The sequence below is a fragment of the Palaemon carinicauda genome, chromosome 12 (genome assembly GCF_036898095.1).
Source record: "Palaemon carinicauda isolate YSFRI2023 chromosome 12, ASM3689809v2, whole genome shotgun sequence".
Taxonomy (NCBI): Eukaryota; Metazoa; Arthropoda; class Malacostraca; order Decapoda; family Palaemonidae; genus Palaemon; species Palaemon carinicauda.
The window spans coordinates 139,942,717-140,086,895 of NC_090736.1; the positions used below are offsets into that span (position 1 = coordinate 139,942,717).

The 144,179-nt window shown below is 43.5% G+C and overlaps 1 long non-coding RNA gene across 1 annotated transcript; it reads left to right on the plus strand.

Moving 5' to 3' along the window:
* Nucleotides 1-14,482: 14,482 nt before the first annotated feature.
* Nucleotides 14,483-71,069, plus strand: LOC137650666 (uncharacterized). Its single transcript, XR_011046032.1, has 3 exons — nucleotides 14,483-14,684; nucleotides 38,003-38,137; nucleotides 70,521-71,069. It is a non-coding gene; the product is annotated as an uncharacterized lncRNA (long non-coding RNA).
* The last annotated feature ends 73,110 nt before the right edge of the window (nucleotides 71,070-144,179 follow it).

A 144,179-nucleotide genomic window follows, 5' to 3' on the forward strand; every position in this document is an offset into this window, starting at 1 on the left:
GTTTTTAAGTTGAGAGACTTCTGTATTATAGGAAATTCTTTCACAATTTTCAAAAATAATTTCTATCCAAATATTAGGATATCTGCTCTCTTCGTTCCCTGAATATCACATTTTCATTTCAAATCTAAGTAAATCATAATTCAAAATAGCCTGTATATTCCATGGAGTATGATTAACAGGTACGATCGGACACAGGAATTCATGGCCCACCTCTTTCTGCACTGCGAATCCCTGTGTCCCACCCACCACCCCTGCCCTCTCTCTTTTCGCTATCTGTTTGGTTACTCGTCGCCAAATAAACGGTGTGACAGGGTGCTCTTCTTAGGAGTAAGGTGTGTCAGGGACTCCTGTATCCAACTGTACGTACAGTCAACGGACTAAGTAAGCAAAGTCGCTGTTCTTAAGATCTTTTAATTTAATCGTCCATTACTTCTCTTTTAGTTCATTTCTTTCCTTATTTCCTTTCCTCACTGAGCTGCATTTCCCCTTTTGAAGCCTTTAGGCTTATAGCATCTTGCTTTTCCAATTAAGGTTGTAGCTTAGCTAATAATAATAATAATAATAATAATAATAATAATAATAATAATAATAATATTTGCAAATGCGGCTATGAAAGTACAGCTGTAAATACTGTCCTTGCTTCTATGGCAATTAGTCATCAAATATTCAACCAACGGCCCCAGGTCTCCACAGCTAAATATTGACTTGCCTATGTGCATGTATGGGGTTAAACCTGTTATCTTTACCTATGTTCCATATACCTTCTTCCCCATACCTTCCACCATGTACTTTACTTTACTTTAAAGGTTGCTTTTCTGGTCCTATACAGAAGGGGGAACCCTAATCTCTACAGGACCTCCACAGTCATTTTATCATGTTCGTTCAAAAGCGTTTAACATTTCACACCCCATATTGCTCATTTATTGTTGAATCGTCACTATCGAAGCACTCACAGAACAAGAAAGTCTTCAGATTTCTCTTGAAAGCCTTAATATCTTCAGTCTATCAAATGTCTAGTGGGAGCTTATTTTATAGGCTCGGGGCAGCATATTTAAAGGCTGTAAATCCTACAGTAGACTTATATCTCGGTTCCAATAATTTGAAACCATTTTGATTATTCTCATAGAGAAGTAGAAAATACACTAGGTAATACCATATACAATAGGGTTGTGGTCCCGAAGTAGTAACGTCCCTGACTGGTGAACGCTAGACTGGGGTTCGAGTCCCACTCAAACTCGTTAGTGTCTTTGGTCGCTGCAATCTCAGCATCCTTGTGAGCTAAGGATGGGGTGTTTGGGGGATCCTATAGGTCTATCTGCCTGGCCCTCCTTGGTCCTAGCTTGGGTGAAGAGAGGGCTTGGGCGCTGATCATATGTATATATGGTCAGTCTCTTGGGCATTGTCCTGCTTGAAAGGGCAATGCCACTGTCCCTTGCCTCTGTAATTCATGAGCGGCCTTTAAAGATGGATGAAATACAGTTCTTTCACAATCCTTGTATAGTAGTTAAATTCGTTTTTACCGACTTACTAAAGTTCTATCGAAACCATTTCGTCTGTAGGAATTATTACAATAAAGAAAAATAAATATTGCAATTCACAATACCTTCTTTAAGAAAGATAGAACTATTTTTCTTTGTTGGGGCCTTAGGGCTTATAGCACCCTGTTTTTTCCAACTAGGGTTGTAGGTTAGCTAATAATAATAATGATAATAATAATAATAATAATAATAATAATAATAATAATAATAATAATGATAAATATATGTCTAAGTGTAAGAAAAGGTATTTTCATTTTACTTCCATTTCCAAATTAAAAAAGATTGAAATCCTCTTTGAGGTACTCGACTGCAAAATACACTGTATAATCGGGTGACAGTTTTCATGAAATCTAGATGAATGACAGCAATTATGAGAGGAATTTGGAAAGGGGGAACAGTCAACAGGTTTAGAATTCCACTTATTTTGAAGCCACTGCGGAAAGGAAAATACATATATATATTTTTTTTTTATATTTGAATTCAAAGTTAATCAGTGATATATAGTTTATATAGGAATTATTTATTTTAATGTTGTTATTGTCCTTAGAATATTTTCTTCTTTGTTTCCTTTCTTCATTAGGCTATTTTCCCTGTTGGGGCCCCTGGGCTTATAGCATCCTGCTTTTCCAACTAGATTAGTAGCTTAGCAAGTAATAATAATAATAATAATAATAATAATAATAATAATAATAATAATAATAATATCATAAAAGGATTCTTCATCTATCAACAATTAGAAATATACATTTGACTTCAGTATTGTCACTCCAAAATTGACATATTAAATCCTAAAAAAATCTCCGCTATATGATAAAGAGCAAGTGTCATGGCTAAATGTTATGTCAATGTCATACCTGTCTTCCTGGACCAGGGTTCGATTCCCTGGCCGATCAGAGGCTATTGCCTTTAAGTGGTTCCCCCTTGGATCTCTGATCCCGAGGTATAAGAGAAAATCCAGACATTAATGTATACATGGCTTATTTGAATATTACAAACACCTCTAAATGTTCAAAAATTTTCATATATATATATGTATGTATATACAATATATATATATATATATATATATATATATATATATATATATATATATATATATATATGTATGTATGTATGTATGTATGTATGTGTATCATTTCGGTCACACTTAGCGGCAAGAATTATAAGTACAGGTCTCTTCCCGTCTCTCGGGTAGGGGGAGGGGAAGTAGTCATATCCTGGTGAGTGGGGGGAGAGGGAGTAGTCATATCCTGGGGAGTGTGAGAGGGGTTGTAATTAGCAAAGGGGAGGGAATGGGAGAGGTTGAATCTGTGTATATGTGCGTGTTTATCTGTCCAATTATTTCACCGTCATTTTTGACGGGTTGCCTACACTAGTTATAGATAAATTACTTGAAAATAACAGAGTAATTTAACACGCAGAGTAACAAGTTTAATTGAACAGCCCAGATTGTGATTAGACATACTCAATTAAGTCTCTTTACCTCCTATTAAGCTACGATTGAAATTGATTGACAGGTTTCATAACCCATCGCGTCAATCAGGCATTAAGAGTCAAGTCCGAATATTGAATAAACAAAAAATAGAATTATTCTTTTATGTTTGTTAGATTTTAATGTGTTGAACGCGTAGATATGAACAATGAATAAGGCTTCTCGTAACATAATACACATTTTTTTAACAATGAATAAAACTTCTGGTAACATAATACAATTTTTTTTATCTGCGCCAACGAAGGAGGAGGTTATGTTTTAACCCCCTGTTTGTGTGTTTGTGTGTTTGTTGTGTCTGTGTTTGTGAACAGCTTCCTGGTCATAATTTTATTCGTAGAGTAATGAAGCTTACAGGGATTAACTGTTATGTAAAAAGCTGAAAATGATTAAATTTTGGAAAGTCAAAGTCAAAGGTCAAAGTCACGGTCAAGCTAAATGTCTAATTCACGTAATCAACCATAAGTTTGGACATCGTTGTCACAGAGACTTCAAACTTCATTCATATTAGGGTGTATGAAAATCTACGCCAATCAATACATGTTAAGGTCAAAGGTCAAAGTCAAGGTCAAGCAAAAGATCGAGAAATAAGCTGCTGCGGCGGAGGTCTGCGCGCTACTGAGTGCCCCTCTAGTTCTTTTTATACATACATACATATACCAAAGGCACTTCCCCCAATTTTGGGGGGTAGCCGACAACAACAAGAAACAAAACAAAAAGGGGACCTCTACTCTCTACGTTCCTCCAGCCTAACCAGGGACTCAGCCGAGTTCAGCTGGTACTGCTAGGGTGCCACAGCCCAACCTCCCACATTTCCACCACAGATGAAGCTTCATACTGCTGAGTCCCCTACTGCTGCTACCTCCGCGGTCATCTAAGGCACCGGAAGAAGCAGCAGGACCTACCGGAACTGCGTCACAATCGCTCGCCATTCATTCCTATTTCTAGCACGCTCTCTTGCCTCTCTCACATCTATCCTCCTATCACCCAGAGCTTTCTTCACACCATCCATCCACCCAAACCTTGGCCTTCCTCTTGTACTTCTCCCATCAACTCTTGCATTCATCACCTTCTTTAGCAGACAGCCATTTTCCATTCTCTCAACATGGCCAAACCACCTCAACACATTCATATCCACTCTAGCCGCTAACTCATTTCTTACACCCGTTCTCACCCTCACCACTTCGTTCCTAACCCTATCTACTCGAGATACACCAGCCATACTCCTCAGACACTTCATCTCAAACACATTCAATTTCTGTCTCTCCATCACTTTCATTCCCCACAACTCCGATCCATACATCACAGTTGGTACAATCACTTTCTCATATAGAACTCTCTTTACATTCATGCCTAATCCTCTATTTTTTACTACTCCCTTAACTGCCCCCAACACTTTGCAACCTTCATTCACTCTCTGACGTACATCTGCTTCCACTCCACCATTTGCTGCAACAACAGACCCCAAGTACTTAAACTGATCCACCTCCTCAAGTAACTCTCCATTCAACATGACATTCAACCTTGCACCACCTTCCCTTCTCGTACATCTCATAACCTTACTCTTACCCACATTAACTCTCAACTTCCTTCTCTCACACACCCTTCCAAATTCTGTCACTAGTCGGTCAAGCTTCTCTTCTGTGTCTGCTACCAGTACAGTATCATCCGCAAACAACAACTGATTTACCTCCCATTCATGATCATTCTCGCCTACCAGTTTTAATCCTCGTCCAAGCACTCTAGCATTCACCTCTCTCACCACTCCATCAACATACAAGTTAAACAACCACGGCGACATCACACATCCCTGTCTCAGCCCCACTCTCACCGGAAACCAATCGCTCACCTCATTTCCTATTCTAACACATGCTTTACTACCTGTGTAGAAACTTTTCACTGCTTGCAACAACCTTCCACCAACTCCATATAACCTCATCACATTCCACATTGCTTCCCTATCAACTCTATCATATGCTTTCTCCAGATCCATAAACGCAACATACACCTCCTTACCTTTTGCTAAATATTTCTCGCATATCTGCCTAACTGTAAAAATCTGATTCATACAACCCCTACCTCTTCTAAAACCACCCTGTACTTCCAAGATTACATTCTCTGTTTTATCCTTAATCCTATTAATCAGTATTCTACCATACACTTTTCCAACTACACTCAACAAACTAATACCTCTTGAATTACAACACTCATGCACATCTCCCTTACCCTTATATAGTGGTACAATACATGCACAGACCCAATCTACTGGTACCATTGACAACACAAAACACACATTAAACAATCTCACCAACCATTCAAGTACAGTCACACCCCCTTCCTTCAACATCTCAGCTTTCACACCATCCATACCCGATGCTTTTCCTACTCTCGTTTCATCTAGTGCTCTCCTCACTTCCTCTATTGTAATCTCTCTCTCATTCTCATCTCCCATCACTGGCACCTCAACACCTGGAACCGCAATTATATCTGCCTCCCTATCATCCTCAACATTCAGCAAACTTTCAAAATATTCCGCCCACCTTTTCCTTGCCTCCTCTCCTTTTAACAACCTTCCATTTCCATCTTTCACTGTCTCTTCAATTCTTGCGCCGGCCTTCCTTACTCTCTTCACTTCTTTCCAAAACTTCTTCTTATTCTCTTCATATGACTGACCCAGTCCCTGACCCCACCTCAGGTCAGCTGCCCTCTTTGCCTCACGTACCTTGCGCTTTACTTCCACCTTTTGCTCTCTATATTTTTCATACTTCTCTATACTATTACTCTGCAGCCATTCTTCAAAAGCCCTCTTTTTCTCTTCCACTTTTACCTTCACTCCTTCATTCCACCATTCACTGCCCTTCCTCATGCTGCCTCCAACAACCTTCTTGCCACATACATCACTTGCAATCCCAACTAAATTTTCTTTTGCTAACTTCCACTGCTCCTCTAAATTACCAGTTTCTCTTACTCTCACCTCGTCATATGCCATTTTCAACCTTTCCTGATATTTACTTTTTACCCCCGGTTTTATTAGCTCTTCAACCCTCACTAGCTCCCTTTTACATCCACCTACTCTATTCCCCCACTCTTTTGCTACAACCAATTTTCCTTCCACCAAAAAATGATCAGACATACCGTTAGCCATACCCCTAAACACGTGCACGTCTTTCAATCTTCCAAACATTCTTTTAGCTATCAACACATAATCCATTAATGCCCTTTCTACTACTCTTCCATTTGCCACTCTTACCCATGTATACTTATTTTTATCTTTCTTTTTAAAAAAGCTAGCACTTATTACCATCTCTTGTTCAACACACATATCTACCAGTCTCTCACCACTCTCATTTTCACCTGGTACGCCATATTTCCCAATGACACCTTCTACCTCTCCAGCACCCACTCTAGCATTTAAGTCACCCATAACAACTACATAATTCCTTCTACCCAGTCCTTCTACACACCTAGTTAATTCACTCCAGAACTCACACACCTAGTTAATTCACTCCAGAACTCCAGTTCTTTTTATGCGTTAGAAAAAGTCTAAATTAATTTGTTTACTAAGTTCTAATTTATGCAAACATCGACGACGTCCATGATTTTTAGTGAAAATCGAAAATACTTTTTTTATGAAAAGAAAATTGAATTCAACTTCCTTCACAACTACTACGGTCAATATCACCGATTGGACGATTTGGTTTGGGGTTTGGCCAGTTTTCATCACCACGCTGGTCACTGCGGATTGGTGATGGTGGGATATTTTCACCTGATCGCTCACAGCACACCAACCTAGAATGGGTGGCCCTGACTAGTAGAGATGTATATATATATATATATATATATATATATATATATATATATATATATATATATATATATATATATATATATATATATACGTTATAAAGGTATGTATGTATGTATGTATATATATATATATATATATATATATATATATATATATATATATATATATATATATATATATTCATATATATATATGAATATATATATATATATATATATATATATATATATATATATATATAAATATATATATATATACATATATATACACATTATATAGGTATGTATATATATGTATATAACATTCGAACAAATCCACCAGTTGCTTGTATTTCTCAGAATTAAGATTCTCTCTCTCTCTCTCTCTCTCTCTCTCTCTCTCTCTCTCTCTCTCTCTCTCTCTCTCTCTCTCTCTCAGTCCAAAGGTAACGAATACAAACTGAAAATATATAACACTATTCGGAACTCTCTCTCTCTCTCTCTCTCTCTCTCTCTCTCTCTCTCTCTCTCTCTCTCTCTCTCTCAGTCCAAAGGTAACGAATACAAACTGAAAATATATAACACTATTCGGAACTCTCTCTCTCTCTCTCTCTCTCTCTCTCTCTCTCTCTCTCTCTCTCTCTCTCTCTCTACAAGTCCTTTAATGAACTTATCCCGTATCCAGGATTCTTCTTCATATTTATTTTAAGAATTCGTGAAAATAACTAACAAGATGATATTTTCCTTTAAAAGAATATTCTCCTCTACTGTATGACTCGCATATGAATGAGACGGTGTCTACCTCCGTGGGTAGAAGATAAAGGGAGAGAAAGATAAAAGATAATGGGAAATTTCAAAAATATAGGAAAATTACCATAGAGATAATCATTGTGCATATCTAAAAGCTGCCAAAATTCATAGTTTCCATTAAGGAAAATATGCATAAAATATTGCTGTAAATAATATAAAAAAGGATTGCCCTGAAAAATTAAAAATACTGTTAGGTAGCAAATATATAATAAAAAAAAAAAAGATAACTAAAAAAGCACACTGTGAGTGCAGATCTCCGCCATGGCAGCTTATTTCTCGAATCCAGCTTGCATTTTACAGAACTAATTTAGACTGTAGATGTATTTAAAGTCTGTGTGAAAACCATGTACGAAATTGGGGTTAAGGTTAAGGTTAATTCGGTCAACCTTTTGCTCAACCTTGACCTTGACCTTTGACCTAAGACTTTCAAAATTAAATAAATTCCATGTTTCAACATAACAATTGATCCCTGAAATTTTCACTACTCTAAGAGTAAAATTTTGTCCAGGAAATTGTCCCCAAACAAACAAACAGACAAATAGGAGTGAAAACAAAACCAACTCCCAACTTCGTTGGCGGAGGTAATAATTTATACTAAATGATAAGAGAAGCCTTATGTAAAACATTAGTGAATAATAGTAATCATAGTGGGAAGGTCTGTGGGAAAACCGAAGACAGAATGAATTAAAATTTCATAAATGAAAACATTATGAAAAACGAGAGTTAGGAAGAATAATTAATAATATTTAATATCAACAAAACTTTTATTCTTCTGACTAATTTATCGATCGATTAGAAAAAAAAAGGAAAACTAAATAGATACAGAATCATTCGCTATAAAATCCAAAATTAATTCATCCGAAGCGAGTCCAATTTCATTTTAGTGCAATAATTGCAAATCAGCTGTTGACGAGTGCATTGCAAATCAGCCACTGACAAGAGGCAATTATCCGCTATAATATGGATTATCTTGCCACCAACACACTCATCTGTGATCATTGTATGAAGGGAATCAAGAACTGAATAGCTCTCTTGTTATAATAAGGCCAGAGGGGAAAAGCTGTGGGTTTCAAGCCTTACCGTTACCCATCAGTGACTGTTGGTAGATTTCAAAAGTTCTAACTTGCAGCAAATGCTTTTATGTTGAACAGGGTACGGCTCATTTTTCCTTTGCCTATGCATACACCGAGTAGTCTGACCTATTCTTGTTATAATAATGCTGTGATGCCGGAAGGGAAAAGGTGTGGGTTTCAGGCCTTACTGTTACCCATCAGTAGCTGTTGGTAGATTTCAAAAGTTCTAACTTGCAGCAAATGCTTTCATGTTGAACAGGTTACCGCTCATTTTTGCTTTGCCTACATATACACCGAATAGTCTGGCCTATTCTTTCTTTATTTTTCTCTGTCCTCATACACCGGACAACACTGATATTACTAGATAATTCTTCTTCGTTTAAGGGGTTGAATACTGTACTTTAAATGTTCAGTGGCTACTTCCCTTTCGGTAAGGGTAAAATAAACTCTTTAGCTATGGAAAGCAGTTTTTCTAGGATGACACAAAAATCAAACCATTATTCTCTAGTTTTGGGTAAAGCCATAGCCTCTGTACCATGGTCTCCCACTGTCTTGGGTTAGAGCTCTCTTGCTTTGGGGTACAATCGGGAACACTATTCTATATTATTTCTCTTGTATATATGAAAAATTAGTTGAATGTTGTTACTGTTCATAGAATATTTAATTTTGATAGTTCATTACTTTTCATATAATTCATTTCCTTATTTCATTTCCTCACTGGTCTATTTATCTCTGTTGGAGCCCTTGTGCTTGTAGCATCCTGCTCTTTCAACTAGGGTTTTAGCTTAGCTTATAATAATAATAATAATAATAATAATAATAATAATAATAATAATAATAATAATAATAATAAAAATTCGGGCTGGATGGAGGGAAGGGGTGCATTTAAGCCCTCCCAACAGGCCTAGAACACTGTTACAAGCGGCGTTCATAACTTCATGGGTCACAAATTGCTTCAAGAAACAAAGGGAGTTAATAATTGATAATTTTGTAATTATTCTTATATTTGCACAAAGTAAATAAAGGCATTAGACCATCTTTTCTATATAATAAAGAGCATTTGTCTTGGTATTATATATATATATATATATATATATATATATATATATATATATATATATATATATATATATATTCAGTCACGCTCAACAGCATTACCATTCGCATAACTACCCAGTCTCTCTCCCGTCCCTCGGGCAGGGGAGAGAAGGAGTAGTCATACCTGGTAAGAGGTATGTATCCGTCATTATTGGCGGGTCGCGTAAACTACCTCACAAATAAATAGACACTCGTATGTGTCCACACTGACATATTGGAAGTGCCTTGTTGGAAGGCGCCTTCCAATATTGTATTCTCTTCGCCCACTGGTGCCAGTAGGACATCCTATTTCCGTAAGGCATCACTCATTGATTCTTTTGCAGATCGAACGCTTGAGTTATCAAGCTCCACCCCGTGGTTGAGAGAATACCGCGAACAATCATTTAGCATTATCGGAGAGAAGAAATAAAGAGGCATGTCATAAATGTAAGTCTCTCTCTCTCTCTCTCTCTCTCTCTCTCTCCTCTCTCTCTCTCTCTCTCTCTCTGCAGATGGACTAAAATGTCTTTGAGATATCCAGAATCCTTGTATTTCCTTTTAACTCTCTCTCTCTCTCTCTCTCTCTCTCTCTCTCTCTCTCTCTCTCTCTCTCTCTCTCTCTCTCTCTCTCTCTCTCTCTCTCTCCTTTATTCCAGTATTTTTTTATAATTCTTACGTACCATTCACCAATCTGATGCAATTTCCAATCCTTCTTCATAAAAAACATCTACGTCTCGGTGATGTTGTCCAGTAAAAAAAAAAAGCGAAACCAAAGAAAAAAAATGAATATAGAAAGTTGCAATCTTTAATCGTTAACTATCAAATAATTCATTGGTTATGCAAAGAGTAATTTGTCCTTCCCTTCTCAAATGACAACATTATTTGTGTCTTTTTTTTTTTTTTTTTAAATTACATTGTGCTTGTGTCAAGAGTATTGTGTTGCCTTAAAGTTACTTGCTTTTGATATGCTTGTTTTTATTGTTACCTCCGTCAACGAAGTTGGAAGGAGGTTATGTATTGCTCCTTGTGTGTGTGTATTTGTTTGTGAACAGCTCCCCGACCATAATTTTAATCGTAGAGTGATGAAACTTGCAGGGATTAACTGTTATGTAAAAAGCTGGAAATGATTAAATTTTGGAAGGCCATAGAAAAGGTCAAGATCACAGTCAAAGAAAATGTTCATTTCACGTAATCAGCCATAAGTTTGGACATCGTTATCACAGGGACTTCAAACTTTGTTCATATTTGAGTGTATGAAAATCCACTCCAATTAAACATGTTAAGGTCAAAGGTCAAGGTCGAACAAAAGGTCGAGAAATAAGCTGCTGCGGCGGAGTTCTGCGCTCTAGTGAATGCCCTTCTAGTTGTTGTTGTTTTTAGATTATGATTCCTCTTTTTTTTTTTTTACATTACTAGCTCTTGCTCCTATGACATCGAATATTTCATATATGCATGACTGAGATTCTGCAAAGGTTTGTCCTAAGGAATTTGAACTCTTCAGTTTTGCAGACATTCAGTATTTGACAGCATTACGGAGACAAACATTATTATTATTATTATTATTATTATTATTATTATTATTATTATTATTATTATTATTATTATTACTTGCTAAGCTACAGCCCTAGAGGGAAAAGCAAGATGCTATAAGCCCAAGAGCTCCAACGGGGAAAATAGTCCAGTGAGGAAAGGAAATGAGGAAATAAATAAACTACAAGAGAAGTAATGAACTAAATAGAATATTTAAGGAATAGTAGCAACATTAATATAAATCTTTTATTTATGAACTATAAAAATATAAAAAACAAGAGGAAAAGAAATAAGGTAAAATAGTGTGTCTGAGTGTACCCTCAATCAAAGAGTAAATGTTCGGCAGAAGCGAAGTAAAGATAATTCTCGATATTCAGATATTTAACAATACGTCACTAATGAACTAAACTACAAAGACTGAACATTGAAAAGTATTTTATACCTCGAACATTACGTCACTACACAAGATATCCCCTGTGAAATATTGAAAGTCACTTTACGTATTTATCAATACAACAGAATTCGAAAGTCATTTTAAATGTTAAACGATAAGCATCGATTTCAAAAGCTACAACGACTAAAACCTTATTGTTTTTTTAATAGTTTTTACAACTGTGGCAATATATTCTCTCCAAAGAGGTCAGATATAAGCCTATTCTTGCGAGTCATGTTACTACAGGTAGTAGGTTGGCCAGGGCACCAGCCACCCGTTGAAATACTACCGCTAGAGAGTTATGGGGTCTTTTGACTGGCCAGATGGTACTACATTGGACCCTTCTCTCTGGTTACGGTTCACTTTCCCTTTGCCTACACATATCCACACTGAATAGTCTGGCCTATTCTTTACATATTCTCCTCTGTCCTCATACACCTGACAACACAATTACCAAACAATTCTTCTTCACGTAAGGGGTTACTGCACTAATTGTTCAGTGGCCACTCTCCTCTTGGTAAGGGTAGAAGAGACTCTTTAGCTATAGTAAACAGCTCTTCTAGGAGGACAATCCAAAATCAAACCATTGTTCTCTAGTCTTGGGTAGTGCCATAGCCTCTGTACCATGATCTTCCACTGTCTTGGGTTAGAGTTCTCTTGTTTGAGGGTACACTCGAGCACACTATTCTATCCTATTTCTCTTTCTCTTGTTTTGTTAAAGTTTGTATAGTTTATATAGGAGATATTTATTTTAATGTTGTTACTCTTCTTAAAATATTGTATTTTCCTTGTTTCCTTTCCTCAGTGGGCTATTTTCCCTGTTGGAGCCTCTGGGCTTATAGCATCCTGCTTTTCCAACTAGGGTTGTAGCTTAGCTAGTAATATTGATAATAATAATAATAATAATAATAATAATAATAATAATAATAATAATAATAATAATAATAATAATAATAATAATAGAACTATAACTCTCCCCTTAGAGACAAGTTACTGGAGATAGAAATTACATAACCAAGATGATTTAATGGGATTTTTTTTTTTTATTAATTGAAACAAATTATATTTGATTAGAAATTACAATAAAAATCCCCATGATTTCAAATAAATGAAATAAAACAAATTGACAATTGAAATATTCAAAATAATAACTTTCCTTTTCTTAAAGTAATCATTTACTGATAATTCTCAAGTTAATACAAATATTAATCTCCACTTCTAGAAAAAAAAAGTGTCACCGGAAATAGAAATTACATAACCAAGCTGAATTATCATATGAAATTCACAATTGTTTTTTTTTTTAGGTAATTTCATCAAATGAATCGGTTACTGATAATTATCAACTTGATATGATTACCTGCAAAAAATTAGTCCTCCCTTAACCTACACAACATTCCTCTTCATACATTTCCCCTTTGCTCTTAAATATGTAGGCCTCATATCACCCCTTCCTGAAAGATGTTGAACAACAACAACAACAACAACAACAACAACAACAAAACTATACTTGAAATGCTAAATGCCTTGTAATTCATACGATAAAACTAATTACGAAAGGTCCTGTGGAGAGTAGGGTTCCCCTGCAGTACAGGACCATAAAAGCAGCCCTTAAAGTATAAAGTAAGTAAAGTAACTTAAAAAGTTATAATATGCTCTCAACATTGCTTCTTCACGTACGATCTCATATGTATTTGTAGGTTCGTAACAAGTTTACGTCTCAATTAGCGTTTTCTCTTTGTCAATTATTCCAGTTTAAAGGTTTAAAGGCCACTCATGAATGGCAGAGGCAAGGGACAGTGACATTGCCCTATCAAGCAGGACAATGCCCTAGAGACTGACCATATATACATATGACCAGCGCCCAAGCCCCATCTCCAGTCTTATATATATGATACGATAGAGTTCTGTAGCTTGAGGGTACACTCGAGCACAATATTCTATTTTATTTCTCTTCCTCTTGTTATTTTGAGGTTTTATAGTTTTTGTATAATGGATTTATGTTAATGTTGTTATTCTTAAACTTCTCTTGTACTATATTTCCTAATTTCTTTCCCTCACTAAGATATTTTCCATGTTGGAGCCCTTGCATTTATAGGATCCTGCTTTTCCAACTAGGGCAAGTAATAATAATAATAATAATAATAATAATAATAATAATAATAATAATAATAATAATAATAATAATAATAATAATAATAACCAATTACTCGAAAGTAACTCGATCCTCGTATCCTTATCCTTGTCTAATGCAATGTTTGCGTTTTCCTCGAAGTATTTGTTGTTCCTGAGATCAACATCGAATGCCTCAGCATTCCTCCAATCTCTTCGTATTTAAATCATATACGCTATTCAGTCATTATGAAATGCTGTCACATATAGCCTCATCATAGTTAATAACTTACAGTAGTCTATTTTGATCACTTTTATTGGTAGGTCACATAAGGCTATCTAAAACACAATAGAAAGAAAGCCATATGAACATGTCTAAAAAGGTATAAACATAAAATGCTACATGAACATTATCCTCGGAAATCCTTCGTATATATGTGTGTATGAGGACATATGAATGTGTGCATTTAATTAGGGGTGTCCATGCATTTATTTGCTTACATAAAAATCCCCCCAAAATTCTGGGGAAAATATGCCAGAAAAGTAGTTCATAGCATTTCCTCCCTTTTATCGTAAAACCAGCTGAGTTGAGCATGCATTTAATATAGTTTATTTTGTTCTGTATCCATATCATAGTATTAACAAGAAAGACAATATTGAATAATGATTTAACAAGGAAAAAACATTTTCTCCATTCCAGTTGTTCCTGGAAAAGATGTATTGTTCCGCAGTCGGGTGTGTCATTACTCTACCATTGGTGTTGAAGGAAAACAGGAGAGAGAATACCTCAACTTCTTTCTGATATTTGCTGTAATTATACATCCTACGTTTTTCCAAAGGTTGGTACAGTACAATTGATTGACATACCAGATGAGGTATATTGAAGTATCATTAGGTTTATTTCCATAATAAAGAATATAGAGAGATATGTAGTTTGCAATGTTGGTAAGCCTATTTCGATTTGAGTTGGCAGTCATAGGCTAAGGTATTTTACAAATGGAATAACTTCGTAGCACTAAAATCCCATGTGCTGCGTAAGTCCAAGTCTAATATGTAATGAATATCAGTTGTAATCGGCCATAGAACTTTAAAACAATTTAGAGGCCTCTAGTTTAAATGATTCGTCAATTTCTTTTTCTATTCTATGTGAAATTATGTTTATTTCGAAATATAAAACGAAATTGTTACTGCTGGGTCCAGAGGACCTACAGAAGTATTTTTGACTAAATCTGAATTAAGGTAACCTACCTATAACCGAAAGAAAATGACAGGCCATCTCATTGTTTTTTATGGGTTAGTATATAATTTAATTTTTGGGCTCAAGCCATGTCATCCTGATGGAAGGTTCCTTCAGTAGCTTCCTTAGGGTATATATGACTACAGTAGATATTCCCAGAGAATTGAACTAAAGGTTTCACAGAATTCTAACTTCTGGTGCGAGTACCCTAAAGGTTTCCCTCTAGGATATTGTATATCAACAGGGGATGCATGCATTAACACGCCACGTGGCTATCTGTACCCCACAGAACGTTTACGCTTCGAAGGGGAAAGGTGGCGAGGTAACTGAGGAGCCGTTCCAAAGTTACCCTCCTTCGTTACTGTTACGGTACTCGCAACGTAAACAAACGGTCTGCCATACTGTGTGACGTCACCTCCGTCCCCATTCCTAAGCCTGTAGCTTCCTACATTGGTTGGTTTTTCCCAGTGATCGCTAATTATCTTTTGCATCCTTCGCCATGTCGCAACATTCGGCCTCGCCTTCTTCTGGAAAGTTGAGTACCAGAGTCTTGTATTGTTTAAATAAGCTCTAGCCGTAAAGTAATTTTTTACACTTAAATCTTGTGTTTTGTGGCAGAGCTGTGCCTTGCCCGGAGGTGCCATTTTATGACGCCGCTGTTCGCCTCGCATGTTTTATTTAGTTAGCCAGAACAGCCTTCCCGGCCTTATAACTAATTAAATATCATTAGTTATTTAGTTTTCATTGCTAGAAATTAGTTATATTATGCCGATGGTATTCTTCGGCGTTCTTAGTTAGCCGACCCCATACTAGACTTCTAACCTAGCCTAGGCTGCAGCCTAGTGTTCATGTTTACTTCTGCATGATATAATAAGTGTTCCTAGTGTTAATGTTAATGAAGATATAGGCATTTTTAAACATATACAAGATTCAGTGTTGCACATGTTCTTTCGCCTTCTAGGGACCATACAAGGGACCGTGCCTGGTCCATCCATGTCACACTCCCCTAACCCAACGTTGGGGCCCTTGTATGCTTCCTTATCTCCCCTGTTACCTTCGGGTAACCTCCCTCTGGGTAGCTTTGCTATATCTTAGCCCCCTTACCCGGAATGATTTTCGGGTAGGTTAGGCTAGATCGTTCTTCCCTCTTCCCTACCATAGTATATGGGGGGACCTCGGACAGAACCCCAGAGTACCTATCATTCATCCCAGTCCACCCTTAGGGAACACATTTCCCTTTAGGTATCGACTGAGACTCAAGGTGGAAGGACTCTGCCCTTCCCCCTAGACTGCTCTTGGTTGGGACACGTCCCTTCCTCCCTGTAGCCTAGCGATATGTCTTCCCAGCCCTCCCTAATCTAGGAGAAGACTTTCCTGGTTTAGGTTAGGGTTTGGGGGATTCTATTTTATTATAGTTTAGGACAGTACACCAGTGCTGTGCCTACTCTGAGCTAACCTACCCTAGGGTTGGAGAGCGTTTCTAACAGATTCCCCCACCCTTTGGGAGCTTTAGTGTTGCGACCCCTTCTGCTCCCTCAGACCCCTAACCCCCTCCCCACTCTATCCCTTTGTGTTGGCTTGCCTTCACACCCCTGTCCGCTGTCCTACAATTCCTCCCTTGGGGAGAGTTGTAGGTTAAGCTGGGCTCTTCTGCTTGGCTGGCCGCTCTGCTACACTTCCCCCTCATAGTGGAACTATAGGGTAGTGCCGGCGGAAGATCTCCCTCTCCCTTTTGAGTGTCCTCTGATCCTCCCTTGGATTACCATAGGCATCCAGCCGTCTGCCGCCCCCCTTGGATTACCATAGGCATCCAGCCGTTTGCCGCCCCCCTTGGATTACCATAGGCATCCAGCCGTTTGCCGCCCGATGATAGGCGTATCCCCTCCTATCATGAGAGCACTCCTTCCGGAGGGAAGCAGGTCGGGTATCGGACATTACCCTTCCCCACTCCCTGCTTATCTTTCTCTCTTCTATTTTGGAGCCGGTCCACTGCCGCCTCCGCCTGCCGGCGCTAGCCGCTGACACCCCATGTGACCTTCCTACTTCATAGGATGTTCCTATCTGAGGATTACCTAAGGCGGCAGCCTGCCGGGGGCCGCCGCCGCTGCCGCCGACATCTCAGACAACCCTCCATCTTATGTACCCAGCTAGGTTCACCAGCGCCGGCGACCTGCCGCCGTGCCGACGGTCGCCCTTCTAGGTGTCTCCTACCTCTCTGCTGCTCAGTGTGTAGCCTTAGATGGATTCACCCCGCCGGACCGACCTCCGGCCTGCCGGCGACGCTTCTGCGGCTTCCATGGACAAGCACCCCTTCCTCCGGCTGCCGGCCCCGTGCCGGCAGTCGATCTAATACAGCCGGATAGCCTGACCGCTTTTTCTTTGGTATTTCATACGTTAAAAACAGTGGCTGGGGTGTACGGTTGTACAGCACAATATTTCCAGCATACTCTGTGCTTCTCAGTGCAGTCTCTTGCCGGGACCTACTCAAATATAAGGGGGTTTTATCCTATTTTCCTCCTAAACTCTGCTCTTCCCTAAACTCCGGCTCCTCCCTAAATCCCAGTTTCCCCCTTAACCTCAGTCCCTCCCCCCTTAACACCAGTCCCTCCCCCCAAAGAAAACCTGTTTCTACCTGAGGTACCCCATAATTGTTATTGTATGGCGGGGTTATGTGGGAAAAGTCATGGTCTGGTGGTTTACCCTAATACTCATGTTCAGAAAAGGATAACGAGTATGAAAAATATATGGTTCATATAGGCCTACAGTATTTGGCTAGAAATTAAAGTATCATATATTTGCCTTTTAATCATATGACACTCAACTATTAAAAGTAGATAGAATACATTTTTTTTCTTTCTAATGTTCAAAAAACTATATGGGAGGTAAAATATTACTAATGATGTGCAATATTTTTAATTTGAGAATTCTGGTAGCTTGAGCGATTTTGTGCACCAAATTGTCTCAGGTTGGTTTATTCTACAGATGATAATAGCATATATGATCCTTGAAAGAAGTAGAATAGGCATGACACCTTTTAGGTAGGCCTAAACCACCCAGTAAGGCTTAAGTAAACATGTCAACACCCAGGTTATGGAGGGCCGGTTGGAAACTCGGGATTTTAGGATAGGGTTGAGCACATATTGAATGTAATGCCCTAATCGGGAAAAGGGAGACAATCCTAAATTTTGTCATAATCTATGCATAAAGAAATCCTCGCTCATTGTGTAATATTGCAAATATAATCTACCATATATATGGTTACATTGAGAACAATAGGGATGTTTTACCCTAGGCACCAGGTCCTAATCTAGCTAGCCTGAACTCCTCTCCCACTAAGCGAGACCCAAGAAAATGCTAATTTAATCAAGTTAGGGCAATGCATCCCGACATTCCTTCCGTAATCTAGCGTACAAGGTTATACACTACAATCGAAATCATAGTCAAGATATAAAATTTAAGGCATCCACAATGCGGCCTATGATATAAAGCAAAAAATGTGGCTGGTTCATATGTTTAAACAAGAATTACGGGCTTTCCCTACCTTACCACTTCTCAATATTACAGGAATCTGTACTAAGCTTAACCTAGGATGTGGGATTCTTACCTAGCAAGACTAGGATACCAACCCCATCCTAATGTGACTTACAATGCTGTAGATACTTAAATTGAGGCTATATTCCAACTTTACCTAAAATTCTGTAGAATAAATCAAATTATGGAGGTACTGTATATCTTAATTTAACCTATTGCACAACACATTCCTGTTTAAAACTCAACTCAAACAGTCATAAAACCTTTACTGTACCTTTATATTTTATTGTAATATAAAGAATTATTCAACTTGGCTTATCAAAACTTTATCTAAGGCACAACTAACAAAAATTCATAACAAAACACTTGGCAACTATGTAAAAGTTAAATATCTTGTCAGAACTGGATTTGCTTATAAGTAGTAGTTGTTCCGTAACCGTAATACAAACCACGCTATTTACAAAGGGTTACCTTTTAGCGCAGCTGAAATGGCAAGCCATTAGAATTTAACGAGGGTGTATTACCCCCGCGCTAGTTAGCGGGGGGGTAGGGGAGTGGTAGCTAGCTACCCCTCCTCCCCCTCACACACAGGTGAATGCTCACTTTCACTTTTGGCTCGGACTGTGACAGACGTCTCTGTCTTGGTCCTCTCTTGGCAGCCATTGTTTGTTTTGTCTTTACTTAATCGCTTACTTTTCATTTACTCAATATATATGTAAACATGTTTTCACGTTTGTATATATATTTGAGTATAGAAATAAGTAAGTTTCCTTTTCAGATTTGTGTGTGTAGTGTACGATATCTACGTGGAGTCCTCGGCAGTTAGGCCACCACGGCGTAATTTTATGGGTGGCGATCGAGTTTGACTTATGTCTTTCTCTCTCTCTCTCTTGAGGTCGTTCACCCTTTTACTACGTGTTACTACGCCCTTGTAGCTTCCTTTCCGTGTGTGGGGTTGCTACGCCGTACGTTTGTCTCAATTAGTTATGAATCTAATTGTAGTTGTTTTTTGTTTTTCAGCTTGTAGAACGATTCCTTTCGGGGTTTTCGTTCTTTCTTAAGTGTTCATTCATTTTTAAATTACATAATTACATAATTATAATTGTTATAATTCTGTTTTGGTTACAGCTCTCCTTCCGTGAGTGTAAGTGGTTGTGAGGGCACGTGCCTGTTGTGTAATTCTTGTTTCCTTTCCCTCGGGATTCCTCTTTGGAGCCTTCCCGGGGGAATGAATGTGTACTAATATTATTTGTTTTATTTTTTTACAGTTACCGATCTAGTTCGTTTCTGTAATATGGCAACGGTGTGAGCTGTCTGGTTGAGTCCTGGGGATTCGGCTGTTGCTGCCTCCCCCCTTGTATTTTCGTCAGGGGCGTGTCTCCTTCTACTGGAAGTACTCCCGTGACGACGGACAGCTCTCCAGTTCATTTTAGAACTCTCAGGAGGCTTGCCTCCTTGGGCGGGTAACTTTCCTTCCGTAGGAAGTTTTTTTTCCTGTCCAGGCTTGAGTTTTTCCCCTTTTGGGGGGTTCTTCTCCTGCCTTTTTTTCGTGCGACTATGCTCTTGGTGCTGAGCGGTCGCACCTGCAGTTTCGCTCAAGGGGCTGGGCAACTGCAGGAGCTCCTCTTCGGAGGATTGCTCCTTTTAGGTCACTGGCTGACCAGTCTCTTCTACGAAGTGTTTCTCTTTTGGTCGCGAGAGAGTACACTCATAGAGACTCCTCTTCGGAGGTTTCTGCTGTTGCTGTTGGCCTCCCTCGACGTAAGGCCCACCGTCCGCCTCGTCGTAAGGGCCTCTCATCTCCCTATAAGGGTGCTTGAGGCGCCTTTTTGGATCTCCGTTTGCAGCCTACAACTCCTTTTTCTCAATCTCCCGCCTTGGTGCAGATGGACAGCAGTCTGATCTCGTCTTTCGACGGGCAACGGTCTTCCCGACGGACAGCGGTCTCCCGGCGGACAACGATCCCTTCGGGGCAAAGGGTTGCCCCCACGGGGGTTCTTCCCTTGCGTGTCAGGGTTTCCCTGCGCGCCCTTCTGCTGTGTTCTCTCCTGCTCCTGCTCAGTGTTAGCGCACAGGCGCCCTTCTTCTCATCAGCGCTCTCCTGTTCGTCAGCGCTTTCAAGATGATCATCCCTGCTGTTCCTGTTGGTTCCTGTTACGCGCCCTCTGCGCCCACATTCGCCCTCGCGATCTAGAACTTCGGTTCAGGTCGGGGTCAAGGACTCTTCTATGCGCAGGCTTCCACGCGTAGCCTTCTGCTCGTCAGCGATCATCAGCTCGCCAGCGACCATCAGCTCGCCAACGATCACCTGTCTCTCGGCGATCTCCGGATCGCTCGCGTGTGTTACAGCCGGCACACGAACATTCTCCAAGACTTCTGAAGGAACATGGTTCGCCAGCTACTAGCTCACCTGCGGATGCTGATCGCCATCGCGCGACCCTCAACTGCGGATGCTGATCGCCATCGCGCGACCCTCAACTGCGGATGCTGATCGCCATCGCGCGACCCTCAACTGCGGATGCTGATCGCCATCGCGCGACCCTCAGCTTCGGATGCTGATCGCCATCGCGCGACCCTCAGCTTCGGATGCTGATCGCCATCGCGCGACCCTCAACTGCGGATGCTGATCGCCATCGCGCGACCGCACACCTGCGGATGCTGATCGCCATCGCGCGACCGCACACCTGCGGATGCTGATCGCCATCGCGCGACCGCACACCTGCGGATGCTGATCGCCATCGCGCGACCGCACACCTGCGGATGCTGATCGCCATCGCGCGACCGCACACCTGCGGATGCTGATCGCCATCGCGCAACCCTCAACTGCGGATGCTGTTCGCCATCGCGCGATCGCCCACCTGCAGATGCTGTTCGCCATCGCGCGATCGCCCACCTGCAGATGCTGCTCGCCATCGCGCGATCGCCCACCTGCAGATGCTGCTCGCCATCGCGCGACCTCCCACCTGCGCATGTTGATCGCCATCGCGCGACCCTGGCATGTTGATCGCCATCGCGCGACCCTGGCATGTTGATCGCCATCGCGCGACCCTGGCATGTTGATCGCCATCGCGCGACCCTGGCATGTTGATCGCCATCGCGCGACCCTGGCATGTTGATCGCCATCGCGCGACCCTGGCATGTTGATCGCCATCGCGCGACCCTGGCATGTTGATCGCCATCGCGCGACCCTGGCATGTTGATCGCCATCGCGCGACCCTGGCATGTTGATCGCCATCGCGCGACCCTGGCATGTTGATCGCCATCGCGCGACCCTGGCATGTTGATCGCCATCGCGCGACCCTGGCATGTTGATCGCCATCGCGCGACCCTGGCATGTTGATCGCCATCGCGCGACCCTGGCATGTTGATCGCCATCGCGCGACCCTGGCATGTTGATCGCCATCGCGCGACCCTGGCATGTTGATCGCCATCGCGCGACCCTGGCATGTTGATCGCCATCGCGCGACCCTGGGATGTTGATCGCCATCGCGCGACCCTGGCATGTTGATCGCCATCGCGCGACCCTGGCATGTTGATCGCCATCGCGCGACCCTGGCATGTTGATCGCCATCGCGCGACCCTGGCATGTTGATCGCCATCGCGCGACCCTGGCATGTTGATCGCCATCGCGCGACCCTGGCATGTTGATCGCCATCGCGCGACCCTGGCATGTTGATCGCCATCGCGCGACCCTGGCATGTTGATCGCCATCGCGCGACCCTGGCATGTTGATCGCCATCGCGCGACCCTGGCATGTTGATCGCCATCGCGCGACCCTGGCATGTTGATCGCCATCGCGCGACCCTGGCATGTTGATCGCCATCGCGCGACCCTGGCATGTTGATCGCCATCGCGCGACCCTGGCATGTTGATCGCCATCGCGCGACCCTGGCATGTTGATCGCCATCGCGCGACCCTGGCATGTTGATCGCCATCGCGCGACCCTGGCATGTTGATCGCCATCGCGCGACCCTGGCATGTTGATCGCCATCGCGCGACCCTGGCATGTTGATCGCCATCGCGCGACCCTGGCATGCTGATCGCCATCGCGCGACCCGGCGCATGCTGATCGCCATCGCGCGACCCGGCGCATGCTGATCGCCATCGCGCGACCCGGCGCATGCTGATCGCCATCGCGCGACCCGGCGCATGCTGATCACCATCGCGCGACCCGGCGCATGCTGATCACCATCGCGCGACCCGGCGCATGCTGATCACCATCGCGCGACCCGGCGCATGCTGATCACCATCGCGCGACCCGGCGCATGCTGATCACCATCGCGCGACCCGGCGCATGCTGATCACCATCGCGCGACCCGGCGCATGCTGATCACCATCGCGCGATCGCCCTCCTGCACATGCTGCTCGCGATCGCTCACCTTCGCATGCTGCTCACCAACGCACGATCGCTCACCTGCGCATGCTGCTCGACCATCGCGTCGGCATAACACAACGCGCCATCGCCAACCTGCGCGTTAGCGCTCACCAGCTCACCACCAATTGCTTGTTGATCCATATCGCTAGCGGTCTTCCTCGCCCACGCGGCAGCGCGTTTCCGCGCTAATGCTTGCGTTCGCCGCCTCGGACTCGCTCTCATCCACCTGCCCACCCTCGCGACCGCTCGCCCGCGCGATCGCGCGACAGTTTGCCCGCGCTATCGCGCGACAGTTCGCCCGCGCTATCGCGCGACAGTTCGCCCGCGCTATCGCGCGACAGTTCGCCTGCGCTATCGCGCGACAGTTCGCCTGCGCTATCGCGCGACAGTTCGCCTGCGCTATCGCGCGACAGTTCGCCTGCGCGACCGCTCGCCTGTGCGCCCGCGCGACCGCTCGCCTGTGCGCCCGCGCGACCATTCGCCTGCACTCATGCGCGTCCCCGCCCATGCTCTCCAATGTTCGCCCACGCGCGAACCAACGGTTTTTCCATCGCGCGGACGGATGGTGTTCCGTCGCGCGAACCTACAGTGTTTCTTCGCACAAACGTCGGCTTATTTCTTGCAGTATCCATTGCTCGTCTATGGGTTGTCGCTCGCCGACCACCAGCTCTCGCCCTTCCTACCACGCTCGCCCTCCTTCTGCGCTCCTTCGCTCACCTTCGTTTGCGTTACCGCGCATGGGCGCTTCCACGTTCGCCCACGCGAAAATCTTTGAATTACCGTTGCGCGAGCTCCAGGGCGATTGCGACCACGATTCCCAATGGGGTTTTCGCAGCATGGCCAGCCTGGCGAGTTCTTCTGGAGCGTATTTCCAGAACACGGCCTCACCCCGTAAACGCAGAGCATGGCACTTGCAAGAATAGGAGAAACTTAAGGGAGATCTGAGCAACACTCCTCTTTCCTGAACCTGGGTTAGCCCTTCCCCGTCATTCCCTGGAAGGATTTTTGGCGAGGGGGCTTTCCGTTCGAGATTTCTCCATCGGACAAGGGGTGACTGCTTACCCCTTCCTCTGGGAGCTTACCAGGTTCTTTCCCTCCTCGGTTACGGCCCGAGGTTTGGTTCAAGGAAGCTACAGGAAGATCAGGGGTACTTTCCTCCTCTCGAGCTCAGGCACCTTGGCCTTTCGTCGTTAAGTATCTAACTTGCGGACAAGCTCGATGTTGTACCATCTGGACGCGCTGACTGAGGGCTTCCTTCGGGTGTCTCATCTGTGGAGGTCGATGACCTCAGACACCCTTCCATCCTTGAGAAGAGTTTGTTTGTGCCCAAGGACAGAGACTTAGACAGCTGCTGTGCGGAGGAAGTCGACTTCCGGTTTCACTCCTCCAAGGCGCTTTCTTCCAGACTCTGCAGGGCTCCTGCGCCCTTTTCTTTCAACCACGTCGGCCTAAGTTATCGGGTACGACAACTGGGACAAGGTGTCCAATTGCAGTTTCCTCCTGTCAGGAACAGATGGCACGGGAGACTCCCCCGGGGGGGCATAGTCCTAAATGGAGTTCACGAACTCTAGGATTGCAGGTTTTTCGCTGGGAGGATGCTTAAGGTTACTCATCCGAATGACAGCTTCCTGATGCCCATTCCCGCACAATCTCTGTGATTAGCCAAGGATATCGCGCCTGCCGTCTCTGTCAGCGAATTCAGTGTCTCTGAACCTCTATGCCATAGCGTCAGCAGAGTTGCCCGGTTGGGCAGAATGATCCATACCTTAGGCGAAGTTCTTCCTTAGGATCATCGACGGCTTCACCCCCGGCCCCCTCAGTCGATCCTTTCTTGTAAGGAAGGATCTGAGAGGGGATGTCCGTAGTCGACCTCTCAGATCCTTTCTTGTAAGGAAGGATCTGAGAGGGGATGTCCGTAGTCGACCTCTCAGCCCTGATCAAGTTTGTCGAACAAACTTCGGCCAGCGTAGACCAGCAGAATCGATCAGACTGGTAACGAGGCGACAGGACTCCTTAAACCCTGGATCGGAAGGATGGATACTTTCAGTTTCCATTCCATCCATCTTCCAGGGTGCTCGTCGAATTCAGCCTAGACTGCAAGTATTCCTGCTTATGATTCAGTGTGGCTATCCCGCCGTGGCATAGCAGGTTTGTTTCCCCAGAGAACTCTCCCTGCCTTTCTCTTGGCCGCTCAGGTGCAGGCTTCCGCCTCCTCTGCTGTTTGGAGGGCTGGTCAACTCCGGTAGGCTCGGGTTCGACCTTCTTCAGCGCCGTGACAAGCTTCCGGATGCTTATCATGAGTGTGGGCTCATGGTACTTTGCTTGGAGCCTTCTCTTCCTCTGCCTCAACATCTGGAGTATCTGGCCATGATATTGAGTCAACGGCCTTACCACGTTGGAAACCCCGCTTCTCGTCCGTCCAGCGAGGTTAAGCAACGTCGGTACTTGGATGGGTGACCACCTGGGGACGCCAGATTCTGTTACCACATCCTCCGAGCCTTCCTTTCGGTTGACTGTGGCAAGACTGAGGAGAGTCGCAGTACCTGTTCTCAGTCAAGCAGAGCTTTCAGCCCTACCTTGGAACGTTTCCTAGTTCTCCTTTCCTCATTGACCCGTCTATAGTCCGAACGGTCGCCTCAGGATAAGTTCCATGTGGGGCGATCCAAGTTCCGGTGGCTTCAGGCAATGTTTAACCAGACTTCCTGGCCCCTATGGGACCAGCGGAACTATTAGACCTGCAGTGGGTGTTGACCTATGGAGCCTCTTGATGGTAGTGGATATTCTCGTCCTTTCCCCACATTCTTGATGCGGTTCTCGGACTCGTCAAAGGAAAGGGGGGGGGGGCATGTTGCGGTCCAGGCCTATGGTCAATACCTGAAGGATACCTCTCCATCATTCAGGCAGGCTTAGGGCCCTTAGTCTGGCCCCTCTACAGATCCTACAGCTCCTGCCGAGTCGCCCCGTGCGCGTCGACTTCATGATTCTGGCGTATTCTAACCAGCAGGGGACGCATTTTCACACCTTCACATCTTGCAGTAGAGATACCGGGATGATTGAGATGCTCTCAATACCACCATCGGCTCTCTCATTCCAGGCAGGGGAATGTTCTCTCAGACTTCCGAGCAGAGCCTCGTAGAGAGAGTGTACCTGGGGGTCTTTGACCTTGGGTAACCAGCAAGTACTGGTCTGGGGGACCTGATCGCGACAGCTTGGAACCTCAAGCTTCCGCTATTCTTCCCCCCAGTCTCAGACCCCGAGACTCTGGCAAGATGCATTCCGGTGATGGTGGGACAACTTCGACGCCTGCGTCTTCCCTCCTTTTTGTCTGTGGACAATGGGTCTCAACAAGACCAGGTTGTCTGTCAACCTTTCAATGGGAGAGCTCCACTGGGACTATGCGCAGAACGGTTTCTGGACCCTCTGCTTCCCCTGACGGAACTCCCGGGAGAGCTTTTCCCACGGCGCAGACTACTCAAGCAACCACACTGCGACATCTATCCCGAACCGGGGCGTCGCTTCGGCTTCATACCTGGAGACACTACGCCTCCTCCTCAAGAAGAGACAACCCGCTACAGTCGCGGTACGGAGGTCGCGTCATCTGCGATAGTCATCCACAGGGGTCTCCCAGGCAAAGTGAAGAGTCTAAGGTGGTTGGTGCATTGGGAGATATACCTCTTCCCTTGAGGCCTCTTCTCCAGCAATAACGGTCTTATTGCCTTTCGGCGGGAGGAAACTCCTTTCCGCTCTCGGCAATGAAGCCTGTCGCTCAGCCTTTCCCTGACCTTCAGGCTTAAAGGAATAACTTTTTCCTGCCCGCTGGATCTATCCTCGCTCATGCGAAGCTACGATTGTCCCTGCCCTAGTCGGAGGAAGACCTCCAACTTGGAGCATGGCTCGGACTTTTAGTCCTTTAAAAGATCTTCTCAAGACCCTTTACGACAGGCCTCGGATTGTATTCCGCCTTGGGTCTCCTGCTCACTCTGGCCACGGCCAGTGTGTAAGCAATCTTCTTGGTCTCTTACGACTCCCCCCTTTCTAAGGAAGAGGGGAAGGCAACATTCAGGCTCGCTCCTGAGTTGTTGGCTAGACTCAGAATCTGGGGGTCCCGGCCCTTCGGTCCGATTCATTCAAGATTTCGAGTCTCCATTCTGTATCTGATGTCCCAAGACCTTCTCTTTCTTGCCAGTAAAGGAATCGAGAGGTTAGCGCTGGGAACAGCTGCAGTTTGTCCTCAGTTGCAGCCGATTTGGGAGCACAAGGAGGACATGGGGGAGAGTCACCAGTAGACCTCTTCAGCCCGGACTTGAGGACATTCATCTCGACCTGTCTCCAGACCCTCCCCCGTCACGTCGCCCTACAGCACGATGTTGGATACATCGCAACGTCCCTCGCCTTCGAGTAATACTACTCTGTGACGTAGGTGCTACAAGTTGGAGTCTGGAAGCGTCTAATGACCTTCGCAGCCCGCTTCCTGCAGGGCGTGACCCACAGGAGTCTCGATACGTTTTCTATCGCTCTGTGGTGGCTACACAACAGCTGGTCTAACCTCAGGCTCCTTTTTGGACAGGTAGCAGAAGGTTGAGGGCATTGTTATCAGGTTTTAGTCTGCATGAACGAAAGAAGTATGTCTGGCCCTTACTACTTTCTTCATCATCCCCTCTACGGGGAAGCAGCATCCTGGTCTCTGCATAGCTGACCTCGAACCTCTGCAGGTAAACCATGCTTCCTTGTGTTCCGAGTTTTGAGTTAATACTGTCGCGTCCCCCATACCCTGACGAGGTGGTATTGGGAACGTCCTAACCCAGAGTTCCTTCTGGAACTCCAGGGCAACTGCCAAGGACGGGTCACACTTCTTCCTTCACACACAAGCTTACGTAGGCCACATGGTTCCTTGCGGAGCAAGGAACTTGTGAGGTGCAGGAACTCCTTTTCTCGAGTGCGACTCACTCGGATTCTGAGTCCCCGGGTAAAGCCAAAGCCAGTATGGCTGGGGACTTTCCACCCTACCTAAGGGGTAAGTCACCCTTTGTAAATAGTGTGGTTTGTATTTCGGTTACGGAACAAATGACAAATTCGAAGATAATTTGTATTTTTCCTAACCATACAAACCTTAGCTATTTACACATATTTGCCCGCCAGCCCTGTTCCCCAAGACAAGTCCTACCTCTAAGTGAAAGTGAGCATTCACCTGTGTGTGAGGGGGAGGAGGGGTAGCTAGCTACCACTCCCCTACCTCCCCCTCCCCTACCTCCCCGCTAACTAGCGCGGGGGTAATACACCCTCGTTAAATTCTAATGGCTCGCCATTTCAGCTGCGCTAAAAGGTAACCCTTTGTAAATAGCTAAGGTTTGTATGGTTAGGAAAAATACAAATTATCTTCGAATTTGTCATATTTCTTACCGTTTAGGCATATTTTATTCTAAACTTAAAGGCAAGAGAGTAATAACCTAAGTATAAAGAGAGGCAAATGTTTATGGAACTTGTTAATATATGATACTTAATTTCTAGAGAAACGGGAATTTGCTACAAGAAATGGCCGTGCATAAGCTATTTTACATTGCTCACTTCAAGGGATGCTTTTCTGGGAACCCTACTCTCTACAAGACCTCCACAGTCTTTTTATCCTGTTCGTTCAAAAGCATTGACATTTTTCTCTGTATGACTAATGGGGGCAGGGGTCTGATAACTTACATAATGCTCAATTAGAACGTGAACAACATTTTATTGCCCAAGTCCATTGTTTACTTTTAAGACACTGATTGAGGGGGTGCTACTATAGCGTGAGGTCTACCTCCCATTAGCACTATAGCGTGAGGTCTACCGCTGAATTATTCGTCCCTCATAGATAAAACACATTTCATACATTTGTTTAAGCAATAAGCACTTAATATACCCTTTAATGGAAACCTGGGGAGATATTCACCCGACTGAATCTGGCAATGACGTAGTACCCCCCCCAAGGGGTTGGGGGAGGGACTCCAGTGGCTCAGTACCTTCAGTGCCTTATCTGACTTGATGGGTGAAGGGTGTGTGGTCCCGCGCTCTCGGCTGGTTTTTTGGCTAGAACGCATTTCGGGAGAATTTCTCCCAGGGTTACTGTTCCCGTATGTTGTACATACGGGTGGAATTCTCCCAGTGTTACTATTATTGTATTATTTTGTAAACCCTTGCCTAATATTTTTTTTACTTTTCATGCAAGATTTAGTGAATAAAAGTGAGAGAAATATAAAGAAAAAGGCATACACAGATGAAGAACTGTCTGAACTTATGAACACAACTGGGGCTCTCTCAGAAATTCATGCTCGGGAAGGCCCTAATCACCCCATGGGCCACGTCACGGCTGGATTTACCCTTGCCCCGATCCTTGCAGTCCTTGATCACCACTGTCTGCAATGTACCATCACCAGGCAGTGCTGCAGGATCACCAGGGACATCTTTCTCAGCCAGCAGCGGTGCATTGGTGCGCTGTTGTGAGTGCCCGGTCAAGTCCGATAGGAAGACGCGTCACAGATGGCATCTGTATCCAGTCTGTGGTGACTGTATCTAACAGGTGAGTGTATATATAGTACTGTATGTGTTTCATTGATGTACTTTGAGTCATTTGAAGCATAATTTGCCATACTGCAAGTGTTGAATAGAAAAAAATTAATTTGGTATGTACTGAAAAATTTACCATTTTTTGTCTGTCTCCCATACAGATTGTATACGAGCTGGGGAGATGGGATTCAGCCAGTACGTAGTCCCATGACAGTAGAGAGTTCTACACCAACAAAAAACAAAATTCGGAAATAATTTTTTTTTTTTGGTCAATTTAATTAGTAAAGTACTCCAAGAAAAGTCTATTTTTTTTCTGTATTTTTGAAAAAAAAAAATAAAAATATGATTTACAGGAGGATTTCATTTATAATAGCCTCAATAAGAGAGAAGGAGTTATATTTCATTCGTATGTGTTCCAAATAAAATTTTCAGGATAAGTATTTTATTTTAATTATTTAATTACCGGGTGAAATTCACCCAGGGTTACCTTTCATGTTACGGAAATGGAGGGTTACCGTTGTAGGGTTCATATCTTAGAAATGACTTAAAATGATAATTGGAATTTTAATTACATTGAAAAAAAAAAATTAATAAAGGTAAAAATAAACATGTTATCATATTTTTCCATATTTATTCTAGCGATACAAAACAATAAACACTTAATTTTCAATATTAATCTTACCCGATGATCATGTAGCTGTCAACTCTGTTGCCCGACAGAAATCTACGGTCGGGATACGCCAGCGATCGCTATACAGGTGGGGGTGTACACAACAGCGCCATCTGTGAGCAGGTACTCAAGTACTTCTTGTCAACAAGAACTCAATTTTTCCTCTGTCGTGCCTCCGGCTAGACCTACTTGGATACGCTGTTGATTCTGGAATTATTGTTCACGATTTGGTGATGTATTTGCTCTAGAGTTTAGCCTTCGCTATTCAGGAAGCTTTATCATTAGCTTAGCAAGCTTTTGGAATTAATTTGATTTAATTATGGTGACGAAGAGAGTATGGACTCTCTTTCACTTTTAAATGGCCGACCCTTCCCTTAGACGGAAGTGTTGGTGTCGAAGAGAGTATAGACTCTTTCACTTTTAAGAATTTATGCTATTTTAATTTTAATGTTTTTGAAAGAATTTCTTTGATAGTCTCGTACTTTTTCAAAGTTGAACTAACGTTTTGTTTAGTCTCCGCAGTTGTTGACGTTCAGAACGTTCAACTTGCGCTCTATCGTTACGATAGAGAGAGAGTAATTCACGGTTTCACGTTGCAGTAAGAGTAAACCGATTCTAGCGTTTCGTTCATTCTTTCTTAGCTTAAATGGTGGTAATTCTAATAAAGGAACTTTTTATTTGGGAAACCTTTCAGTTTTTTTTTCCTTTAACAAATAATATGTTTTAACGATATATATAATTGGGCTCATCTCTCAGGTTCTAAGTCAAGAGAGAGAGAGAGAGAGAGATAGAGACGGAGGGAGAGAGAGGAGGATAAACGTTTCGTTCAAGCGGGTAACGTTGTTCTCGTTTTTTGCTCTTCTCCCTAGTCGATATAGGGGAAGAAGGTAAAACGTTTCTAGAGTTTTATTCTTGTTCCCAGGCTTTATGCGGTGAGAGATTTTAAACGTAGTTTATTGGATCTAGTGTTTAGTCTTTTCCAGCCACTGAATTCTTTATCTTTCATTATGTTTTTCTGTTACATTGTAATACTGTTTTCGCAATTACTACCTTTTAATGAAGGATAGGATTGCGTGTTTCAGGTACAAACCACTTAATGTTTCGAGTTCAGTGAAATAAGTGCAAACAGAAAATCAAAAGTGATAGTGATATGCGCAAAGTGTTACAGTGTTGCGTTCGAGGGTTCGTCTGTTCGTGCCAGTTGTTCACCTAGTCCGATACCTCTTACAAGCTCCCAAGCCCAGGGGAGAAGTAATGTCGAAGGACTTATGGGTTCCTCAGGCCTTGATCGACGAACAGACGTTTCCCTCCGTGGTTTCGGGTGTATCTACACACGTTGCCGACGTGATCACCCCACCCACACACAGACGAGAGAGCCCATTTATTCCTCGTCTGCGGAAGAGGTTTCTCGCAGAAACCATGGATCAAATCTTGCAGCTTTTAAGCGCAAGTCGGTCCCTTCCGCGCAAGTCCAACGGCCTAGGTGTAGCCACTGGGTCAGTTCGGACTCGCTGCAGTAAGACAACTGCACACCTCCTAAGAGAGGCTAGGTGGTACCGCAACAGGCAGTAACTCCGTCTGTTGCCGCACCAGCTGTTTTAGACCCTCAGTCACAACGGACAGTAGCTCCGTTTGTTGTTGTCTTTCATAGACCCTAGTGGTCCATGCTGCAGACTATACAGTCTCAGCTTGCTCCTTCATACAGGAGTATCATGCTGGAAGGTTGACAATGCAGCCTGTTAACCTACAACCCGCCGAGGTTGTGCGCTCAGCAGATACTGCGGCTGCCTGCTCCCACCCTCCACCTGTGAGAGCTCCACCACCGATGCGCAGTCCACCCTGCCAGACGCATGTTCTTACTGCACCATCTGCTAACATGCGTGAGCTACCGCATCAGCAGTGGGAAGGTTCTGTAGAGCTGCCGGGTTCCAGCACTATGCGGCATTCTCCGCAGCCCATGCAGCATACCTTACAGCATGCTCTGCATACCTTACAGCATGCTCTGCATACCTTACAGCATGCTCTGCATACCTTACAGCATGCTCTGCATACCTTACAGCATGCTCTGCATACAGCATGCTCTGCATACAGCATGCTCTGCATACAGCATGCTCTGCATACCTTACAGCATGCTCTGCATACAGCATGCTCTGCATACCTTACAGCATGCTCTGCATACCTTACAACATGCTCTGCATACCTTACAGCATGCTCTGCATACAGCATGCTCTGCATACCTTACAGCATGCTCTGCATACCTTACAGCATGCTCTGCATACCATACCGCATGCTCCTCAACCCACCGCAGCCTCACCCATGCACAGTCAACCCTGCCAGATGTATGATGACTCCCACACACAGAGCACTCCGTTGCCGTGCGGGAGCTACCACAAGCTGCCGTGTTTTGACACGGTGTGTCAGCCTCCGCAACACACTGTGGTTACCGCCACTCGCCAGCAGCAAACTAGTCAGGCAGGAGTTGAGGCTTCCCCACACATCTTTGGTTGTTGCCAACTCACAAACTGTCATGCAGTTACATGACGTTGCCTTCTGGTCTGCTACTTATACACCAGTGCTGTATGTCCTCACGCTCCTGTTGTGGTTGACAGTTCAGTTTTTGACAGTTCACAGACTGTCAAGCAGTTTCATAACGTTGCCTTCTGGTCTGCTGCTTTTGCACCAGTGAAACCCTCACTGAGAGAACTTAGATTTTCTCGGATATGGTTCCTGTAGATGAGAAAGTGCTGTTCTCCCTCCTTCTGATATTCCCTTGAGGACTCTGTCATTTGGAGAGGAGCCTTAAGCTGCTTAGCCTCCTATGGACTTTTATTTAAGCATAACATGCTTCCAGGGAGGGTAAATGGTTCCGCTTCAGTCGCTAACCCCGTCTGTTGCCACACCTGCTCCCATAGACCTTGAGCTTTGTTGCAAGACATGCAGTCCAAGCTTAGTCCTTGATAGAGGTTTTTTTTTTTTTTTTTTTTTTTTTACGGAGTCAGTGTGTCACTGGGAAGACGTTCAACAACCAGCAGAGGTGACTTGTTGTGACGCAGTGCGGCAACCTCAGCAACCCGATAAGGAGTTGTCTGTACTACCCAGACAGTCTAGACAGTTTCGGGTTGTCGCTGTACTTCCTCGCTTCCCCATGGTTGACAGTTCACAGACTGTGCAGCAGTACCATGATCTTGTGTCCGGCTCCGTCAGACGACTGGCTTTTAAGAGCTCCCACAAGTCGTCGCTGTCTGGAGAATCTCAGATGGACTATGGATCTGACCAAGGAACTGGGCCTCCTGGTCAATTTAGAGAAGTCCCAGCTCGTCCCATTCCAGACCATTGTCTACCTGGGTATGGAGATTCAGAGTCGAGCTTTTCGGGCTGTTCCGTCGGCCCCAAGGATCAACCAAGCCCTAGAATGCATCCAAAGCATGCTGAGAAGGAACCGATGCTCAGTCAGGCAGTGGATGAGTCTAACAGAGACACTTTCATCGCTGGCCCTGTTCATCGAGTTAGGGAGACTCCACCTCCGCCCCCTTCAGTATCATCTAGCTGCTCACTGGATAAAGGACATGACGCTAGAGACGGTCTCAGTTCCTGTTTCCGAAGAGATGAGGTCTACTCTAACGTGGTGGAAGAACAGCTTTCTTCTCAAGGAAGGTCTACCTTTGGCTGTTCAGAACCCCGACCGCCGTCTCTTCTCGGACGCATCAGACACGGGCTGGGGTGCGACATTGGACGGACAGGAATGCTCGGGAACATGGAATCAGGAGCAAAGGACACTTCACATCAATTGCAAGGAGTTGTTGGCGGTTCATCTGGCCTTGATAAACTTCAAGTCCCTCCAGCTAAACAAGGTGGTGGAGGTGGACTCCGACAACACCACAGCCTTGGCTTACATCTCCAAGCAGGGAGGGACTCATTCGAGGAAGTTGTTCTAGATCGCAAGGGACCTCCTCATCTGGTCAAAAGATCGAAAGCTCATGCTGGTAACGAGGTTCATTCAGGGCGATATGAATGTCATGGCAGATCGCCTCAGCCGGAAGGGTCAGGTCATCCCCACAGAGTGGACCCTTTACAAGAATGTTTGCAGCAGACTTTGGGCCCTGTGGGGTCAGCCAACCATAGATCTGTTCGCTACCTCGATGACCTAGAGGCTCCCGTTGTATTGTTCTCCGATTCCAGACCCAGCAGCAGTTCACGTGGATGCGTTTCTGCTGGATTGGTCCCATCTCGACCTGTATGCATTCCCGCCGTTCAAGATTGTCAACAGGGTACTTCAGAAGTTCGCCTCTCACAAAGGGACACGGCTGACGTTGGTTGCTCCCCTCTGGCCCGCGAGAGAATGGTTCACAGAGGTACGGCAATGGCTGGTCGACATTCCCAGGACTCTTCCTCTAAGAGTGGACCTTCTACGTCAACCTCACGTAAAGAAGGTACACCCAAACCTCCACGCTCTTCGTCTGACTGCCTTCAGACTATCGAAAGACTCTCAAGAGCTAGAGGCTTTTCGAAGGAGGCAGCCAGAGCGATTGCCAGAGCAAGGAGGACATCCACTCTCAGAGTCTATCAGTCTAAATGGGAAGTCTTCCGAAGCTGGTGCAAGGCCAATGCAGTTTCCTCAACCAGTACCACTGTAACCCAGATTGCTGACTTCCTGTTACATCTAAGGAACGTAAGATCCCTTTCAGCTCCTACGATCAAGGGTTACAGAAGTATGTTGGCAGCGGTTTTCCGCCACAGAGGCTTGGATCTTTCCACCTACAAAGATCTACAGGACCTCCTTAGGTCTTTTGAGACCTCAAAGGAACGTCGGTTGTCCACTCCAGGCTGGAATCTAGACGTGGTCCTAAGGTTCCTTATGTCATCAAGATTTGAACCTCTCCAATCAGCCTCTTTTAAGGACCTCACATTAAAAACTCTTTTCCTCGTGTGCTTGGCAACAGCTAAAAGAGTAAGTGAGATCCACGCCTTCAGCAGGAACATAGTTTTCACATCTGAAACGGCTACATGTTCCTTGCAGCTCGGTTTTTTGCTAAAAACGAGCTTCCTTCACGTCCTTGGCCTAAGTCGTTCGAGATCCCAAGCCTGTCCAACTTGGTGGGGAACGAACTGGAGAGAGTACTTTGCCCAGTTAGAGCTCTTAGGTACTATCTAAAAAGGTCAAAACCTTTACGAGGACAATCAGAAGCCTTATGGTGTGCTATCAAGAAGCCTTCTCTTCCAATGTCTAAGAACTCAGTTTCTTACTACATCAGGCTTCTGATTAGGGACGCACATTCTCATCTGAAGGAAGAAGACCTTGCTTTGCTGAAGGTAAGGACACATGAAGTGAGAGCTGTGGCTACTTCAGTGGCCTTCAAACAGAACCGTTCTCTGCAGAGTGTTATGGATGCAACCTATTGGAGAAGCAAGTCAGTGTTCGCATCATTCTATCTCAAAGATGTCCAGTCTCTTTACGAGAACTGCTACACCCTGGGACCATTCGTAGCAGCGAGTGCAGTAGTAGGTGAGGGCTCAGCCACTACATTCCCATAATCCCATAACCTTTTTAACCTTTCTCTTGAATACTTTTTATGGGTTGTACGGTCGGCTAAGAAGCCTTCCGCATCCTTGTTGATTTGGCGGGTGGTCAATTATTTCTTGAGAAGCGCCGAGGTTAGAGGTTGTGATGAGGTCCTTTAGTATGGGTTGCAGCCCTTTGTACTTCAGCACCTAAGAGTCGTTCAGCATCCTAAGAGGACCGCTACGCTCAGTAAGGAAGACGTACTTAATAAAGGCAGAGTAATGGTTCAAGTCGTCTTCCTTACCAGGTACTTATTTATTTTATGTTATTTTTGAATAACTAATAAAATGAAATACGGGATACTTAGCTTCTTTGTTAACATGTATGCTGGTCTCCACCCACCACCCTGGGTGTGAATCAGCTACATGATCATCGGGTAAGATTAATATTGAAAAATGTTATTTTCATTAGTAAAATAAATTTTTGAATATACTTACCCGATGATCATGAATTTAAGGACCCGCCCTTCCTCCCCATAGAGAACCAGTGGACCGAGGAGAAAATTGAGTTCTTGTTGACAAGAAGTACTTGAGTACCTGCTCACAGATGGCGCTGTTGTGTACACCCCCACCTGTATAGCGATCGCTGGCGTATCCCGACCGTAGATTTCTGTCGGGCAACAGAGTTGACAGCTACATGATCATCGGGTAAGTATATTCAAAAATTTATTTTACTAATGAAAATAACATTTTAAACATATCTTAGAAATGACTTGAATAGATAATTGGATTTCTAATTACATTAAAAAAAGGAATAAAGGTAAAAATAAATGTTATCGGTCTACTGCTAAATTATTCGTCCCTCATAGATAAAACACATTTCATACATTTGTTTAAGCAATAAACACTTAATTTAAACATATCTTAGAAATGACTTAAATAGATAATTGGATTTCTAATTACATTAAAAAAAGGAATAAAGGTAAAAATAAACGTTATTATATATTTCCATACATTTATCCTAGCGGTACACACTTCGTACATCTTCTAAGAAAGACACAAATAGATCATTGGAATTTTTTCTCATCACCTTCCAGCAAAAATAATCAAGATGAGACTGGAACAGCTGACGACCAACATCTCGCATTAATCTCTTCAGAATCATCGTTTTAGCGTCCAACCACGATCGCTCAATTGCCTGTGTGTGTGCTCCTGTCGCTGGATCCACATAATATTGCTGGTTGTTCACTGTAGAATGCTGGTACCCCATGGCATTTACAGTAGGTTGTGAAAGGTCCAAGCTTGTCACATGGTAGACCTCACCCTCCGCCTGTGTAGGCGACATATGGCGGTAGACCTCACGCTATAGTAGCACCGATTGGGGGTTACTGCATATATGTTGATTGCATTTACTTTTAGCAGATTTGGTTTTTGTTGACATAATTATTAGGTGACTTTTAACATGAATTTATTCCTTCCAAATATGTATGCATAAGTTCCAGTTCTTGTTTTACAAGAGCTTTTTTTTTTTTTTTTTTTTTTTTTTTTTTTTTTTTTTTTTTTTCCAGCACGACTATCGTTGGAAGATTTCTCCCACTCTGGAATTTAATCTATTTCAAAATTTAATGTGACTCAATTGGTTTTGGTCATTGATTGTTTAGATTATTCGGTTTAGTTTTAGCTATTGTTGCTCATGTGATAGTAAAAATGTATGATATTTCTAGCAAAACTGGTATTCGCTATAAAAAATGGATTGGTGCTAGCTACTTTGGCATTTTTCTCTATGATTAATGGGGCCTGGGACATATTATCGATTAAAATGTTAACACTATTTCTGAGTCCATCTATTGTTTACCTTTGGGAAGCTTTGTGTTTTTGGAATGAGGTATTCATCAGCTGATTATTTTTTTTTAATTAACAGCTCGCAAGTATTTATGCACAAGTTCCCTGTTGTACTTTCACAACAAGTAACGCAGAGATACTTGTGCCCTTGATAAAACGTTTTATCAATGTAGGCAGCGCAATCCACAGTGATTCATGGGAAAGCTATAAACATTTTATCACTTGAGTGGTATGTGCAACTCAATATTAATCATTCAGAACATTTAGTGGATCCACAGTCAGGTGTACATACAGGCTAGATGTTAAAAGATACATTCTCCATGGTGAAATGCAAAAGGAATATTTTAATCAATATTTATCTGGTTATATCTTTATCCACCAAGTAAATTCATTATAATACATATTCTTAAACCTTTGGTTTCATTTTTTTATGAATTCTCATACTAATATGTGTTCATTTCCCTAGCACAAGAGGTTCGAACATTTACATCAATTCCTACTCCAAGCTACCAGATTGTACCTTCATCCATCTATGAGAGGGGACCCCCAGTGCTCTCAGCATCTATAGAGGTCCCTAAAGCTTCGACCTGCAAAACGTATGGTAAGGAATATTGTAAATAAAGCCTACTTATAATACTTTAATAGTGGCTCATGCGGATGGCGTTCGTAACACATCCATGTAACATTTGCCAGGACAGGGGAGCAATGAGATTACTAATTTGTGAGCAAAGCAATCCATGACAAAGCAGAGACCATTTGAGGGGCGTGATATATATTATAGATAATCATGATGCAATAGTAACCCACATGAATGGTGTGCACAGCACATCCATATACCACTTGCTAGAATAGAGGAGCAGTGAGATGATGTTTATCTGTGAGCTAAGCTAGTTACGGCTAAAACCATTTGAGGGATGTGATGTGAATCATAGGTAATTATAATAACTTAGTCTCACACCACTTATACTAACCATATATATTTCTGATTATCTTGTGTTTAATATACATTTTTCACCATTAGTATTGCTGCAAATCACTCGTTTTTAGTGTTTCACTACTCAGTGTCACGGCTTCTCAATGGGGTCCCACATAATTGTTGTTATATGGGGGTAGGGGTAGGAAAATTCATGAACAGGTGTCTTGCCCCAATATTCATGGTTGGATAAATGGATGGCTTTAGATTGCCCAGGACTTCTCTCCGAGTGGAGGCTCTTAGACTAGATGTCATAGTCCCTAAAGGTGGTTTGATCCTCACCAGTCTTGCCAGGCCTTGTAAGTAGTAATCAGCTCAAAGAGTACAGTCTGTTTATAGTCAGGCTCAGCTTAGAGAGCAAGACTGTAAAGGAGGTCCCTGGTAAGGCTGAAGACCTATATGATTGATATTTTGTACTTGTACTGAGCCCTCCTATTTATTTTTTGAAATGAGAATAAGGGATAGACAAGCTTTTCATGTATTTTTAGCTTAATGAAGGTATTACGGATGTGTTGTAGGTGGACCCAAAAGGAGGCAGAAGTTTAGGACTGAGCCTTTGTACCAACTGATACCTGCAGGAAGAGGTAAAAGTTTATAGTAGCAAGACCTAATTAGTAGTAGAGACTGAGTGAGTAGGAGGGTTTTTGAGTATGAGTATAGAGCTTAAGGGTGAAACAGAAGATAGGTGATCAAGTTTTGACCAACTGAGAAGGGCCCAAAGAGGTTCGAAAGACTACTGATAAAATGAGGAGATGGCAGGGAAGTCTGACCTCCCTGAGAGGGAAGTAGGTAGGAGCATATAGGAGTTTATATCAGTGAGACCCAGTGAGTGGGAGGGACTAGGTGAGGAGTTACTCATATGAAAGTAAAAAATATCTACCAGTATATAGCAATAGGTGCTCATGTGAAAGTAAAAATATCCCGCTGTATATACCTATTGTTGCTCATGTGAATGTGAAAAATTATCCCCCAGTCTATAGCTACTTGTTGCTTATGTGAAAGTAAAGAATATCCCACAGCATATAGCTATTTGTTGCTCATGAGAGAGTAAAAAATGTCCCCCAGTATATAGCTACAGTATTTGTTGTTCATGTGAAAGAAAAAAATTATCCCCCAGTATATAGCTATTTGTGCTCATGTGAAAGTAAAAAATATCTACCAGTATAAAACTATAGTTGATCATGTGCAAGTCAAGATTTATCTGCCAGTATATAGCTATTGTTACTCATGTGAAAGTAAAAAATTCCCCCAAGATATAGCTATTGTTACCCATGTGAAAGTAAAAAATATCCCCCAGTTCTTGGCTATTTGTTGCTCATGTGAATGTAGAAATATCCCTTACTAGATAGCTATTGTTTCTCATGTGAAAGTAAAAAACATCTAGCATATAGCTATTGTTAATCATGTGAAAGTAAAAAAATATCCCTCAGTATATAGCTATATGTTGCTCATGTGAAAGTAGAAATATCCCCTAGTATATAGATATTGTTGCTCATGTGATTGTAAAAAATATCCCCCTGTAAGTAGCTATTTGTTGCTCATGGGAAAGTAAAAAATATCCCTCAGTATATAGCTATTTGTTGCTCATGTGAAAGTAAAAAAATATACCCTAGTATATAGCTATTTATTGCTCAAGTGAAAGTAAAAATTATCTCCCAATATATAGCTATTGGTGCTCATGGGAAAGTAAAAAATATCCCCCAGTATATAGCTCTCCTAATTCTTGTATGTAGATATGTGTTGTACGTCAAGGTAAATGAACTCTATAATCATGAGAATTCCACAAAAACCTATAACTCAGCTTGTTGTACCAAGATTGCATTTTGATAGCAAGGGGAGTTTCATTGCCTTTGTGCGCTCAAGTAGACAAGGCTCTCGTACCTGAGAGAGTGATAGCTTGCTTACCTTACTTTACTTTGATGGCTGCTTTTCCGGTCCCATTCAGCAGGGGAACCCCACTCTCTACAGGACCTCCACTGTTGTTTTACCTTGTTCGTTCAGAGTATTTAATGTTTCATATCGCGTATTGTTCATTTACTGTTAAATCGTCACTGTTGTATGACTGTTGAAATAAGAAAGTCTTCAGTTTCCTCTTAAAAGTCTAATGTCTTCAATCATTCGAATGTTTCGTGGGAGCTTATTATGTAGTCTCAGGGCCGCATATTTAAAGGGTTTGGAGCCTAAATTAGACATAAATCTATGTTCCAACAGTTTGAAGCCATCTGTAACTATTCTCGTGTTGACACGATTTGTTGGCTTCGCAATATGTAGCAGTTCTCTCAAGTATTTTGGATGCCCGGTTCTGATAACTTGGTGGGTTATAGTACATATTTTAAATTCAATTCTTGACTTAATCGGCAGCCAGTGTAAATTGATAAGTATAGGGATGATCCTTTCTCTATGTGGGACACCTTTTATCAGTCTTGCTCCTCTGTTTATTATGTTTTGTAATTTCTTAAGTTGCACTTTTGGTAAATTGTAATAGATAGTTGCAGTAGTCAATCCTGGTAATAACAGTTTAACACAAGTTTCTTTACAGAATTTTCGTCCAGGTACTTTTTTATAAACGCAATATTTCATAGATGATAACCAGCAGTTTGTTCTTACACTTGATAAAATCCCTCATTCTTTACTATAGGAGATATTCTAGCGCGAGCTGGAAAATATGGCAGAAAAACCTTAACAAGGTCGTTAACGATTGGGTAGGTAGTTACCCACCTGTTAGCAGTAGCTGCTGTTTACTCTCAATCGAATTCTAGCCATCGCAGTGGTAACACTGCTGCTCCTGCTTTTGTTTGATTGGCAGACTAGCCTTTCTTTTTGGTGTTTTGGATTAATCCTTTTTTCTTCTTTCTTTGTTAGATGTGATGTCCTCTATTTTGAGGAAGTGTTCCGGGCACCTTTATGTCACCGCTGGAGGTGGATCCTCTTTCCCTAAGCCCTGGGTACAGAGGTCATAGGTGTTCTGAAGGCTCCTCCTGCCAAGTATGTAGAGAGTGGTCGCCCTCTCAGTGGGAGAAGTTTGAGAGGGGTAGAATAGAAAGTCCTGGAAGGATTTATTACCTCCAGGTTCGCTGTCGAAAGGTAAGGCGTCTCGGGCCTCCTCTTCGGCCTCTCATTCTCTCCCTTCAGACTCTTTCTTGCCTCCCTCCTCCGGGGAGAAGTCAAGCAAAATTGTCACCATTGATTTAACCCCCATTCTTCTTGGTCAGGCAGATCCCATTGCCTCTCCTGATGGGGCAATGTTTTCTGCCACCGGGAATGACTCTGTTACTGCTTCCATTCCAGATCATGTACGAGCGGTATGGCCTTCCCTTGGACTTCCTGGTTCTCCTTCAGAGGAAGTTTGGAACCAGTTCCACGCGGGCAAGGTTATGCCTCGGGTCCCTTCTGTTTTGGAACCCTTGGGAGTTCCGGACATTGCCTATCTCTTGTCACCTCAGGCGACGCCCGCTGAAGTTTCAGGGGATGTAGTAATTTCAGCTCCTACTGCGCCTATTTCTCACACCGTTTGCGCTTCTACAATACACTGTGTCGCAAGCACAAACATCGCAGTACCTCCTCCTCCTCCTCGTCATCGCCCTCTTCGGAGGTCAGGAGGGAGAGAGAGAAGAAGAAAAGGAGAGCTCGCGCGCCTTCGCCTAGACGTTCTCGCCGAAGAAACAGGCGATATAGGAAGAGACATCATTGCTCTCGCTCTTCCTTGCCTTCTGTCTCTGCACGAGTTGTCTTGCCTTGAGACTATAAGCGCTCTTGAAACAAACCTAAGCAGAGCGCTCCCTCTCGTCATCGTTCTGCCTCGCTGTCGTCTTCCTCTCGCTAGGGATCATCTAAGAAGCCAGCAGCGCGACCAAGGGCAAAGCACGTCCTGACCTCGAACCCTCTTCTTTGCTGATTAGTGTGAGAGGTCAGAAAGAGCGCTTCTCCTTGCTTTCACTCCTTATCTTCAGAGAAAGATCCACTTTTGACATTCGACTTCACGATCTCTGATCCTTCGGGGTCTCGTGACAAGGAAACTTTGGTTTCCGGTTGCGCTATCCCTTTGTTGTCTCGCAACACAAGTTCCTGAACCCTCGGGCTCTCTTGCATTTAGTCACGCTGACACTTAGGTGTCTCGTGACAGGGAAACTTCGGTGTCCCTTTTGCTCTGGCCCTTCGGGGTCTCGCAACACGATGTCTAGGAGCACAAACGATCATGCTGAACCCTCTGGTTCTCGTGAAACAAGTCACCAAGAGTTTTACTCTTATGACAGAGAGTCTTCAGACTCTTGTCGCGTGGAGTGTTCGCGTTTGCGCAGCCAACACTACGCCCGTGACCATCAAGAGTTTTACTCCTATGACAGAGAGTCTTCTGACTCTTGTCACTCAAAGTGTTCGCTTGTGTGCAATTAGCGTTACGCACGCAAATCTCGGGTCATATACTCATGCGGTCAATCTCCTCACTCTCGTGTTCTCCCTAATGAGTTAGGGATTACGAGTCTCTCGAAAACCTCCGAAGAAGATGCAGGTGTTTGATCCTTCTTCTCTTCGATTGAGAGCAGAGGGTAAATGGGAAACTTGTTAGAGAAGCTAAAAAGAAAGCACAACCAGATAGCAGCGACGTAGAATACAAGGCCGATGGCTTCGGAAGCTCTGTTTATTACCCTGCACTTTATGTGGCAGCTCGTGAGCTGCCCATGTTACGAGGTAGCACTCGTTGTCAACCTTCAACTTGAACAACTTGTTGTTGGAAAGCATAGATTGCTACCAGGAGGTTCACCTCCAGGGGTTGGAGAACCTTCCCTTACAAGGGAGTGTTAATCTTCCCCGAAATTGGGCTGTCCCCCGATCAGAGGGAGAGCTTCCCCACTTTAGCCATTTAGCAACCTTCCCTCTTTCGTGAAGAGTTGCGGACAGCTCGACGAGTTTTGCCTCAGCTATCTTGTCCCCGAACACTGTGCTTCCTCCCCTTGAGCTGGAGAAAAGCAAGTCTAAGGCTTGTTCCTCATTCGAGGGGAACTTCTCCCTCGTTCGCGAGAGAGATTATTATGCGTACGCTTTTCTCCCATAGAGCTGGGAGAAAGCTTATCTCAGGTGATGTCCTCCTTCGGGAGGACTTCTCTCTCGTTCGCAAGAGGGAGAAATTACGCCTATGCTTTTTTCCATAGAGCTGGGAGAAAGCTTGTCTTAGGCGATGTCCTCCTTCAGGAGGACTTCTCCCTCGTTCACGAGAGAGAAATTATTACACTTACGCTTTTTCCAGTAGAGTGGGAAGAAAGCTTGTCTTAGGCGATGTCCTCCTTCGGGAGGACTTCTCCCTCGTTTGGGAGAAAGAAAGTATTACTCTTACGCTTTTTCCCATAGAGTGGGGAGAAAGCTTGTCTTAGGCGATTCCTCCTTCGGAAGAACTTCTCTCTCGTTCACGAGAAAGAGATTATTACTCCTATGCTTTTTTCCTTTAGAGCTGGGGCAAAGCTTGTCTTAGGCAATGTCCTCCTTCGGGAGGACCTCTCCCTCGTTCCTGAGAGAGAGATGTTCTCCTTCGGGAGGACCGCTCCCTCGTTCGCGAGAAAGAGATGTCCGCCTTCGGGAGGATGTGTCCCTCGTTCGCGAGAGAGATTATTACGCCTACGCTTTTTCCCATAGAGCGGGGAGAAAGCTTGTCTCAGGGGATTCCTCCTTCGGGAGAACTCTCTTGTTCGTGAGAGAGATTATTACACCTAAGCTTTTTTCCCATAGAACTGGGAGAAAGCTTGTCTTAGGCGATGTCCTCCTTCGGGAGGACATCTCCCTCGTTCGCGAGAGATAGATTATTACGCCTATGCTTTTCCCATAGAGTTGGAAGAAAGCTAGTCTTAGGCTCTTCCTCCTTCGGAAGGACTTCTCCCTCGGTCTCGAGAGAGAAATTATTACGCCTACGCTTTTTCCCATAGAGCGGGGAGAAAACTTGCCTTAGGCATTGTCTTCCTTCAGGAGGACTTCTCCCTCGTGAAATTATTACGCCTACGCTTTTTTCCATTGAGCGGGGAGAAAACTTGTTTTAGGCAATGTCCTCCTTCAGGAGGACTTCTCCCTCATTCGCGAGGACTTCTCCCTCATTTGCTAGGACTTCTCCCTCATTTGCGAGAGTGAGTTTAATATGCCTATACTTTTTCTCATAGAGCAGGTAGAAAGCTTGTTTTATGCAATCTCCTTTGGGAGAACCTGCCTCTCGTTCACGAGAGGAAACTTGTAGGAGTTTGCTGATCCACAATCCTCCCCCTTACGCTTATGGTTCTCCTCCAGGGGTGGAGCGAGAGCCTTGTCTTAGCGATGTTCTCCTTCGGGAGAACAGACTTCTCCCGCGGAGGAGTTATCTTTAGATCTGGAAGTCTCCCCATCGGGCGGAGTCGCTCCTCTTCGGAGTTTGGAGGGTTTGTAACTCCTCCCCTCCCTGGCGTTCTCCCCCTCATGCCGTAAGGAGACGTCTTTTTGAACCTAATGGTTCTCCTCACGTTGACCCCTCGGGGTCTCATGATGATCACCCATTGGGCTGGCGGGATCGTGAGCCTTCGAGCTCTCGTCATGTTGATCCTACGGGTTCTCATGACCTTAGGAGTCCTTCGGCCCTCTGTCGCGCTGGACTTTCGAGTTCGCACGACTTGGAACCTTTGAGTTTCAGTTGCACTAAGCCTTCGGGCTCTCATAACAATTAGCATAAAGTGTTCGCGCATGCACGCAATTAACACTATGGACGTCGCGTCCATAGTGTTAATTGCGTGCATCATCAAGAGTTTTACTCTTATGACAGAGAGTCTTCCAACTCTCGTCAACGGTCTTCGCCATTACCTCCAGACACTCCGACTTCTATTGCTCTTCCCCTTTCGATAAGAAAGATGTGAGGGGTAAGACAAAATGTTTGTCTGCTACTCGCGTCTCCACTTCACCTGTAATAATATGCGAGGAATTAGCGCAGCCTTAGGATTCCTCAGAAGAGCTGCCGTCGAAGGACTTAGAATCCTCCTATTTAAGGGCTCTAAGAATTGTGTGTAATATCTTAGCCCTCGGCGATTTGCATCTGTCTCCTCGACCTCTTGATGCTCCAGCCCTAGACAGGCTATGTCGTCCTCCACCAAACCCTAAGACCAGAGTTGAACTCCCCTGGTCTCTCCACCAAACACTAAGACCAGAATTGAACTCCCCTGGTCTGTTCACCCTGAAGGCCGTCTGAGGAAAGTATCGCAGGCGGTCTCGGGAGAAACGGGTTCCCTGAAGTCTCAGGAATCCCATAAATTCCTGCATAAGAGAAAAAAGGCCTTTTACAAGATCAGAGACTCCAACCCTTCTCCTATAATCTTGGATCCCCTCACAGAGAGCCTCACACCTGGCTGCTCCTCGAAGAGACACTACTCTTTGAGTCTTCTTCTCAGCCACAGAAGCCTTGGCAATGGAATTGGCTTCAATGTCCCTTCTGGAGGCTCTATCTTAGCTTGACACGTTGTCTTGTACAGTCGGCTACCTTGCGAGTCACGGGGACCTGTCAAACCAAGACTCCATGCAGTCCCTATAGGAAGTCCTAACTGGTGGGGCTAAGACTTCCTACAACAGGGACCATGTGGGGCAATTGGGTTCTCAAAAGGAGGGAATCAGTAGTCCCCAGACTTCCTTTTGTACCTCAGGGAGGAAAAACTCCTCTCAGTCTCAACGATTAAGGGCTATCGTTCAGCCTTGAGCCTCATCTGTAGACTGAGAAGGGGTTGACCTCTTCGCCTTGGAAGATATCGCCTTGTTAATTCAAGGTTTTGAGTGATCTTGTCCCTCAGTTGAGATTAGACCACCACCTTGAGACGTGTCTTATGTTTCCTGAAGGGTCCGCCCTATGAACCCTTAAATAGGGCCTCGGACTACTTTCTGACCCTTACAACAGTCTTCCTCGTAGCTCTGGCCTCGGCTAAAAGGGTCAGTGAGCTACATGGTCTGTCTTACAACGTCACCCATTCTAGGGGATGGGGGGAAGTCTCTCTCAACTTTGTACCTGGCTTTGTGGCTAAGACTCATAATCCTTCATCTACCGAGGAGAGATTTCAAGAATTTCATTTTCCTAGCCTCAATAAGGTAACACAGGATACAGAGCAGTTGTTACTATGCCCAGTCAGGGCACTAAAGAAATACCTGAAGGGCACCAGACCTTTCAGACCATGTCTCCGTCATCTCTTCCTTAGTACCAACAAGATGAAGAAGAGAACCTCTTGCAACACCATCTCTTTCTGGCTCAAGAAAGTTATTGCGAGGGCTTTTCACGGAGACCCAGAGGTAGCACAACCCAAAGCCCATCAAGTTAGGGGAGTGGCTGCCTCACTGGCATTTAAGAGAAATTTCTGTCTCCCAAATCTTAAAAGCTGGGGTCTGGAAACGTCAATCTACATTCAACGCTCACTATTTGAGCGATGTGACACATTAGTCTCTAGACACCCTTTCTATAGGGTCTATTGCGGCAGGTCAACAGGTGCTGTAGCTACCTTACGCCCTTTCAGGGGACAGTAGCCATTGGTTGAGGATAATGGGTTACACTAGGTTTTAAGAAGGACATCCATCTATCTTCTTCGTTTCCTTCTCCCTCCCATCTGGGGATCCTAGTCTGTAGCCAGTTTCAGTTGGACTCGCCAATAGAAATAAGGTATGAAACTCATCTGATTCCTCTCACAGTGTATAAGTTATACTCGTGGTCATGAGGTTTCCCCTTTTCAAGGTCGGGGGGAATCCTAAGTATGAAGGCGTCCGAGTCGAATGTTCCTGACCCACTTCATCTTGAAACATTTGTTTCCACAAAGCTACAAACCTTCAGCTGTGCTGAGATTATGGGGATCTACAAAGAAAGAAGATTTACAGGAGATTTTTTCTTCAAAAGAGTCTAGTCTGAAGACTATTTTCCCTAGGAATAGGGAACTCCTTGGCCACCCTAGCCTCAAGACTAATTCTCCTATAGTAAAGAATGAGGGTTTGTATCAAGTGTAGGAAGAAATGACAAACTTATAACAGTTTATATTTTCCTTAACATACAAACCCGAATTCTTTACACAAATCTTCCCTCCATCACTGCCCCCTAGAATAGTCCTAGCTAGAATCCGATTGAAGGTAAACAGTAGCTATCAACCGGAGGTCCTCCACCGGTAACAGGTGGGTATCTACCTACCCGGTCGTTGATGACCTTGTTAAGGTTTTTCTGCTGTATTTTCCAGCTCGCGCTAGAATATCTCCTATAGTAAAGAATTTGGGTTTGTATGTTAGGAAAAATACAAACTCTCTTTTAAGTTTGTCACTTTTATTACATTATTTATTTGGGCATTTAGAGACAGGTTACAGTCAAGAAATACACCTAGATTTCGAACTTTATTAGATATCGGCACTGAGTCATTATTTATGTTCATTTGAATATCAACGAAGTTTCTCACGCTGTTTCTCTTGCCCACCACCCTGAATTCAGTTTTGTTCTCATTTAATTTTAGCTGTTTAAATGTCATCCATTCTCTAACACTATCAAGGATTCGGTTTAAAGTTTCAGTAGTGTCATGTATATCATTTATGGAGAAGTAAAATTTTGTGTCATCTGCAAATAGTTTAAACTTCACACCATGCCTTTTTAGCATTTTCGATAGACCAATAGTATAGATGCAGAATAAAATTGGGCCAAGTACACTCCCCTGGGGTACCCCTCTGTTTAAAGGTTCATATGATTAATAAGTTTCCAATTTGTACACAGTAATTTCTACCAACTAAGTAGTCTTTTAAGTATTCGAAGGCTTGATCTTCAACGCCGATGGACCGTAGATCATTTAGTAGCAGTTCATGCACAACTGTATGAAAAGCAGCACTGAGATCGAGCAGTATAAAGATTCCACGTTTATTTTCATCTATCATTTATAGCATATTTGCAACACAGCAGAAGGCTGTCTCCGTAGAGTATAGTTTTCTATAACAGATTGGTTGTCAGGCAAAGCTTCTATTACTTCTAAGTGCCCGACTAGTTGTTCAAGAATTACATATTCAAACACTTTTGAGACAAAGGATAGATTTGAAATAGGTCTACTGTATATGAGCTTAATTCCTGGTAGTCCGGTGCATTTTTCAGAACTAGTGTGACTATAGCCATTTTCTCAGATTTAGGAAACTTACATTCATCAATGCTTGCATTTGTTATTCTCATTATTATTTCGGATAGACTAGAAAAGTCTCTCTCCTCAATTACTCCAGATATTGGTATCAGATTGATCGCGTAATTTGTTTTTTTTGCGCTCTTGCTAATTCTGGTGATGTCATCTTGTGTTATGTTGTTAAAAGGGATTTTGACGAAGGAAAAATCTATTTCTGGGGAGAGACCTGTGGCGGCCGGTGAAAAGTGTCCTTCTTATATATCTTTTCTGATAAACCTTCCAATTATACCAGAGAAAGATAAAAGCATGGAATGCTGAGGTTACAACCCTCGCGCGAGCACCTTTTGGGTGTCGTGTATAAAGCAAAGGCGCGTGAAATCCACTATTCACAGGTTGTCTTCCATTTAGTTAATTCCTTCGTCAAAGGGATGGGCCGATACAAAGGCCCTAGTCAACCACCCACGCCACGACGCGAGCGCCATCTGAACAACATCCTTCTTTTTGGACTTCTTAGTGTCGAATTTTTTTTTATGGTGCTCTCGACCTTTTTTATCAATCGTGGATTTATTTTGTCATGTCCGAAGCTCCATCTTCACACATTCCAATGTTAAGTACCATAGTTTGTTTTGCCATCTTTTTATAGTACCGGGCTTTTGTTTTATATCCAGTATAGTCTGTTTTATTATTCCCGTCTGGCCCTTCACGGCGGCCATTGTTTGTTCACTTGTTTGGGAATTCATCTTTGTCTGCCCGTTTAGTACTCTGTCACTTAGGTTCTTGGTTAAGTCCCTGGCCTTATGCCTTTAGAACCGTTATGATTTTTGTGTTTTTATGCTCATGGTACTTTTTGTTAGCAAGTCCAGCCTACGAACGAGATAGCGATCTAGCTTTGTTATTGTTTAGTACGCGCCCCTCCGGGGCGTTCGTCACTCGACTGTGCTATTTATTTTAAGTTTTAGCAGATGCTATTCTTTGTTCGTAGTTTTATCTTGATGTACATTTTTATTTTATACGTTTATAATAGTGTTGTGTGATTTTTAGTCCTGATATTGTGTCCAAGAGAGCGAGAGCTTGGGGTCCCCGTTTTCTGTTTGCAGTCACGGGTTACCCCTTTCTCTCGTTTTCTTTCTTAGCTCCGGTGGGTGAGCGGATTTCCCGTTTTCCGTTTTGTGCGTTCAACGGGTTCTCCCTCCCTCACCTCTCCCCCTCTGGGTGTATGATAACTTACGAGTTATTTATTTTTGGTTACTTTTCAATTTTAGCGTTATTTTAGGTCCGTGTTTCGTCCTCTCCCCGTTACGGCTCGGGAGTAGTTATGAACGTTTTCCACTCCGCCTTGAGTTCTACTTCGCCATGAGGGATTTTGTATTAATTTTGTCTGTGTGCCTGGTGTATCATTAATCTGATGTTGAATATTTACAAATGACCTGGTTATATTTTCAATTTTGTTTTTAAAGAATACTAGATTATTATTTGCTAGTTCCTGGTCACTGTATCCATCAGATATCTTCTTTTCTTTTACATTTCCCATTATACCATTCAGGAGACGATATAACTTATTTATGTCTGTTGCTGCTTCGAGGATATTTCTCTTATAGTATTCACTTTTTCCCTTCTTAGTAGGTAGTTATATTGACACGCAGCAGTTTTGTATTCTACCCAAGTATTTTTGGTTTTTAACCTATTCCACTTTCTTTCTTTACATTTTTTTTTTTTTTTTTTTTTTTTTTTTTTTTTTTTTTTTTTTTTTTTTTTTTTTTTTTTACCAAAGTCTCTCCATCAAACCAAGGAGATTGGTCTTTTACGGTTATAGTCTTTTCCATCGGTGGGCACATGGTATCATATTCACTTTTACTCACTTTATTATAAATGGTCATAAGACAGTTAGCACACTTAGCTCCTAACAGACATTGGTCATCATGATCACAGGGGGTGTTTAGCATCATTTATTTTCTTTGTAACTTCTTCAATAAATACGGTAGGGGAAAAATTTGATTTATGTCTAAAGTTTATTTTCTTTACTAATGCATGTTTCTGTAGAGGTAGACTAAACGTAATAAGTTTGTGTACTCGGTAGATAGTACATTTCTCTTCGACTCTTATATCAGATACAATATCATTCATGTCATCACTTAGAACTAAGTCTAGCGTATGCCCAGTTAAAGTAGTTGTACAGTCGACATTATTCACTAGTTTATATGATTCTAGTAACTCACTAAATGCCAAAGCGTCAGTATTTGATGTGTCATCCTTCCAAAAATTGAGGTCTCCACAGATAACTAATTCGTTTTTCTCCATGATAATCTTTTCAATGAGAGCACCGAATTCTTCAAAAAAGATAACTAGTATTTGTTCTAGGAGGTTTGTAGATTGTTACAAAGGATATTCTTCTATTTTTTGGCGTAAATTTTATTTATATATTCAAAGCTTGTTACACTAATTCTTTTCAACGTTTTGAGGTTTGAGTAACTTTTATGAATAAAGAGTCCTACACTCCCACCAGACCTACCTTCTCTCGGTATGTGAAAGAAGGCATGCGTGGGGAGCGTCATTTCAGTGATCTTTGCCTTGTCCAAGTTATTTAACCATGTTTCAGATAATGCTAGCATATCTAAATATTTTTCGTTTATCAATTCACGAATTTGAAGAGTCTTATTAGCTACAGATTGTATATTTACAGTTTATGACATCCCTAGTAACCATGATCAGTATTTTCCGCTAGTCTTTTCAATCCCAAGTCCTAAGCATTGCAGTCTCTAGAATTTACTGAGTGGTCACTTGGTCTGTTTAACTTTGTGCAGTTTATACACTTTGACGCAGACTTTATCCATTCTTAATTGTTCCGTAACTGACATACAAACCACCTATTTAATAGGGGTTATTACTTTCGGCGTAGCTGAAATGACGAGCCATTAAAATTTTAACTAGGGTTTACTACCCCACCGCTAGTTGGGGGAGGGGGTAGGGGGTAGCCTGCTACCCCCCCCCCCTCCCTCACACACCTGTGCTTGAGTTCACTTTACTTTTGGCTCGGAGCGAGAACAGTTGTTGCCTCTCTCTCTCCTCGCCTATTTTGGACTGCCATTAATTTTTGTCTTTTTACTTACTTTTTCTTATACATGTAATATATATATAAACTTTCTTTATGTTTATGTATATATTTGTGCATAGAAATGTAGTAAGTTTTCTTTTCAGTGTTTGTGCTGTGTGTGTGATGTATGACAACGACACCTGCGTAGCAAGACCACCACAGTTCGTCTTCGTGGGGAACGACCTCACCCTCTCGGGTCCATCGGCCTTCCCGTCGGCATTTTTACATTAACTCTGCCGCCGCAGGGGAATCGTCATCGCCTGGACACTCTTCATTCATCTATTATCTTCGCTTTTCCTCTTTTCCTACGGGAAACTTGTATTCTCAGCGAAGGGAATGTTGCCTTTTAAGATTGACTACAGTCTCTCTCTACTCGAGGTCGTTCACCATTACTACTACTACGTACTATTACGGTAGCTCCTTTCCCGTTGCGGGTTAGGTTGCTATTCCGTTTCTTTGTTTCAATTATTTTGACTTTTTAGCTTTTTCCGTGGGGAACACTTCCTTTCGGGGGGCTCATTGGTTCTCACTATTATATTCTTAGATGATTAGATAATTATAATTCTGTTTTTATTACAGTTACTCCGGCCCCCCCCCCCTTCTCCTGTGGATGTCATCTGGGGAAGGTGGGCGCATACTTAATTCTTATTTTATGTTTTTCCCTCCGGGGTTTCTCTTTGGAGTTCCTCCCTAGGGAATTTCTGTTAAAATAATTATTTAATTTTATTTTCCCAGTTAACTATGTAGTTTTTCTTTGTTCGACTAGAGTCTCCCAACGAAGTAGAGCTGTCCTGTTCATGCCTCAGAGGACATCGTCATGGGCGTTATCTCTTCTCTTAGAAGTTCTCCCATTACAACATGCCAGCACTTCAGATCATCTTAGAACGCTAATGGAGGTTCGCCTCCAGGGGTTGGACAACTTCCCTTCCGAGGGAGGTTTCCTCCCCAGGTGTGAGGTTTTCTCCCTTCAGAGGGAGAACTCCTCATACCTTAATGAATTCATCGCCTTCGGCTACTGTTGCTGCCCTGCGGCCAGACTTTTCTCCCCCTAGCTGAGTTTCTCTTCCTTCAGGGGTGGACCACAGTCTTGGCAAGTCTCTTCTACTAAGTGTTCACCTCTCTCGTTCACAAGAGAGGCCACTCATAGAGACTTCTCTTCGGAGAATCGCTACTGCTAAGGTCAGCTTGCTGATCCACCAGCCCTAAGGGGCATCACCACGAGTGTCTTCAGGTCTCTTCTACGAAGTGTCACCTCTCTCATTCGCGAGAGAGACCACTCATAGAGACTCCTCTTCGGAGGATCGCTCCTCTTCGGGGAACGCTACTGATAAGGTCAGCTTACTGATCCAACGGCAATAAGGGGCGTCACCACGAGTGTCTTCAAGTCTCTTCTACGAAGGGCACCTCTCTCGTTCGCGGAAGAGGTCTCTCATAGAGACTCCGCCTCGGAGGATCAAGCAAAACTTCCAGTGACCTCTACCTTGTGGTGCAACGTGGTCCTTTGGACTTCGTTCCTGGACTCTAACACGGACCTTTTACGGTCCCATCGGTGGATGCTGGCCTTTCCAAAGGGCACATCCCAGTTCCTGATCGTCCTGCCAGCTGACCTACCGATCTACCAGCGCAACCTTTCGTTGCAACGAAGGACTTCGGTCCTGGACTCTAAAGCAGACCTACTTACGCTCCTCATCGGGGGATGCCCGCCCTTTTTTTAAGGACACATCCCAGTTCCTGATCGTCCTACCAGCTGACCCTTCAACCTACTAGCGCGTGAAGCTCGCGCGCTCGCCGATCTCCATACGCGCGCAAGCGCTGCCGATCTTCATATGCGCACAAGCGCCAACGATCTTCTTACGCGCGCAAGCGCCGACGATCATCTTACACGCGTAAGCGCCGACGATCGTCAGCGAAGTGCAAGCGCCGACGATCTCCTTACGCGCAAGCGCCAACGATCTTTTCCGCGCGCGCGCTAGCGCGCCGATGGTCTTCCGCGCGCGTGGCAACATTCTGGTACGCAAGTACACGCCGACGATCTTTTATTTTCGCCCGCACGGGCTCTTCATTCTGATCCTGCACGTCAATCTGATTCCTGCGCACTCTATGAAGTCTCGCCCACGCGTGAGCGCTCCAGCAGTCTCCCGCGCGCGAGCCCCGGGTATTCCCCATCGCTCGAGCGCTTGTGCGCTCCCCAGCGCAACTGCCAATACCCTCCCACGCACGCGGCAGCAGGACAACGCGCGGTAAGGGCGCCATCCCCCCCCCCCCCCCCCCCCCCCCGCACAGAACAGCACGCTTGCCGGTAGGGGGGAAGGTTCCAGAAAGGTCTAGGGACATTTCTTCCTTATCTTCTTTCTTCTTCAGGCGACTCCTCCTCCAGGAGGGGTGTCTGACAGCGCGGCCGGCAGCCCTGGTTTGGGGCTCTAATCAGAGCGGTAGCACGAGCTTTCAAGCCTATTCTCTCTGAGTTGGGCCACAAATCTTTGGCTGCATCTACTCCCCTGAAGAGGAAAAGAGAAGTTTCGGAAGCAGTAACTTCTCCTAGGACGAAGCTGTCTCCTCCTAAGTCTTCGAGGCTGGCTCCCACCCCCCTCAGACTTTTCTCCCTTCCCTTCGGACGAAGATTTCCCGTCCTCAGGAGAGTCACGTGAAGTGAGACGTTCCCCCATCACACCATTGAGGGGAACCCCACCTCGCGCGGTAAAGTCTTCTCGAATATGGGTGGAGAAGAGCCTGTCTCCTACATTGTTGGAGTCCTGCCTCCCTCCCAGGAGGGAGTCATAGGACTCCAAGACAATACCGGGAGGCCCCTAGCACCGAAATCTACAGGCTCAGCCATTCTTCGGTTATGGGAACGAACCTGTTTGAGCCTAAGGACGTGGAGCAGGTTGCTGAGAGGTGGAGGAAGCCACCAAGACTCCCTCCTACATAGGGGTTTGACATTCAAGCCCTATAAACCTCCAGCACCCCAGCAGCCACGTCCCACCAAGACAACGGCAGCGAAGACAGTGGTGTCTAAGCCCTTTCCGGTCAAGGACAAGAAAGGCAAGAAGTTCTCCAGGGGAGGGAAGAATCCTAGAGGGAGCAGCCAAGGCCGCAAACGCTAGGATTGGCAGTCCCCCTGCATGTCCGCCAGTAGGGGGATGCCTACAAGATTGCGCAGACAGGTAGCAGCAACTCGGGGCCGATTCCTGGACGATTTCCGTAATCAGTCAGGGATATCACGTCCCGTTCACAACATCTCTACTTCCCCTGAGGACGAATCCGGTGTCAGTTAGCTCCCTTGCCATGGGATCAGCACATCTCTACCTCCCCTGAGGACGAATCCGGTGTCAGTTAGCTCCCTTGCCATGGGATCAGCAAGGGGGCAGGCTTTTAGGGCAGAGGTCCAGATTAAAGCAAACTCTTAAGCATGGAGACCGCAAACACGGTCAGTCTTTCAGTGAAGCCGCAAGACTAGATGTGTATACTGGATCTGAAGGACATGTACTTCCAGATCCCAGTCCATCTGTCTTTAAGGAAGTACTTAGGATTCAGCCTAGACCATAAGGGGTACCAGTTCAAGGTGCTGTGTTTCAGTCTCCACAGCACCACAGGGTTTCACCATAAGTGTTCACCCTAATATCATTGTGGGCACACAGGATCGGCATCCGTCTCCTCCGTTAACTGGATGACTGGCTAATCGTAGCAGACTCGGAGTCATCCCTTCTTCGACACCGAGACAGACTTCTAGGACTTTGCCAGGATCTGGAGATCATGGTAAATCTCGAGAAGTCCTCTCTGAATCCCACTCAAGACTGGTTTACCTAGGCATGATTATAGACACCAATCTCCACAAAGCCTTCCCATCAGACGACAGGATAGCAAGGCTGAGAGGGGTCGCAAGCCCTTTCCTCAGTCAAGAAGAGCTTCCAACCCAATCGTGGTTACGTCTCCTTGGTCACCTTTCATCCTTGGCTCGTCTAGTTCCCAACAATCGCCTCAGGATGAGATCTCTCCAGTGGCGGCTCAAGTCCCGGTGGAATCAAGGTTGCGAATCCCTGGACGTCATGATCCCTATGGGTCCTGCGGAACGGACGGACCGCCAATGGTGGGTGACAGACGAGAACCTACGAAGAGGAGTGGATCTTCTCGTCCTTCCCCGGATTTAATGCTGTTTTCGGACGCCTCAAAGAAAGGGGGGGGGGGGAGGGGGGCACGTTCTGTACCACAGGACCTCTGGCCTGTGGTCAGAATCAGAAAAGTGCCTCCACATAAATCGTCTAGAGATGAGGGCCGGTTTGTTGGCCCTTCAGGAGTTCCAACAATACCTGGCAGGTCACTCAGGTGGTAATAAGCGACAGCACCACAGTAGTGGCTTACATCAAGAAGCAAGGAGGTACCTTTTCGAAGCAGCTATCCCATCTTGCAGTAGAGATACTGAGATGAACCGAAGTCGCTCGATTCTACTATTGGCGCGTTTCATTCTAGACAAGAGGAATGTGCTCGCCGACAATCTGAGGAGAGCGTCTCAGATAGTGAGTATCGAGTGGTCTTTGTGTCATCTAGTAGCCAAGAAAGTCCTGACTTTGTGGGGTTCCCCAACTGTGGATCTGTTCGCGACAGCGCTGATCTTCAAGATTCCACTGTACTTCCCCCCAGTCCCGGATCCCAAGGCGCTCTGGTAAGATGCCTCCCAACAACGGGGGGACAACATCAACGTGTACGCCTTTCCCCCGTTCTGTCTGATGAGAAGGGTGCTCAACAAGACCAGAATATCGGTCTTTTTTTCAATGACCCTCATAGCTCCGCTATGGCATCACGCGGAATGGTTTCCGGACCTTCTGCAATTCCTAACGGAACTTCCGAGAGAATTCCTTCCACGACATGATCTACTCAGACAACCACATGCCAGCCTCTTCCACAAAGCCGTGGTTTCGCTACGACTTCACGCCTGGTGACCATCTAGCATCTCCTCGCTGAGAGAGGATTTTTTTGCAACAAGTTGCGAGTAGGATGTCTAGACATCTGCGAAAATGATCCGCATCTGTCTACCAGGCAAAGTGGAAAGTCTTCTGTGGTTGGTGTCGTGGAAGGGGTATCTCTCCACTCGATGCCACTATTCCAGCAATAGCAGAGTTCCTAGTGTATTTGCGGGAAAAAAGTGCGCCTTTCAGTCTCGGGGGTGAAAGGCTATCGCTCAGCCTTAAGTCTAGCCTTCAGGCTCAAAGAAATGATCTTTTCTTCCTCGCTGGAACTTTCCCTACTCATACGAGGTTATGCACTTACCTGCCCTCAGTCGGATATGAGACCTCTTCCATTGAACGTGGTTCGAGTTCTCAGGTCTTTTAAGAGACCTCACTATGAACCAGTACGCCAGGCTTCAGTTCTCCATCTAACTTGAAAGACGGTGTTCTTACTAGCTTTGGCTTCGGCCAAGCGAGTCAATGAATTTCATGGTCTCTCATATGACATCACCCATGCAAGGGTATGGGGGAGAGGTAACGTTCAAATTCGTCCCTGAGTTTGGTGCTAAGACTCAAAATCAGGGGGTGCCAGACGCTCGGTTCGACTCCTTCCGGATTCAAGTCTCCGTTCTGTAACAGATGTCCCAGACCTTCTCCTACTGCGCCCAGTAAGGAGTCTGAGGCTATATCTCAGAAGAACAGCTGCAGTCCATCCCCAGGTGCAAGCATTGTTAGCACTGGCAGGATTAAGAGAAGGGTCACCAAGAACACCATCTCGGCATGGATTCGTAGGGTGATCCATCTGTCCCGGAATCCAGACCCTCCTCCGTCACGTCACCCTAGAAAACATGATGTCAGGGGCGTAGCTACGTCCCTGGCCTTCAAGAGAAATTTCTCAGTGACGCAGGTCCTTCAAGCTGGGGTGTGGAAACATCAGACGACCTTCACAGCCCACTACCTGCACGACGTGACCCACAGGAGGCTCGATACGTTTTCTATCGGCCCTCTGGTGGCTGCGCAACAGCTGGTTTAAAACCTCAGGCTCCTAAGTGGACAAGTAGCAGAAGGTTGAGAGCATTGTTACCCGGTCTTAGTCTGCATGAATGAAATGATTTGTCTGGCCCTTACTCTTTTCTTCATCCTCCCCTCTCTTGGGGAAAGCAGCATCCTGGGTTCTCTGCACAGCTGACCTCAAACCACTGCAGGTAAACCATGTTTCCTTGTGTTCCGAGTATTAAGCTAATACAGTACTATCACGTCCCCATACCCTGACGAGGTGGTATTGGGAGAGTCCTAGCCTAAAGTTTCCTTCTAAGGGACTACAGGTCAACTTCCTAGGACGAGTCACACTTTATTTTACCTTCATACACAGCTTGCGTAGGCCGCAGTCCTTGTGTAGCAAGGTTCTAGCGAGGTGCAGGGACTCCTTATTGCTGAGTGCGAATACACTCAAATATTGAGTCCCCGGGCAAAGCCAAAAGCCAGTACTGGTAGGGACTTTCCACCCTTCATAATGGGTGAGTCACCCCTATTAAATAGCGTGGTTTGTATGTCAGTTACGGAACAAATGACAAATTTGTAGGTAATTTGTATTTTTCCTAACTATACAAACCTTAGCTACTTAATCAAACTTGCCCGCCAGCCCTATCCCCCTTGAAGTCCTACCTCCAAGCAAAGTGAACTCAAGCACAGGTGTGTGTGAGGGGGGTGGGGTTGGTAGCAGGATAACCCCTACCCCCCCGATAACTAGTGGTGGGGTAGTAAACCCTCGTTAAAATTTTAATGGCTCGTCATTTCAGCTACACCGAAAGTAATAACCCCTTTTAAATAGCTAAGGTTTGTATAGTTAGGAAAAATACAAATTACGTACGAATTTGTCATACTTGCAATCTTTTTCAAAATGTCCATACCTCTGACAGTGGTAGCAGGTGATCACGTGGTACCTATCACGTATGTTATAGATACCCCATCGTAACGAAACCTTGTCCCCATTATCATGAATAGCTCCGAACTTCAGGATCACATTTCAGCACATGGTGGGTCGTCCCCCCGCCCCAGGCATTTTTCTTCAGGACTACACTTATCTTATCTTCTAGATTTTGGATTTGGTCCAGGTAGCGATTTATATGAATCAAAGCCTTTACTGCATCATCATCATCATTGCATATCATTATTTTAGGTTTTAGTTTTCCGATTTTTCTTGTTTCAGTGTCAGCCGCCAATGTCTGAATTTTGTTTGCCGCCTCATCTCTGATCCTATTGTTTGCAAAGTTTACAACAACATTTCCATTCGTAGTTGACCTCGTGTTAAGTATAGGAATGTCTTTTAAGTGCTTGTTCAACCTCACGTTTTTTTTCAGTAATTTTAGTTGTTGTATTAGTTGATTTAATTATCAACAGATTTTTTTCCTTAACTTTGTCAGCAAATGATGGTTTCTCTGGTTTTGGGTCTATCAATGTTTGAAGTGTTGCTTTAATTAATTCCATATTCATGGCAAGAATGTCAACTTTCTCCGTGAGGTCGGGGGTCTGGGTGGAATTTGCTGCATATGCGATAAGGTCCGCAAGTTTGTTTTCCAAGTCATCTATTTTCGCATCTTGTTTGTTCAGGGCCAGATCTCTCAAGTTCACGTTTTCCTTTAATTCTGATTTGTTCCGTAACCGAAATACAAACCACGCTATTTACATTGGGTTTACTTTCGGCGTAGCTGAAATTGATGAGCCAATAGATTTTAACGAGGGTTAACTACCCCCGCGCTAGTTAGCGGGGGTAGGGGAAGGGGTAGCTTGCTACCCCTCCCCCCCCACACACCGGTGATTTGACTCACTTCACTTTTGGCTCGGACGATGTGCAGACGTGTCTGTCTATCGTCCTCGTTGTTGACAGCCTTAATCTTTTTTCTTTGCTTTTCCTCAGCTGTGTTTGGAAGTTGGCCTCACCCTTTGGTATTCATCATGCGCAAGTGCCCTGGGATCGCCGGCCGCCCTTGCGGTACCTTCATGTCGGCGGTGGATACCGATCCTCACACCCTTTGCCCGCAGTGTCGAGGCCGACGGTGTGATAGGGAAATTACGTGCTGTGAGTGTAGGGAGTGGTCTGCCTCCCAGTGGGAGAGGTTTGCCCGCCGGCGTAAGAAGTTCAAGAGAGACCGTTCTCCTTCTGGGGTTGCCTTGAAGGAGGAAGGCTCTAGGGACTCTTCTTCCGCCGCCCAATCCTCCTCCGAAGCTCCCACTCGTCCGGCCTCCGGTGAGAGGCCTCCGAGTGGTAGCGCAGACCCTTGTTCTGTTTCCCGAGCTCGGGGTGCGGGAGAGGGCGTCGCCTCCCATAGCGGGCGGCTCCCCCTCCTCCTCCGGGGGAGGATTTTGATAATGTTGATAACTCTGTCTAACGATGATCTTTTCCAGCTTTGGGCTTCCTTGGGGCTTAAGGGCCTGCCCTCCAAGGAAGCCCTGTTTGACCTTATCCAGTTGGGGGCCGCTGTCAAGCAGTCGCCGGTGATAGCAGAGGTAGATCCTCTGTCTATCGTCGACGTCGTGGTGGCAGAGGCTTCCGACGGGTCTGGTCAAACCTCTGCAGCTCCTGATGTTGCTGACGTTGCTGAAGGCTCTCCTCCCCCTTCCGAATATCCTTCGAAGGGGGAAGTGGGTCCCACGGTCTCTCCTGCGGCTACGTCTCCCCCTCTGGGGAGCGCTTTGACTGAGACTCCTCTTCGGAGGACTGATGATCCCGACAACCTCCCTCGTGGTCGCCTTCGCCGTAAGGCTCGTCGTCCTCTTCGCCGCAGGGGCCTCCCGTCTCCCTATAAGGATTTCAAGAGGCGCCTCTTCGAGTCTTCGCCGCCTCCGTCCTCCGATGAGTACCCTCCTCGCCGGAGCAGACTGTAGCAGCCGCGTCCTTAGACCTCTCCGGGGATCGTTTGCGTTCTCCTACGCCTGCCAGACCTTCCACCTCCTGCGCAGATGGCCAGCAGTCTTCTGATCTCGTCAACCGACGGGCACCGGTCCCTTCGGGGCAAAGGGATGTCTCCCAAGGTGTGGGGGCTTCCCTTGCGCGTCAGGGTTTCCCTGCGCGTTCACGCTCTCCATCCTTGAAGTCTCCTGACTCGCCTCGCCAGCGCTCTCCTGTTCGTCAGCGCTCTCCTGATCGCCAGCGCGCTCCTGTTCACCAGCGCTCTCCTGATGGTCAACGCCCCCCTGCTCGCCAGCGCTCTCCTGTGGACAACATACAACCTCCTGTTCCTGTTACGCGCCCAGCGCGCCAACGGTCACCTGAGCGCACAAGATCTGCTCGTCAGCACGCACCTGCGCATCCAGTTCCTGACACGCGCCCTAGAACTCCGGTTCTGGACGCGGGCAGGGATTTAACTCCTCCTCGCCCACGCGTTCCTGCTCGTCATCTTTCTCCTGCGCAGCAACGCGCACGGTCTCCTGCGCGTACATCCAGAGTTCCTGCACACCCACGCGCCTTCTCTTCCTGAGCCCGTTCGCGAGCGTTCGCCTTTGCGCGTCGCGCCTGTTGCTCCTGCGCAGCCATCTACGCGTCGTCTTCCTGCGCGCCAGCGATCACCAGCGCGTCAGCGATCTCTTGTGCGTCAGCATTCTCCCGTGCGTCAGCGTTCTCCAGCGCGTCAGCGCTCCCCTGAGTCCTGGCGATCTCCTGACCGCCTGCGCGATCCATCGCCTGCGCGCAAGCGCTCTCCTACGCGTCAGCGCCAATCGGATCTTGACAGACATAGGTCTCCTGCGATCAGCTTGTCCACACGCGGTCGTTTGCCTGCGCGTTTTACGCGCCATCGCTCGCCTGCGCGCCAGCGTTCGCCAACGCTCGCCCACGCGTCACAGGTCTCCAGGACACCATCGTTCCCGTGCGCTGTACTTTTCTCCTGGCCCTCAGCGGTCTCCTGAGTGCCCATGCGTTCCCTCGCCAACACGCCCGCTCTCCCGCGCTCGTTTATCTGAGCGCGATTACGCGCCCGCACCCCAGCAGCCCCTCGCACGCGATTCTTTGGAAACGCCCCCGCGCCAGCGCGACCCCCGTTCTCGTCGGGTTCCGCAGCTCGCGGCGGCAGCAGGGACGCATGTTTCCAGGTCCCTGGCAGGATCGCCTCCGCGTAAGCGCAGGTCTCTCGCAGGACAAAGAAGGATTGTCAGAGAGGTCAAGGCAACTTTCTTCCCCTTCTTTTTTGCAGGCAGGTCCAGTTGTGTCCACTCCGAAGGGTCGACCGATCTCCTTCCCTCCAGCAGGAATTACGGACTCTCTGTCCGTATCTCGGCAGTCCTGGTTTGGTCCTCTGGTGCGGGCGTTAGTGAAGGCTATGAAGCCGGCACTCGCCGATCTAGGACTCAAGTCAATGACGGCCTCGCCCCCGCTGAAGAGAAGGAGAGGAGTGGACTTTGTGGTGACTTTTCCCCGGGAGAAGTTGGTTCCTAAGAGGTCCTCCAGGAAGACTCCTTCCCCTTCGCAGTCGTTTTCTCCTTCTCCTGTAGACGAGGCCTTTCCGTCCTCAGGAGAGTCCAGCGAGGCGGCGGTCTCCCCCTCGGCACCAAGGGGGGAGTCTCCTCCTCGTGGAGGGGAATAGTCTCGTGTGGAAGGTACCTTCCAGACCTCTTTGCTGGAGTCTTGTATCCCGCCCAGGAGGGAACCCAAGGACTCCAAGACGATTCCGAAGTCTTCGCGAATTCGTCAGGAACCAGCCAGACCTCGGGAGAATGTCCACGTGTCTCCCCAGGAAGAGCTTCCGGGGACAGGAGACTTAGCTGCCAGTCCGCAGGGAGGAGAGCAGCACGAGTCTGAGCATGCCTTCTGGCAGGTCTTGGGCCTGATGAGGCAGCTTAACAGGTTCAAAGACCCGGTGATCGCCCCTCGTGAAGGCAAGGACACGGTCCTGGATCAGGTCTATGGAACTCAGAAGCCCCGAAAGGCCAGCGCGGCTCTGCCCTGGTCCCAAGGGGTGAAGAGTGCCAGAGACAGGGCCAACGCTCAGCTCGCAGACCTCGCCTCCTCCAGTCGTTCCTCTGCCGGGAACAGACTCCTCCCACCTCCTCGTCTCCAGCAGAGGAGGTATTTTGAGATCATGGGGGAGTCTAGCCTCGCTCTTCCCCTCCACCATTCGGTGGAAGAGCTTACTTGGGGATTTCCTCTTGAGAAGCTCTCCGCCCGGCAGGTGACGTTCTCGGCGTCAGAGATGCTGAGCCAGGAGAAGGTCGCGAAGTGTGCCATGCAGGCCACTTCGTGGCTGGATGTCTGGCTGGGTTCTCTGGGCATCCTATTGCGCTCCGAGGATCTGTCTAAGGAGAGCAATAAGAAGGCCCTGGAGACCTTCCTCCTCTCGGGCACTCGCTCCATCGAGTTCCTGGCACATCAGGTTACCAACCTGTGGGCCAACTCGATGCTGAAGCGTCGTGATGCGGTGACCGAGAAGATCCACCAGGTCCCCGCCGTGGATGTCTGCAGGCTCAGACACTCCTCCATCCATGGGGGAAGTTTGTTTGAGCCCCAAGATATGGAACGAACAGCTGAGAGGTGGAGGAAGTCTAGCCAGGACTCCCTCCTCCAAAGGGCCCTTGCATCTCGGCCCTACAAGCCTCCAGCTCCGCAGCAACATCAGCAGCAGCCTCGCAGGACACCGAAGCAGGCGCCGGCAGCTAAGAAAGTGGTGTATAAGGCCCAGCCCTTACCTGCCAAGGACAAAAGGGGCGGTAAGTCCTCCAGGGGAGGCAAGACTCCTAGAGGAAGCGGCCGCGGCCGCAAACGCTAGGAGTGGCAGTCCCCCCGCGTGTCCACTTGTGGGGGGATGCCTTCAAAGTTGCGTGCACAGGTGGCAGCAACATGGGGTCGATTCTTGGACGGTCTGATCGGCCAAGGTTATCGCATCCCATTCACGACATCTCAACCTCCCCTGACAGCGAATCCAGTGTCGTTGATCTCTTATGCCATGGGATCGGCAAAGGGGCTACCCCTTCGGGCAGAAGTCGAGACCATGCTCAAGAAGGATGCTCTCCAGGAGGTCGTCAACGGCTCCCCAGGCTTCTTCAGTTGACTCTTTCTTGTAAAGAAGGCGTCTGGAGGCTGGAGACCTGTCATCGACCTCTCAGCTCTGAACAAGTTTTTCAAGCAAACTCCGTTCAGCATGGAGACAGTGGACACGGTCAGACTTGCGGTGAGACCACGAGACTTCATGTGCACACTGGATCTGAAGGACGTGTACTTCCAGATCCCAATCCATCCGTCTTCCAGGAAGTACTCGAGATTCAGCCTAGACAGCAAGACCTACCAGTTCAAGGTGCTGTGCTTCGGTCTCTCCACAGCACCTCAGGTGTTCACCAGAGCGTTTACCCTGATTTCGTCTTGGGCGCACAGGAACGACATCCGTCTCCTCCGATATCTGGACGACTGGCTGATCCTGGCAGACTCGGAGTCGACCCTACTTCAACACCGAGACAGGCTCCTGGGACTTTGCTAAGATCTGGGGATCTTGGTAAATCTTGAGAAGTCCTCTCTGCAGCCGTCCCAACGACTGGTTTATCTAGGTATGTTGTTAGACACCAATCTCCACAAAGCCTTTCCATCAGACGACAGGATAGCAAGGCTGAGGAAGGTGGCGGAACCCTTCCTCAGGCAGGAAGAGCTTCCAGCCCAATCGTGGTTGCGTCTCTTAGGTCACTTAGCCTCCCTGGCTCGTCTGGTTCCAAACGGCCGTCTCAGGATGAGATCACTGCAATGGCAGCTCAAGCCCCGGTGGAGTCAAGGATCCGATTCCCCGGACTTTCTGGTCCCGATAGGACCCCCTGGAACAGGCGGACCTGCGGTGATGGCTGGTCGACGAAAACCTGCGAAAGGGAGTGGATCTTCTCGTCCTCCCCCCGGAATTGACACTTCGGACGCGTCAAAAGAAGGGTAGGGGGCTCACATTCTGAACCAGAAGACCTCAGGCCTTTGGTCAGAATCAGAAAAGTACCTGCACATCAATCTGCTCGAGATGAAGGCCGTATTCCCGGCTCTTCAACAGTTCCAACGGACCCTGGCGGGTCACTCCGTGGTGGTGATGAGCGACAACACCACGGTAGTGGCTTATATCAATAAGCAGGGAGGTACTTTTTCACATCAGCTATCCCATCTTGCAGTAGAGATTCTGAGGTGGACCGAAGTCCACTCGATAACACTATCAGCTCACTTCATTCCTGGCAAGAGGAATGTGCTCGCCGACAGTCTGAGCTGGACTTCGCAGATAGTGAGTACCGAGTGGTCTTTGGATCCTCAGATAGCCAACAAAGTCCTGACTTTCTGGGGTTCCCCGACGGTGGATCTGTTCGTGACAGCTTTGAATTTCAAGCTTCCCCTGTACTGCTCCCCAGTCCCGGACCCCAAGGCTCTCTGGCAAGATGCTTTCCAACAACGGTGGGACAACATCGATGTGTACGCCTTCCCACCTTTCTGTCTGATGAGAAGGGTGCTCAACAGGACCAGACTATCGGTCAACCTGCCGATGACTCCGTTAGCTCCGCTATGGCATCTCGCGGAATGGTTCGCGGACCTTCTGCAGCTCCTGATGGAGCTCCCGAGAGAGCTTCCCCCACGACACGAGCTACTCAGACAACCACATTGCAACATCTTCCACAAGGCCGCAGCCTCGCTTCGGCTTCACGCCTGGAGACTATCCAGCGTCTCCTTACGGAGAGAGGCTTTTCGCAACAGGTTATGGAGAGAGTGTCTCGGCACCTGCGAAAGTCCTCTGCGGGAGTCTACCAGGCGAAGTGGAGAGTCTTCTGTGGTTGGTGTCGTGGGAGGGGCATCTCTCCGCTCGATGCCACTATTCCAGCAATAGCGGAGTTTCTCGTTTATTTGCGGGAGGAAATGCGCCTTTCGGTCTCAGCGGTGAAAGGCTATCGCTCAGCCTTAAGCCTGGCTTTTAGGCTGAAAGGAGTGGACATTTCTTCCTCGCTGGAACACTCTACTCATACGTAGCTATGAGTTTACCTGCCCTTAGTCGGAAGTGAGACTACCTCCATGGAACGTGGTTCGGGCCCTCAGGGCTCTTAAGAGACCTCTCTTCGAACCATTACGCCAGGCCTCTGATCGCCACCTGACTTGGAAGACGGCTTTCCTGCTCGCGTTGGCCTCTGCCAAACGAGTTAGTGAACTTCATGGTCTCTCGTACGACATCGCCCATTCAAGGGGATGGGGGTAGGTAACGTTCAGGTTCATCCCTGAGTTTGTTGCCAAGACTCAGAACCCTGGAGTGCCGGACCCACGGTTCGACTCTTTCAGGGTCACGAGTCTCCGTTCTGTAACAAGCGACCCAGACCATCTGCTATTATGCCCAGTGAGGAGTCTGAGGCGTTACTTGAAGAGGACAGTTGCAGTTCGTCCTCGTGTGCAAGCATTGTTTGTGTGCACAGGCAGGACGAAGAGGAGGGTCACCAAAAACACCATCTTGGCTTGGATTCGAAGGGTCATCCACCACGCCTTGAATCCGTACCCTCCTCCGTCACGTCGCCCTAGGGCGCACGATGTCAGGGGCATCGCTACGTCCCTGGCCTTCAAGAGAAACTTCTCTGTGACGCAGGTGCTTCAAGCTGGGGTCTGGAAGCGTCAAACGACCTTCACAGCCCTCTACCTGCAGGACGTGACCCACAGGAGCCTCGATACTTTTTCTATCGGCCCTGTGGTGGCTGCACAACAGCTGGTCTAACCTCAGGCTCCTTGATGGACAAGTAGCAGAAGGTTGAGGGCGTTGTTACCCGGTTTTAGTCTGCGTGAATGAAAGATTATGTCTGGCCCTTACTTCTTTCTTCATCCTCCCCTCACTTGGGGAAGCAGCATCCTAGTCTCCGCATAGCTGACCTCAACCTCTGCAGGTAAACCATGCTCCCTTGTGTTCCTAGTATTAAGCGTAATACTGTCGCGTCCCCTATACCCTGACAAGGTGGTATTGGGAACGTCTTATCCTGGTTTCCTATCTAAAGGACTCAAGGTCAACTTCCTGGGACGAGTCACGCTCTTTCCTCCGCACACAACTTACGTAGGCCACACGTTCCTTGCGAAGCAACGAACTTGTGAGGCGCAGGGACTCCTTTTCTCGAGTGCTGCTCACTTGGAGTCGGAGTCCTGGGGTAAGCCAAAGCCAGTAAGGCTGGGGACTTTCCACCCTTCCTAAGGGGTAAGTCACCCAATGTAAATAGCGTGGCTTGTATTTCGGTTACGGAACAAATGACAAATTCGGAGATAATTTGTATTTTTCCTACCATACAAACCTTAGCTATTTACACACATTTGCCCGCCAGCCCTGTCTCCCAAGTCAAGTCCTACCTCTAAGTGAAGTGAGTCAAATCACCGGTGTGTGGGGAGGGAGGGGGGGTAGCAAGCTACCCCTTCCCCTACCCCCGCTAACTAGCGGGGGGGTAGTTAACCCTTGTTAAAATCTATTGGCTCGTCAATTTCAGCTACGCCGAAAGTAAACCCAATGTAAATAGCTAGGGTTTGTATGGTTAGGAAAAATACAAATTATCTCCAAATTTGTCATATTATAAATTTTGTATGGCTTCACAAACGCAGTGTGGGCATAACCAGTATAGGTTATTCCGTTCATTCTCACTGATGGTTGTCACTATATGCACACATCTCTTATCTCTTATGGTAGAGTCTATTACATTCACATACTATCCATTTTCTCCGTTCTCCCTTCGTGTCATTACATATGAAGTAGGCCTAGACAATTGTACTGTTTCTTATCACTTAGGTTTCTCCATAAGACTAATTAATATCTTTTCAATGATATTCTAATCGAGAAACGCAAAGCTAAAACATGATTCAGGGCATATATAGCAGAGCTCGACACAACACGTCCACACACTAGCTCTGACAATGCCCAGTTGTGTACAGTATATTGTGTACTTACGAACCTTTTGTAATAGCTGAAGAAAACCCATATTCCGACGTCTCATTATCCGTATACATGGGACATATTGGTGTCAGGTGTAAAAATACGTCTTATTTGAGTATGCTGTGAGCGAAGTTGTTCTTTGGGCTGGTAAAATAAAAGTTCAAGATGCCTAGATACTCAAGGCCTAACATAGCAGATGCTGCTGCTGCAGAAGATGAGAACGAAAGAGCAGTGGGATGTAGTGTTCCCGATGAAGAATACTGTATAGACAGGAAATTAGAACGCAAGAATTTGAGAATTAGTTAGAAAATTTAGAGCAGTTAATGAACAGATTCTCGGTTGAACGAAAAGAGGAGAGGCGTGCAACCACAGCATATCCGACGTATATAAACGCACACAAGTACACATGCACAGCTGAGTGAAGATACACAATTATTTGTTGCTCACGTAAAAGTAAAAAAATATCCGTCAGTGTATAGATATTTGTTGCTCATGTGAAAGTAAAAAATATCCCCAGTATATAGCTGTTGTTGCCCACGTTCAAGTAAAAAATATCCCCCAATATATAGGTTTTTTTGTTCATGTAAAAGTAAAAAATATATCCCCGAAATAATGCCACATGATTGGCATGGTCAACTCATTCATGTACAACTTGCTAGAACCGAGAGCAGTAATATAATGTTTATTTGCGAGCGAGCGAAGCTGTCCTCCACAGAGCAAAGATGTTGTCTCCATGGGCCAATATCCTCCCCCATCCACTTGTTTTGTATCTGGAATATTGGTGTACTCTTACAGCGGCCACGGTTAGGTCCCCACTCGCTGGATCCCTACGAGCTAGGTCTTCAATCACTGAAATTCCAAGTTAAAGAGAATTTTATGTTTTGAAGAAAGAGAACCAATAAGTTGTAGTCTCCCAGACCTGTTAACAATCAATTACACTTTGCAATAAGAAAAATCTGTAGTTAGTTGCATAAGTTATTTCACGGGCCTGCATTTTCCATTTGGTATTTTAACCCTATAAAAATTATAGTTTTTTTGATATAACTAATAGTTAATTTATTATTTAGTTTAGTTGCATACCCACGCAACATCAGACTTCATTAAATGTTTTAAATTACTGATGGGATTATATAAAAAAGATATACTGCCAATACAGAAAAAGACTGAATCATGGACTCATATCTTGTGGTGATATTTTTTTTTAATTCTTAGTGTTTTAAGGTAGCTAGGTCTACTTAACTCATTGTCTTTTATTAAATTATTAGATAAAGTATATAACCTAAAGTTTTGATTCATACAAAGGAACACTAAAATCTAGGAGCTTGCAATTGTGATAGCCATGCCGGCTCTTGTTAAAGATTCGGCGATGTAAACACACTGTAATGGTAAAAATAATAATTAACTTGTTAATTGATGTAGAATATTTGTAATTTGATTAGGCAATGATAAGTTAGTCAGGAGACAAAGGCAGGATTATATAATTACCTCCACCAACGAAGTTGAAAAGAGTTTACTTTTTTGCCCCTTGTGTGCGTGTGTTTGAGAACAGCTTTCTGACCGCAATTTTAAATGTAGAGTAATGAAACTGGCATGGATTAACTGTTATGTAAAAAGCTGGAAATTATTCAATTTTTCGAAGGTTAAGGTCACTCTCAAGCGGTATGTCCAATTCACATAAGCATCCCAGTATATTAAAAACAATAACATCGGTCCCTATACTATATAATAAGCTCCCACGAAACATTCGGATGATTGAAGACATTAAGGCTTTCAAGAGGAAACTGAAAACTTTCTTATTTCATGAGTCTTTTGACAGTGACGATTTAACAGTAAAAGAACAATACACGATATGAAACATTAAATACTCTGAACGAACAAGATAAAAAGACAGTGGAGGTCCTGTAGAGATTGGGGTTCCCCTGTTGTATGGGACCGGGAAAGCAGCCATCAAATATAATTAAATGAAAAATTAATAAGCTTGTCAGTAAACTTGTCGAGACAAGGTTAGTGAGTCAAAGAGTATGTGATAAGGTTTTCCTTAGTGTAAGGCAAGGTAATTAAGATGGTGAGGGGAGAATAAGCTGTTTCATTGATTGAATATTAACCAGTAAATCCACTTGGAAAATCAATAAGTAATGTTGGGATAGCTGGAGTTCGTTTATGGAGGATCCATACAATATATAATTTAGTATGCCATTTCATTTCTGAGAACGGTACATTTTCTTAATAAATTTAGCACGCTGCATGTCGTTTTTTAATGGTTTTAAGAGTGAAAACAACACAATCGTTAATTTTCACAGCACAATACTCTTGTACTCCAAGTAATATTCTGCTCCTGGAACTGTTACCGTGTCAGTAAACTATTTTTGCCCAGAATTTATGCATATCTATTTTATATAAATTTTGTTTATGAGTATTGTGTGTTTTTGACCAGGTATCCTCTGTGGTGTAAGGTAAAATGTTTTATTCAGGGAATTGTGGTTTATTGAGTATCTCTGGAAGAAAATAGTGGAATACCAGCGGTCAATCATTCGATTATTGTAGTGAAGTATTTCTTTGTTAGGATTTAGGAAGTAATACTTTTCCACTTTACAACATACAGTATACTTTTGATTGTTATTTGCTATTGTAAATTTAATGGATATGCCTGGTTTGTCATATTTTATATTTATTCATCATCATCATCATCATTTACACCTATTGACGCAAAGGGCCTCGGTTAGATTTCACCAGTTGTTTCTATTTTGAGCGTTTAAATCAATACTCCCTTCATCATCCCCAACTTCACGATTCATAGTCCTCAGCCATGTAGGCCTTTGTCTTCCAACTCCTCTACATTACATAAGAATATTTTATGTTCATTATAGTTTATCATCCAAAATGTTTCACTAAAAGTATGATTTTGATTTTGAAGTGCACAGTAAAATATTTGACCATTTGAATAAGACAGATCTGTACAATTAACCAATTTTATTTACTTTTCAGACTAGAATCATCAAGAGAAAAGGAAATTATGGCCCCCAGCTCAAACCAGTTAGTTAAACTGTTGTATGTGAGACATTCCTAATGGTATCAAGATGATGATGGTCAGCAAATAATTTGGAATTTAATACTGAAAAAAACTAAGTTTCCAAAAAAGACAAAATTTTAATTTCAGAAAGGAGTACCAAATCGTCTCATCTGAAGTGGCCATCTGAAGTGGAGTATTGAAAACCTTCATGAGAAATATAATTATAATGCTTCAAATATCTTGAAATGTTCAATTGAAAAGTTATTGAGATTTAGCGGGTTTTGTATGACAATGGTTATTTATATCCCATAGATTTAATAGAAATTACTAACAGAATATAAAGAAAATCATTCAAGTTACTGTACAGCAAATAAGTAATTTACAATAACGATATTACCAGATTGATTGATTTGGAGTTCTCTGGCATCATCGTTTATTAAATAAAGATTAAAAGAACATTCAATTAAAACCAGAAAAGTGAATGTTATAAAGGTTAAATAGCATTTTCGGGCTCAAGCCATGTCGTCCTGATGGAAGGTTCCTATAGGTAGCTTTCTAAGGTAAATTTGGCTACAGTGATATTCCCAGAGAATTAACCTTTAGCTCTCCAGAATTCTAACTCCTGGCGCGAATATCCTTAAAATTTCTCTTAAGATTATCGCGTAATATTAGGGAACGTATATCTTGGTATGACATAGCAATCTTCACCCCGAATAGGGTTTTTGTTTCGAGGGGGAAGAGCGGCAAAAATAGAAGGGGAGCCGTTATCAAGGTTACCCTTCCTCCCGTACTACTATTGAGTATCTAGATGGCGCTCATTCCTATTTTTGTAGAGATTTCGCACTGTGGTGTTCCCTGCTGATCTTAACATTTTATCACTTTTGAGAGGATTTAGTATGCAATCTCCAGCTTCTTTGGCCACTGGATAGTTGAGTATTTATTCTTTACAGTGTATAATTTTTAGCTCCTGCTTCACAGTGAAATTAGAGTAATTTATTGTGTTAAGGAGCTAGGCCTGTCACCTGAGGCGCCATGGGCGCTGTCGTTAGTTATGCATGTGTTATTTAGTTAGTAGAACGACTTTCCCGGTTGTAATAGCATTAATAAATTATGAAAGCTATTTAGGCACAATTATACAAGTAAAGATATATATTTTTAAATATTAAACTTAGCCGGTGAATATATAATAGCTGACGTCTCCGACGGCTCGACAGATTCCAAAAACTCGCGAGCGATCGCCATGAAGGTTGCGGGTGTGCCCACCAGCGCCGACTATCGGCCAGATACCGCATATACTTGTAAACAGCTCCAGTTCTTCTCTGTCGGTCTTGTCGACAAGTTGGTTCCACTCGCTTTATGACCTCGAGTTTTCTACCGAATTGGTGAAGTACTTGGTTTTGGTTTTATTGCTTTCGCCGTGTTGGATTATTCAATACTATCTTCAAAAGAAATGCTTTTGAAAGGAGAGGAAAAGTGTTTTGCCCTTGCTCTTTTTTTTTTTATCTCTGGTGTTTCCATTGAGTAAAGATGGCCGACCCTTCCCTCAGTGTACGGAAGTGTGTTTAAGGCTTTTAGTATTTATTTTATCACGTTATAAATTATTGTTGATATTTATAGATTTTCCTCTATATATTTTATATCTCACCCACCTTTATTAGGCCTCTTCGTTTAGCTTTCCATTTATACTAAACATCAAGATAAATTTTATGTTTTGTTTATATGCGGCCGTTACCTATTCCTTGTAGGCGGTCCTAACTTGGAAAACGAAGTTAAACAACGTTGAGCCCATTCAACTTTTATTTTTGTTAAGTTTAAATCAATTGCTCTGTAAGAGTTATGAAATGAATATTTTTTTAGAAAATATGTTAAGAAATATATTCTTTGAATAGTCTTCGTGCTGTTTTTTTTCAAAGATGAACTAACGTTTGGTTTATTTATGCTACGCAGTTGCGCTCTATCGTTACGATAGAGAAAGAGAGAATCACGGTTTCACTTTGCAGAAAGAGTAAATCGATTTTGACGTTTTGTTCATTCTTCTTTCAAACTGAAGTGTTTTAGATACTAATTTAAAGGAACTTGTTAATTTTCAATTTCTTAGTCCTTTCAGTTTTTTCCTTTTGTCAAATAACCTGTTTATTGACGAAGGGTGAGTGGGCAATTCTCTTGTGTGTGACGAGAGAGAGAGAGAGAGAGAGAGACGGAGAGAAAGAGAGAACGATCCGATCTTTATTCTCGTCCCAAGTCTCTGTACAAGGAGTTTGGGAGCGAGTAACATTGTTCTCGATTCAGTTTTTTACTCTCGTCCCAAGTCTCTGTACGGGGAGAGAGGATAAAACGTTTTTAGGTTTTTAGTTTTTATTCTCGTCCCAAGGCACTGTACGGTGAGAGATTGAAAACGTAGTCTTTAGTGAACTAGTGTTTAGTCTCCTCCCCAGTCATTGATCCTTTTTAACTTTATATATTTCCGTTTTATTCGATATATATGTTTACTGATTTTTGCATGTGTGTTTCATTTTGTACTAATGTGCTTACATTATACGACTCATTTCGCAATTATAACCTTTTGATGTAAGGGAGAATTGCGTGCTTCAGGTAGAAATCAGTTTTATTCATGCCTAATTTGAAATTATTGAAAAATACGATATCAGTGAAGTGCAAAAAAACAGAAAATCGTAGTGATAAAGTGATAAGTGCACAAAGTGTATTTAGTGTTGCGACCGAGAGTTCGTCTGTTCGTGCTTGTCGCTCCCCTAGTCCGAGACCTCTTTCAGGCTCCCCTGCACCAGGGAGAAGTAATGTCGTAGGACTTAAGGGGACGAGAGGCTTTAACCAACGTACAGATGTTCCCTCTTTGGTATCGGACGTTTCTCGTCAAGATCGTCCTTACCATAAGACGGGTGAGACTGTGTTCTCCTCGTCATCCGAAGACTTTTCGCAAAAGAAACCTTGGCGCAAGGTTTCTAGACCCTTGAAGCGAAAGTCAGTCCCTTCAGGACAGGTCCAGCGTCCTGGCTGTGGCCATTGGGACAGCTCTGACCCTTTGTAGTCATCGGAAGACTGTTTCGCCTATTAAACGCAAGCGTAACACGGGGTCCGAGGGTCGCGGTAAAGGCAATGTTTTGCCAACACAGACGTTACCGTCGTCTCGGCCCGTTCCGACTCCCGTTGATCCTAAATGGGTTGTCCTGCAGAACATGCAGACTAAGCTTGCCTCCCTTATGGAGAAGTATGACGTTGAGCAGGTTCACGATGAACCTTCGATTTCGAGTCGCCGTTACGCTTAACGAGACTCTGGCCGTCAGCTGCTCAAACGAGCATTTACTCGTCCGTTTGACGTTTCTTGTACTTTGAAACGTAATGTCAGTAGTTTTTCACGTCGGTCACGTGACATGGATCCTTCCTCGCTGTAGTCTCGTGTTTACTTTCAGCCGCTGCCGCAGTCTCGTGTTGACGTTCAGCCGCTGCCGCAGTCTCGTGTTGACGTTCAGCCGCTGCCGCCGCAGCCCCGACCGGACGTTCGCCGACCGGCTCAGTTGCCTCGACTTGACGTTGAGCGTCAATCACCGCAGTCGAAGGTTGTTTTGCCTGCTCAGTCTATGCAGTCAAGGCAGTTCCGACGTGAAGTCGAGCGTCAATCAACTTCAGTTGTTGTTGTTGGTCAGTCACAAGGATTTCAGTGCTTTCAGCAGCGGCGTGACGTCGCTTCCTCTACTGCTACTGCTGCTCCTTTGCTTGTTGACATTGCCTGTCAAGCGTTGCCGCCGCGGCAGGTCTCTCCTTTTCATGAGACTCGGCAATTGTCGGACGAGGTTCCTTCAGATGAGGAAGTTGCTGATCCTCCTCCTACTGATATTCCTTTGGGGACTTTGTCAGACGGAGAGGAGCCTAAAGCTGCTCAGCCCTCTATGGACTTTAAAAAAAATCATGCTTATTTTTTAAGGATCTTTGTCCGGACCATTTTGTAACTGCTGCTCCTCGTTCGCCTTCGTCAGAGTTTACACTAGGCCTAGCTACTTCGAAGCCGTTGTTTTCTAAGCTAGTGCTCTCTCGCTCTTTTAAGAGAGCTTTACGTTTGCTAGGCGACTGGTTGATCACCAGGAGGAGTTTGGGGGAGACAGCCTTTGCTTTCCCTCCTTTTAAACTGGCTTATAGAACGAGCGTCTGGTATGACACGGGAGAAGTTCTCGGCTTGGGAGTTCCTGCCTCTGCCCAGGGAGACTTCTCAAGCCTCATAGACTCTCCCCGTCGCCTGGCCATGAGACGCTCCAAGATTTTATGGTCGGCTTCAGAGCTAGACCATCTCCTGTTAGGAGTTTTTTCGAGCGTTTGAAGTTTTGCTGTACAATTATGTCATGCATGAACAAGGCTATCAGGGATGGCTCCAATGATCTGACAGCCACGTTCTCTGCAGGAACAAGGCTATCAGGGATGGCTCCAATGATCTGGCAGCCACGTTCACTGCAGGAGTACTTAAGATGTAAGTGCGCTCAATGTGTTCATTGTCAAGACAAACTTCACGATGAAGACTACCAAATCTGTCTTGGCAGCAGTAAGAAGGCGACTGAATGGTCTCTTTCGACCTTCAGGATGCATACTTCCACATCCCGATTCATCCAAACTTTCAACAACATCTGAGGTTTGTGGACGGGAAAGTAATGTACCAATGTCGAGCACTGTACTTCGACCTCATTCCTGCTCCTCTTGTTTTTACAAGGCCCTTGCAAAATGTAGCAAGCTTTCTACATTTTTTGAGGATTCAGAGCCTCCCTTTATTTTGACGACTGGCTAATCAGGGCGTCGTCATTATATCGCTGTCTGGAGAGCCTCTAATGGACATTAGACCTAACCAAGGAGCTAGGTCTCATAGTGAACGTAGAGAAGTCATAACTTACAGTACCCCATCCCAGACTATTCTTTATTTGGGAATGGAGATACAGTCTTTGATTTTTCGGGCCTTTTCGTCTCCCACAAAAATGGAACAAGCTCTGTTAAAAGTCCTTCACTTGCAAGAGAAAAACAGTTGCTCTGTAAGAGTTTGAACTAGCCTCGTGGGAACTCTTTCATCGCTGGAGTAGTTTATCTCTCTGGGGAGACTCAACCTATGCCCTCTCCAATTTCACCTAAACCATTGGAACAAGGAGAAGGGCTTAGAGAGTATCTCTTTCCCAATCTCCAACTCAGTCTAGACATGTCTGACTTGGTGGGACAGCAACATCAGACTTCGAGAAGGTCTTTCTCTTGCGATCAAGAACCCAAACCATGTGTTGTTTTCAGATGCATCGGATTTGGGTTAGGGAGCTCCACTGGACAGTCTGGAATGCTCGGGTCTCTGATCCACGGATCAGAAGGAACTCCATTTAAGGCAAGTAACATCTCTCCTTTGGCGAGATTTGTGCAAGGAAAATGAATGTCTTGGCGGACGGCCTCAGCAGAAGAGGACAAGTCATCTCCATGGAGTGGACGTTGCATAAGACTGTGTGCGAGAAGCTATGGATGACATGGGGTCAACCCACCATAGATCTTTTTGCGACTTCTCTGACAAAGAGGCTCTCGACTTACTGCTTTCCAGTTCCAGATCCAGAGGCAGCCCACATAGACGCTTTCCTGCTGGACTGGTCTCACCTGGACGTTTATGCCTTTCCACCTTTCAAGATCCTAAACAAGGTGCTGCAGAAGTTCACCTCTCACGAAGGGACCAGGTTGACATTGGTTGCTCCACTCTGGACCGCGAGAGAGTGGTTCACAGAGGTACTTCAATGGCTGGTAGACGTTCCAAGGAGTCTACCTTTAAGGATGGATCTCTTACGGCAGCCCCACGTAAGGAGTCTTCATCAAAGCCTCCCCGCGCTTCTTCTGACTGCCTTCAGACTATCGAAAGACTCTCAAGAGCTCGAGGATTTTCGAAGGAGGCAGCCAGAGCGATTGCGAGAGCTAGGAGAGCATCTACCATCAAGGTCTACCAGTCGAAGTGGGAAGTCTTTAGAGACTGGTGCAAGTCATCATCCATTTCCTCTTCCAGTACCTCTGTAGCCCAAATTGAAGACTTTCTCTTGCATCTGAGAAATGTTCGCTCCCTCTCTGCTCCCACTATTAAGGGCTACAGGAGCATGTTGGCTTCTGTGTTCAGACATAGAGGCTTAGATCTGTCCAATAATAAAGATCTCTTAAGATCTCCTTAAGTCCTTCGAGACCTCTAAGGAGCGTCGTATGGCAACTCCTGGATGGAACTTAGACGTGGTCCTAAGGTTCCTAATGTCCGACAGGTTTGAGCCATTACATTCAGCCTCCCTGAAGGATCTCACCCTCAAGACGCTTTTCTTAGTGTGCTTGGCTTCGGCTAAAAGGGTCAGTGAGATCCATGCCTTTAGTAAAAACATCGGCTTTTCTACAGATAAAGCCACATGTTCGCTTCAGCTTGGTTTCTTGGCCAAAAATGAACTGCCTTCTCGTCCTTGGCCTAAATCTTTTGATATACCTTGCCTATCAGAGATCGTAGGCAACGAGCTTGAAAGAGTACTGTGCCCAGTTAGAGCTCTTAAGTTTTATTTAGCTCGTACCAGATCCTTACGAGGTGGATCTGAGGCCTTATGGTGCTCAGTTAAGAAGCCCTCATTGCCTATGTCTAAAAATGCTTTATCGTATTTTATTAGATTTTTAATCCGAGAGGCTCATTCTCATTTGAGTGAAAAAGATCGTTGCTTGCTTAAGGTCAAGACGCACGAAGTAAGAGCGATAGCAACTTCCGTGGCCTTTAAGCAAAACAGATCTCTGCGAAGTATTATGGACGCGACCTTTTGGAGAAGCAAGTCGGTGTTCGCTTCATTTTACTTAAAAGACGTCCAGACTCTTTATGAGGACTGCTACACACTGGGTCCATTTGTTGCAGCGAGTGCAGTAGTGGGTGAGGGTTCTACCACTACATTCCCTTAATTCCAATATCCTTTTAATCTTCTCTTGAAATGTTTTTAATCTTGTTTTGGGTTGTACGGAAGGCTGAGAAGCCTTTCGCATCCTTTTTGATTTGGCGGGTGGTCAAATGTCGTTTCTTGAGAGCGCCCAGATTAAGGGTTTTGATGAGGTCCTGTTGTATGGGTGGTCGCCCTGGATACAACAGCTCCTGGGAGTCTTTCAGCATCCTGAGAGGATGGCTGGGCTTCGTGAGGAAAGCGGACTAATAAGGCAGAGTAATCGTCAGAGTCAGCTTCCTTACCAGGTACCTATATTTATTTGGGTTTTGTTATGATATAACTATCAAAAACTCTAAGCATATATGCCTTTATTGTATTAATACTGGTCTCTACCCACCACCATGGGTGTGAATCAGCTATTATATATTCACCGGCTAAGTTTAATATTTAAAAATATTTTGATTATAAAATAAATTTTTGAATATACTTACCCGGTGAATATATAAATTAAAGGCCCTCCCTTCCTCCCCGATAGAGACCTAGGGGACTGAGAAGAACTGGAGCTGTTTACAAGTATATGCGGTATCTGGCCGATAGTCGGCGCTGGTGGGCACACCTGCAACCTTCATGGCGATCGCTCGCGAGTTTTTGGAATCTGTCGAGCCGTCGGAGACGTCAGCTATTATATATTCACCGGGTAAGTATATTCAAAAATTTATTTTACAATCAAAATATCATTTTATGCATAATTTCCTCTTCCTTCTGTCGATCGTATACGTTAGAGTTTTGGCGATTTAGGTAACCAAGATCTCGTCTCCCGCTAGGCTACCTAGCCTAGGCGCTGTAGTATACTTTCAGACATTATCCCCGTTTACCCTCGTGTTTCGTTTTATTGATTCAACGGGAGATAGTACATCTCCTAGAATTATATAACTCGATACTTGTCTCCTGTGGAGATTCAAGGGTAATCCCTCCTTCCCTCTGAGTGCCGCCGCAGGCGGCAACCCTATCTGGTCTTGCCATAGAGTAATTCACTCCGGCTTGACTAGGCTAGGGTTTTCTGTCTCCCACCTTTGCCGGCAAGATCCCGGCTTTGGTTTTCGACAGAACCTCAGAGTATTCAGTCTTTATGCCAGCGGCAGAGTAGCAGGGTGCGTAGTCACTCCCCTGCCGGCTTACAGCTGCTGGCATAGGAGGCTAAGCCTCCCTAGGCCGCACCTGAATTGGTAGTATGATGCCGCCACCTTCCCTCCTGCAGTCTAGAAGACTAGTTCTGTGTCGGCAGACCCTAGACTGAATAATAGTATTCTTCTGCCGCCTAGGATGTCGCTGATACTGAAACATTGTTTCTCTCTTGTGTGGAGGCGGCAGCAATCTTGCCGCCTTCTTCTACACCTGATAGATTCGGTAGATCCCTAGGCTGAAGAATAGTTATTCTTCTGCCACCTAGGATGGCGCCGATACTGGAACATCGTTTCACTCTTGTGTGGAAGTGGCGGAAATCCTGCCACCTTCTTCTACACTTGATACAGGACCCTTTTCCCTTCCCCTCTCTGTCCTTTAGCGATGACTTAGCCATCGCAATCCTGTGGCCGTTGTCCTGCAATCTCACCACTTGCCAGGAGAGTTGCGGTGCCGGCCGGGCTCCTACATAAGCAACTGTTTAGTCACGCAGTCTTTCCGTTATGCTGCTGAAGGTTCTTCAGTCCTCCCTTGGACTGCCATCCACATTCCTGAATCTGGCAATGCCGGCAACGGATCTTGTGGCTGGATGGAAGCCTGAATGATGTATTCTCCCCTTCCATTTGAACCCTCCTTCTGGAGGAAGGCAGTAAGGTTATATACTTACACCCTTATTTATTGTAAACATACATTTTAATAAGTCAGCCCTTCACTCCATGCTTTTTCTCTCTGTTAGCTAGTGCTGCCAGGTACTAACCCAGCCAGCAGCATTTCGGCTGGGCCGGTGCTGGCAGCATGTCGGCTGGTCCGGTGCCGCCAGCTACTAGCCCTGCCGGCAACATGCCGGCTGAACTACAGTATATGATTATACAGTAGCAAGTATATTTGCAGTATAGTATTCACTGTAGATAGAAAACTATTGTATATATTATACAGTAGTTATTTTCCAACATATTTTGTGTATCCTTGCACAGTCTTTTGCTGAGACCAATCCTGTATTGAAAGAATAGAATTCCTTCAATACTCTGATGAGAAATCAGTTAATAACTTACCCTACAATATTAAATAGTTTAGAGGGGTCAGTGGTAGTACACTTTTCTATCCCTAGAGGTTGTATCCCTTCTCTTTTGAGTTTTCCCAAATCAGGAAACTCTATAGTCTTAATATTGGAAGGGGAGGTCACAGCAATTGGCTGGGAGGGATACACAAGTATGTGTCTTTTCTAATTTCTAGTCCAGCCGGCGACATGCCGGCCGGACTTTGCCGCCAGGTGCTAGCCATGTTGGTAACACGCCGGCTGAACTGCAGTACTGTATATGATTATACAGTAGCCAGTATATTTTCAGTATGGTATATACTGCAAACAGAAAACTATAGTATTTATTATACAGTAGTTATTTTCCAGCATACCTTGTGTACCCTTGTACAGTCTTTTGCTGAGACCAATCCTATATTGAAAGAATAGAACTTCAATACTCTGATTGGAAATCAGTTAATACTTACCCCACAATATTAAATAATTAAGAAGGGTCAGTGGCAGTGTACACTTTTTATATCCCTAGGGGTTAGAACCCTGCTCTTTTGAGTTGCCCTGAGAAAGGAAACTCTCTATCTTTAATATTGGGGGAGGTCACAGCAATTGGCTGGAAGGGATACACAAGTATGTGTCTTTCCCTATTTCTTTCTAGCTTACTATCCTAAGCTATAATGATTAAAATATTAATATTTGCATATCTGTTTATCGTGTGAGATAAACAATCGCATACTCATTTTATTTTCCTTTCTTTACAGGGGGAACCCCAGATGAAATGCGATGCAATCTTCTGCAACCATAGGAGTAGGAACTTCTACGGTCATGAAGAGTGCAGGTCTCATGCCTCCTGCACCATCATTACCGAATCCCTGCAATATTGGGACCCCCAAGTCTGCAATATCTGCCGGACCTTGGTGACCGAAGGTTTTGACTACCCCAAGTCAACGGAGTCGAGGGATGCGGCATGTGAAAAGCTGCGCAAGTGGGTAAGAGAGTTCCAGAAGAACTCTCTGAGGCCATACCTACCTAACCATAGGATGCGTAGCTTGTTGTTCCCAAAAGCGGGTAGTGAAATGGTTTTACCCCAAAGCACGACGCGGACCTCCCTGCGTCCAGATTACCATTGAGACGGATGTCAGGGAGGCATTGCAAAGTATGGACATCCACCAGGAGGTAAGGATGTCGGAAGTGTCTATGGACACTGAAAAGGATCTATTAACCCTGGATAGGTACGGTGGGTCGTCCGCGACCCCGAGCGTCAAAAAAAAAGAGGTTTTTCTCACGTGACTCACCCCCGTGACTGAATTTGTGGGTGATCGACCTGCAGGAGGTGTCTCCACTACACGCTCTAGTAGTGTCCAGATGTGCATTGCTGTAGCTGTACTCCTTCCCCGATTTCTGAGACGCATCGCGGTCGAGCGCGACCGAGTTTACCCTTCTAAGGTAATTTGCATAATTATCAAAGTTATTACGTATTATGAAATTGTCGTAGAATGGTGCAACTTGTATAGGTTATCAGTTGTGGAAAGTCTTGGTGGATTGTTTGGCTACCATGTGCATGATTTTTTTTTAGTTAAAATGTCGTTCATCACCACGAGGACCATTTTACCGCGAGTGCCCCTTTTTCATTTTTTTTCATTTTTTTTGCCAAGTCATTTTCCGTAAGATATTGCCAAATAGTGTCGTAAAACTTTTGCTTGTTTAGTGTTGGAAAGTGTGTCTAGATGATCTGGCTACCCATGCGTGACTTTGTTTTTGTCAGATACGACGTAGTTATTGGTATATTGGGTATTTAACTGCGGTTGCCAATTTCTGTTATTTTTCAATATTTGTAAAAATTACTACGTAGTAAGTAATTGCCGTATATTATTCATTTTTTTTCATGTTTATGTGTTAGAAAGTGTGCCTTGAGGGTTGGGCTAACACGTGCATGTCTTTTTTTTATCTGAGATGACGTATATTAGAATGTTGGGCATTTTACCGCGAGTGCCCTTTTTCATTTTTTTTTCATTTTTTTGCCAAGTCATTTTTCCGTAAGATATTGCCAAATAGTGTCGTAAAACTTTTGCTTTTTTAGTATTGGAAAGTGTGTCTAGATGATCTGGCTACCCATGCGTGACTTTGTTTTTGTCAGATACGACGTAGTTATTGGTATATTGGGTATTTAACTGCGGTTGCCAATTTCTGTTTTTTTTCAATATTTGTAAAAATTTACTACGTAGTAAGGAATTGCCGTATATTATTCATTTTTTTTCATGTTTGTATTAGAAAGTGTGCCTTGATGGTTGGGCTAACACGTGCATGTCTTTTTTTTTATCTGAGATGCCGTATATTAGAATGTTGGGCATTTTTCCGCGAGTGCCCCTTTTTATTTGTTTTGCATTTTTTTGCTTAGTCATGTTACCGTAAGGAATTGGCAAGTAGTGTCGTAAAACTTATATTTTTATAGTGTTGGAAAGTATGTCTAGATGATCTGGCTACCCATGCCTATTTTTTTTTTAGCCAGATATGGCGTATATATAAGTATGTGTTCGATTTTCCTGTGATTGCCATTTTTTCGTTTTTTCCCATTTCTTTCAAAATTACTACGTACTAAGGAACTATCACAGAGTAATTATTCATTTATATGTTTATTTGTCAGAAAATGTGCCTTGATGGTTTGCCTAGCACGTGGCTGAATTTTTTTTTTCTGAAATGCCGTATATTAGAATGGCCATTTTTCCGCAAGTGCCCCTTTTTATTTGTTTTGCATTTTTTTGCTTAGTCATGTTACCGTAAGGAATTGGCAAGTAGTGTCGAAAAACTTATAATTTTATAGTGTTGGAAAATGTTTCTAGATGATCTGGCTACCCATGCCTATCTTTTTTTTAGCCAGATATGGCGTATATATAGGTATGTGTTCGATTTTCCTGCGATTGCCATTTTTTCGTTTTTTCCCATTTCTTTCAAAATTACTACGTACTAACGAACTATCACAGAGTAATGATTCATTTAGATGTTTATTTGTCGGAAAATGTGCCTTGATGGTTTGCCTAGCACGTGGCTGAATTTTTTTTTCTGAAATGCCGCATATCAGAATGTTAGCCATTTTTCCGCGAGTGCCCCTTTTTATTTGTTTTGCATTTTTTTTGCTTAGTCATGTTACCGTAAGGAATTGGCAAGTAGTGTCGCAAAACTTATATTTTTATAGTGTTGGAAAGTGTTTCTAGATGATCTGGCTACCCATGCCTATCTTTTTTTTAGCCAGATATGGCGTATATATAGGTATGTGTTCGATTTTCCAGTGATTGCCATTTTTTCGTTTTTAACCATTTCTTTCAAAATTACTACGTACTAAGGAACTATCACAGAGTAATGATTCATTTAGATGTTTATTTGTCGGAAAATGTGCCTTGATGGTTTGCCTAGTACGTGGCTGAAATTTTTTTTTTCTGAAATGCCGTACATTAGAATGTTGGCCATTTTTCCGCAAGTGCCCCTTTTTATTTGTTTTGGATTTTTTTGCTTAGTCATGTTACCGTAAGGAATTGGCAAGTAGTGTCGCAAAACTTGTATTTTTATAGTGTTAGGAAGTGTTTCTAGATGATCTGGCTACCCATACCTATCTTTATTTTTAGCCAGATATGGCGTATATATAGGTATGTGTTCGATTTTCCTGCGATTGCCACTTTTTCGTTTTTTCCCATTTCTTTCAAAATTACTACGTACTAAGGAACTATCAGAGAGTAATGATTCCTCTAGATGTTTATTTGTCGGAAAATTTTGTTTACTTCTTTTTTGATTGAATATCATCAAATTTTTTAGCTAAAATATTATATTGCTCTACATTTTTTTTTTCGATTTTAATTCCCTTAAAAAAATTTTTTTGGGGTCAGAATTTTAATTTTGTAGTCGTAAAATAATCGACAATTATCCAACAACCCACCATACAATTTTTATGCATATCCAATAATAATTAGATTAGTAAATAACACCTTGAAATTGACATACCCTTCCTACATTTCAAGTGGCAGATTAGGGAGTCTGAGTCAGTGTGGTTGGCGGCCATTTTGTGGACATATCCGAAGCGTAAGTTGCCCTATCTATATATATTCTTGTTCCCTATAGAATTTGTGATATTTTGGTATATTTTTACCTGCATGAATATCATATTATATATTAAATATATGTATTTTTTTTACGAAATTTCTAAGTACTCAAAAAATTACCTTTAGATATGGCCCCTGATATAAATGTAATTTACAAAATAATGAAGATTTTTTTACATATTTCTATTTTAGGATAACATATGTTTATTCCCTAAAAAAAATTAGCCACTTCCTATTTCATTTGGGTACCCAAAAAAATTCATGAAATTTGGACAAACTTTTTTGGCCAAAAAAAGTTACCCTCTTTTTCTCATTTCAGATCTTCACCTCCATGGATCTGACTTCATCCAAAATACATCAAGATGTGTCCTAAACATTCAAGAATCAATTCCTAAAAGGATTTGTGTATATATGTATAAACTTTTTTTTTATGAATTTTTATGTAAGGTCTTTTTTTTCTACTTAATTTTTTAAAATATTTATAATAAATAGTTTTTCTGCAGATGAGTAGTATTTATCTTTACAGTTGTTTTAAGCATTCATTGAAGTTTTTTTTGGCAAAAGAAAAAAGGAGGTTACTGCAAAAACTGATTTTTCAAGAATTTATTTTGGCGTCGGGGTCGTTCGCGTCCGAGTATACCCTTAAAGGGGTGTCCGAGGAGCGTACCTATCCAGGGTTAAAGAATGATCCCGAGGAGGAGTCTACTCTACCTCTGGAAGATGATGATGATGTCGAGTCGGAGTTCCTTCCGTCTGTGCCAGCACTGGAGCGGTTACCCTCGACGTCTTCACCTTCTACCCCTCCATTGGACAACATGAGCCAGGCACTGGCCCCTCTTACGGATTTAATGTAGAACATTTGCAAACGAGGCGAAGCAAGGGAAGCGAAATTCGAGAGAGAGCTCCGTGAAACTCCACTTACACCTCCTGAGGGTCATACAAGCGACCCAGAGGCCAAGACCTCCCGACCTGATCCAAAACCAATCCCTGGAGGTATGCGGAGCTTATGCCGATTTTGAACAGCAAACTCTACATCTGAGAGAAGATGGGAGCTGTCCCCTTAGACGACATCCAGTTTTGCCAAGCTTTAACACTTGCCCTGATTGCTTCATTCGACTGAAGCATGAACCAATGCCAAAAGAGGAGACGGAACCAAAGGGAGGTCATGGTTTTCGACCACGATAAGGCACAGGCTCTCTTGTCAAGTAGCCCTAGAAAGGCGGGCTATTCGGTGTCGAAAGTGTCCGCCTTGAGCAAGAAACACCCTACCTTTCTTGCTCCTGCTTCAATAGCCTTCCCCTTTACGTTGAAAGCATTTAAATCTGTTGCCAAGGCAGTGAAGACAGGCAAAGCATGCCCTGCACTAGAGGAGTGCAGGCCTCTGTCGTTAGCCTTTCCCAGGCAGGAGAAGGAATGGAAGGAAGTCCACCTAACTTTCTCAGTTGGGAAACTGGACGCAGACAGCGCTGGATGACAGTTTAGCGAGAATCTCCCTAACCTTTCTGACTTTCTCTTGTGCAAGGAACAAGAGACGAAGGAGAGACTTGCGGCATCTTTATCCCTACAAAACTGCATAGAGATGTGTGCAGCCCAACAAAGTACCCCAGACATGCTCATGGTCCTGGCCAAAATGCATATGGCCACCCTAGTAAAGGACCTGTATGCTTTCATGAAGGCTAGGAGAGCCTGTAGAGAGTTAGTGTTCGCTGCTGTAACAGTGAAACATGAACCCAGGAAGCTAGTATCTTCTAACATCTGGGGTAAAGACCTCTTCCCAAACGAAGTAGTCAAAGAGGTAGTCGAGAAAGCCATCATGGAGAATAGGAACCTTCTCCAGAAGTGGGGCATCTCTTCAAAGAGGAAGTCTTCCTCGGATGCGGGTCCCCAACCTAAAGGAAGACGAAGAAGTCTAGACTTCCCCCTCAGCCTGCTCAACAACATCCCACAGTTACTATGACCGCGGTGCCCCAAGTGGTGGCCCAAACAAAGACCACCTTCCAAGTGGTGCCTCAACAGCTGGTTGCCCGGTCACCAGCATTCAACCCCGGGTTTGAGAGGCAGACCACTACCTCTCGGTTGACAGGTAAAGAAGTATCCAGACGGGGCTCCTCTAGACATCCCTCAAGAGGTAAGGGAGGATGCGGTCGAGGAGGTAAACCCTCTGATCATTCGAAGCAAGGAGATTCTTCTGGTAGGAGGGAGGCAACAACAATTTCAAGATCGTTGGACCTTCGATCCTTGGGCCCACGGCCTAATCAAGATTGGACTAGGAGGGAAACTGAACAAGTCTCCACCATCACTATCTCTATTCTTCCAACACTCCACCCCTGCATTAGATGAATATACCCTATAGCTCTTGAGCATATAGGTTATAAGGGAAGCAAAGTCCATCAAATTCCAGGGAAGGCTGTTTTGTGTTCCCAAGAAGGACTCAGAAAAACTCAGTCATTCTGGACTTGTCACCACTCAACAAGTTCATAAAAAACAACAAGTTCAGGATGTTAATCCTTCAACACATAAGGACCCTGTTACAAAAAGGGGCGTTCACAGTTTCGATAGAACTGACAGATGCCTATTGGCACCTTCTAGTCAGTCGCCCCCTCTCCTCCTACCTAGGATACAAGTTACAGAAGATAAAGTATGTTCTAAGAACCATACCCTTTGGACTAAACATAGTCCCAAGTATCTTCATGAAACTTGCAGACGCAGTCGTGCAACAACTACGCCTTGAAGGTGTTCAGGTAACAGCGTACCTGGACGACTGGCTGGTGCTGGCAGCATCCAAAACGGCTTGTCTGCAAGCATCCAAAGAAGTGAACCAGTTCCTGGAACATCCGGGATGCAAAATCAACTTCAAGAAGTCTCGACTCTCTCCAGCTCAAGGGTTTCAATGGTTGGAGAGCCATTGGAACCTGAGGTCACATCGTCTCTCCATTCCCTCAGGGAAGAAGAGGGAGATCGCAGGGTCTGTCAAGGGACTACTGTAATCCGACAGGATTTCAAGACGCCAACCAGAAAGAGTACTGGGGGGTCTCCAGTTTGCATCAGTAACAGACCCAGTACTAAGAGCACAGCTAAAAGATGTGTTAGGAGTATGGAGAAGATACGCATCAAACGCTCGAAGAGATCTAAAATGACCAATACCAGCCTTACTACGATCACTTCTCAACCCATGGTCGAAGGCCAAGAGCCTAAACCCATGGTCGAAGGCCAAGAGCCTAAACCCATGGTCGAAGGCCAAGAGCCTAATGAGGACCGTGCCCTTGCAACCACCTCTGCCGTCGATGACCATCCACATGGATGCCTCGACGGAAGAATGGGGAGTTCACTCGCATCAAGGGAAAGTCCAAGGGACTTGTTCATCTCTGTTCAAGACCTTTCTCATCAACATTTTGGAAGCCATGGCAGTCCTCTTGACGTTTGGAAAACTCTCCCCTCGCAGATCAGTCCACATCAGGCTGATCTTGGACAGTGAAGTGATAGATGTCTGAACCGACAAGGCTCGAGATCGTCCCATATCAACCATGTGATATTAGCTGTCCTTTGTCAAGAGAGATGGCACCTATCAGCGGTTCACTTACAAAGGTTCCGCAATGTGATGTGACCGCGGATGCTCTATTCAGGCTCAAGCCGATAGAGTCAGCATTGTCCCCAGACGCAGACTCATTCTCTTCCATCTTGGAACAAGTCCCGGAACTGCAGATCGACCTCTTCGCGACGAGCGACATTAAGAAACGATCTCGATATGTAGCCCCATATGAGGACCCTCTAGAGGAGATAACGGACGCCATGTCCCTAGTTTGGAACGAATGAACCCGGAATTTCCTGTTCCTTCCATCCAATCTGCTCAAGGTCCTCAACAAGCTGAGATCCTTCCAGGGAACGGCAGCTTTAGTGGTCCCCAAGTTGCCCAAGAGCAACTGGTTCCCTCTAGTGATGGAACTGAAGCTGAGGCTGGTCCTTGTACAGAATCCAGCACTATCTCAACGGGTTCAGAGGTCGACTGTCTTCCCTTCATCACAGAGAACCCAAAACCTTCATTTCATGATTTTCTCGCCTTAGCGGTTAAGAAAAAATTTGGGATCTCAAAAGGCAGTATAGACTTCTTAGAAGAATACAATTCTAAGTCAACTAGAAGACAATATGAATCATCTTGGAAAAAGTGGGTTGCTTTTGTTAAAGCAAAAGGACCGAGAGAAATTTCAATAGACTTCTGTCTGTCCTTCTTTATCCACCTTCATGAACAATGTCTGGCAGCCAACACGATAACTACGTGCAAGTCAGCCCTGACTAAACCTCTTCTATACGCCTTTCAAGTGGACCTGACGAACGAAATCTTTAACAAGATCCCGAAGGCATGGGCTAGACTTAAGCCTGCAGCTCCTCTGAAGCCCATTTCATGGTCTTTGGACAAGGTCCTACATTACGCTTCATCTGTAACAATGAAGATTGTTCTCTCAAGGATCTAACCCAGAAGGTTACTTTCCTGTTCACTATAGCCTCAGGGACTAGAGTTAGTGAAATAGTAGCCCTATCAAGAAATGAGGTCCACATTCAGTTCACAGAAGTGGGAGAACTGAATCTCTTTCCTGATCCAGCCTTTCTCGCCAAGAACGAGCTACCCACTAAGAGACGGGGTCCCTGGAGAATCTGCCCTCTGAAGGAAGATGTCTCTCTGTGTCCAGTAGTGTGCCTAAATGTCTATCTTCGTAGAACTTCAGACTTCAGGGGAGGACAGCTCTTCAAAGGAGAAACTTCAGGATCAAACTTATCCCTAAAACAACTGAGGGCAAAGCTCACCTACTTCATTCGCAGAGCGGATCCTGATAGTACACCCACAGGTCATGATCCGAGAAAAATTGCTTCATCACTGAACTTTTTTCAATATATGGACTTTGAGCATCTTCGCTCATATACTGGATGGAAGTCATCCAGAATGTTCTACAAACGCTACGCAAAGCAAGACCACGAACGGAAGCATTATATGGTGGCGGCAGGTAGTGTATTAAAACCTGTCGTCTAGTGCTGCGATGAACAGTCAATTGATTGGGACTGTCAATTAGGGTGAAAAGGTGTTGATACTTCCAGTGCGATACCTTTTAAGTGAGTCATGGTGACACTTACTGTTCAAAATCTCAGGTGTGGAATTATACAGATAACATTTGTGCCGTGTGTACATAGTACACAGTGTTGATAGTATATAACATTTACAGAAATTATATCAGGAAAAATTTTCAAATTTAGAGTGGCACTCATCATTTCTTCTCTTTCAGGGAGAAAAATATTTTCTGTATACGTTGTATGTATAATTCCCTTAACACATTACACTCATTATTCCATTTGGTCATTTATTCGAAATAAATGTCTATAAGAGTGTAATTGCATCTTATTTCGCTTGCAATTAGCACATTAAATATGCCAGAATTCTCTTAATTATTTATTTAAGTAAACCTCATATTATTGTATGCTTACAAACAATGGTTATAGTTGACACTTGGTTGTTCCGACAACATATACTTCCAATAACATATACAAACCGTGAGACCTTTTGTATATCTAGTGGATACTTCTGTTTGTTCGTACAATATATGCAAACCTTGAGACCCCTTTTCTACTATCTAGTATGACTCTTCCCTGCAGGGGGCAGGAAGCACTAACATTGTCCATGATTAGTGGTAATGACGGATAACGGTAACGTCATTTGTCTCAATGGTCCGGATGACCATAGAAAAATTGTTTCAAGGTTAAGGCACCTATGAAAATCCACAGATAAAGTACTTTCTAGTAATTCTCTGGTAAACTTCCATCAGGACGACATGGCTTGAGCCCAAAAAACGGATTTTGAGCCAAGTGAAAAATCTATTTTTGGGTGAGATAGCCATGTCTTCCTGATGGACCCACCCTCCTTTTCTATAGAAAAGGCCTTGGTAGGATCCTTCCCGAAATAACTATATCTGTAGCACCATGCTCAATGCTACAAGGAATGATTGCCATCTTGGATACAGCGCTATCTAGATACTCAATAGTAGTACGGGAGGAAGGGTAACCTTGATAACAGCTCCCCTTCTATTTTTGCCACTCTTCCCCCTTGAAACGAAAACGCTATTTGGGGTGAAGATTGCTATGTGTCATATCAAGATATACGTCCCCTGATATTATGCGATATCCTTAATAGAAATTTTAAGGATATTCGTGCCAGGAGTAGAATTCTGGAGTCCTAAAGGTTAATTCTCTGGGAATATCACTGTAGCCAAATGTCCCTTAGAAAGCTACCTATAGGAACCTTCCATCAGGACGACATGGCTATATCACCCAAAAATAGATTTTCGCTTCGCTCAAAATCCATTTAAGAAGACCTGCTTCTGATATAAATTTGAAAATGCCACTATCATTGTAGGACACATTATGTCCAAGGATCTTGGCAAGGATGAACCTGCCATCTTCACCCCAAGCCTCTAACAGATATCTATTTCTTTCTGATTATTTCCAGTTTATCAAAGAGTACTTATTTCTGGAAGCCGGGAATTTAATTAGCAAAGCCTTTAACCTTTACCGAGTCTAGTAGCAAGCATTTTATTGGCTCCTAATCTTTACAAAGCCAGTGCCTATAAAGCTATTTCTAGTTAATTTTCAATTATCTGCACCTTTCCCCTTAAAAATACAAGTGATGCTATTTTTTCTAGTAAATTCTAAACAGCCAAAATTTAACTTTAAAATTAGGTCCAGATCTATATGACCCTTGACTTTCTAATTAAAATTCCGATTGCAGTTTCGTAACTGTTATTTGATGATAAAGAAGCACTATAATTTGCTTAGTAGCTTGCAAAGTAATTGGTGAATAGGAATATACCGAATGTTAATTTATTCCTATCATCACTTCAGAATAGTTAACCGGAATTATTATAGACAATGTTGTTTTATTTTATTTTATATGTATTATTGTAAATATTTTTGGAAAAGAAGGAAATTTAACATTAACAACCAATTAATAGAAACAAATGTAAATGAGGAAGGACTTCTTCCTTAGAAATTTGCTGCTTGTGTTTTCAATTTTCATCAATTATTGTTAAATCAAATGTTAATTTCCTCTGGACCTCTTAACATCAAGGTCGTATCATTTTAGTTATGTGTAAAGTACTGCAAACAAGTCATATAAATGTGTGGCTGAAGGGAAATTTACATTAATTATCTTTAGCAATTGCTTGAAATTTATTCTATAATCTATATATTAAACATTAATTGCATGTGGATATAACCTACATTACCTATTTTAGCTATGAATATGATTTCATCTTTGTCTATGGACACCATTTTATTTATGCCTTTCAAAACTCGCATCTAATTATCAACAACTGTCACTGAATTTTCTTTTACACGACGTCAAATTTACCCTAGGTCTATGTTCCCTTATAAGGTGTAAGCAGATCTATTTGAGATAGTAGCTATGGGAGAAAAATAGTAGTCTTCTTCCCCACCGTTATCCCTACATTAAGGGGCCGGTTGCCTGATGTGCCCTCTCAAATGCTTTCTATCAAAGGCATCCTCTTCTATCAAACCCTTTTCTCCATATCATCCTTCATCTTATCTTACTGTCTAATTCTCTTGCCTCCTTCTCGATCTTCTCCCCCTTGCAGGTTCCTCCCTAGCCCTCCCCACTCCCTTCCCACCATTCATCCTCTAAATGTGCCCACACCATCTCAGTCATGACACTCTTATCACCCCTGTAATCTTCACTATGCCTGCCATTCTTCTTATTTCATCATTTTTCAATCTTTCAAGTCGTGATAGTCCCATGTTCCACCTCAACATTCTTCTCTCTTCACTCAAGCTTTGCTCTTTTTATCTTGGAACCCACGTTTCCGATTCATACATTAATATTGATCTTATTACTTTACTATTAATCTTGACTTTTACCTTGATTAGCATGTTGTTATTACATCCCACTCCCACTACTTCCCTCCACTTCCCCACAGCTGCATTTATCCTATTCTCAACTTCAACTTCACATTTTCCCTCCTGACTTGAAATAGATCTTAACTATCTGAATGGTTCTACCTGTTCTATGACCGAGCCTCTACTTTCATACATAGTTATCCTTACCCTACCTTCCTTACTGCTCTGCTCATCATAGCTTTAGTCTTATCCACATTTACTCTCAAGCCACCACTTTCAAAAGTCTGTTGCCACTGTACAACCCTTCTCTGTCTAACACATTTTCAGCTGCAATCACCAAAACATCTGTACAAAGCAACAACCACAACTTTTCATTTCAGATCCCTTCACTTAAGACCTCCAAGCTCACCACAAATAAAAACGGGCTTAATGCTGACCCCTAGTGTAATCCAACACTAACTTCAAAGGTTTCTCTTACCCAACAGCTGTTATTACTTTAGTCCTTTGTTCCTTTGTGAATCATATCTACCATCCTAACCAACGTCTCCAAGACTTTACTGTTCCTCAAGCACCAAAACATCGTTTCTCTTAGTATTAAGATCTACAAAAGCTTCTGGTTTCCCTCTACTCTCTTTTTCTGTAACTGTTTTACTATAAAGATGGCGTCAACACCCTCTCTCTCTCATGAATTCATACTGCTGGTTCTGAATCTTTACAATGTCTTTCAATCTCTCCTCTTGTACCCTTTCAAAAACTTCCAAACCGTGCTATGTTAGTTTAATCCCCCTGTAGTTACCACAATCCATGACATCACATTTCTGCTTAAATATAGTTATCATTAGACTCTCCTCCCAGTCTTTAGGCATTATTTCCTCTTCCTATAATGCTCTTACTAAATCTAGCATTCATTCTTCCCCTCTATAGCTAGTATCTTGACCATTTCAATTTGAAATTGATTGACCTGGCGCTCTACTGTTTTTCACTTTTAGCTTTACTAATGTATTCATTATTATTATTATGATTATTATTATTATTATTATGATTATTATTATTATTATTATTATCACTAGCCAAGCTATAACCCTAATTGGGAAAAAAATAGCCCTGTGAGGTAAGGAAATAAATAAACAATATATGAAGTAATGAAAAATTCAAATAAAATATTCAAGACACTGGCTCCTCCACCCTTTGTGCTTCTTCCAGCTCCTCTCTCTCATTTTCAGTATTCAATAATTGTTCAAAATATTCTCTCCATCTGCTCTTCATATCTTCATCCTAGTTACCTCAAATCCTGTCTTTGGTTTTTCCTCAAGTTTGAAATCTTATAGATATCCTTTTCTCCTTCTCTTGTTGCTAGCCTTTTATCTAATTGTTCTACTGCTCTCCCACTTTAAATCAATCAATCAATCAATCTCCCAATAGCTATGCCTACTTTCCTCCTAGAATCTTTTTCCTCTTCTCTGTGCCATTTCTCTGCATCCTGTGCATGCCTTACTTTCCAGTCCTTAAATACCTTCGATTTCCTTTTGACTGACTCTTCCACCTTTATGTTCCATTACCACCTTTCTCCTTTGCACACACCATTATCCTCTGGTTCTTTCCGCTAATTCTTCTGTTTCCCCTATACTACCGTTAGAGAGTTATGAGGTCTTTTGACTGGCCAGACAGTAATACATTGGATCCTTCTCTCTGGTTACGGTTTTTCCCTTTGCCGACACATACACCGAATAGTTTGGCCTATTTTTTTTTACATATTCTCCTCTGTCCTCATACATGTGACAACACTAAGATTACCAAACAATTCTTCTTCACCCAAGGGGTTAACTACTGCACTGTAATTGTTCAGTGGCTACTTTCCTCTTGGTAAGGGTAGAAGAGAATCTTTAGCTATGGTAAGCAGCTCTTCTAGAAGAAAGACTCTCCAAAATCAAACCATGATTCTCTAATCTTGGGTAGTGTCATAGCCTCTGTATCATGGTCTTCCACTGTCTTGGATTAGAGTTCTCTTGCTTGAGGGTACACTCGGGCACACTATTCTATTTAATTTCTCATACTCTTGTTTTGTTAAAGTATTCATAGTTTATATAGGAAATATTTATTTTTAATGTTTTTACTGTTCTTAAAATAGTATATTTTTCCATTTTTCCTTTCCTTACTGGGTTATTTTCCCAGTTGGGGCCCCTGGGCTTATAGTATCCTGCTTTTCCAACTAGGGTTGTAGCTAGGCAATTAATAATAATAATAATAATATATTTCATACCCACACATATATTTTTGATTAACCTGTTCACTCTTTAAGTTCAATATTTCCAAAAATAGTTTGCCTCTCTAATTCGTTACTTTTTTGTGGGTTATCATATTTTAGCAATCAACCCGTGTACAAGTATTGGTATTACAAATATAGTAAAGAAGTAAAAAAATACTAATTGGTGATTTTGGCTTATATATTTCAAAATAACTTTATTTCCTTCCCCTGCAATAATGACAGATTATATATATATATATATATATATATATATATATATACTATATATATATATATATATATATATATATATATATATATATATATATATATATATATATATATATATATATAAACAAAGGGAGAACCTTGTATGCTCTGTAAAGATTTAACTTTTTATTTATTAAATAGGTTTACATATTGTGCGAGCAACTAATCTATTTATCTTGTGTAACTTAAGGCAGGGAAAGTCATGAATATAATAATTTTTATTATTTGTGAAGGGCATTAGTGTAATTAAATAGTATTGCTAACTATTAGAAGGCTAATATCTCTCTCTCTCTCTCTCTCTCTCTCTCTCTCTCTCTCTCTCTCTCTCTAAGGTTATATCCACAATGAGAAAAATATACCTGTTTATAAATAAGTTTAAATTGTTTTGAAACTTTTTTGCCAAATTGGTTGTAAGCTTATTCTCAAAATTTCATACCAAATATGTATTTGTGATTTTTGTTAAATTAATAATTTTCCTAAAATATTAAAAATTATCTGGTCACATATAGCCTAACAATCCAAATGCTTGTTTGCAGTAGATGATCTTATTTATTTTTCTTCAATCTAGTGAATGGTAATCGATTTAGTGAATGGTAATCAATTCAAAAATATCAGAATGACAAAATTGCTACTCAAAGGATAAAATCTCTTGTCCACTGGTTTTAAGCTTTGCATATTCTCTTAAAAAGATGGAAGTAACTGTCTTGTGATCTAGTCTAAAATATAGCATATATAGTTAATAACAGTTGTAGTTTGGATCATTTTACATATTAGGTTTTTATGAAAATGTTTTATGAAAGGAATAGTGTATAAGTTATGGTAGTCTTAAGAGAAGGATACTGTCAGTGAAGTAGTTTTAAATTAACATTCACGAAATATTTCTTGCTTAAAGTAGATGTTCTAATATTGGTTTCAATGTAAACTTTCAAGATTATTACTGAAAGGCTTAACCAATATTGGGTCCTATGACTGGCCAGACAGTACTACATTGGGTTCCTCTTTTTGGTTACGGCTCATTTCGTCCTTTCCTGCATGATTTAAGGCTGGATGTAACCATATATGAAATATTGAAATTGCTATAAAGGCTTCTTTTGCTTATGATTAATGTTTAGTAGTTATACCCAAGGAAAGGGTAAAGATATTTCTGACATATCTGGTCCTTGATACGTAGGCTAAACTTGAAGGGGTTTAGGAATTGCATCTAAAGCACTGCTTGGGAGGGAAGAAAAATAATCCGGTCATGATTAGATATTTAGGACAATTAGAGGAATGATTGCTTTTAGGGAAGCTCAAAGAAAAACAAAGGGTTCCAATGTAACATTTTGAAGTAGTAATTTAAAATATAGTAGTTTTAGTCATTTACACATTTAGAGGGTAATGGATTATGAAAATTTAGGTTGGCATAGATATGTAGATAGTATCCTTTAAATTATTAAAAGTGGTTTAATAGGTAGAATAGCTTTGCAAATCTAAAATATAACTTCATATAAATAAGACACGATTCTAAAATGGTAATTAGGCAGATATCAGAAGCTTAAAACCAGTTGTTTTTTTTTATAAAAAAAAAAAATCTTTTGCCATTTAAAATTTTATTACATACAAATATTAATCAGTAAAACTTAATTGAGACGCGAGATGTTTGTTTAATTCATAACTGTACATTGGTTAAAATGGTTATTTCAAATATTCTATTGTAAATAATAGTTGCTACTCAATAATGCCAATTGCATAAGAAAAATTGATATGGACTAAAATACTTGAGGGTACAAGAGCTTGAGTCTTAAATGATAATTCACTGCAAAAAAGTGACATACCACTGCTATTAGTATAACTACATATATTGAATACGTTAAGGTAGATGGTCCAGCATTTTGACATCAGTGACATGGGCATTGCTGACTCCTTTGGTCATACCCTAGGTTCATTATAGAGTTGGAAATGGTTCATTCATGGTATTGAGTACAAGATAGTAGAATACCAAATTAGAATAAAATTAATTCAAAACAGAAATGAGATATCTTAAGTTGAGACATCATGAGGTTTAGCAATGGGGGTTACCGGTGATTCTTAACATCCCCTTTAATCGATGTTAAAACCTAAGATTATGCTCATTTCTCAAAACAGAGATAGAAATGTAAGACTGTGTCTTGTATGAGATAGACTCGGAACAACCTTAGTTCAGTAGACTATTTCCAAATATGCTTAATTTGATTAGCACAGGTACTAATGACAATGATGACCAGACTTTGTGTCCCTGTGGGAGTCAAATGAGGCATTGCTGGTAATAGTTTAATGAGCATAAGTTTTTCCCCAGTCAAGCTCTATCGTATAAGACTGGTCTTGCCTATCTTTCCATTTTGAAAATGAGCAAATACTAGGCTAACCCATTTCTTTTGGGGATATTAAGATTTAAACCCCATTACTAAACCTCAAGATTACTTAACTCAAGATATCTCGATTCTTTTGTGAATGAAGAGGTTGATTCCAATTAGCTATTCAATTATGTTATACTTACTCTCATGAATGAACCCTCTACAACTCTGACAATAATTAACCTATGATATCAACAAAGTAGTCAGTAATGCCCATATCACTGGCATCATAATGCTTGCCCATCTACCTTTACTTATTCAATAAACGTTATGCTATGAACAGTGGCATGTCACATTTTTTGCCATATATTATCATTCAAGACTCGAGCTCTTGTACCTAAAAGTATTTTTGTTTAAACCAATTTTTCTAGTGCAATTGACATCAAGTATACCGTAGCATTGACATCAAGTATACCATAAAAGATACTAAACTTCAATAAACTAAGATATATTTACCATTTTCAAACATTGTACCTTCTTGTGAACTCAGAAATAAAATGCATATGAAAAGTATTAAAATTTTTTATTGTTTCCCCGGGTACATAAAAAGAAAATGGGATGAAAAAAATAGAGGGAATAAAAAAAAAACTTTAAATTTAAACAACTCAAGAGTGTTCTCCCTTAATGGGCCCCCTTCCCCTTCTAGCACCAAATGCCCTATTCCCCACAAAAAATGGGCCAAAAAGCTCATGAAATAGTTTTCTCCTAAGTAGTCACTTGCCCTTGTGTACTGTTATTGATCCCTCATATACAGAGTTAGTTCACCCCCAAATCTGGGGTATGAGAGCAGCAGTACCAAAATATTTTATGATGGAATATATTAAAGTAAGATGGCCGAACTGTCTGGTATTTTAATTTGGACCAAAGTCCACTTTTTAAATGAGCTGGATGTTAATAGGTTTTTCCTGACTAAAATCATAATAAATACTAGCCTTGTTATTTCCATTAGATAATATTGCTCAAAAGACACTTATTCAATGTTGATGCTAATAAAGTTTTAGGTACAAAAGTATACCTAGATGTGGGAACCTTTAACACTATGGATGAAGAAAAACTTAGGAATTTGCTAAAGATTTTTATTGTAGAAGATTGAATGCCAAACAGGACACAGGTTTCAGTGTAATCAGTTTAGTTATATAATGAAAATACAAACTATGAAATCAATGACATATATATGCACCAGACTCACAAAAATCCAATTTCTGAAAGCTTTAAACACCCTAGACTCAAAGAAAACTTAACATTTGTCTTTCATTGGGCTCACGATTCGACAAAAAGTCTCACAGGTGAATCTTCCTTCATCCAATATGGCATCTGGAATGACAAAAGTTACGTTTTCTTTGTTTTTCCAATCAGTGTCCGTCTCTTTTTCTGAACAACTGTTGGTGCGTTTGAAGCTCAGCATTTGAGGTTACATATTTATGATTGTGTAAGTAAGCAGTGCATTATCTAATATAAAATTATTAATAAAGAAACAAGGAAAAGGAAAGCCCACCAAGGCCATCCCCTGTCCCACCTAGTAACTAGTAACTTAATGCAAATTTTTCTTCTGGTGAAGCAATGTTACTAGGCCCTTGAATGCTTTCCTTTTCTTTTCTTTTTTTTTTTTCTTTTTTTATTGATAATTTTACAAAAAATTATATCGGGAGTGTAATTCAAAGACTTAAGAAATAGTTTGGAGCTCACATGAAGTTGAATGGTAAAACATTTGTGTCATAATCTACATTACTTTAAGGCAGATTCCAGCTATTATAATTACGTTAATTCTTTAATGAAATCATGAAATTATACACTTGAACAAGACATTTCTAAAAGAGAAAACAAATTGAACATCTAATAAGTAAAAGGGAAATTTTCAAGCCTTTGTGCAATTTCAGAACAATCCATTACTACAGACACCTGAAGCCCTCTCAAAAGCAGACAAGATTCACAAATGCCAAGATGCCTCCTGGTTTCGTCCCATTTTATACACACGATTGAGTCAGGTAAAAGAGAAGAGAAGTGCAAGACTACTGCCCTGACCATCCTTGCTACTCCTCCCAGCAGACAGTCAGATCGGACCGAAGTACACATTCATCTTACGCATCGACACCCAAATCACTTTAGCTGTGTAATAAAGTTTTCAAATACAAACCCTACAAAAAGCATTGCTGGAAAGCGCATTTAACCTGGAACATTATGAGCTAACAGCATTATTTAAAACAATAAACTTATGAAAATATTCTGAGACATAGGATTCTAATTAATTACCGTATTTACTTATAGTTTGAGGTAGATTAAGTTTTAATTCAAAGTTTATATAACTCCTAATAAACTTAGATTTACAACCCAAAAATATACAATAATCCTGCAATTATGAGTATGTCTTATACACCCATATTATCAAATAAAGTCATCCCCACTAAATACTATTCTCAGCTCATACTATCTTCCTTTCTACAATATACTATCCTCAGCACATAAGCCCTCAACATACTATCATCATCTTATAATTACTTATAATACACTTCTAATCTTATAATCTCGTTCTATACTATCCTCTGCTCATTAGCCCTTGCTATACCATCACGTGCATATATTCCCTGACTAAGGTATCCTCAGCTAATAATCAAAGGAGATGTTTCTTTACTATTCATCACATATTTTACGCAGATCCTGTGTAACTTAATATATCACTACAAGTTACGGTCAAAATAGTAATGATCAAGCTATTTCTAGTCATTAAAATATTTTCATACTTTGTGGATCTTTTTCTTTAACAGACTTTAGATAGATTAAGTCAGCCTGAAATGTAGTTTAAAATATTTTTTTTTCATAAAGTTTCTAAAATGAGCTCAGACACGAGATGGACAGACAGATGGAGATCACGTTTACCAAATATGATATTCTCTACTGATAACCGGCACAAGATGAACAGATATTAGATAAAAAGATATGATAAGGGTAAGGGAGATGTGCATGAGTGTTGTAATTCAAGAGATATTAGTTTGTTAAGCGTATTTGGAAAAGTTTATGGTAGAGTAATGATTAATAGGATCAAGGATAAAACAGAGAATGCAATCTTAGAAATACAGGGTGTGGTTTTAGAAGAGGTAGGGGTTGTATGAATCATATTTTTACAGTAAGGCAGATATGCGAGAAATATTTAGCAAAAGGTAAGGAGGTGTATGTTGCGTTTATGGATCTGGAGAAAGCGTATGATAGAGTTGATAGGGAAGCAATGTGGAATGTGATGAGGTTATATGGAGTTGGTGGAAGGTTGTTGCAAGCAGTGAAAAGTTTCTACAAAGGTAGTAAAGCATGTGTTAGGATAGGAAATGAAGTGAGTGATTGGTTTCCAGTGAGAGTGGGGCTGAGACAGGGATGTGTGATGTCGCCGTGGTTGTTTAACTTGTATGTTAATGGAGTGGTGAGAGAGGTGAATGCTTGAGTGCTTGGATGAGGATTAAAACTGGTAGACGAGAATGACCATAAATGGGAGGTAAATCAGTTGTTGTTTGCAGATGATACTGTACTGGTTGCAGACACAGAAGAGAAGCTTGGCCGATTAGTGACAGAATTTGGAAGTGTGTGAGAGAAGAAAGTTGAGAGTAAATGTGGGTAAGAGTAAGGTTATGAGATGTACGAGAAGGGAAGGTGGTGCAAGGTTGAATGTCATGTTGAATGGAGAGTTACTTGAGGAGGTGGATCAGTTTAAATACTTGGGGTCTGTTGTTGCAGCAAATGGTGGAGTGGAAGCAGATGTACGTCAGAGAGTGAATGAAGGTTGCAAAGTGTTGGGGGAAGTTAAGGGAGTAGTAAAAAATAGAGGGTTGGGCATGAATGTAAAGAGAGTTCTATATGAGAAAGTGATTGTACCAACAGTGATGTATGGATCGAAGTTGTGGGGAATGAAAGTGATGGAGAGACAGAAATTGAATGTGTTTGAGATGAAGTGTCTGAGGAGTATGGCTGGTGTATCTCGAGTAGATAGGGTTAGGAACGAAGTGGTGAGAGTGTGAACGGGTGTAAGAAATGAGTTAGCAGCTAGAGTGGATATGAATGTGTTGAGGTGGTTTGGCCATGTTGAGAGAATGGAAAATGGCTGTCTGCTAAAGAAGGTGATGAATGCAAGAGGTGATGGGAGAAGTAAAAGAGGAAGGCAAAGGTTTGGGTGGATGGATGGAGTGAAGGAAGCTCTGTGATAGGAGGATAGATGTGAGAGGGGCAAGAGAGCGTGCTAGAAATAGGAATGAATGGCGAGCGATTGTGATGCAGTTCCGGTAGGCCCTGCTGCTGCCTCCGATGCCTTAGATGACCGCGGAGGTAGCAGCAGTAGGGGATTCAGCATTATGAAGCTTCATCTGTGGTGGATAACGGAGGAGGGTGGGCTGTGGCACCCTAGCAGTACCAGCTGAACTCGGTTGAATCCCTTGTTAAGCTGGGAGGAACGTAGAGAGTAGAGGTCCCCTTTTTTGTTTTTGTTTCATTTGTTGATGTCGGCTACCCCCCAAAATTGGGGGAAGTTCCTTGGTATACTGTATGTATGTATGTATGTATTGTTTGGAATACGAGTGTGTCTGAGCTCCTAAATACCTTTCGATATAAGGTAGTTGGAAAAAGTACCAACAAAGGGAAATATATCTTTAGATTATCAAATACTTAATTACCAACATAATGACCTTTAAAAATGATGAATTCATTACATGTTTTAATTTGAATGAAATAAAATTAATCTTTTTCATAATTTAGAGACACAGGACCAGGAATTATAACTTCTCTACAAGTTAATTACTGTAATAAAGAGCAAAGCATCAAATTCAAATCTCTCTGAACAAAAAGACAAATTATAATCTTTTTTCATTTATTTCTCGGTGACTTTATGAAGACTGAAATTTTCTCTTTGGATACTTCAAATCACACAATTAATAATTCAAAACTCTAAAATCGAGAAAATAATTTAGTCTCTAAAAGAGTTTATATAAATTCTTATAAAAGCTAAACTTCCAAGTTAAATACATAGTTGTCTCAGAAAATCTATAATAATTAGGCATACACTAAAACTTCGCGATTCTTTACACAAATACATTAAAAAGATTATACAAGGCTATTTCAAAAACTTCAAAGTAAATTTTTATATGGTTTGCTTACTGAAAGCTGAGGGTTCTACACTCTTGAAAAATACTTTTATGAAGAAACTTTGAGTTTGAAACTTAGCAATGGGCCGACTGAGTGGATGTTGAACTTGTTAAATGGATAGAGGATATTTTTCACCATTTTACATAGTTAAATAAGATTTATTTATTAGCTAAAGTACGTAAATTACAATGCAAAATCTACCCTAATTCTGCATGAAAAACCTAAATCGTATCCACCTACATAAAGAAGCTTTAACTAAAACCCTTTCAGTCTAACTTCTTTAAGAAACACTGACAAAAAGCTGACTCCCCTTGTCCACCTTGGGACATGATCTAATGAAGATAAATAGCCAAAGCAACGACCTAACTTCTCCATAAGAATCTCACACCAATTACTCAATACTAGGACAACACTCACTCATTCCTAGCAGTGGAATTCATAACACTTAGTCCCAATATTCTATAACTGCACATTCCCATCACAATTAAAATTAGACACTGATATCAAGGATCAAAATTTACTGGGTTTTTAATAAGTTTTTATACTGATGTGCAATGAATAATCATCTTAAGAGAGTAAATGTGGCTTATAAACTATTGCTCTTGTTAACAATAAGAAATTAAGAAAATATTTGATGGGAATCCTGTGATCAATGTTTTTTAACAGGGAGATTTGATTGAATGAATTTAGGAAGATAGCCTAGTGCTTGAAGGCTATTAAGCTAGTGCAGCTACAGTAGGGTTAAGAGCGTTTTGTAATGCCTACAGAGAATCTTGTGATGTGCACTAATGGCACTACCCCCATCTAGTTAGAGAGAGAGAGAGAGAGAGAGAGAGAGAGAGAGAGAGAGAGAGAGAGAGAGAGAGAGAGAGAGAGAGAGAGAGAGAGAGAGAGTGTGTGTGTTACCTTATTTCTCTGTCGTGGAACAAAAAATTAACACTAAGGTAGCTAGGTTATGCAATATCCAATTTCCCATACAGTATTTCATTTTCATTACTTTTGCTGCTTCATCAAATATTTTTAATCTAATCTTTTAATTCTCAATTTAATACTCAAAACTACTTTAGGCCAAGTGAGCTCGGATGACCCCTTAATGGCATACAACTAAACCAAAGGTATCCTTGAAGGATGTGGGCACAGAAATAATTGCTAGCAAGGTCAGTAGTGAGTACTTTGTTTTTTGCAAGAATAAAACCTTTAATGACATCAACAGACATAACTTTTGATACTGTGCAGTGATATTACATTATATATTGTACACTCTTTCAATATGGCAATTTGTAAATTTCTCATTTTAAATAATGAGCAAAGTTTGTTATTACTTTGAAAACTCCATGTTATGAATGTGAATTATTTTAATCCCTGCAATTCTAGTAAAAGCTCATGCTGCTGTCCAAAAGGCCAGGAAATCTAACAAATGAGGAAAAGCTAAAATGACTATACAAAAAATGACAGGTATGAACCTGCCCACGATGCAGTGTATCATCTAATAAATCTTACAATTTCTGTGCATTGTCAAAATATTTAATCATAAACATAGTTAAGGGATCAAAAAAGTTGTAAAGGCAATTATGAATTATCTATATTTAGAAAATTAACAAACTTTTGGGTACGATATTCCAATTATTGAGAATTGCGTAGGTGTAAGATACCTAATACTGTAACTCTCTCAAAATTTATGAATTTTTTTCTAGGAAGGATACTGTTTGAAGACGTTAATATTTCAGCACATCAGTATTGCATTAACAAAAAAAATCTACCCAGAATTCAATTCATCTCTACACCCAGGTTATGAGGATACGTAAACAAAGTAATTTTAAGGAAATTGAACTTTCATACCTTGACCAATTGTAGTAAATAAAAAATCCTTTGCCATTAATCCACTAAACTTAGCTCTTAAAACACACATACCTGACGAGATTCTCTGTCAACAATTTATAAACCTAATTTTCATACCAAATCACTTCTCTCATCCTTTAAACAACACAATTACACATAAACTAACCTGGACAGGTTTCGCATCAGTGGCAAGATACTCAAAAACTTATTACACAATTTATTTAAAAATGATTAAAGTGTTATTTATCCCTTCTTTATGTCATGGGCACAAATGACATGAGCCAAGAAACAAAATGGAATTTATGAACCGAGCTGTGCACCTTTCCAGAGAGCCCAGGTATTTCGCCATAATAAAAAGTTCTGAAATGCAAGACTTGAAAATGACCCTCTTACCTAATTCCTTGAAACACCACTTGCGTTAAGTACGCTTATCATTAATCTTTAACATTTAAATCTTACTCGAAATGGAAGTTTTTATGAAATATCTGGAAATAACAATTACCACTGATTACACATTAACTTCAAAGGAGCATAAACATGTCTGGAGCACATTGAATCACATTCCTTTTACATTAGATAGACATTTCACTACTTACATTACACAATTCATAAAAAATTTGATGTTTTCGTCATTGACAAAATTGCATACAATTTTACTAGAAATGAAAATGATAGTACCAAACCTGTACATTTGACATTATAACCTCCTTCAACATTCAAATAGGATAATTTATACCAAATTCTAAAATTTGATAAACCATTACAAGCAAATAATTTGAGGCTTTTGAGCAAGTTAATAATGACATAACACAGGATATAATTTTTCATGATTTTGGCTGTCAAGATAAAACCTGCACATACAGGACAGCTGGATCAATAAGCAGACTAGTCCAAAATATTTACCAGTACAGACTGTCGCCTTTGACAAGTACAATATATTTAAGTCACTACATTGAGCTACAGCTCTCAAGACACCAGTAAAAGAATGAACAAATTCTGTACATGGGGGATAAAATAACAGTCCAAAAGAACTAGCGATTACTCTAGTTAAGATCAAAATCTACCTTATGGACTCTAGCCGTTTTTGTGGTGAGGAATAAATTGGCAAATACTGATGCTCAAAGAGGAGGGGGGTCAGTGGGAGACTCATCAGCCATAGGAGGCGAGTGTCTTTGGTTTTTTTTTTTATAACATTTCCAAATTTGGGATAAGGAAGGATCAAGGATGGTGAGTGGGAGATCTGAAATTAGAGGTGAGCATCAGGTTAATATAAAAGTTTCTTCATAATTACACCTTATCGGAAAATGTGAACAAAATCTTCCTTTACTTTTAACAATTAGCATGTTATTCTTCAAGGTATTTTCATGTAGCACCAGGAGAAAAAGAGAGAGAGAGAGAGAGAGAGAGAGAGAGAGAGAGAGAGAGAGAGAGAGAGAGAGAGATTAAAGGAGCTTCCTTAGATTGGAATGGCCATCAAACTGCATCTAGTTTATATCCCATCTATTTTATACATGACAAATGCACTATCTACACAACTATATGATTCCAAATTCTTCTCCCTCCCTTTAGCTAAACAAAACATTTTACACTAAGGTCTTATTGACCCCAGAAAACAACTTTTTCATCTAACTATGCAATTCACTGAAGAAATTTTTCAGTAATCGGCTGCTTTGCTGAGGTCGCCTTCTAAAACTCCCAATCAAAGAGATCCTTTCTAATATCAGTCAATGATAATTCCATTTAGATTCCTTTACTTCATGAAATAGGAACTTGTAAGTGCAGCGAGGGTCAGAAGGTACGTGTAAGTGCAACGAGGGTCAGAAGGGATGTGCAAGTGCAGGTAGGATAAGAAGGAATGCACAAGTGCAGGTAGGTTCAGAAGGAATGCACAAGTGCAGGTAGGTTCAGAAGGAATGCACAAGTGCAGGTAGGTTCAGAAGGAATGCACAAGTGCAGGTAGGTTCAGAAGGAATGCACAAGTGCAGGTAGGTTCAGAAGGAACTTGTAAGTGCAGCGAGGGTCAGAAGGTACATGCAAGTGCAACGAGGGTCAGAAGGGATGTGCAAGTGCAGGTAGTATAAAAAGGAATGCACAAGTGCAGGTAGGTTCAGAAGGAACTTGTAAGTGCAGCGAGGGTCAGAAGGTACATGCAAGTGCAACGAGGGTCAGAAGGGATGTGCAAGTGCAGGTAGGATAAGAAGGAATGCGCAAGTGCAGGTAGGATAAGAAGGAATGCACAAGTGCAGGTAGGATAAGAAGGAATGCACAAGTGCAGGTAGGTTCAGAAGGAACGTGTAAGGGCAGCGAGGGTCAGAAGGTACGTGTAAGTGCAACGAGGGTCAGAAGGAATGTGCAAGTGCAGGTAGGATAAGAAGGAATGCACAAGTGCAGGTAGGTTCAGAAGGAATGCACAAGTGCAGGTAGGTTCAGAAGGAACTTGTAAGTGCAGCGAGGGTCAGAAGGTACATGCAAGTGCAACGAGGGTCAGAAGGGATGTGCAAGTGCAGGTAGTATAAAAAGGAATGCACAAGTGCAGGTAGGATAAGAAGGAATGCACAAGTGCAGGTAGGTTCAGAAGGAACGTGTAAGGGCAGCTAAGGTCAGAAGGAATTTGCAAGTACAAGTAGGGTCAGAAGGAATGTGCAAGTACAAGTAGGGTCAGAAGGATGTGCGAGTATAGGCATGGTCAGAAGGAATATGGAATTGCAGATAGGGTCAAAAGGAATGTGCAAGTGCAGATAGGGTTAGAAGGAATGTTGAAAAGACCATTAAGCAATTAATACAATGGACCGTTGGAGGTAAAATGATGGCACAACACCCCTACATAGATAATATATTTGATTTTATATCTAGCTTTTCAAAAACTTAATTCTATGACCTTTAGTCTCCCCAACAGATGATTCATAATCTAGTACAGTATAATGAACCTTCATTGACCTATATATCATTACTTTCTTTACCATTTAATCTATTAAGCTTCATTAGCTAGCTTCTCCATTACATCCGACTCACTTCGAGTTCCTCAATTTCTGAGAGAGAGAGAGAGAGAGAGAGAGAGAGAGAGAGAGAGAGAGAGAGAGAGAGAGAGAGAGAGAGAGAGAGAGAGAGAGAATACCAACTGTTGTAAAGCAATATAAAATGTCAAAGGAGGATGGGTATTGGGGCAAAAATTTGACTCATAAGAATTAATCACACATTAAAAAATAAGAAATACAAGTTACCATACTATTCTTTACCTTTAACATATAAATCAAAAGTAGTATTCTAATTTGTTTTAATCATTAGAAAGAATTGTAAAAGGGGAATGCATTATTTTCAATAAAAGGAAAGCAAGTTAATTACAGTGCACGGATTTCCCTTAGCAATATACAAGAAATCTACAGATATGGTTTTAATATTTTCTTATTTAAGAAACAAAAGGGGATGAAGCAAATCTCCCACCAGTTTTATGATCGTTTGACAGATAGCCTAGGAAGAAAAAAATGTGCTACATTGACCATACCTTGAATATCATTGATAGATAAATTCTCTTTGAAATATTCCCCCCCCCAAAAAAAATTTAAGCAAAATTATTATTCACCCAATCACAAAGATTTGGTCAATTAGATCTTAATTCACAAAGCAATGCAATATACAGTAACTATGAAGCATAAAGATTGACAAGCAAATTGGAACTCTTGAAAACAAGAGTGATAGAAAAAAATGAAAGAAGGATTTACTTGAATCGAATCATGAAAACAACCAGCGACATGAAATAACCAATCCAATGAGTGCACAGAATAGTCCCTTAGACCAAGGTGTGTAGTGGATAACTCCACACACAAAGAATTGTTCTGAATAATTGCATAAGTAATATACGTCTCCATATAACTCATAGTTCACTTCACTTTCCAATGAGTGCCAATAACAAATGTTAACACTAAAGATAAAAGTATTAAAAATAACTTTCAAGAACAAGGCGGGTCATGAATAACTAAATGGACAAAGAAATAAGGCCGAAAAATCTCCATAGACAAAGTGGTCTCCTGGATAAACCAGTGTGTGCTACAAAAAAATTCTGTAAACTATGGAATACTCAAAACTGGTAAATCAAATAAGTGTCCTATGTAGCTTGTTGAATCAAGACACTCTTTGAGTAATGCCATAGATAAAGGATTCCAAGATTACTACACAGACTAATGTGTATCCAAAATAACATAAAATAAAATATGTAAAACCTGAATTTCTTCATAATCCATGAATAAAGAGTCCTTTTTTTGGGCTCAAGCCATGGCGTCCTGATGGAAGGTTCCTTTTTGGTAGCTTCCTTGGGTATATAAACTACTAGATATTCCCAGAGAATTTAACCACAGGTTATCACAGAATTCTAACTTCTGGAGCGAGTATCCTAAAGGTTTCCCTTTAAGACATCGTATAACAACAGGGGACGCATGTATTAACGCGCCACATAGCTATCTGCACCCCACATAGAGTTAACACTTCGATGTGTAGGGGCGGAGAATAGCTGGCGAGCCGTTCCACAGCTAATCTCGTCCGTGGCTACTTTTGGTACTCGAGACGTAAACAAACGGGCGCCATTGCCAAATGACGTCACGTCCGTCCTCATCCTTCGCTTAGTAGCTTGCCTTACTAGACGGATTTTTCCCTGTGCTTATCTTATCGACTTGCATCTTAGCCATGTCTCTACCCTCGGCCTCGCCTTCTTCTGGAAAGTTGAGTACAAGGTTCCAGTATTGTTTAAATAAGCTCTGACCGTAAAGTAACTTTTACTTTTCGAGATATTTTATGTTTTTTGGCAGAGCTTTGCTGCTACCGGACCCGCCATTTTATGGCGTCGATGTTGTTTTTGCATGCCTTATTTAGCTAGCCAACAGCTTTTCCGGCCTCATTAACTAATCGATACTATTAGTTAATTAGTCTTCATAGCTAGGAACTTTATATATCGTGTTTTGACGCTCTTTTATTGGTCATCACCTGACCCCATACCAGTTCGCTAGTCTAGCCCCTAGGCCAGAGTGCCTATCATCAGTGTTCATGCATGATATATTACAGTGATCCTAGGTTTAGTTATGAAGATAGTGGCATTATTTTATGATACTGTTTACTGAGATGCAAGTGTTTTCGCCTTCAGGGACCATATAGGGGATAGGTTTGACAGTGTACCTCTCTAACCTAACCTAATTGTAGGCCCCCTATATGCTCCCTCCACCCCCTGCCTTAGGGCATTCCCTCTGCGTAGCCTTGCTCCCCCTACCACGTAAGGGGATCAAGCTCATACCAGAGTACATATCGCTTCTCTGTCCTCCCTAAGGGAATGATCCCCCCTTAGGGTTGCGTCCGAGAATGAGGAACGGCCTGCCCTTCCTCTATTGCTGAGGCTAGGTTACCTGACCTTCCCTGCATTGCGATACGTCTTCCAACCTTCCTGGCTCAGGGTGTAACATCCCTGCTCAAAGTTAGGCTTGGGGGTAGTTAGTCCTGTGTCTTGCTGAAACGGTACCCATGCACCGTTCTCAGACAGGCTGCCTACCTTAGGCTAGGGAGCGTCCTCCCTTCCTTGGTGGCCGCTTTGGTACAGAGCCTCCCCTTTGGAAGACCCTTCTTCTTCTCCCCTCCCCACCTATCTCTTGTATGGCCTAGCCTATACTTAGGTTAGCCTATACCCAGCTGTCCCCTGTCCTACAACTCCTCCTTAGGGTGGAGTGATAGGGCTACCTTGAGTCCCTGTGTGCAGTCCGCTCTGGTACATTTAACCTTCATAGTGTCCTATGGGGTTAGCCACTGGATGCGTTTTGTCCGCAGGGGTTCTCCCCCCCCTCTTGGGTGTTCCCTAGCCCTCCCTTGGGCTACACTGGCTCCCGGCTGCCTGCGGCCCCTGCCACTGGATGATAGGGCTAGCCTCTATCATGGGTACACCCATTCAGGTGGGATGCCTTGGGGTTCGTGTCCGTACCCCTACATCCCTCCTTCTGTCTCTTCACTGTCCTGGTGCCGGTCCCTTGCCGCCTCTACTGTCGGTGATACCGACCTCCCCCCTTGGTGACACATTCCTTGCCCCCCGGGCCGTCAGTCCTCCGTGTGCCGGAGGGCTGCCACCTCCCGTCGGCGTACAGCCGATGGCCTACCCTCATAACTCCTAGCTTCGGTCGTCCGTCCATCGGACCGGCCCCCGGAGTGCCGGCATCCATTGCCGGCAGTCCGGTTCTGCTATAGCTCATCCTTGTCCCTGTCACCAAGCCGGCAACCTTCGGCTGCCGGAGCCTCCGCCGCCCGCCGGCGGCCGCCATCCTGGCATTACTCCTGACTTTTATAATTGTCTTCCCTAATGCCAGAAACTCTGCTGGAGCGGCCTCCGGCGTGCCGTCGGTCTGCCGGTGCATTCCGGAGGCGCCAAAGTGACTTGCACCCCTTCTCCTAGCTATCAACTCATGCTGATAGCCCTACTTTGCAACCAGATGGTTTGACTACATAAATAGATAGGTATTGCCTTACCGTTCTATTAGTAGCCGTGCTGTCTTCTTGCATATCACAAATTTCCAGCATGCTGTGTGTATCTTAGCACGGCTGGTTGCCGGAAACCGTTACCCTATGGGATCTTCTACATCCCCAATTCAATGGTCTGAGTGGTCTCAGTCCCAGATTTATATCCTTGGCAATTCCTACTAGAATTCCCCCTGCCTCTCTGGCAATCTATGAAGAATTCTGCCTCGTGCCCTCGGTCACAAACAAATTGCCTATGGATAAGGTTACGGTAACCAGCCGGGCGGGTTACACGGAGTATGTGTCTATCTACTTCATTTCCCGCTCCACTCTCAAACATCACAATGTTTATATCACTTAAAATTAAGTTAAAAATTAACCTTTTAATATCTAACTTTAGAATATAAGTCATTAATATGACTTCCCCATACTCATGTTCTCTTTCTCTTACAGGAGGAGTACGTGAAGTGCGACCACGGCTTCTGTGGAGTGAAGCGCCCGCACTTCTACGGGCACACAGCGTGTAGGACCCACGCCCCTTGCGCCAACAAGAAAGGCGATCTGAAGTTTTGGGACCCGCAGAACTGTACAGTCTGCAAGGACCGCCTGGTCGAGGCGTTCAATAATCCTCCCTCAGCGGAGGTTAGGGACGTTTCTCGAGAGAAGCTACGCAAGTGGGTGAGTGGCTTCCAGAAGAACGCCACTGGACCATACCTTGCCACCGAAGACTTGAGGGCCTTGCTTTTCCCGAAGGCATCCCCAGACTCTGTGGTCCCCAAGGATCAGATCCCCACCGTCCAGATAACGGTGGAACCCAATGTAGTCATGGCCCAGTCCATGCACGAGTGTCGCCTGGATACCGACAACGCGGAACGTATGTCGGAAGTGTCGGAGAACACGGAGAGGAACCTCATGGCCGAAGAACTGGACTATGAGGAAGACCAAGTGGAATACACCGAGTCGGAGCAGGAGGTCGCTCCGCCTTCCACCCCCACCCCGACTCCTACACTGACGGATGTATCACTCCCGTCTACCTCCGCCACCCCGGACCCCGTCCCATCCAGCGCCCAGGAGATGTTCCGAATGCTCGAAGCTCTCATGGACAAGAAACTCCGTGAGACACACGAATACATCAGGACCATGGGAAGTTCAAAGGAGCCGAAAAGGATTTCGGTTAAGGACCTCCCGGCATGTTCGGACGCCAACCCCTGGAGGTATGCCGAACACATGCCAATCACAACGGGCAGGATCTTCATCAGTGAGAAGGTCGGCTCGGTTGCCCTGGAAGAAGTGGAATTCTTCCCGAGTTTTGAGGCTTATCCGGAATGTTACGTCCGACTTCGATCCGAACCTGCCTCTAAAGAAGAGACCGAACCGAAGGAGGTGATTGTGTTCGATCTCCCGAAGGCCCAGGCTATGCTGGCCAATGCTGTTAAAAGTAGGGGTTTTACCTGCTCAAAGCTTCCGGCGCTGAGCAAGAAGCACCCTACCTACGTCGCACCAGACGATGCGATCCTCCCCTTCATGGAAAAGGTACACAAGGCAGTGGAAGAAGGGAAACCTTGCCCTGCACTGGAGGAGTGCAGACCCTTCTCCCTGATTACTCCCCCCGATGTTCGACACTGGAAAGATGTCCAGCATACATTCGTGGTAGGAAAACTAGATCCTGACGTTGCTGGACGTCAGTTTAACGAAGACCTCCCGAAACTTAATGACCATCTCCGTCGGGAACATGCCACGAAGGAAAGGCTCGCCGCATCCATGTCCCTCCAGGTACAGCTCGACGTCATGGCCGGTGACACTAGAGTCCCCGACCACTACATGGTGCTCGCCAACACGCATTTGGCGACTGTAGTAAAAGACCTGTACAGCTTCATGAAGGCTCGTAGAGCCTGTCGTGAATTTGTGTTCTCCAGTGCCACAGTCAGACACGAACCCCGGAGGCTGATTTCCTCCAACATCTGGGGTAAGCACCTCTTTCCCTCTTCCCTTGTGAAAGAGATCACCGACAAGGCCGCCACGGAGAACAGGAACCTTCTCCACAAGTGGGGTATGTCGAAGAAAAGGAAATCCTCTCAGGACGATGGCCCACAGCCTAAGAGGAAATCCTCCAAGCCGAAACCCCAGCAACGTCAACAGAGACGGCAGTTTCCGGGATCCGCTACTCCCCAAGTGGCAGCTCAGCCACAGCAGACCTTTCAGCTGGTCACCCAACCGGTCTTGTCACAGTCGCCGGTTTTCACCCCTGCTTTCAAGCAACAGTCGACTACCTTTCGTCCTAAAGGTAGAGGCTCAAACAAAGGTGCAGGCAGAGACGCATCTCGCCGTCCCTCCAGAGGCAGAGGAGGAAGGGGAGCTAGCGGCCGAGGCAGTAAACCCTCGGGACACCAGAAGCAATGAAGTGCTTCCGGTGGGAGGAAGACTCCGCCAATTCCAGGATCGTTGGACCTTCGATCCCTGGGCACACAGCATCGTCAAGAAGGGTCTAGGCTGGAGTTGGACTCAACCACCCCCAACCTTCCAGCAATTCTTCCAACAATCAACCCCCCTTCTGGAAGAATATGTCCTAGATCTCTTGAACAAGAAGGTGATAAGGAGGGTAAAGTCAACCAGGTTCCAAGAGAGACTGTTTTGCGTCCCCAAGAAGGACTCCGACAAACTCAGTCATTCTAGACTTATCCCCCCTCAACAAGTTCATAGCGAACAACAAGTTCAAGATGCTGACTCTCCAACAGATAAGGACCCTTCTGCCTCAAGGTTCCTACACGGTCTCCATAGACCTGGTGGATGCCTACTGGCACGTTCCAATGAACCACCACGCTTCCTCCTACCTAGGATTTTGACTCCAAAGGAAAAGCTACGCCTTCAGGGCCATGCCCTTCGGCCTCAACGTGGCCTCTCGGATCTTCACAAAGCTGGCGGACGCCATCGTTCAACAGCTTCGCCTCCGAGACGTCCAGGTGATGGCCTACCTCGACGACTGGCTAGTCTAGGCTCCATCGCCCGAGGATTGTTTAAGATCCTGCAACAAAGTTACCCAGTTCCTAGAACACCTGGGATTCAAGATAAACGCGAAGAAATCTCGCCTCTCTCCAGCTCAGAAGTTCCAATGGTTAGGAATCCAGTGGAACCTTCAGTCACACCGCCTTTCCATCCCCCAGAAGAAAAGGAAGGAAATAGCAGGGTCTGTCAAGCGACTGCTGAAATCCAAACGGATCTCAAGACGTCAGCAGGAACGAGTTCTAGGCTCTCTACAGTTCGCCTCAGTGACAAACCCAGTGCTACGTGCACAGCTAAAGGATGCCGCGGGAGTCTGGAGACGTTCCGCATCCATCGCTCGAAGAGACCTCAAGAGACGGCTCCCAAACAGACTTCGGCTGCTCCTAAAGCCGTGGTCGGAAGCAAACGCCCTGAAAAGGTCCATCCCTCTTCAACACCCACCTCCATCACTCAACATCCACACGGACGCTTCGCTGGAGGGTTGGGGAGGTCACTCCCACCAAAAACAGGCTCAAGGAACATGGTCTCCCCTATTCAAGACGTTTCACATCAACATCTTGGAGGCCATGGCGGTCCTTCTAACTCTGAAGAAACTCTCCCCGCCTCCCTCGATCCATATTCGTCTGACCCTGGACAACTCGGTGGTAGTCCGATGTCTCGATCGACAAGGCTCAAGATCGCCCCAGATAAATCAGGTGCTTCTAACAATCTTCCGTCTGGCAGAGAAGAAGAAATGGCACCTGTCTGCAGTTCACCTACAAGGATTCCGCAACGTGACGGCGGACGCTCTATCTCGAACAAGCCCTATAGAGTCAGAATGGTCTCTAGACGCAAGATCGTTCTCCTTCATCTCTCACCAAGTCCCAGAACTCCAGATAGATCTCTTCGCAACGAGCGACAACAATCAACTTCCTCGATATGTGGCCCCGTACGAGGACCCCAAGGCAGAAGCAGTGGACGCCATGTCACTGGATTGGAACAGATGGTCCAGGATCTACCTGTTCCCTCCCACCAACCTTCTGCTAAAAGTCCTCTCCAAACTGAGAACCTTCAAAGGAACAGCGGCCCTAGTGGCCCCGGAGCAACTGGTACCCCCTAGTCCTGGAGCTACAACCCACGCTGATCCCTCTCCCGGGCCCAGTTCTCGCCCAGCAAGTACAGAAGTCGACTGTCTTCGCTTCATCATCGAAAGTCAGGGACCTTCATCTCATGATTTTTCTCTCCCTAGCCGTGAAGAAAAGGTTTGGGATCTCGAAGAAAAGTCTAGACTTCCTCGAGGAATACAAGACCGAATCCATACGACAGCAATACGAATCATCCTGGAGAAAATGGGTCTCATTCGTCAAGGCTAAAAATCCTACGGAAATCACCATCGATTTTTGTATGTCCTTCTTCATTCACCTTCATGGACAGGGCTTAGCAGCCAACACGATTTTTACTTGCAAATCGGCCTTGACTAGACCACTAATGTACGCCTTCCAGATTGATCTGTCCAGCGACATCTTCAATAAACTGCCGAAGGCATGCGCTCGTCTACGCCCAGCACCCCCACCAAAACCTATCTCCTGGTCTCTGGACAAGGTGCTCCATTTTGCCTCCAGTTTGGACAACGATTCGTGCCCTCTCAAGGATCTGACTCAAAAGGTTATATTTCTTTTTGCTCTTGCTTCCGGAGCCCGAGTCAGCGAAATAGTGGCATTATCAAGGGACGAGGGTCACATTCTGTTTACAGACTCAGGAGACCTTACCCTCTTCCTGGATCCGACGTTTCTCGCTAAAAACGAACTACCCACCAAAAGATGGGGCCCTTGGAGAATCTTCCCCCTGAAAGAAGATGTCTCTCTATGTCCAGTAGAGAGCCTCAAGGTCTATCTTCGTAGAACTTCTGACTTTGGTGGAGGCCAACTCTTCAAAGGAGAAACATCGGGCAGCGACCTGTCACTGAAACAACTAAGCGCGAAGATCACCTACTTCATTCGCAGAGCGGATCCTGACAGTACACCCGCAGGTCATGATCCTAGAAAAGTCGCATCGTCTCTGAATTTCTTTCAGAGTATGGATTTCGAAAGCCTCAAGTTTCACAGGATGGAAATCCTCACGTGTTTTCTTCAAGCATTACGCGAAACAAGTGCATGAAGTCAAACATTTCGTGGTAGCCGCAGGTAGTGTTATGAAACCTGCACCTAACTCTGCATAGAACAGTGAGTTACTTGGGACTCTAACTCCTCGGGTGCCTATGTTGACCCTCACGTGATACGTAGTGAATTCAAAGACACTTAGTGTTTTTCATAGACTGTTCTTCTCTCAGGTGAAATGTCATAGTCGTCACATGAGTGCCGTATGCCTAGTGCATGATGTGTTTTTCTTTTAAAAGACTAATGTTCCTCTGGAACCCGTGCTTTCTAATAATTTGAAATTTCCTTTCAGATTCAAGAGCGAAGTCTTTCATTACTATGTACATTATAATTTTATTGTAAATACCTTTACATACCTTATTGCATTTATTACCATATTCTGCAATTGTGAAATAAAATTTCTAATTTACTTACTTGTGCGTCTCAATCCGCTCCTACTTATACTATGAAATACATGGTTGTCATAGTTTCATTATCCTTCCCCTTTTCCTCTATAAAACAGATGAAGATAATGGGGTCAATCCCTATTATATACTCACCCTTGCTATGTAATATTCCTAACTGAATACTTACTTGCGCTATACCTTCGAGACCAGACTGTTCTCCTTATAATATACAGTGCCTAACCACCACTTGTCTGTTTTTTGAGAATGTTCCTATACGAATAGCAACCATTCTGTCTTGTCTCCGAGTTCTTCACGTTCTCCCCGCAAGGTGGGTAGCCCTTCAAGAACCACTTTGATCCTCAGCATGGTCCGTTGGGACTTCTTTGCCAAGGGGGGCAGGGAGTTTCAGCCCCACGGTACCTCTATCAAGATTACCATGCTTACTCTATTCAAAGCCCTCGGCACTTACACTAAAGGGGAAAATCTACCACGATACATTGATTCTCTGGTATTCTTCCATCAGGACACCATGGCTTGAGCCCAAAAAACGGATTTTGAGCGAAGCGAAAAATCTATTTTTGGGTGAGATAGCCATGGCGTCCTGATGGACCCTCCCTGCTACTTCGTCCAGCCTTTCAGGTCCCACCCTGTCCTGCTGCATCATGGTGATCGGCAAGCAACTGGCTTCAGGATGAGGACGGACGTGACGTCATTTGGCAATGGCGCCCGTTTGTTTACGTCTCGAGTACCAAAAGTAGCCACGGACGAGATTAGCTGTGGAACGGCTCCCCAGCTATTCTCCGCCCCTACACATCAAAGTGTTAACTCTATGTGGGGTGCAGATAGCTATGTGGCGCGTTAATACATGCGTCCCCTGTTGTTATACGATGTCTTAAAGGGAAACCTTTAGGATACTCGCTCCAGAAGTTAGAATTCTGTGATAACCTGTGGTTAAATTCTCTGGGAATATCTAGTGGTTTATATACCCAAGGAAGCTACCAAAAAGGAACCTTCCATCAGGACGCCATGGCTATCTCACCCAAAAATAGATTTTTCGCTTCGCTCAAAATCCGTTAAATAACTCCATAGACTAAGGAGTGCTACGAAAGAAGTTCCAATATCTTTGCCCACAGAAAATTCCTTAAACAAGGGGAACTCTGCAAGACAATTTTCAAACAAAGTGCCCCAAAAAATCAGAATACTAAAGAAAGCCATTTGTGCTTAGAAGTAACAGAAAATATATCTTTAAAACAAACATCTGAAAAAAATCTGTAAACAAGGATTGCTCACAAACACACTGTAGAGCAAGGAAATCCCAAAGTAACTCAAAAGACCCAAGAACAAATACAAAATATCAGAATTTACTTTAAGCAGATACTTTCAACCAGGCCGTATCACCGCCTCACAAAAACAGGTCGAGGAAAAATTGAAATCTCTTGACCCAAAAGTGGCCCTTTCAAAGCTGTCCACTAGAGTGGCATAAAAATCCTGGAAACTTAGAAAGCCTTAAACTTTGCAACCCCAAGTATGGAGAATGTTTAGAACTGATATGGGAAGATGATAACCATTTACATAATTTAATCTAAAATGTTTAAAAATAATAAAAAAAAAAATCCCAAAGAAAAAAATACAGATATACTGGTTTCCTTAGAGTGAATATCACAGGAAACCAACATGAGAAATTAGTGCCATTATCAAGAACTACTTTAAAAGCTGCTCATGAATGGCAGAGGCAAGGGACAGTGACACTGCCTCAGCTAGCAGGACAATGCACTAAAGACTGACCATAGATAAAAAATTATCAGCACCCAAGAACCCTCTCCACCAAAGTTAAGACTAGGGAGGGCCAAACAATGGCTGCTGATGACTCAGCAGGCAGACCTACAGGCTCCCCATCCTTAGCTCAAGATGATGGTGAGGTTGCAGACACTACAAGAACTATCGATCTTGAGCGGGACTTGAACACTATAGTCTATTTTTTATAGCGGTGCATATTTGCACTGACTCACAGGGGTGCCCTTTTAGCTCGGAAAGGTTCCTGATACCTGATTGGTCGGAAGTATTTTTGTCCGAACACCTTCATTGTTCTCGAATGATTACCAAGTACGTAATGTGAATAAAAACTTATTTATTAACCTATATTTCTCCATCAGATATATGTTTTGTCAATAAACAATGTGAAAGAATAAATATATTATAAAGAATCGTCTTGGTAAGTCTAAATTTAATAACATAATCCGCCGAAGTCAACGACAGCAGCTTGTTTTCGGATGCATGCTTTGTAATTTTGTAATTTTTCACATATTTTAACACAAATTGGGATAAATTACACTCAGCATAAGTTAAACATGTTATTATAAACTTTCTTTGAATACCAGAACTTACCAAAAACATGGAATTAATAAAACCCGATATTTGTGAAAACTTATGGGGAGGTAAAAGAACAGCCTGTAGCGGCCTGGGGGAAAAACGATCCCTTCTGACTCGTAGACGCAGTTTGTTTTTTCTTTCGTAATATAGTTCGGCCTATTCCTTTCAGTTTAAATAGTCTTACATTGTTTCTCTTCGTATTATTTTGCTTAGTATTTTCCCACATTCCTGTTTCTCACCTAATATCTATCTATTTTCCCCGATATCCCTTCTTTCATATAGGCCTATGTGATATCCGCACTACGATTCCTTATGTTTTGTACCTTACGTCAGTAAGTATGTAAATAATAATAACAACATCAATTTTATGCTGTGTAGCAAGTATAACCTATTCTGTGAACCTGAAATTAAGCATAGTTTTTTTTTATTCCCGCCTCTACACTATTTTAATGAGACTAGCACGCGCTTCCCTTCAAGCCATCACTTTCGACAGAGGATAAGAAATAAGGAATCGTAGTGCGGATATCCCATATATGAAAGAAGGGATATCGGGGAAAATAGATAGATATTAGGTGAGGAACAGGAATGTGGGAAAATACTAAGCAAAATAATACGAAGAGAGACAATGCAAGACTATTTAAACTGAAAGGAATAGGCCGAACTATATTACGAAAGAAAAAAAAAAACTGCGTCTACGAGCCAGAAAGGATCGTTTTCCCGCCAGGCCGCTACAGGCTGTTCTTTTACCTCCCCATAAGTTTTCACAAATATCGGGTTTTATTAATTCCATGTTTTTGGTAAATTCTGGTATTCAAAGAAAGTTTATAATAACATGTTTAACTTATGCTGAGTGTAATTTATCCCAATTTGTGTTAAAATATGTGAAAAATTACAAAATTACAAAGTGTGCATCCGAAAACAAGCTGCTGTCGTTGACTTCGGCGGATTGTGTTATTAAATTTAGACTTACCAAGACGATTCTTTATAATATATTTATTCTTTCACATTGTTTATTGACAAAACATATATATGATAGAGAAATATAGGTTAATAAATAAGTTTCGATTCACATTACTTGGTAATCATTCGAGAATAATGAAGGTGTTCGGACAAAAATACTTCCGACCAATCAGGTATCAGGAACCTTTCCGAGCTAAAAGGGCACCCCTGTGAGTCAGTGCAAATATGCACCGCTATAAGAAATAGAGTATAGTCCGGCAGATAGCCAGGCAGCGACGTTTCCAATTCAATTCTCCAGATATCTAGAAATATTCTAAATTCAGTTTCAATAATTTCCCCCAAATAACCATTGGAACAAAATTATTTAAACCATTCCTTAAAAAGGAGATAACCAGGAAGATTTCAGGACACCAGAAATGTAAAGGAAACTATGCTGCAAAATCATCATTACATCTTCGAATGAGATTCATATTTTCCATATAAAAAACAATAAACCTGCTATGAAAAGAGAAACCTGTTTTAGGACTTGATTATAAATAAATTTTCAAGATAAATAACCTTTGAATTTTGTATAAAGCCTTAACTCCTTAAAAGCACTATCATTTCCAACTCATCAAAACCATCAACAATTAACCAATGATAAAATATCAGACTACAGCAGGATCCATGAAAACACTTCAGAAGACTTTAGTTAAAGTATCCAACTACATATTCTGGACAGAACCTTCAAATATAATCAGTTACTAACAACATGAACTTTATAGCTTAGTAAATTTACCACCGTATATAGAAACCAGTCAGCTAACATGAGGTAAGAATTATGATCTAACCAAATAATGTATATCATGTGAAATTCTGCAGAATATTCAATATAAAGACCAAGTTTCACATCAATCAAGAGCAGAAAAAGTGGAACTATATATACTGCTGCTGAAACTTGATTTTGCACAAAAAAGCCCAAGGGCTCCAACTGAGAAAATAACCCAGTGTGACTTAAGGAAATAAGGAAATGGGTAGAATAGTGCTCATGTAGCTTCAAGCAGGAGAACTCTAACCCAAGACAGTAGAAGATTATGGTACAAAGATTATGGCACTACCCAAGAACAATGGTTTGATTTTGGAGTGTCCTCCTCCTAGAAGAGCTGCTTGGCATAGCTAAAGTCTCTTCTACCATTACCAAGTGTAAAGAAGCTACTGAACAAGTAGAAAGAAGACAATAGCCAATGAACAAATGAAAAGTAGCCACTGAACAATTACAGTGCAGTAGTTAACCCCTTGAGTGAAGAAGAATTTTTTGGTTATCTTTGATGTAAGAGAAAAGAAGAAAATGCGTAAAATATAGGCCACCACATGGCATATGTGCAGGCAAAGGAAAAAGGAACTGTAACTAGAGAGGGATCCAATGTGGTACTATCTGGCCAGTCAAAGGAACCCAGTACCTCGCTGGTGCCTTGACCAGTCTACTACCTACAGAAGGGAGACTCCCACCTTGAAGAAAACATTGTTGAGAATCCCACCAATCAAGTGGTTCCATCTGATTCTTGATACATAGAATAGAAACTAATCTATCCCTGTATTGGTTGAAACAAAACTAAAAAGGTCTTATTTTGAATTGAGCATGAGGAATGCACGTCTCTAAAGATGCCTTAGTTCCTAAGAGACTCATCCCCTTATGTTGTGGACAGAACTTTTGTTTTCTTGAACTCTTTGGCCACAAGGAGATCATTCTGAATTTTGTTCTCCAACACAAAGCCCAAATAAAGAACCCAATAAGAAGGAATCAACACAATTTCTTGAAACTTACTAAAATTCTCAGTCTTGATAGCAAATTCAATAGAACTTTCTGATAATGAAAAAGGGATTCCAAACTGTTGTTGAGACCTAACTAATATCGATAATATTAATAGCTAAGTTACAACCCTAGTTGGAAAATCAGGATGCAATAAATGCAAGGGCTTCAACAGGAAATAAAGTCCAGTGAAGGAAGAAAATAAGAAAGACCATGGTACAGAGGCTATGAGAGCAATGGTTTGGAGTGTCCTTCTCCTAGAAGAGCTGCTTACCACAGCTTAAGCATCTCTTTTATCCTTATTAATTGGAAATTAGCCACTTAGCCAACCTACTGCCTACAACATGATGTGTTCTAATTGAAGACACAGCTTAGTGACCTACAAATATTTACAAAATAAGAAGGCCTAGTGGAAAGTAAGGATTGAAACAAAACCTTATAAAATCATAAGCTAAAACACAGGGTAAAAAACCCGGAATTGTTAATTAGCTTTTGAATCTATCAGCCTTAGTCTAATATCCACAGGAGCCACAAAGAGAATGTTATCATAGAAAAACTATGAATAATAGAATTCACTGTATAAAAACGATTTTCTCCCGAAGGACCTCACCTGATTGAGAAAATGGTCACCAGATGAACTTTAGGGCACAACAGTATATTAAGTAAAGTTAGGTTTAAATATTTGAACTTGATATATCATTTTAAAAACATACATTATACAGATTGTAGACATAAAGATACCAAAATGATTGTTTGCAAAAAATAGCCATTCAACATTAGTGCCATGTTAAATATGTTTTCTGATTGATAATAGAACTATGATCAAGTATTTGTATCACTCTAAATGCTAAATAGAAATTATAGCTATAAATTATCCGGAAATACAAATTCAAGTATCATAAAAACGTAATCCCAAATGTGCTTAGAAGAACGGCAAACTTACAAGCATTGTTGTCAAATCAAATTAGATTTAGGTGACACACAACTCAAAATTACATAACCTTGTTCTACGGTCCCAATAAAAAGTATTAACCAACATTCTTATACCTTGTATAGATACAAAAAAAAATATTAAGTAAAATCTTCAATTGATGACAATACATTAGTGAAAGTGAGATTTAATATTGAGGCTTCTGGTAAATTTAGTATGACACAAGATAGCAAAAGACTGAGATGGTGATCAAAGCTATTGAAGTTGTGATTCAGCGGTATTTTAAGTTGCAAATATAGTATAACTTAATCTTACACTTTGTTCTTTGTTAAGGAGAGAAAAAAAAAAAAAAAAAAAAAAACTGACAGAAACACTTACAATAGCTGAGACTTAATCAGTATAATGTAAAATGAGAACTGTATGGCAAAGACAACAACATATTTTAGGATTTATAGAAAGATATTAGTTTTGCAGTTGAATTCTAACAGTTAAATTTAACAGATTAATTAGGCAATATCAAGGTACTTAGAGCCTCACTGTAAACAGATCTACGCAAGAATTTTGAAAATGATTAAATCTCCCCACATTTAAAACCATGGTATTTTTTTCCATGAAGTTACAGATCTTAATTTCCACTTGCAAAAGTTTTTGTTATCAATGGACATCAATTTTCTTGTGATTCTGCCATTAAGTCATTTGTTAATCTCAAGCAAGCAACCAACTGTATCCTGAAAAAAATAATTTATGAATAACTCCTCTTACAATTTAGGACAAATAGGAAGTTTTGATAGGCAAATAAACATATAAAAAAAAAAATAATAATAATTAGCTTTTCATAGCTCCTCTTTCATGAAAACCCATAAAAATAAGCATACATGCATTTAATAGGTTCAATTTATGAAAATGTTTTAACATGAGATCTAAATGAATAATTTAGACTTTATGTACACAAAATAGATTCAATCCCTGAGTTTGCTAAAAATAATGTTCTTAGATTTAAACTAGCTTTAACAGATGGAAATAGGGTATCAATCATCATTATCATCATCTCCTCCTATGTCTATTGACGCAAAGGGCCTCGGTTAGGTTTTGCCAGTCGTCTCTATCTTTAGATTACTCAAGTGCCATATGTGGATGAGATCATGATGAGGGGTAGATGGAGATCGTTTGGGCACGCTCTTCGCACTCTCCAAGAGAGATTAGTTCACCAAATGTTCAGCTGGGCTCCATAAGTCACAAGAAGAGTTGGAAGACCCAGACCTACATGGCTGAGGACTATGAAGCGCGAAGTAGGAGATGATGAATGGAGATGTATTAAATTAAAAGGGTATTAATATTATGCACAAAATTGTTTGGAAATTTTAAGGAACATAACAAGTAATTGAAAGAGTAACATTTAGAATATTTGAAAACCTGACATCTCAATATGGAAGTAATTGATTTATTAATATTTATCAGTTAATTATTATATCCTCTATTCTTTTTTTTTTTTTAAATTGACTAACATGCATTAGTAAAATTTTCAATTTATAAAAAAATCAAGTTATATAAATGTTAAATTTCAATATTCAACTGATTTGCTTATGTAAGCCTTATGTACATAATGAAAACTTTCAAAAGATGACAAATTCATAGATAATTTGTATTTTTCCTAACTATACAAACCTTAGCTTAATAGGGGTATTACTTTAGTGGTAGCTGAAATGACGAGCCATTAAATTTTAACGAGGGTTAACTACCCACACCGCTAGTTAGCGGGGGTAGGGAGGGTAGCTTGCTACCGCTCCCCCTAACACACCTGTGATTGAGCTCACTTTGCTTGGAGGTAGGACTTCAAGGGGAATAGGGCTGGCAGGCAAGTTTGGTTAAATAGCTAAGGTTTGTATGGTTAGGAAAAATACAAATGATCTACGAATTTGTCATTTGTTCCGTAACTGGAATACAGTGAACCCTCGTTTATCGCGGTAGATAGGTTCCAGTCGCGGCCGCGATAGGTGAAAATCCGCGAAGTAGTGACACCATATTTACCTATTTATTCAACATGTATATTCAGACTTTTAAAACCTTCCCTTGTACGTAGTACTGTTAACAAACTACCCTTTAATGTACAGAACACTTAATGCATGTACTACAGTACCCTAAACTAAAACAGGCACAAATATTAAAGGTGATTTTATATCATGCATTTCCTAAACATGCTAAAAAGCACGATAAAAAATGGCAACCAATGTTTTGTTTACATTTATCTCTGATCATAATGTAGAAACAAACTGGAGGTAGAGCTTTGCTTATTACCCAGACATATTTCCCATACTTTTCCTTTAGAACTACATCACATCTTCCTACTTTAGATATATATATATATATATATATATATATATATATATATATATATATATATATATATATATATATATATATATATATATATATATATATATATATATATATATATATATATATATATATATATATATATATATATATATATATATATATATATATATATATGTGTGTGTGTGTGTGTGTGTGTGTATATATATATATTTATATGTATACACATATACATACCTACATATATACATAAATACATGCATACATATATATATATATATATATATATATATATATATATATATATATATATATATATATATATATATATATTACTGTATATATATGGGTTATGGAAAAAATCCGCGAAGTGGTGAATCCGCGATGGTCGAACCGCGAAGTAGCGAGGGTTCACTGTACAAACCACGCTATTTAATAGGGGTGACTCACCCATTACAAAGGGTGGACGTCCCAGCCAGTCTGGCTTTTTGGCTTTGCCCGGGGGATCCTTATCTGTGTGTGTTAGCACTCAAGAAATAAGGAGCCCTGCACCTCGCTTTATAAAACCTTGCTACGCAAGGTTTGCGGCCTACGCAAGCTGTGTGTGAAGGTATGTAGAAGTGTGACTTGTCCTAGAAAGTTGTTCCAAAGTTCTTTAGATGGAAAACTGTGCACTAGGACTTTCCCAATACCACCTCGTCAGGGTATGGGTACGTAACAGTATTAACCTTAATACTAGGAACACAAGGGAGCATCGTTTACCTGTAGTGGTTTGAGGTCAGCTATGCAGAGAACTCAGTATGCTGCTTTCCCCAAGAGAGGGAATGATGAAGAAGAGAATAAGGGCCAGTCAAACCTTTTCATTCATGCAGACTAAAATCGGGTAACAATGCCCTCAACCTTCTGCTACTTGTCCAATAAGGAGCTTGAGGTTTTAAACAAGCTGTTGTGCAGCCACCACAGGACTGATAGAAAACGTATCGAGTCTCCTGTGGGTCACGTCTTGCAGGTAGTGGGATGTGAACGTGTTATGACGTTTCCACACCCCAGCTTGAAGAACCTGCATCACTGAATAATTTCTTTTGAATGCCAGGGACGTAGCTATGGCCCTGATATCATGTGCTTTGGGGCGATGTGACGGAGGAGGGTCTGGATTCAGTGCAAGGTCAATGACCATGCAAATCCATACTGAGATGGTGTTCTTGGTGACCCTACTCTTAGTCCTTCCTGTGCTGACGAATAGTGCTGGCACATGAGGACGGACTGCGGCTGTTCTCTTGAGGTACAGCCTCAAGCTCCTTACTGGACATAGTAAGAGATGGTCTAGGTCATCTGTTACAGTACGGAGACTAGAAATCTGGAAGGAGTCAAATCGAGGATCCGCTACTTCCGGGTTCTGAGTCTTAACAATAAACTCAGGGACGAAGCTGAACGTTACCATTCCCCATCCTCTTGAATGGGCAATGTCATATGAGAGACCATGAAGTTCGTTGACTTGCTTGGTCGAGACCAAAGCTAGCAGGAACACCGTCTTCCAAGTCAGGTGGCGATCTGTTGCCTGGCGTAATGATTCATAGGGAGGTCTCTTGAGAGACCTGAGAACTCGAACCACGTTCCATAGGGGAGGTCTCACTTCCGACTGGGGGTAGGTAACTACATAACTCCATATGAGTAGAGAAAGTTCTGGCGATGAAGAAATGTCCATTCCTTTCAGTCTGAAGGCGAGGCTTAAGGCTGAGCGATAGTCTTTCACTGCCAAGACTGATAGGCGCATTTCTTCGCGCAAATACACGAGAAACTCCGCTATTGCTGGAATAGTGGCATCGAGTGGAGAGATACCCCTTCCACGACACCAACCACAGAAGACTTTCCACTTTGCCTGGTAGACTGCTGCTGATGATTTCCGCAGAAGTCCAGACATCCTAATCGCAACTTGTTGCAAAAATCCTCTCTCAGAGAGGAGATGCTGGATAGTCTCCAGGCGTGAAGTCGTAGCGAAGCTACGGCTTTGTGGAAGATGTTGGCATGGGGTTGTTTGAGTAGATTGTGTCGTGGAGGGAGTTCTCTTGGAGGCTCCGTTAGGAGTTGCAGAAGGTCCGGGAACCATTCTGCGTGATGCCATAGCGGAGCTATGAGGGTCATTGAAAGATTGACCGATGTTCTGGTCTTGTTGAGTACCCTCCTCATCAGACAGAACGGAGGAAAGGTGTAAATGTCGATGTTGTCCCACCGTTGTTGGAAAGCATCTTGCCAGAGAGCCTTGGGGTCTGGGACTGGGGAACAGCGGGAGCTTGAAGTTCAGGGCTGTTGCGAAAAGGTCCACAATCGGAGAACCCCACAAAGTCAGGACTTTGTTGGCTATTAAATGATCCAAAGATCACTCGGTACTCACTATCTGAGATGGTCTGCTCAGGTTGTCGGCGAGCACATTCCTTTTGCCTGGAATGAAGCGTGCCGATAGTGGTATCGAGTGGATTTCGGCCCATCTCAATATCTCTACTGCTAGATGGGACAGTTCCTGCGAAAAAGTACCTCCATGTTTGTTGATGTAGGCCACTACTGTGGTGGTGTCGCTCATCACCACCACAGAGTGACTTGCCAGGTACTGTTGGAACTGTTGAAGGGCCAGAAAGACGGCCTTCATCTCTAGAAGATTTATGTGGAGGTACTTTTCTGACTCTGACCAGAGGTAGTCGTGTGAACCGCGGATTCTTCACGAGAGACCACAGCTGTGATTTCTCATGCCAAAGCCGGAACTCTCATTTCCCCGTTCAAGAGCGGTTCAACTCGAGTCTGAACAGCAGCTCGGGGGACCGAGGACCCTGTCACCATGCTCTAGGAGACGATACCTGCGCCCTCGAGCGCAGCTGTCGTGCATTGAGGCCTTACGCGAGATTCACAGTAAACAATCCCACGAGAGCAGGGAACACGGGAATCTCTCGCGTCGCCCTCATCCTCTGGAGGAGAATAGGTGTCTCGGGGCACCATGTCCCTTTGACTGCAACTTGCCTTCCTGGCCCTCTTCGCTTTCCTCTTCTTCCCCTTCCTCTTTCTCCTTGGAGAAGAGTCAGAGTCGGAAGATGTAGGTGAAGATGAGGAGAGAGAGGAGGAGGAACTATGAGAGGAATACCGCCCACGCTTCCTCTTCTTGTGCCCCCTCCGAGGTACTGGAACGGTGGTCAAGGCAACAGCAGACGACACTGGATGAGGATGAACAAATGTATCTTCAGCTAAAATCAAAGTAGAGGGTGCACTGAATCTCTGCTTTGAAGCCGTAGGCGATACCTGAGCCATGTCTGTAGGAACAGCCGTGGTCGGTGAATGGGGTGAACCTGAAAAACATCTTGTATCAGCAGGAGTTTTAGCAGATTTTGATTTTAAATGACTTGCAGGCAAAGCTGTAAAGGGTTTGCCAGCAATCGTTAACGAAATCTCAGTGTTTAAAATATTACTCTCCCTTGTTTTAATGTGAAGTCCTGCAGTTATTTCACCCTTGGAAAAGTTTTTTATTTTCCCAGGAACAAATGCTTTATCAGGTACATGGTCAACAACAACAGGGGCATCAGGGAGCATGGGAGTCGATAAAGTTACAAACTCAGTTACATTCATGTGTTCATCAACAATTGGATCATTCAAATGACGTTCAAGTTCGTCCGCCATATGTAAAAAGAGTTTTTACAAATTCAAGTCAGGCTTACCTGATAATCCGAGAGACGCCCAAAGTTCCCCCATCTTACCAGGATACGTGTTGTCATCGGCATCAGACGGTCCAACAATCTGTCGGGTGTCCCTCGTGATCGGCGAAGTAGCGGGAGCGCTAAGGTTACCCGCTCCCCCGGCGAACCCTGAGAAATCCCCGACAGGCTGTGAATCCGGGCTTCCCAACATGGCGGCCAGGATTCACACTCACGGCAAGGAGAACCTTGAGAGCAAGGTTTTTCCCTGCATGTCGATCAGTGCGTTTGCAGGTCTACAGAAGGTGACGAAAGTCACCTACTGCAACGCCTGCCACGGCCTGCACAACATCGCATCTTACGAGTAACTTTCTCCTACATAACAATCACACAATCACTAGTACACAAGCAAAAGAGAAGGCAAAGGGCTGCAGCGTAGAGAGCGGAGTGTAGCACAACCATCCACGTTGAGCCGAAGCGAGTGAATGCGGAAAGCGGGCTGGCGGTGGGGGGAGGGGGGGAGAGCTAAGCTCTGCCCCATACCGCCAGCCAACCAATCAGCACAACTACATGGTTTTCATTCTCTTGGGCTGTTGCTGAAGCAAATTCCTTTATTAAATGATTACAAGGTTTTTATATCTCGTCGGAACAAAAGACCTTTTGAGAATGGACCTTTCGAGAAATATTTGCATACCTAGAATGACGTGGTAGTATACAGACATAAAACTAATAGTGTATAGTAATGACAAAATCTATGACCCTCTCACTTAAAAATAATTTGAAAACAATCTTACTTCGAGAAGTTATGTAATACTTGACTTTTTTTCAGATAGTATGTTCTCAACATTATAAACTACCTTCTATAAATATTTATTACCTATTCTGTAACCTAAATGAGGTGCAAATTTTAAAAAAAAATCTTAAATAATGAAAATTTTTTAACTTATCATTAAACTGATGAGTTATATATTACAGCCTCCATCCCTGTTATCAGCTGTGATTTAGATATGAATAATTTAATCTTGTACCCTCAGCGTTCCTCTAGCTTCCATCTCCTTCCAATATTATTAGGGGAATCGGGTTGCCCACAAATGTGCAGTATACAAATGCTTCTGAAAGAAAAGTAAAATATATTTATTCCAATATTCCAAATATTCTTTCTGAGATGATGATCTTCCCATATCAATAAGGAAATTGGGTTGCCAACTAGAAATTTTTTTATTTACTGGCTTCAGCTTTTGGATTTCAAATGTGCATTTACATACAGTAAATGCTTCTGAAAGTAAAGTAAAATATATTTACTGCAAATGTTCTTATTGAAATGATGAGATTATGATTAGGCATAAATGGCATCAATTTGGTGGGTACAATGAATTGATGTCACCATGGCCCCCATACTTCAAACTAAAAAACACAATATTACCTTCAGCATACATATTTAGATGCTTTGCCAAAGGCTTTTAAAAACTTTAGGCAATAAAGAAGTTATGGAAATTGGGCAGCAATCTTGTGTTTAATCTATGGGGAACCAGAATAGCAGATCATAATGATAGTGCTAAGTTGAGCTGGGAGGCCATTATAGTCTATTTTAGTCTAATTCTTTGGGGGATAACAGTCAAGAGGAATAAAAATAATGACGTATTAAGATGTTTCTTTATATGGTTTACTGATTTTTAAATGTCATGGGATGAAAAGAAAAGTCAGCATTACCTGGACTCATGTTCTATCTAAGCTTAATTTCCTTATATATCATATTTCAGCACAACCTTTGATCAACCACACTTGATCTCCTCAAAAACTAAATATCTCAAGACATTCTGCAATACCAATAGGAACATTTATAAACAAAGTAAAATGTAAAATAAAACCTACTAGGTACTCATCAATTTGAAAAATAGGTCCTATCACTTAAATTGAACCACAATTCCTATAAAAGCACTGGGTGACCCACCCTCTGGATGACCTACCCTATTAAAGACCATAACATGACAAATTTGTAGATAATTTGTATTTTTCCTAACTATACAAAACCTAGCTATTTATTAGGGGTTATACTTTCGGCAGAGCTGAAATGACGAGCCATTAAAATTTAGTGAGGGTTAACTACCCACACTGCTAGTTAGTAGGAGGGGTAGCTTACACTATCCCAAGGAGGATAGGGCTGGTGGGCAAGTTTGGTTAAATAGCTAAGGTTTGTATAGTTCGGAAAAATACAAATTATCTACGAATTTGTCATTTGTTCCGTAACTGGAATACAAACCACGCTAATTATTAGGGGTGACTCACCCATTAGGAAGGGTGGACGTCCCTGCTAATCTGGCTCTTGGCTTTACCCGGGGGCTCATTTTCTGAGTATGTTAGTACTAAAAAATAAGGAGTCCCTGCACCGCTAAAGGTCGGCGGCCTACGTAAGCTATGTGTTGAGACATGCAGAAGAGTGACTGTCTAGGTAAAGTTATTCCGAGTCTATTGTAGGAAAAACCTGATGTAACCAAAACTTTCCCAATACCACTTCGCCAGGGTATGGGGACGCAACAGCATTAGCTTAATACTAGCTACACAAGGGAGCATGGTTTACCTGCAGTGGTTTGAGGTCAGCTTATGCAGAGAACCCAGGATGCTGCTTTCCCCACGAGAGGGTAGGATGAAGAAAAGAATAAGAACCAGTCAAATCTTTTTATTCACGCAGACTAAAACCGGGTAACAGTGCCCTCAACCTTCTGCTATTTGTCCAATAAGGAGTTTGAGGTATACAACCAGCTGTTGTGCAGCCACCACCAGACCGATAGAAATCGTATCCAGTTCCTGTGGGTTACGTCTTGCAGGAGACACGTTGTGAAAGTCACCTGGAGCATTCAGATCCTTTCTTGTAAAACCTGCATCACAGAGTAATCTGCTAAGAAGGACCAGGGGCATAGCTATGCCCCTGACATCGTGAGTCGTCATGTCAAGATAATGTTTTGGTGATCCTCCTCTAGTATCTCCCAGTGCTGGTGACAAGAGAAGGGACCCGGGTGGGCTCTTGCAGTTTTCTTAAGGTAAAGTCTCATACCTTACTCTGGGTACAGCAACGGATGATCTGGATCGTCCGTTACCGAGTAGAGACTTGTGTAGGATCCGTCACCTCTGGAGACTGTGTCTGGCGACATACTCAGGGATGAAACTGAACATTGCCCTTCTCATTAATGGGCGATGTGGAACATAGGGTGGTCTCTTTAGAGATCGGAGAATTTGAACCATGTTCCGAGAGGAAGGTCTCAATTCCGACTGGAGAAAGGCAAGTTGTAAGTCCGTATGAGTTAGGAAAGGTCTATCGTTGAGAGGATGTCCCTTCCTTTCAGTTTGAAGGTGGAGGATCAAGGTTGAGTGATCATCTTTACCTGTCGAAACTGAATAGGGGGTCTTTTCCTCTTGTATACAGTCGAGGATTCCGCTATTGCTGGACTAGAGGTATCGAGTGGAGACACACACTTACATGACACCAACCACACAAGATGTTATACTGCCTGGTAGACTGATGCTGAGGAATTCCTCAGATATCTAGACAACCTTTTCGCAAAAGAGGTACTGGGTAGTCTCCAAGCGTACAATCATAGCAAAGCTATAGCTTGTGGTAAGTGTCAAAGTGGGTTGTCTGTGATGTGGAGAGGGTTCTCTTGGAGAGACTATCAGGAGCTGCAAAAAGTTTGGAAACTGTACTGCGTAATGCCATAGCGTGGCTAGGAGAGTCTTGAGAGGCTGACCGTTAAACTAGTGTAATAAACCTTGCAATAGCAGCAGAGTGAGTGATTGGTTTCCGGTGAGAGTGGGGCTGAGACAGGGATGTGTGATGTCACCGTGGTTGTTTAACTTGTATGTTGATGGAGTGGTGAGAGAGGTGAATGCTTGAGTGCTTGGACGAGGATTAAAACTGGTAGACGAGAATGACCATGAATGGGAGGTAAATCAGTTGTTGTTTGCGGATGATACTGTACTGGTTGCAGACACAGAAGAGAAGCTTGGCCGATTAGTGACAGGATTTGGAAGAGTGTGTGAGAGAAGGAAGTTGAGAGTTAATGTGGGTAAGAGTAAGGTTATGAGATGTACGAGAAGGGAAGGTGGTGCAAGGTTGAATGTCATGTTGAATGGAGAGTTACTTGAGGAAGTGGATCAGTTTAAGTACTTGGGGTCTGTTGTTGCAGAAAATGGTGGAGTGGAAGCAGATGTACGTCAGAGAGTGAATGAAGGTTGCAAAGTTTTGGGGGCAGTTAAGGGAGTAGTAAAAAATAGAGGGTTGGGCATGAATGTAAAAAGAGTTCTATATGAGAAAGTGATTGTACCAACTGTGAAATATGGATCGGAGTTGTGGGGAATGAAAGTGACGGAGAGACAGAAATTGAATGTGTTTGAGATGAAGAGTCTAAGGAGTATGGCTGGTGTATCTCGAGTAGATAGGGTTAGGAACGAAGTGGTGAGAGTGAGAACGGGTGTAAGAAATGAGTTAGCAGCTAGAGTGGATATGAATGTGTTGAGGTGGTTTGGCCATGTTGAGAGAATGGAAAATGGCTGTCTGCTAAAGAAGGTGATGAATGCAAGAGTTGATGGGAGAAGTACAAGAGGAAGGCCAAGGTTTGGGTGGATGGATGGAGTGAAGAAAGCTCTGGGTGATAGGAGGATAGATGTGAGCGAGGCAAGAGAGCGTGCTAGAAATAGGAATGAATGGCGAGCGATTGTGACGCAGTTCCGGTAGGCCCTGCTGCTGCCTCCGATGCCTTAGATGACCGCGGAAGTAGCAGCAGTAGGGGATTCAGCATTATGAAGCTTCATCTGTGGTGGATAATGTGGGAGGGTGGGCTGTGGCACCCTAGCAGTACCAGCTGAACTCGGTTGAGTCCCCCTTGTTAGGCTGGAGGAACGTAGAGAGTAGAGGTCCCCTTTTTTGTTTTGTTTCTTTTGTTGATGTCGGCTACCCCCCAAAATTGGGGGAAGTGCCTTGGTATTTGTATGTATGTATACTAAAACTAATTTAAAATAACAAATTCGTAGATAATTTGTATTTTTCCTAACTATACAAACCTTAGCTATTTAATAGGGGTATTACTTTCGGGGTAGCTGAAATGACGAGCCATTAAAATTTAGCGAGGGTTAACTACCCATACAGCTAGTTAGTGGGGGTAGGGGATGGTAGCTTGCTACTGCACCCCCTCACACACCTGTGATTGAGCTCACTTTGCTTGGAGGTAGGATTTCAAGGGGAATAGGGCTGGTGGGTAAGTTTGTTTAAATAGCTAAGGTTTGTAGTTAGGAAAAATACAAATTATCTACGAATTTGTCACTTGTTCCGTAACTGGAATACAAACCATGCTATTTAATAGGGGTGACTCACCCATTAGGTAGGGTGGATGTCCCAGCCAATCTGGCTTTTGGCTTTACCCGGGGGCTCCTTATCTGGGTATGTCAGTACTCAAAAATAAGGAGTCCCTGCTCCTCGCTAAAACCTTGCTACGCAAGGTCTGCGGCCTACACAAGCTGTGTGTTGAGGTATATAGAAGTGTGACCGTCCAGGTAAAGTTATTCCGAGTTCTTTAGAAGGAAAAACTGTGTAAACTAGGACTTTCCCAATACCACCTCGCCAGGGTATGGGGACGCAGCAGTATTAGTCTTAATACTAGTTACACAAGGGAGCATGGTTTACCTGCAGTGGTTTGAGGTCAGCTGTGCAGAGAACCCAAGATGCTGCTTCCCCCAAGAGAGGGGAGGATGAAGAAAAGAAAAGAGCCAGTCAAACCTTTTCATTCACGCGGACTAAAGCCGGGTAACAATGCCCTACACCTTCGGCTACTTGTCCAATAAGGAGCTTGAGGTGTTAAACCAGCTCTTGTGCAGCCACCACAGGACCGATAGAGAACGTATTGAGTCTACTGTGGGTCACTTCTTGCAGGTAGTGGGATGTGAATGTGGTCTGACAATTCCACACCCCAGCTTTAAGAACCTGCGTCACTGAGAAGTTTCTCTTGAATGCCAGGGACATAGCTACGCCCAACATCATGAGCTCTTGGGCGACGTGAAGGAGGAGGGTCTGGATTCAATACGTGGTCTATGACCTTGCGAATCCATACTGAGATGGTGTTCTTGGTGACCCTCCTCTTGGTCCATCCTGTGCTGACGGATAGTGCAGGCACACAGGGATGGGCTGCGGCTGTTCTCTTAAGATACAGCCTCAAACTCCTCACAGGGCATAGTAAGAGATGGTCTGGGTCATCTAGAAATCCGGAAGGAGTGAAATCGTGGATCCGCTACTCCCGAGTTCCGAGTCTTAGCAATAAACTCAGGGACGAAGCTGAACGTTACCTCTCGCCATCCCCTTGAATGGGTGATGTCGTATGAGAGACCATGAAGTTCGCCGACTCGTTTGGCTGAAGCCAAAGCTAGCAGGAACACCGTCTTCCACATCAGGTGGCGATCAGTTGCCTGGCGTAACGGTTCACAGGGAGGTCTCTTAAGAGACCTGAGAACTCGAAACACGTTCCATGGGGGAGGTCTCACTTCTGACTGAGAACAGTTAAGTTCATAACTCAGTATAAGTAAGGAAAGTTCTAGCGATGAAGAAATGTCCACTCTTTTCAGTCTAAAGGCGAGGCTTAAGGGTGAGCGATAGCCTTTTACTGCCGAGACTGACAGGCGCATTTCTTCACGCAAATACACGACGAACTCCGCTATTGCTGGAATAGTGGCATCGAGAGGAGAGATACCCCTTCAACGACACCAACCACAGAAGATTTTCCACTTTGCTCGGTAGACTGCTGCTGATGACTTTCGCAGGTATCCAGACATTCTAGTCGCAACTTGTTGCAAAAATCCTCTCTGAGTGAGGAGATGCTGGATAGTCTCCAGGCGTGAAGGTGTAGCGAAGCTACGGCTTAGTGGAATATGTTGGCATGTGGTTGTGATGCCATAGCGGAGCTATGAGGGTCATTGAAAGATTGACCGATGTTCAGGCCTTGTTGAGTACCCTCCTCATCAGACAGAACGGGGGAAAGGCGTAAACGTCGATGTTGTCCCACCGTTGTTGGAAAGCATCTTGCCAGAGAGCCTTGGGGTCTGGGACTGGGGAAAAATACAACGGGAGCCTGAAGTTTAGGTCCACAGTCAAAAGAACCCCACAAAGTCAGTACTTTGTTGGCTACTAGATGATCCAAAGACCACTCGGTACTCACTATCTGAGACGCTCTGCTCAGGTTGTCGGCGAGCACATTCCTTTTGCCCGGAATAAACCGTTCCAATAGTGGTATCGAGTGGATTTCGGCCCATCTCAGTATCTCTACTGCTGCGAAAAAGTACCTCCTTGCTTATTGATGTAAGCCACTACTGTGGTGTTGTCGCTCATCACCACCACTGAGTGGCCCACCAGGAACTGTTGGAACTGTTGAAGGGCCAGAAAGCCTTCATCTCTAGGAGATTTATGTGGAGGTACTCTTCTGACTCTGACCAGAGGCCTGAGGTCGTGTGATGCAGCACGTGGGCCCCCTCTCTTTTTTTGAAGTGTCTGAGAACAGCATCAAATCCGGGGGAGGACGAGAAGATCCACTCCCTTTCGTAGGTTCTCGTCTGCCACCCACCACTGTAGGTCCGTCAGTTCCGCTGACCCCATGGGGATCCGGATGTCCGGGGAATCGCGAGGCTGATTCCACCGGGACTTGAGTTGCCAATGGAGGGATCTCATCCTGAGGCGACCATTGGGAACTAGACGGGCCAGTGATGAAAGGTGACTGTGGAGACGTAACCACGTTTGGGCTGGAAGTTCTTCTCGTCTGAGAAAAGGTCTTGCGACCTTTCTCAGCCTTGTTATCCTGTCGTCTGATGGGAAGGCTTTGTGGAGATTGGTGTCTATAATCATGCCTAGGTATACCAGTCTCTGTGTAGGAAGCAGGGATGACTTCTCGAGATTTACCATGATCCCCAGATCTTGGCAAAGTCTCAGAAGTTTGTCTTGGTGTTGAAGAAGGGTTGACACCAAGTCTGCTAGGATTAGCCAGTCGTCCAGATAACAGAGGAGACCGATGCCAATCCTGTGTGCCCAAGATGACACTAGGGCAAACACTGGTGAAAACTTGAGGTGCTGTGGAAAGACCGAAGCACAGCACCTTGAACTGGTACTTTCTGTTGTCTAGGCTGAATCTTAAGCACTTCCGTGAAGACGGATGGACTGGGATCTGGAAGTACGCGTCCTTTAGGTCCAGTGTACACATGAAGTCTTGAGGTCTTACCGCTAGTCTGACTGTGTCTGCCGTCTCCATGCTGAACAGTTGGTTTGACAAACTTGTTCAGGGCTGAGAGGTATATGACTGGTCTCCAGCCTCCAGACACCTTTCTTACAAGAAAGAGTCAACTGAAGAAGCCTGGGGACTCGTCGAGGACCTCTTGGAGAGCGCCCTTCTTCAAGAGGGTCTGGACTTCTGCCTGAAGGGCCTGCCTCCTTGCCGATCCCATGGCAAGGGAGTCTATTGACACTGGATTCCTGATCAGGGGAGGGAGAGATGTTATGAACGGGACGCAATATCCTAGACGAATCACGGAGATTGTTCAGGAATCGGCCCAGAGTTACTTCCACCAGTCTGAGCAACTTTGTAGGCATCCCCCCACTGGTGGAGACGCAGGGGGAGTGCCTATCCTAGCGTTTGCGGCCTCGGCTGCTCCCTCTAGGATTCTTTCCTCTCCTGGAGGACTTTTTGCCTTTCCTGTCCTTGACAGGAAAGGGCTTATTAGACACTACTGTCTTCGCTGCTTTTGTCGTCCTGGTCTTGGTTGGACGGGACTGCTGAGGTGCTGGAGGTTTATAGGGCTTGGATGTCAAAGCCCTATGGAGGAGGGAGTCTGAATGAGACTTCCTCCACCTCTCAGCAGCAAGTTCCACGTCCTTAGGCTCAAACAGGTGGGCTCCCTCTAGAGAGTAATGTCTGAGCCTATTTATCTCGATGCTGGGGACCTGTTGGTGGAACCTTTCAGACACTGTATCTTGATGCTTCAAGATGGTGTTTACCCACAAGTTCGAAACTTGGTGGGCAAGAAACTTGATCTATGACTGCCCGAAGAGAGAAAGGTCTCCAATGCCTTCCTGGTACGCTCCTTGGAGAAATCCTCGGATCGTACCAGCATTCCTAAGGTCCCTAACCAGATGTCCAGCCATGATGTAGCTTGCATCGCATACTTAGTGACCTTCTCCTGGTTAAGGACTTCAGCCGCCGAGAACGAGACCTGCCGCGTGGAGAGTCTCTCAAGAGGGATTCTCCTGGTTAGCTCTTCCAGAGAGTGGTGAAGTGGAAGAGCTGAACTGGACTACTCCAGGACCTCAAAGTACCTCCTCTGCTGTACACTAGGAGGTGGGAGGAACTTGTTCGTAGAGCCGGCAAAGTCGAAGAGCTGTTGGGCGATCTTATCCCAGGTACTCTTCAACCCCTGGGACCAGGGCGGAGCTGCACTGGTCTTGGAGGGTTTCTGAGTGCCAAAGACGCCGTCTAAGACCGTGTCCTTGCCCTCTTGAGGGAGTATCTCTGGGTCGGAAAACCCGTTGAGAACCCTCATTAGAGTCAGAACCTGCCAGAATGCATGTTCTGACTCTTGTTGCTCTCCTCCTGATGTTAGACTTACAGCGAAGTTTCCTTCTGTCCCCAAGAGCTCTTCTAGGGGTGAGTCGCGGACATTCCTCGAGTGGCTGGCTGTCTCCGTTCTTGTAGTCCTGGTGGAGGACTTTGGCAGAGTCTTGGAGTCTTAAGACTCCAACATCGAAGGCCTGAGTGTTGTGTCCCTCCTGATCTCTGACTGAGGGGAACTCTCCGTGTGAAGGGAGGTTTCATCCAAAGGTGGAATGGAGGAGTGCCTCTCCTCACGCGATTCCCTTGGAGGAGGATGGGGATGAGTACCCTCTTCATCAGACAGGAAAGGGGAGTATCCCTGGGGAGATTCTGGAGGGACTGGCCTTGATGGTCTGCACGGAGTCAGCTTCACCCTCGGGGAAGTGACCTCTTCAAAGGGGTAAAGGAAGCCATGGTTCCGTATCGTGAGTCCAGAGTTATGGGCTGCTCTGACGAGCGGCTGGACAGGACAGGCTCCAATGCCTGTGTTACAGCTCTGACTAGGGCACTGAACCAAGGCTGCTGACTGACTGATGCACTGTCACACAGATCCCTGAAGGGAAAGGGACTGAAGGTTCCCTACGAGGAGTCACCGAAATAGGTGGGTCCGTCTTAGAAGGCAGTTTTGGGATCCTGAACCCCTCTGCTGGTGCCTGTTTCCCTTCTGTCTCAAGGCACGCTGGAATGCATTTGCGGGGATGGGAATGAGGCTATGGTGACCTTGCCGGGAGTAGTTCCTGCACCCGTGGCTGTTGGCATGCGCGCAGGAGAGTATTGGCACGTGTGCGCAGGTGAAAAATATTTTCATAATAAAATAAATTTTTTAACATACTTACCCGCTGGTTACATAAAAAAGGGATTTTGACGAAGGAAAAATCTATTTCTGGGCGAGAGACCCGTGCCGCCCAGTGAAATGCTCCTTTAACATCATTTCTATGGCTTTAGTCCCTGACGTCTGGCAAAAATTCAGAAACTCGCGGCAATCGCAGATATAGTTGCCAGGTGTACACTAGCGCCCTCAAGGGAGATAGGCCGAACCATTCCATACTTCACCAAATCTTCCATGCCCATAGTTCTCTAGAGGGGAGGAGGGTGTATTATAAGTTATATAACCAGCAGGTAAGTATGTTAAAAAATGACAAATTCAGAGATAATTTGTATTTTTCCTAACCATACAAACCTTAGCTATTTACATAGGGTTTACTTTCAGCGTAGCTGAAATGACGAGCCATTAGATTTTAACGAGGGTTAAACTACCCCCGCACTAGTTAGCACGGGGGTAGGGGAGGGGTAGCTAGCTACCCCTCCACCCCCACACACTGGTGAGCTGCCTCACTTCACTTAGAGGTAGGATTTGTCTTGGGGGACAGGGCTGGTGGGCAAGTATGTGTAAATAGCTAAGGTTTGTATGGTTAGGAAAAATACAAATTATCTTCGAATTTGTCATTTGTTCCGTAACCGAAATACAAACCACGCTATTTACATAGGGTGACTTACCCTTAGGCAGGGTGGAAAGTCCACAGCCTTACTGGCTTTGGCTTACCCGGGGACTCAGAATCCGAGTGAGCAGCACTCGAGAAAAAGTGTCCCTGCACCTCGCAAGTTTCTTGCTACGCAAGAAACGTGAGGCCTACATAAGTTATGTGAGGAGAAATGAAGTGTGACTCGTCCTAGGAAGTTGACCTGAGGTCCTTTAGACGTCCCAATACCACCTCGTCAGGGTATGGAGGACGTGACAGTATTATTCTTAATACTAGGAACACAAGGAAGCATGGTTTACCGGCAGAGGTTTGAGGTCAGCTATGCAGAGACCAAGGATGCTGTATTCCCCAAGAGAGGGGAGGATGAAGAAAGAAGGGCCAGACATACTCTTTCATTCACACAAACTAAAACCGGGTAACAGTGCCCTCAACCTTCTGCTACTTGTCCATTAAGGAGCCTGAGGTTAGACCAGCTGTTGTGCAGCCACCACAGGGCCGATAGAAAAAGTATCGAGGCTCCTGTGGGTCACGTCCTGCAGGTAGTGGGCTGTGAAGGTCGTTTGACGCTTCCAGACCCTAGCTTGTAACACCTGCATCACAGAGAAGTTTCTCTTGAAGGCCAGGGACGTAGCGATGCCCCTGACATCATGTGCCCTAGGGCGACGTGACGGAGGAGGGTCTGGATTCAAGGCATGATGAATGGTCCGTCGAATCCAGGCTGAGATGGTATTCTTGGTGACCCCCCTCTTCGTCCTTCCCGTGCTCACAAACAGAGCTTGCACGCGGGGACGGACTGCAGCTGTTCTCTTCAGATAATGCCTCAGACTTCTTACTGGGCAAAGTAGCAGATGATCTGGGTCATCTGTTACGGAAGGGAGACACGTAACCCTGAAGGAATCGAACCGTGGGTCTGGCACTCCAGGGTTCTGAGTCTTGGGAACAAACTCAGGGACGAACCTGAACGTTACCTCCCCCCATCCCCTTGAATGGGTGATATCGTATGAGAGACCATGAAGTTCACTGACCCGCTTGGCCGAAGCCAGAGCGAGCAGGAATACCGTCTTCCAAGTCAGGTGTTGGTCAGAGGCCTGGCGTAATGGTTCGAACGGGGGTCTCTTCAGAGCCCTGAGGACCCGAACCACGTTCCATGGAGGAGGTCTCACTTCCGACTGAGGGCAGGTAAGCTCATAGCTTCGTATGAGTAAGGAAAGTTCCAGCGAGGAGGAAATGTCTATTCCTTTCAGCCTGAAGGCTAGGCTTGAGGCTGAGCGATAGCCTTTCACCGCCGAGACCAAAAGGCGCATTTCCTCCCACAAATACACGAGAAACTCCGCTACTGCTGGAATACTGGCATCGAGTGGAGAGATACCCCTCCCACGACACCATCCACAGAAGACTCTCCACTTCGCCTGGTAGACCCCTGCGGATGACTTTCACAGGTGTCGAGACATCCTTTCCGCAACTTGTTGCGAAAAGCCTCTCTCAGTGAGGAGACGCTGGATAGTCTCCTGGCGTGAAGCCGAAGCGATGCTACGGCTTTGTGGAAGATGTTGCAATGTGGTTGTCTGAGTAGCTCGTGTCGTGGGGGAAGCTCTCTCAGGAGTTCCGTCAGGAGCTGCTGAAGGTCCGGGAACCATTCTGCATGATGCCATAGCAGAGCTATTAAGGTCATTGACAGGTTGACCGATAGTCTGGTCTTGTTGAGCACCCTTCTCATCAGACAGAACGGTGGGAAGGCGTACACGTCGATGTTGTCCCACCGTTGTTGGAAGGCATCTTGCCAGAGTGCCTTGGGGTCCGGGACTGGGGAGCAGTACAGCGGCAGCTTGAAATTCAAGGCTGTCGCGAACAGGTCCACTGTTGGGGAACCCCACAAAGTCAGGACTTTGTTGGCTACTTGAAGATCCAAAGACCACTCGGTACTCACTATCTGTGAAGCTCTGCTCAGACTGTCGGCGAGCACATTCCTTTTGCCAGGAATGAAGCGAGCTGATAGACGTATCGAGTGGACTTCGGTCCATCTCAGTATCTCTACTGCAAGATGGGATAGCTGTCGTGAAAAGGTACCTCCCTGCTTGTTGATATAAGCCACTACTGTGGTGGTGTCGCTCATCACCACCACGGAGTGGCCCGCCAGGGTCTGTTGGAACTGTTGAAGGGCCAGAAATACGGCCTTCACCTCTAGCAGGTTGATGTGGAGGTACTTTTCTGATTCTGACCATAGGCCTGAGGCCCTCTGGTTCAGAACGTGGGCACCCCCACCCTTCTTTCGATGCGTTCGAAAACAGCATCAAATCCGGGGGGAAGGACGAGAAGATCCACTCCCTTTCGAAAGTTGTCGTCGGTCAGCCACCACCGCAGGTCCGTCCGTTCCGCAGGTCCTATCGAGACCATAGAGTCCGGGGAATCGATGCCTTGATTCCACCGGGACTTGAGCCGCCACTGCAGAGATCTCATCCTGAGGCGGCCGTTGGGAACTAGACGGGCCAAGGAGGCTAGGTGACCTAAAAGACGTAACCAAGATTGGGCTGGAAGGTCTTCTCGACTGAGGAAAGGCTCTGCAACCCTCCTCAGCCTTGCTATCCTGTCGTCTGATGGAAAGGCTTTGTGGAGATTGGTGTCTAATATCATGCCTAGATATACCAGTCGTTGTGTTGGGAGCAGAGAGGACTTCTCGAGATTTTCCATGATCCCTAGATCTTGGCAAATTCCCAGAAGCCTGTCTCGGTGTCGAAGAAGGGTCGACTCCGAGTCTGCCAGGATCAGCCAGTCGTCCAGATAACGGAGGAGACAGATGCCGTTCCTGTGCGCCCACGAAGATATCAGTGTGAACACTCTGGTGAACACCTGAGGTGCTGTGGAGAGACCGAAACACAGCACCTTGAACTGGTAGATCTTGTTGTCTAGGCTGAATCTTAGGTACTTCCTGGAAGACGGATGGATTGGGATCTGGAAGTACGCGTCCTTCAGATCCAGTGTGCACATGAAGTCTTGCGGTCTCACTGCAAGTCTAACCGTGTCTGTTGTCTCCATGCTGAACGAAGTTTGCTTGACAAACTTGTTCAGGGCTGAGAGGTCGATGACGGGTCTCCAGCCTCCAGACGCCTTCTTTACAAGAAAGAGTCGACTGAAGAAGCCTGGGGAGTCGTCTACGACCTCCTGGAGAGCATCCTTCTTGAGCATGGTCTCGACTTCTGCCCGAAGAGCTAGCCCCTTTGCGATCCCATAGCATAGGAGCTCAACGACTCTGGATTCGCTGTCAGGGGAGGTTAAGATGTTGTGGAGGATTAATTTTTGTTTTTTGTAGTTTTTTGTTTGCCGAATCCTGAGAGAGAGAGAGAGAGAGAGAGAGAGAGAGAGAGAGAGAGAGAGAGAGAGAGAGAGAGAGAGAGAGAGAGAGAGAGATTATTTAATAAATTTATTACGCCCAAAGACGTCAAACAAAGTTACATATTGGCAATTACATACAGTACATCAAAAATCAACATATAAAGAAAAATTACAGCATTGAATCATCAGTGTATCAGTTACAATAATAACATATATGAGTTTGTATTCCATTATCACAACAACTGCAACAGACAGTTTAGCAGCCACCAAAGTGTGGATGACGAGTCAAAATTACATCTAGGTGGTCATCTTTGAGTAACTATTGACAGGTTTGAAATAAATTTTTGTCCTTGAGGTAACAGATTCCTGACAGTAGGGCAATGAAGGCAATAGTGTTTAAGGTTATTGGCATTAGCAAGGTTACAGAGTTTACATGAGGTGTAGTGTGGTATATCTGGTGTCTGTCCAACCTGCCACACAGGACGATATCCCACCCTTATCCTGGCACTTACGATTATTTAATAAATTTATTACGACCAACGACATCAAACAAGGTTACATACAGTACATCAGAAATTACCAGGAGAGAGAGAGAGAGAGAGAAAAAAAAATAAAATGCAGCATTGAATCATCAGTATATCATTCACATAAATAACATATATGAGTTCGTATTCCATTCTCACAACAACTGCATCAGACAGTTTAGTAGCCCCCAAAGTGTGGATGACGAGTCAAAAAAAAAAAAAAAAAAAAAAAAAAAAAAAAAAAAAAAATTACAGCATTGAATCATCAGTATATCATTCACAAAAATAACATATATGAGTTTGTATTCCATTCTCACAACAACTGCAACAGACAGTTTAGCAGCCACCAAAGTGTGGATGAAGGGAAGAAAAAAAAAAAAAAAAAAAAAAAAAAAAAAAAAAAAAAAAAAAAACAGCATTGAATCATCAGTATATCATTCACAAAAATAACATATATGAGTTCGTATTCCATTATCACAACAACTGCAACAGACAGTTTAGCAGCCACCAAAGTGTGGATGACGAGTCAGAATTACATCTAGGTGGTCATCTTTGAGTAAATATTGACAGGTTTGAAGTAAATTTTGTCCTTGAGGTAACAGATTCCTGACAGTGGGGCAATGAAGACAGTAGTGTTCAAGGTTATTGGCATTAGCAAGGTTACAGAGTTTACATGAGGTGTAGTGTGGTATATCTAGTGTCTGTCCAACCTGCCACACAGGACGATATCCCAACCTTATCCTGGCACTTACAACATTATGCCTACGCACCATGAGTCCACGACGCCGGTACTTGTGACGGCTATGCAGAAAGTTATCATGATGTTGTATGGAAACACTAGTGCCCCTCTCTGCATCCCTGTGCTGTACTGTACAAGCAAAAGCTGCTGAAAATATTCTATGTTTAAGGCAGCGAAGTGAGGGCTCATCATTTCTGTCATCAAGGTCCAGTGTGCAGGCAGCTTTGGCAAGACTGTCCACCATGTCATTCCCAGCAAGCCCAATATGGGAGGGCATCCACATGAAGGACACGACAAGCGAGGCATTGTAAGCAGCAGCGAGTTGACACAGTATGTCTCGCACAACACGGCCACAGCTGGGCCTAGAAGATGTCAGTGCCTGGAGTGCAGATTTGGAGTCACAGATCACCAATCCATTCACATTTCTTCTAACAAGTAGAGTTACTGCATCCCATATACCTTGAAGTTCGCAATAAGTGGAACTGGATGAGTTTGGCAACCTGCGACCATGCCACCCACCCTCAGGAGGTTCTAAAGTTTGGGAGAACATAGCACATGCTGCACTTCCATCTGCCTGTACTGAGCCGTCAACGTAGATATGGTGTCCTGCAGGAACTGATATTGACACATTGGATAGTTTCCAAAACCAGCTGTTTCTGTAGACTGGTATGGGCATCTTTAGAGGTTGGTGTGAAAGTGACAGCAGGAATAGGAACCCGCCATGGTGGCAAATCTTGGATGACAGCTTGCTCAGGTACACCAATATCAAGGTGTCGAAGATTTTCACATACTGTCCTAACTAGGTTATGGCCCCCTGGCCGGAGTTGAGGTCTTGGTGCATCTTCGTCAAGTGATGCTCTGAGGACAGCAGAGAAGTTTGGAGTAAATTGTGGAGAGTGTAGACATTTAACAGAAAACAAAGTTACATTGGCATAAATTCTC